General features: G+C 34.9%; 2 protein-coding genes and 1 long non-coding RNA gene across 3 annotated transcripts in view; all 3 read left to right on the forward strand.

Moving 5' to 3' along the window:
• The first annotated feature begins 13,207 nt into the window (after positions 1 to 13,207).
• Positions 13,208 to 113,397, forward strand: LOC128219150 (fibrillin-2-like). Its single transcript, XM_052926970.1, has 72 exons — positions 13,208 to 13,349; positions 16,674 to 17,067; positions 35,065 to 35,212; positions 38,689 to 38,905; positions 41,572 to 41,684; positions 45,165 to 45,232; positions 45,586 to 45,639; positions 46,531 to 46,727; positions 47,177 to 47,289; positions 47,797 to 47,864; positions 48,888 to 49,021; positions 50,060 to 50,182; positions 50,663 to 50,778; positions 51,537 to 51,604; positions 52,039 to 52,211; positions 52,649 to 52,801; positions 58,014 to 58,123; positions 58,838 to 58,911; positions 59,628 to 59,887; positions 61,206 to 61,319; positions 63,535 to 63,648; positions 64,383 to 64,502; positions 65,230 to 65,343; positions 65,877 to 65,990; positions 66,722 to 66,838; positions 67,776 to 67,895; positions 68,193 to 68,318; positions 68,933 to 69,052; positions 69,490 to 69,612; positions 69,814 to 69,933; positions 70,249 to 70,362; positions 71,026 to 71,142; positions 71,631 to 71,741; positions 72,872 to 72,991; positions 73,492 to 73,605; positions 75,372 to 75,491; positions 76,054 to 76,173; positions 77,385 to 77,501; positions 78,240 to 78,356; positions 80,551 to 80,670; positions 81,591 to 81,704; positions 83,145 to 83,252; positions 83,514 to 83,630; positions 84,197 to 84,316; positions 84,805 to 84,930; positions 88,834 to 88,947; positions 89,374 to 89,493; positions 89,868 to 89,984; positions 90,326 to 90,451; positions 90,769 to 90,888; positions 91,865 to 91,978; positions 92,528 to 92,641; positions 93,055 to 93,129; positions 94,311 to 94,430; positions 94,925 to 95,047; positions 95,204 to 95,317; positions 96,069 to 96,182; positions 99,657 to 99,779; positions 100,239 to 100,352; positions 100,782 to 100,898; positions 103,941 to 104,063; positions 104,680 to 104,799; positions 105,964 to 106,083; positions 107,001 to 107,120; positions 107,396 to 107,512; positions 108,217 to 108,333; positions 109,422 to 109,538; positions 109,899 to 110,015; positions 111,626 to 111,742; positions 112,215 to 112,331; positions 112,950 to 113,066; positions 113,252 to 113,397. The coding sequence occupies exons 1-72, from the start codon at positions 13,208 to 13,210 to the stop codon at positions 113,395 to 113,397; spliced, it is 8,955 nt and encodes a 2,984-aa protein (XP_052782930.1).
• A 4,722-nt stretch (positions 113,398 to 118,119) lies between these two features.
• LOC128219151 (neurogenic locus notch homolog protein 1-like) overlaps positions 118,120 to 144,179 on the forward strand; it is a 56,561-nt gene continuing 30,501 nt past the window's right edge. The window contains exons 1-32 of the mRNA XM_052926971.1: positions 118,120 to 118,218; positions 118,451 to 118,570; positions 118,823 to 118,942; positions 119,865 to 119,984; positions 120,143 to 120,262; positions 122,537 to 122,656; positions 123,005 to 123,124; positions 124,053 to 124,172; positions 127,727 to 127,846; positions 128,200 to 128,316; positions 128,703 to 128,822; positions 129,356 to 129,472; positions 129,953 to 130,069; positions 131,324 to 131,440; positions 132,275 to 132,391; positions 132,954 to 133,064; positions 133,451 to 133,567; positions 133,985 to 134,101; positions 134,950 to 135,066; positions 135,601 to 135,717; positions 136,162 to 136,278; positions 136,669 to 136,788; positions 137,091 to 137,210; positions 137,434 to 137,553; positions 137,963 to 138,082; positions 138,547 to 138,666; positions 138,825 to 138,944; positions 140,158 to 140,277; positions 141,505 to 141,624; positions 142,087 to 142,206; positions 142,637 to 142,759; positions 143,464 to 143,586. Of these exons, the coding sequence (XP_052782931.1) occupies positions 118,197 to 118,218; positions 118,451 to 118,570; positions 118,823 to 118,942; positions 119,865 to 119,984; positions 120,143 to 120,262; positions 122,537 to 122,656; positions 123,005 to 123,124; positions 124,053 to 124,172; positions 127,727 to 127,846; positions 128,200 to 128,316; positions 128,703 to 128,822; positions 129,356 to 129,472; positions 129,953 to 130,069; positions 131,324 to 131,440; positions 132,275 to 132,391; positions 132,954 to 133,064; positions 133,451 to 133,567; positions 133,985 to 134,101; positions 134,950 to 135,066; positions 135,601 to 135,717; positions 136,162 to 136,278; positions 136,669 to 136,788; positions 137,091 to 137,210; positions 137,434 to 137,553; positions 137,963 to 138,082; positions 138,547 to 138,666; positions 138,825 to 138,944; positions 140,158 to 140,277; positions 141,505 to 141,624; positions 142,087 to 142,206; positions 142,637 to 142,759; positions 143,464 to 143,586 (3,709 nt within the window). The 5' untranslated portion in view covers positions 118,120 to 118,196. The remainder of the gene's footprint in view (positions 118,219 to 118,450; positions 118,571 to 118,822; positions 118,943 to 119,864; positions 119,985 to 120,142; positions 120,263 to 122,536; positions 122,657 to 123,004; positions 123,125 to 124,052; positions 124,173 to 127,726; positions 127,847 to 128,199; positions 128,317 to 128,702; positions 128,823 to 129,355; positions 129,473 to 129,952; positions 130,070 to 131,323; positions 131,441 to 132,274; positions 132,392 to 132,953; positions 133,065 to 133,450; positions 133,568 to 133,984; positions 134,102 to 134,949; positions 135,067 to 135,600; positions 135,718 to 136,161; positions 136,279 to 136,668; positions 136,789 to 137,090; positions 137,211 to 137,433; positions 137,554 to 137,962; positions 138,083 to 138,546; positions 138,667 to 138,824; positions 138,945 to 140,157; positions 140,278 to 141,504; positions 141,625 to 142,086; positions 142,207 to 142,636; positions 142,760 to 143,463; positions 143,587 to 144,179) is intronic.
• LOC128218956 (uncharacterized) lies at positions 129,364 to 130,908 on the forward strand. Its single transcript, XR_008258520.1, has 3 exons — positions 129,364 to 129,472; positions 129,953 to 130,069; positions 130,792 to 130,908. It is a non-coding gene; the product is annotated as an uncharacterized LOC128218956 (long non-coding RNA).

The raw sequence follows: 144,179 nt of genomic DNA on the forward strand, positions 1-144,179 counted from the left end.
GACGCAAAAACTTAATATTTCATTTAATAAACACAGTATTTTACATAATGCATTATGCCTTTATTTATCTAATCTAGATATTAAATTGATGTTTGGCTCACTCCCGTCATAAACATTGTATGTCCTTTTAACACTTTACATAGTTTTCTAAAAGCAAAAAAACTATTTGACAACCAGATAGATAAATAAATAAATAAATAAATAAATAAATAAATAAATAAATAAATAAATAAATAAATAAATAAATAAATAAATAAATAAATAAATAAATAAATAAATAAATAAATGCGTGATGGCAAAGAAGATGACTTTTATGGGCGCTTAGCAACCGATCAATACTTTTAAAGATTTGTATTGAAATATACGTTATCATTTGGAACCTTTTTTGAACCACTGTTCACTACACACATTTAGCTTTTCATTCAAGTAAACATTTCAACCGATATTTTATTTATTTAGAGTAAGTAAAATAGTTATTTATTTGAAATTATAACATAACTTAAGGTGCAGGAGTGATCTAACCACATGCAATATTGTTCATATATAACTAGTGTAATAACTATGCAAATTAGGTTACCTCTTCACAGAAATGTATTCATATAAAGAAAATCAGAAACGATGTTTCAAAAGATGAAATGCATGGTGAAGAAGGCTGGGCTTTATCCAAACATACAACTCCCTGATTATATCGCCAGAAAATACCTCGTGCAGAAATTGAATGACAACAATGTTCCTGCGAACCAGATTATGCAATTACACAAGAACATTACATTTATAAACAACTATAGCCACATAAATCCACATCAACACAAACATATCCACCATCCTGTACTCAAGTGAAAATACCCCGTCTACTTCCACGTAAAAATCTCGATCCATGCAGGTCGCCAGCTATGCTCAAGTCTACACAATCACTGATTGAGATTCCACATAAAATCTCTTATTCTGGTGGATTTTACAACATTTTTGGAGCTCCAATTCACGGAGGTAATATCCATGTCCAGTGGTGAAAGCGAAAAGGTTCTATCTGCTTCTTTATTTAATGTCACTTAGAACCTTTTTGCATTCACCCCTCGATGTGCACATCAGACAAAATGACAAATATCCATTATGTAATCCACCAGCTACAAAGCGAATTAGCACTATTGAAAGCGACTCTGACGCTGACTAGCAGTCTTTTTAAACTTCAACCGCCAAATGACATGAACACATGATATGTGATACCAAATGACGTTACGTAGTTATGATATTGCTCGTATTATTGGTTTGCTTGATTCAAATTGATTGACATATTATGTATTTTTGTTGTTTTTAAGTGAAATCTTTGAAAATCTGTAAAACAATTGATAAATGATGTCTAGTATAAGCGTTTCCGGTGAAGTTGCCAGTTTGTTTTTTCGTGCCGCACCTGATATTGGTAACCGTTCCTGTCGGAATTGTTGTCACCTTGCAAAGACGGTGATGGAAAATCTCTCCTGTCTGCAATATTAACACGGCGATTGATGCATTGAAATAGCCTTGTTTCACCTTGGTCATTAATGTGTATACCATCACTATGGAAAAGATGTTGGAACGCGTTGCCATTTCGGTAGACGAAGGAGCTATATATATCCATTACCTCAGCATCAGTCTCTGCACACACACTGTACCAATTCATTTATCGGAGAGACATTTGCACCCCGTCGTGAACACACAGTGCACACATAAACTTCACATTCACACTGGCGCAAATGTTCAACGGTTTTCTTAAGTAGATTTTATCCAGTGAAGCCCGGGCAGCAGCATCATTCCCGCCGGCGTAGATTATAACCGAATGCCACTCTTCCTTGCTTGAATCATTTAACTTAGTGCAGATGTGTGATAACTTCTTGCCTGGATTTACGTCAAGTTCAACTTTTGGATGCAGACGGCGAAATGTCATACATTTGAGGATTGAATCGCCAATCACCAGTGTTTTTGTTTTGTGCTCGATCGGTCTCACGTCGTTTTCAAAAGCTGTTTTCTGTGGTGTTATTTTTGTAGAAATTGGTTTACTCTGCAATTTCAATGTTTCATTTAGTTGTTTCACTGCGTCAGATATCGCTTGCAATTTCTTTGCATTGGATTCGTTCATTTTTTCACAAGACGACTTCAGCTGCATAGCACTCGATTCCACATCTCCAAAGTGACGGACAGTAAAATCAGAGTTTGTTTTATTTTGTCTTTTGATGCTGAACATTTCATCCCGTAGTTGAGCAAAACCCTCTTCTGTCTGGGTAATATGATATTCCAGGTCAGTTTCTAATCGACTGACAGATTCTTGTAGACCTTTGAGTAAAGCAATGGTTTCCGAGATGTGATGTTGAAAATCTATGGCATCGACTTCGTTTGTACTTGTTGTCTGTTAATTTTCTACGCGGCATTCTGCATCGGTATGTATTCTTAATTAAACTTCACTGTCGCAGTCAATTAAAGTCACTGTTTCTTCTTCAGGCTGAATGACAAGGTTCGATGGGTGCAGCAACTCTTTTAACGACTAATTAATATCTTGCACCGTAACGCCCCTTTCTGCTAAATTATTTTCGATAGAAGAAACTATTTCCGGCAGATGATCTTCGTGGAACCATTCGATTTTTTTTCCGTTTACAAGACATGAACAGGCCGTGTGATACATATTTAAGGTATAATGTCCCTTACCATTGTTGACCTTAAATTTAGTCCCGACAAGCCTCTGTTTTTGTCATGAACATGCGTCTTCAAACTCTGGCCTTGCATTTCTCCCGAGCTGTAGAATTGTTCAGCGGCAGCCTTAAACACTTCGTAGGTTCCTGTGTTGAACCGGAACATAGTCCCTCCTCCAGTGTCTTCAACAGTAACAGTGTCTCTATCACATGCGCTGTACTTTTTCTTCAGCGCTTTCTGTTCATTTAACTGATATTGCCGTTTCTCCATAAGTGCGACGCCGGTTTCCGGAACACTTTCAGTCACCGTTAATTCCATGTTTCAAGGAATATCGCGAAAAACCTTTAATCAATACATTAGAAAAATACACATGCATCTTTCTTTTACATTTTTCAGTCTGTTTTAACACTGTAACGTAATATATGAATTTGATTAATAAAATTCAAGATGTTGTCCAGAGTTGTTTACTTACGCCGATCTAAAAGGTATATGTTACTTAAGTAATATTTCCTATTTATAAAATACAAACCATAGACAAATGAATATGAATATATGCAAACAAGGTATTGTTGGGGTCTACAAACTCAAATAAATAAATATCAAGATGATAAAATTTGACTATTAGTACCTAATTTACACTGATGGTTCCATTTCAAATGATCTAAACAATATATTTGAATGAATTACGGAAGACTGAACTGTCATTAATCCTTATTTCGACATCAGAGGGGTTGGGAAACACTACTGATATGGGAACGTATTCATTTGGACTACTTGTTGTGCACTGCTTAGCCCAGGTATGTGTTCAAGTCTAAAATAGCTTGTAAAAAAAACATGGAAAAAAATTCGAATATCTGAAAACAACTCATACTCATATTAATACTAATACACTTTGAAATTCCATTAAATATAATATTAATTATCGATATGTGAGACGCCTCCAGGTACGGAAACAGTATCAGAATGTCTGCCAGAATGTACAACATGTTGTTTTCTTTCGTTGAGATAATCAGTTAGCCACGATAGTTATACGCCCGAAGTCATTTTGTCGAAGTTGGAAGAGAATACCATTTTTATCAAACGCGACTAAAAGTTTAAGAAATTTCTCATGTTAATTAGTTCTCTCTTTTGGAGAATTAACCCGGACGGAAAAGAAGTGAGGAATTTGGTTTTGCGAAAGAAATTAAAAGATGTATTTGTGTAAGATTCTTTTTATACTTTGCTGATACATTTATATTTAATGGACGATAATTTCCGGCGTCTTGAAGATAAGACTTCTTATAAATAACTTGACACTTGACCAGACCGGGCAGATTGGCTGAAGAGGTTTTTAAGTGGATGAGATATTTGAGATTTTTTCCTTGTAGAATATGGCTAATATCGGAATCAGATCGTGTTGCCCTTACGATCTTAGAACTTGATGGAGTCAATGACATATTAGCATTATATATCACATACAGGCATTGTTGGCGTTTCAGTAGCATTCATGGTATGATTCTCAGGAACATTTAGGGTTCATTGTAATATAAAAAAGTTATAAAAACAGAGGTTGATGAGGAATGCGTCCGAAAAGAGCTAGAAGTCTACTTGCATTCATCGAGGACAGTACGGTATTAGCTCATACAGTACCGGGCTTACATTCGGAAACTACACACAGCCTCCTGCAAGTCACAACAGGCAGCCGGGCGATAGCGGATATGGGGCTGTAATAACATCCGTTGGAATCTGAAAGCTTCCAGCCATGTGTGGTGAACATCCATGCGGAGAAGGATTCGAGATAGTTCGAACGCGGCTACTTGGACGGGTTAATGGCGAATAACTATCAGCGACATCCTGTATGGTACAGAGGGCATTCAAGCGGAGATAAGGCTGGTCAAATTTCAATGTGTCACAAATAATTTTGCACCTCAATAAGGATAGACAGGGGTAGGCGGATATGGGACCGAACTGATCCCAACCTTCCAAACGACCTTCAGTAAGGAAGCGGAAATGATCATGTACATTTTGCGGGTCTTTCAAAATTGCAAAAAGGTTATTTCCATCATGGTGAAAATGTAAATAATAATTAAAGCGGTGATAAATATTCGCTTCAAAACGCGTGTTATCATTAAGACAGCTCCGACAGACACTCTCGTTATGCTACTTCTAATATGTTTAATTTTTTTAGGAAAGGTATGCATACATTGCAATTAAATTCATTGCACTTTCGAAAATGATCATACTTTAAATCAATATACAAAATCTGGAACCCAGGATGGCGAAAATATAACGATAAACATATTGACAGTGGACAGCTTGTTGTGGCTTTATCTTTTTGAACTAAAAATCCTGTGATTTAGAAGAACACCAAATTATGTTGCACCAACCAAAAAATATCAATTTTCGGAAACGTTCTTACCGTTCTTTCAATCGTATATTTCTAGAAGCAAACAATAAGATAAGGTGGAAAACATACAACCTGGCCTGCTTTCAGGCGTGTCGCTATTGTCAATACTGGGTCCAAAGTTGTTTCTTATATATATTAATGGTATGAATTTTAGTGTTTTGGCTGACGATTCAACCTTGCACATTGTGAAAGAATTCATTGTAAGAATACATTCATCACTCTCAATGGTACGATGTTAAGCGGTCGTATTGTCTTAAATTGTGATGGAATCTGAACTACCCGGAGGAATTCCAACTATCCGGCTTGGTGACCGCAAACCAAACTTATTCGACAAAGTCTGGCAGCGAAAGTCGAGAACGCTGCATGACGCTATATATATATATATATATATATATATATATATGTTATTTTATATCTAATGTATACATCCAATTGCAGACTCTAATTTTCAACATGTGACCGTACAATATATTTCTGTTAGTTTTTTGCGTATTGTACGATTCACAGGTCCGAAGTTAAACCTATGATGAAGACCGAAACGCATGAAAAGTTTCCAAATGAAAATCGGGATCGACAGAAACTGTTTAGTTAGTGTGACATAAATCCTCCTTAATAACTATGGTCGATTTTCGTTTCTTTACGAAAAAAAAGGTCAAAATGTTTTCAAAATCTAATAACAACGTCTTTATAATTACAATATTTGTAATAATAAAATTATATGATATATAAGTTATTTAACATTGTTTCGTACAATACGGGATATATTTGGACTCGTACACAGCTGGGAAAAACAAACTGTACTCGCCTAACGGCATATTTTGGTAGCCTTCACCATCCAATTAAAAGAATCCGGCTGATTGCCTCGCGCCACCTTTCGTGAAATATGTTTTCAAAATGGCCTCTAAGGTGGTCTCCATTAGACACAGATATACTGTATTCGTACACCTTGTATATGGATATTGACGTTTGGTCGGAACTTGTCCCATTTTAGTTCAAAAATCAACAACAAAACATTGCGTTTTTGTATATAAAGAACATATAACAAATTAATGATACTCAAAATGGCATAAAAGAAGGCCTGGTAATGCACGAACATCTTATTTTTTCCACTTTTTATATGATGGTTCGCAATAAATCATATAAATGGTTTTGTTTCAGATAAGTATACTTTGAGTCATTCAAACAACATTTAGGACCATACCAAACATGGTTTCCAAGACTGCCACCAACGTTTTTCAAAATTGACTTGTAAATGAATATGCGTGTTGTCTAAGATATAATATAACTTATCAAATTTAAGACTTCAATTAAAGCTTTTATTTTGTTGATTTTGAAAGAAATGTCTTGATACAATTATGTTTTATGTCAATACTGCCTTTTTTATAACTTACGTTAATATCTTTTCACAAGCAACATACAATCTAACTCTATCCAAAATTTCGTGAAAGATTAACATATAGAAACACATTTATAGTTTTCCTCCGTATAAAGCACTGGTTCATTCGATATTCATCGCTCTCTCACGGAAAGTTCATATACGACGATTATCTTGACTAGTCCCAACAATACACGAAAAAATACAACTACCCTAATGACTAATGACCTTACGTAGTAGCAACGAAGTGGACGAAGCCATGCCAACAGTAGTTCCATTTAATAATGCATTTGTAAAAGCGTACAAAGCACGTTATCGATCGTGAAATAGCAGGTAAGTTATAATTTCTACACTTATACATATAATGACACCTTAAAATTAAAATGACCATTTAAAGAGAATGCAATTATATTCAGGGGGAGATCAAGGATTTAACGTTAGAGTGGATAACCTTATGGTCGAGCTCCCCCATCACGAGACCCTCAACCCCCCCCCCCCCCCCGCCAATATGTTTCTTTAGGTCCTCCTCGTTAGTTTTAGTATTAGTGCATTTTGGTGTTACAAATGTATGTTTTTTTCCATTCGATATTCCTCGGCCATTAACCATCGAAAACAACCTCGGAGGTATATGGACGGGTAACAATTACAAAAACTTTAAATCTAACAACGCTACAAGTAGATCGGCTAGTAATTTCAATTTGGCAGTTAAACTTAATAACTTTACTCTTGGGAATCATAATTATTTATGGAATAATACAATTTAATGACAATCTATTTATACTTTGTAAAACACAATACATGTTAAAACACTATAATTAATTGATAATGGTTATTTAAAATCTACTGACGTACCGGCAATCATCCAAAGTTGTTTTGATGGAAAATGGCCAAGGTGTTCCGAATGGTTTTTCTTCATCACCGTATTGAAACGAATACTGCATAGCAAATAAACTTCAGGTTGTTGACGGCCTATGCTGATATAGACAGTAATACACACTAAAATATATTTAATTAAGCGTGTTCAAATGTTTGCATAACAATCCTTACTTTACATGATGTTTGCATTATTTCGTGTCACGATTTGTTACGTACATTAATTTTATAATCTTCAATTAGAAGCATGGTAGCTATTTGAAATAGTACCCTAATGGAAAAGAATTACATAAAGAAACTTGTCAAGGTAATTACTTTGAATATAGAGGTTTAAGGGACTCTTTGTATGTTTTAAAGTAAACATTAAAAAATCTATGTTTTTCGTCTCCTTAACAGATCTGATCTCTCGTTCGGCTGCTATGAATGTTGGATTTGGAAAGCAATTATAAGTTATATAAAGTTTACACGCAAGATTGGAAATAAGATTAACTTGAATCCTTTGATATTTTTTTTAATGGGAAGACATATCGTAATGATGGATCTTTATGATTCTGAGGCAATTGCGTGAATTCGTGATTACACAGCTATCAATAAATCTACACCAATAATGAAAGAAAACAATTGTCTTTAAGATGCTCATCTCGCATGCTGAAACAATTATTAGTTAGGTATAAAATTTTGAACGTTTTCGATTTGTTCATCATTACTGCCTGCCTGCCTGCCTGCCTGTATGTACAATGTATTGAGTCAACAACAAACATGTTCAAAACAACACACATGCTACAAATACATTAAGTTAATCTGTACATGTGACTTATCAATATTATTGAACATCACTGTCCTGTTATAACATGTAAAGAGTAAATGATTGCATTATTTGTATGTAATAATAATTATATTCATTACAGCATTACATTTATCAAAGTTTGAGGGCGAGTGTTTTCAAGTGATATAGTTGTCGTGCTCTCTCCAAAAGGGTTGAGGTTTTGATTACTAGCAGGTGTACCTTCTCATAGTTTCTATAAATGAACACCAGCTGGAAGGTATTCAATATGCAAAAAAACGTGTATTAAATGTTATGACACTCTATATATGTAAACATTAAATATATACGACATTAGTACATTAGTTGTTCATACACGCTGCAAGCTTATATTTCATGATTGAGCTGAAGGTTCAACTTTGGTTTTTATTCTGGCCTAGAATATCTTTTTGAGCGGGTGTACAGTTTGTTGCCGATTAAGCGTAATGTTTCATTTGAGGACAATTTGAATGATATAGTGTATTGGTATTACATGTTCACCTTTGAAAACAACTTGCTAACGCCAATATATTGTGCTGGATATGTGTATCTTGAATAACCATACTGTTTTTATTGACCACTCTTATTTATATGTATAAATACATGATTTACTACTTACTGCGCGTTAAGACTTTGTGCAATAGATAGCTGCTGTCATTAATAAGCCCTATATAAGTATCCCGTTTGTTGCATAAACTATGTATGAGTTCATTTAAGGAATGTTCTGTGGGAGTGATTCATTATTAAGGTATGAACGCAATTGGGCTGGTCAAAGTGTGTTGAGTCCGAAATACAATGTAACACATTGAAACATTAAATCATATCGTAGTCAAATCACAGCTTTAAAAGAAAACAATATGCACATTTAATATAGTATACATTAAATGCATTTTTAAACCATAAACTCTTACAAATAAATATTTAAGTGTTTAAAGTACAAATAAGATGCAGTAATGTATACAAATAAATATCAACAAATGAGTATTCTTACTTAAAACAAATAAATAATAAGGCAATAAATAAAATATTTATACGTTTATATATAATAGGGTAATTTCTTTACCCTATTTCTTTTAGTTTGGAGAATTGATGTTTTTCATAAATAGCAACATTTGTTTAGCACATATTTTTGTTTCAAACAAATAATTCTAACAATTTTACACAAAGCATCTTGTAAATCAAAAGAGCAGTCTTGTTTGTACATTGTCCTTAGCATGCGCAGTGCCCATGCATTTCTTACAATTGGGCAACTCGGGTGGGTGCTGAACACTTTATAGATGACATTTAAATGACATATGTGTGTACACAAGTAATACATAGTCATAATATCAAATAGGTGTTGTTATTCAATTTGACAATGCCCACAGATGACTTGTTAATAAAGTCTTACATGCTTGCTTTTACACTCAACATGATCATAACATTGAGCTGGTCATAATCTAATTCATAAATGGATATATATATCTCCCAACCGAGCTAGCCGAGTTTCGTTGTCATTCGTTACACGCTATGTATGGAGGAAATAAAAGATATATCTATCTTTTTATCTCAAAAACATTTCTCTGCCATTCTCCAAGAAGTAAAATAATTTTATAAACTGTACAAATGGCAACAGACCCAGGTTTCAGTCCCAGTTTAAAATACAATCATATTGTGTCAGAACTCTCATTATTTTATATTTCTTTTCTATACAGGTAGAATGTTTGCCGTGCTGCTATTTTATTTAAACTATCTTTTTATGATTGCATCATTGGATACAACATGACAAGAGAAAAGGGTCATGCATTGTCCTGCAGTTTTGGGTGGGGTATAATAAAATTAGACGGCATTCAATCTTATGTTTGGGAAAACTTATGCTATTATCCAGTGAAATTTTGTTCCATTGTATATACCTTACTCTGAAAGACGAACAGTTTGAGAATTTCCCAATATATATCAAAGGAATTAGTACTAATCATTCTGCCAAGAGCAACTTGGGCGTATAAAAGAACGCATGAAGCGAACGACACATGATGTCTGTTATTCTCTAGTACAATTAAAGGCATTGCCACATACACGACCGTATAATCTCTAGTAATATAAAAAGTCAACAACTTCACAATGGCTATGACAGTACATTGTGTTGTGTAGGGTTTACCAATACCAATGAACCAATGACTCTTCAGAACACATTGCCTGTTATGAAATTATGAACAAATACATTTAATAGGTTTCCGATGACGAAGATCTACCGTTGGGTAATAATGTTGTTTAAATATTGCACCAGTTTGAAGCTTTATATTGCACCAGTTTGAAGCTATATATTGAAAATAAAACTTATAACAATCAACACAAGATAAGATCGACCCGTTGAAATTTTTAGGTTTGACTTGTTTCTACGTATTAATAGTTCTAGCGTGCGAGATTTTCCTCTTACAAGAAACTATTTTCCGTGTTGATGTCGTTGTTGTTTTCATATCGGTTCCTCATAAATGTACGCGTATGCATCGGACTCATAAATATAGATCGTTATAAACTATATTTCCATTTAAAATATCAAAGTGCAAGTTGGATAAAAAGTTGAAGTAGGAAGAGTGTCTCTGATTGGATGTTTCTTTGGGTGCCTGTGCCTATGGCTGTTTATCTTGTTGTGTGTCTCGCGTTTTGTCTCTTGCTGTGTACATCCGTTGTGTCTCCCGAATAGTAAAGTCGTGTGCGACACTTTCACTTTCACTTTCACTCTTAAAAGTCATGTCTCTAATCCAAGTTAACGTCAACTTTAAGACTGATGAATTGCTTTCTTTTCCTTTCCATTGTTTTGGTGAACCTTTAATTCTTAAAACTTAATTTTGGGAAAATTGAATAGTAAATTTTAGTTTCTAATATGCCTTAAAATGAATTTACTGCTACAAAGTTTGGCTTACTTCGTGAAATATTATCGAATTTGAAAGTGAACTATAGGTTAAATTTGTATCGTTACCAAACTGTTTCACCAAAAAGATCAGAAAGCTAGAATAGGAGGTTTATACAAATACATATTAAGTATTGTATGTTTTCGGGATGAAATAAAATTAAAATGAACCACCGTCTTTTATTGAGTACTCCTGCCCTGCCATTCAGTTAAGGTTGACAGAAAGGTTATCTGACGTGAGCGACTCTAAGTGTTTACTCAACACAGGGCTGGTTGATGTTTAAAGTTCTAACGTTGTTTTGAACAACCTGCATAAAACTATTGGAAACCAATTATAAAATCACTATCTTTTCCGTTACATAATTGTATACGTGGGTGAATTAAAAAATATCCTATTCCATTTTTTTGTGAATAACTTTTTATAACAGAGGTCAATGAGCTCAACTTTAAGTTCATCAAGTGTGTTTTATGGAAAGTGTTGCTGCTGGGTAGTTTTATTCTGTTAGCTTTACTTTATAAAAAATGCCGAAGAAAAAAGTCGCCAAAATGTCCTGAGTGTACTGATTTTCTCATGACATTTAAACTTTTCGGCGATTTTAAAATTTGAATTATACTTAAGATATATGGTACTTGTATATGACTAGTTTTTCTGCTGCTATTCATTTATTAGCATGTCTGCCATCAATACATTTGTAAATTATCAGCCATTTTTTATTGAACAATTTGAGGTAGTCTTGAAATGAACATGGCCCTTAAATAATTTTGATAACCTCACCAATACAGGTTTAATATTACAATTTGAGAATAATTTTATGTATGAATGTATTTTCTTTCATCAATGTAATATTTGACCTAGAAATGAAACAAGCATCATTTTTCTTTTATAAATAAGATACAGCCAAATATATTACTTGACTCAGCATTGTCCTTAGTGTACGATTTAGAACACAATTACCATTATTTTTTTAGTTCTTATTATTTTATTACATCAGACTTATTTTCCAAATAGCATATAACCATATAACCATACTGATTTATTTATTCCCTATCTAATGACACAGTGGTTTGTATTGAATTATTTCTGGAACGTATATGCTGTCCTGAGTGTACGACCTTTTAGACACAATTGATTGACAGGGGTGCCAATGCCATGATATAAACATTGCACTTCTTGTAGTTGAAAGTTAGCTACCCTGAAGTTTTCTTTACCACAGAAAAGTGGTTATTCATTCTGTATTAAGAATTAAAGGCAAGATTTTTTTATAAATATACGGAATAAATGCATACAAGAGTGATTTTGTTATGATGTATCCTCATTGACCAGAACTTAATGTAAACAGATACATACATATCTTTAAAAAAAAATGTTATCATATTTAAGATGTATGTTTTGTAAGAAGTTACCCTATACATTTGAATAGCAGACCAGTAGTAAACTCAGGACATAAAAATACCCGATAAGCTTCTTTCACATAACACTGAACCAATCACATATACACTTGCAGATTAGTATTCCATGTGAATGTATGGATAGGCTAATTGTAAAATTCCCCTTTAAATAATGATTAAGGAGCAGATATGTTGAATTAAGTAAGAGTGGGAAGTGTGATACAAAGAAGTTTCTGAGTCTGAGAGGAGAAGATTAAGGGTTGAGGTTGAGGTTAATATCAGCCCCTTCAAAGATTGCCGAACTAAGAGCCAATTCATTTTCAAGGTTAAGAAAAACAATTAACTACTACTTCAAGACAGGCGACGTCGAGCTACTGATACATCGAGGGTAACAGTTGGAACGCAAGATCGCCCTTTCAGCGCCCAGTCTGTACGTAGAAGGTTGAGGGAAAATGGTGTACGCTGCAGACGCCCATAACATGGGATTATCTTAATTGATCAGCACAAACTAACCCGTTTACGCTGGGCTCGTCGACACTTGCGGATGACCAGAGCGGACTGGTCGGCTGAATTATTTACCGATGAATCACGCTTTAATTTATACTAAAAAGATGGTCGTGTACGAATTAACCGAATGAGAAATGAACGATTCAGAGATAGCTGTATGGTCTGACAGACACCATTTGGCGGGGATTCCGTAATGATTTGGGGAGGGATGCCTATGAACACAAAAACTGTTGCCGTCAGAATTCACGGTAATTTAAATGCTGACAGGTACATTAATAAGAATTTGCTTCCCGTTTGTATTCCTCATATACGAATAATAGAGGCATGCGATTGTTACAGGATGGGGCACCTTGCCACACAGCACGTCGCACAGCGGCTGTTCTAGCTGCTCTCAGGGTAAATATTCTGCCAATGCCATCCCGCTCATCGGACCTCAATCCGATTGAGCATATCTGGGATGTAGTCGGTAAGGCTGTCAGAAGAAGAGTTCCACAGAATCTGAGGCAACTGGAACCGTTTGTCATGGAGGAGTGGAACCTTGTTTCTCAGTCCACTTGTCGAAATTAAGTCTTGTCCATGCGCAGCCGATGCAGGGCGGTCATCCAAGCAAATGGTGGTCATATCAAGTATTAAATAATGCCGATAGTACATGGCTAAAGCACTAGATACTTAATGTAATCGAGCTTGAAAAAAGCTTTAAAGATGGTAATTTAAGTACAAATACACAATTTAGTTAAGTGTGTCATACACGGTGGACAGCGTGTTGTTACGTTGTTTCCAATGTGTCAGAATGACACGCGTCATGTCATATATATTTTTACATTTACGTTATACAAAGATGGTGATAACAATTAACATGTTTATTAAATCTACTGATAATTTTGTTCTTAGCATTCCAAGGACATTTAAAGATTGGGGACCTTGACTTTCATTTTATTAGTAATTGTACTTATCCGATAAATTTTGCGACTTTATAAAGTGGGGTTACATCGAATTAAATACAAAATCTTCAAAATACGGAAATGTCTGTTGTTTTTTTTCCACCAAACACTGTCTGATATATTTCTTTAACTGCCCTGAAAATTTCACGCAATTATCCTCTGTAGTTTTTAAATTATTGCGAAAAGGTTACTAGTAGCGTTAGAAAAAGTTGTTTCTAAAACCAACAATAATGCTATGCCGGGACAAAACGTAATCAAACTTATCAAAGAAAACAAATTAAATGATAAATGGCGTGAAAGCAAACCAGATAAAAACATTACACATGGCGAAGGAAAAACAGTCACGAAAAAAGCAGAATTGACTACTGGTTAATAGATAAAACATTTGTTCCCTTTATCGAAATTACTGATGTCCGACCAGCCTGCATTAAATACACAGATTACATGGCAATTTCTATTAAAAATCATAAACAAATAGAAAGAGGTCCAGGCTACTGGAAATTCAACAATGCATATTTAGATGATGAAAAGTTTGTAAATGCAATGTCTAATGTCTTTAAACGTAGTTTATCATTAAATGAAAACATGAACATACAAATAAAAATGGGAACTGATGAAAATTGAGATCAAAGATAAATCCATTGAATTTGCAAAAAAATAAATCAAAGGACGTCCGAGATAAAATAACAGCATTGGAAAAAAACTGAACTATCTAGAAGTCAATGATATTGATAATGAGGAAAAGAATAAAATACAAATGGAGTTAGAAGAATTTTACGCAAACAAAGCGAGATGTGCTCAAATAAGATCACGCATTCAATTTCTAGAAGAAGGTGAGAAAAACACAAGTTACTTTTTGTCCCTTGAAAAATCAAGACAAACGAGGAAAAATTTGACAAAATTATATGTGGATGGCCATTTATTTTAAAAAAAGTGATATTCTTAATGAAGAAGAAAAGTTTTATAGCAAACTATTTAAATCCGATAAATTAGATGAAAACGGTATTAAAAATTAACGATACTCCTTTAGAAAATAAGCTAAACGCAAAACAGACGAAAATGTGTGAAGGTTTTTTCACTAATGAGGAGTGCGAAAATGATTTATTGTCAATGAAAATAAATAAAAGCCCTGGATCCGATGGCTTATTAGTTGAATTCTACAGAAAAGTTTGGAAATTTATAGGCCCTTTATTGTGTGATGTTTTTAATGAGGGATTCGTCAAAAAAGAGCTTAGCTATACACAAAAATCAGGAATATAAGGCCAAAAAAAATAAAATTGTTTGTTTAGGGTAACCTTCCCAAAATTTCTAGTTAGGGTAGGTAGGGATTTTGTTATTTTTTTTGTTATTTTTTTTTCAAAACTGTCGTAAGTTCAGAGTGTTTTCTTGCACATGGCAGTCTTTCTTACATTACTGTCATTGCCTGACTTTGTTTTATCATATAAACAATAATTCTGATTAAAATCTGCATTTATCCGCCCTTCATAACTCTCTATTCGCTAACGAATATTTTTTTTTGCTCAGAAACGGAATAAAATAGTTTGGGGTCGGCACATTTTTATAGGTAGGGTCGGGTTACCCGAAACAGACATATTTTTTAGGCCTTATATAAAAAGGGGGACCCTACAAATATCGAATATTGGAGACCAATTACGCTCTTAAATGTAGATTACAAAATTGCAGCAAAGGTTTTATGACTAAGGCTACAGAGAGTTTTATCCAAAATTGTTAGTTCAGACCAACAAGGGTATATCAAAAATCGTTTTATAGGGTACAACCTTCGTCAAATAGTAGATATTATAGATTATGCGGATGAGCTGCAATCCGAAAGCGCGATCATATTTCTTGATTTTAGAAAAGCATATCAAAACGATTGAATGGCATTTTCTATTTCATACACTAAAACATTTTGGATTCCACGATGATTTTATCAATTGGATCCAAACATTGTACAAAAATTGCTTCTTACATATTTTCAATAATGGATGGAAATCAAATCCGGTATTCCCTGAAAGAGGTATACGCCAGGGATGTCCACTCTCTTCATTACTTTTCATTCTTGCTGCAGAAATTATGGCCCTTAGAATTAGATCTAGTTGCATTGTAAAAGGTATTGAAGATACAGTAGACAATACAACAGTTCCACTCAAGATATCTCAATTAGCTGATGACACGACTCTTTTGAAAACTCTGTACATGGTATTGAAAATGCATTACAAATAACTAAAGAATATGGTATTTTTTCCGGACTAAGGTTAAGAATAAAACTAAAACGGAAGGTATGTGGATAGGAAAAGCCAAGGGGTTTTCCATTAAACCTGTGAATATCAACTGGTCGAATAAACCAATAAAAGGAATTGGGATTTATTTTGGTCTCAACCCGAGAGAGTGCCGTATCTTAATTGGGATTATTAAGTAGAAAAATGCAGAGAGATTGTACAAGGTTGGTCAAAATTATGTAGAGGGTGAGAGGACACTCTATAGAGCGTGGTAATGCTAATTGGGCCATCGGCTACGTAGTATCATGCCTGCGGCCCAATTAGCATTACCACGCTCTATAGTGTGTCCTCTCACCGGGTCTCTACATATACAGTGTATGAATCCCGGTGTTTGAAGTAGGGGAGATAATCAAAAAAAAAATTGTTTTTTTTTTCCACTTTGAAGTTATTTATAGATAGAATGTTCGAGATACCGGAAGGATGATGCAATCGATCGGTATGCGTGAGTATAAAAGACAGAACTTAAGCAGACACCAGTCACAAGCGCAATGGATTCTGAAGTGAAAGGTGGACTTACGGATAAAGTGATTCTTAAAAAGGATTAATCGAAGGACTTACCCACGGATTCAGTAGAGGATTACGAGGATTATAAACTGTGGCGAAAGAATCGGCCGTTTTTAGAGGAGCAGTATCGTATTCTAAATACAGAAACCGAAAAGCGTTACGAAACCAGGGACGGTAAACGTGTGGAAGTGACCAAACTTCATCATCCAGAATACCGTTCACCATGCCCAAGCGTGCAGCAGAGGATGTTCTCCACTATTCAAGAACTAAACGAGCACGACCACAAGAACCAAGAATGGGAAAACGACACATCATCGGACGACGAGGATACAGAAACAAGCGACGAGGACGACGAGAAGGACAACGACGAAACTGAAACATCATCCGATATCACGGAGGAGACAAACGACTCACCTACTACCCAAAAGCTGATCTCGTCAAAAGACATCAGAGATTCGACGTAGATGCCATGAAAGTCATCACCTTGACGTACTCTCATATGGCCTTCAACCACCAGACGCTGACCCTGACTTTTCCAGACAGCAAGATCTTCGTGATTCAACCCTTCAGGATTCGAAATACTGCCATCACAGACTTTGCAGACATGGTCGGTGCCAATCTGGACAATTATTAGATGTATCATTTCCTGGATATGAGAGTGGACATGTTTAACTTCAACAGAAAACGGTTACGTTCCGAGCCAAGGAAACCTCATAATGAGTAATATAGAGACACAGCAATACGGTAATATAGGCATGTACTATACCTGGGACTACAGTAATCAATTTGGAAGCGCTGGGTCAACCTTTCCTACCGGAGTTTTGAACAAACTCTACAAGAGGAAGACAGTACGATGCAGGGACATGAAACCCGCTTTTACTTACACTTATAAATGTAAAGCTCATCCCGATAGAAAGTGGATGAATGTACGAGGTGGATCGATTACTGCCAATAATAATAATAATAATGGTAATTTAATTACAAAAAGAAAATTAACGTTTTATGGAAAAATACAAATTAAAAAAACGCTACTTATTCCAAAATTCACGTATGCCTTTCATGCATTGGTCGTTCCGAATCATGTGATAAAACTATTAAACAAAATCATGCTATGCATGTTTTGCTAATTGCACTGGTGTCACAGTAGGGGCTAATTTCCTGTATATTGGTTTATTGGCTTAGGGCCATTTCGGGTTCAACATTATAATGAGACCTCAAAAACTGCACAGCAGGATACTCAGATTGGAGATCTGATAAAATGGCACAAGGCAATTAGATTAAGATCAATACACAGAAATTGTGTACTATACACCGGTTTTGGGGTGGGAGTCACATATAGAAGGCTTAAACTAAGCCTTTAAGGTTACACACAAAGAAACAAAAGCCTTCTCGTCACTCATTCATGCTTCATCCCTTCTCCCTTCTTAGTTCTCGTGGCTTTATATGATAATAAAGAAGTTTGTTTATGTCTATTTATACGTTTGTTCAAGAGGACCCTTTAAAATGGAAATGAAAATATCAATGCATTATGTATATGAAAAACTACAGAAACAAGTTCAGTAGTGTAAATTTTAAACACAAACCCCGTTTATTGGCAAGAGTCAAATCCAATGACATCAGATTGGTGTTGGTTATTTGTAAAATAATATTGTTATATCATCATACTCGTCGCCATTAAATTTTAAAGAATACTTTTAAATTAAGAAAAAGCAACTTATAAAATTAACCGATTTTTTTTAAAGTAAATCTGAATCATAGTCGACACGTATTCATTACTTAGCGACTTAAAAGATTGATCCCCTTCAAGTTTAATGCAAGATTATATTCAGTAAAATAAGATTGTAGTTTTCTTACAAACTAGCCCCTGTTTCACATTTTCCGAAACACGCGACTGATTTGCCTCCCTTGGCACTGCTGTACGCGCTGTATGTACTTCCCTTGGTACTGGCTCTCGATTTTGATATATACGATGACGATGAAACGGGAGCCAGTAAATCGCAACATCAACTTCTGCGTCCGCGAATCAGTTACACTATAATATTCTGTCCCCTCACTGTTTTGGTTATTATCAAAAAACGAGTACAGCATATGGATTCTGAAGCATTCAAAGATGCTTGTAAATTGAACACCAACAAAACAAATGATAACATAATGTTCAGCCACGTACAGTATACAACATTGTCAGCCTGTCGATGATAAATCCTAAATTCCTGAACAGGCTGAATTTTGACCCTGTTAATAATGAATTGTACCAGTACCATTACAATATGCAGGGGTCATTCCAGATTTAAATTTGAAAAGGTGTGCAAAGCAAAGGTACCCCTCCACACACACCAACAAATAGCAAACGTCTTTGTCACTGACCAGATATTAGCTACAATAATGAGCGTTAAGGCATAATCTTTATTTGACATTAGTGATGAACCCTTGTAACGCTACAAATCTCTCCAACTGTGGATCGAAGTTTATTTAACAATACTATGAATACACATGCCATGTTGAATAACAATTAATACCGTACCAAATGTATCCGAATAAGATCAGAACTGGAAGGAAATGTTCGGGGTTTTTTCACATAAAAATTCCAGGTAACAAAATGAGTGTTGGGCATGTACCATTTCAGGCTACTGGCTAATCTCCATATTTGTTCGTTTTGAAGATGATTGATTTATGATTTGAAAAGCAGTCTGAACATATTGGATGTACTTGATAAGCTTTTTAATGTTTACCCTTTTACCGCACTCGTGCTCCGGATATTGTCATTTTACATAGAACGTCATTTTTTTCGGGTTTATGCGCATCTTAATGCCACTTTTTCAGTAGATCAAGCAAACTGATAAGCAACATCTGTTATTTAAAATAAGCTTTTAAAAGGTTATCATTTGCCATGACATAGATCGATACGCACACAGTTCAGCTACACTCAACTATAATGAAAACAAAGAAATCCTCCTCAGAAGCGGGATGAGTTGCGCTCAACCAATTTTAAGTTTTTAGGTGAAACGTATTTTTTTCCAGCGTGGTTTCATATTAACTACTGAACTGGGGCATTCTCCCCATTTATATTAAATGGGTCGTGAAATACTAGAAATCAGTGTCAGATTGCATGCAAATTAGTCAATTGACTAAAAGAAATATAGGAAATATTAAGTGGTGTTTTAACAGTTTATAATTCGTCAATAATTTTAATCCTCGAACGCACACCATTAGGAGCTGATATTGTCCCCGAGGGCAACGTCAATTATAAGAGTGAAACATAATTAATTTTGTACATCATCATCATCATCATCATCATCATCATCATGATTTTCAAATTTGTAGGTTTCGATATTTTACAAGATTGGACAATTTAAAAGAAATTGCGGGTCGCAATAATGTAAAGTATGTCCCAACGTTAACTCGATTTTCGGAAACGCTTCATGTTTGTTTTATTTTATGTCCAATCAAGGATAAATGAATCATCTTTAGAAATGTTTATTTTGCTTTTGAAGTCAATTCCGCTTTTGCAAGGAAATTCGGATATACTTTTCCATATTTGTCTTCTTATGGATTGCATTACTTTATTAAAATATCGTATTTGGTAATGTAATTTCAATGTTTATTCTAGACCTTACATGTGACAGCCTTTGGTATGTGCCTTTAATGTAGTTCTCGAAGGGTTTAAAGGGGCTGTTTCACGTATGATAAAATAGCGAAAAAAAGAAGAAAATTGTCGAAAACTGACATAAATTTGGCATCGATGTGTATAATAGATAATTGTCCTGAGATGCGTTACAGAAAAAAACTTTTTTTGGTGCCAATACGTGATTTATCAAATCGTAAAGACGCATCACACATGGCGTTTATCTTTATGCTTTTATGTGTGTCATTTTGTTACGGCGATTCACTCTTTTCTTATAAATATTTCATAATTATATTAAGAAATCAGTTGCCCTTGAACGACCATTTCGTGTACTAATGATAGCGATGCTTCAAAACTTACGCATTCTAATGATAGCTATACTCAAGCGTTCAAATGATAGCGATACTCATGTCGTCTAATGATAGCGATACCAAAGCGGTCTAATGATAGCGATACTCAAGCGGTCTAATGATAGCAATACCAAAGCGGTCTAATGATAGCGGTGCTTCAAGACGTACGCATTCTAATGATAGCGCTACTCAAGCGGTCAAATGATAAGGATACTCAAACGGTATAATGATAGCGATACTCAATCCGTCTTATGAAACCGGTTCTTCAAGACTTTCGCTTTATAATGATAACGATATTCAAGCGGTCTACTGATAGCGATACTCAAGCGGTCTAATGATAGCGATACTCAAGCGTTCAAATGATAGCGATACTCAAGCGGTCTAATGATAGCGATACTCAAGCGGTCTAATGATAGCGATACTCAAGCGGTCTAATGATAGCGGTGCTTCAAGACTTACGCATTCTAATGATAGCGCTACTCAAGCGGTCTAATGATAGCGAAACTCAGGCGGTCTAATGATAGCGGTGCTTCAAGACTTACGCATTCTAATGATAGCGCTACTCAAGCGGTCTAATGATAGCGATACTCAAGCGGTCAAATGATAGCGATACTCAAGCGGTCTAATGATAGCGATGTTAAGTGGTCTAATGATAGCGATACTCAAGCGGTCTGATGAGAGCGCTATTTAAGCGGTATAATGATAGCGGTGCTTCAAGAAATACGCATTCTAATGATAGCGATACTCAAGCGGTCTAATGATAGCGATACTCAATCCGTCTTATGATAGCGATACTCAAGCGGTCTAATGATAGCGATACTCAAGCGGTCTAAGGATAGCGGTATCCAATGATAGGGATACTCAAGCGGTCTAATGATAGCGGTAATCAAGCGGTCTAATGATAGCGATATTCAACCGGTCTAATGATTGCGATACTCAAGCGATCTAATGATAGCGATACTCAATCGGTCTAATGATAGCGGTACTTAAGTGTTCTAATGATAGCGATACTCAATCGGTCTAATGATAGCGATACTTAAGCGGTCTAATGATAGCGATACTTAAGTGGTATAATGATAGCGATACTCAATCGGTCTAATGATAGCTTTACTTAAGTGGTCTAATGATAGCGATACTCAATCGGTCTAACTATAACGATACTTAAGCGGTCTAATGATAGCGATACTCAATCGGTCTAATGATAGCGATACTTAAGTGGTCTAATGATAGCGATACTCAAGCGGTCTAATGATAGCGATACTCAAGCGGTCTAATGATAGCGATACTCAATCGGTCTAACTATAACGATACTCAAGCGGTCTAATGATAGCGATACTTAAGTGGTCTAATGATAGCGATACTCAATCGGTCTAATGATAGCGGTACTTAAGTGGTCTAATGATAGCGATACTCAATCGGTCTAATGATAGCGATACTTAAGCGGTCTAATGATAGCGATACTTAAGTGGTATAATGATAGCGATACTCAATCGGTCTAATGATAGCTTTACTTAAGCGGTCTAATGATAGCGATACTCAATCGGTCTAACTATAACGATACTCAATCGGTCTAATGATAGCGATACTCAATCGGTCTAATGATAGCGATACTTAAGTGGTCTAATGATAGCGATACTCAATCGGTCTAATGATAGCGATACTTAAGTGGTCTAACGATAGCGATACTCAATCGGTCTAATGATAGCGGTACTCAAGCGGTCTAATGATAACGGTAATCAAGCGGTCTAATGATAGCGATAATCAAGCGGTCTAATGATAGCGATACTCAAGCGGTCTAATGATTGCGATACTCAAGCGGTCTAATGAGAGCGATACTCAAGCGGTCAAATGATAGCGATGCTCAAGCAGTCTAATGATAGCGGTGCTTCAAGACTTACGCATTCTAATGATAGCGATACTCAAGCGGTCTAATGATAGCGATACTCAAGCGGTCTAATGATAGCGAAACTCAGGCGGTCTGATGATAGCGGTGCTTCAAGACTTACGCATTCTAATGATAGCGCTACTCAAGCGGTCTAATGATAGCGATACTCAATCGGTCTAACTATAACGATACTTAAGCGGTCAAATGATAGCGGTACTCAAGCGGTCTAATGATAGCGATGCTTAAGTGGTCTAATGAGAGCGCTATTTAAGCGGTATAATGATAGCGGTGCTTCAAGGAATACGCATTCTAATGATAGCGATACTCAAGCGGTCTAATGATAGCGATACGCAATCCGTCTTATGATAGCGATACTCAAGCGGTCTAATGATAGCGATACTCAAGCGGTCTAATGATAGCGATACTCAATCGGTCTAACTAAAACGATACTCAAGCGGTCTAATGATAGCGATACTTAAGTGGTCTAATGATAGCGATACTCAATCGGTCTAATGATAGCGGTACTTAAGTGGTCTTATGATAGCGATACTCAATCGGTCTAATGATAGCGATATTTAAGCGGTCTAATGATAGCGATACTTAAGTGGTATAATGATAGCGATACTCAATCGGTCTAATGATAGCTTTACTTAAGTGGTCTAATGATAGCGATACTCAATCGGTCTAACTATAACGATACTCAATCGGTCTAATGATAGCGATACTCAATCGGTCTAATGATAGCGATACTTAAGTGGTCTAATGATAGCGATACTCAAGCGGTCTAATGATAGCGATACTCAAGCGGTCTAATGATAGCGATACTCAATCGGTCTAACTAAAACGATACTCAAGCGGTCTAATGATAGCGATACTTAAGTGGTCTAATGATAGCGATACTCAATCGGTCTAATGATAGCGGTACTTAAGTGGTCTAATGATAGCGATACTCAATCGGTCTAATGATAGCGATACTTAAGCGGTCTAATGATAGCGATACTTAAGTGGTCTAATGATAGCGATACTCAATCGGTCTAATGATAGCTTTACTTAAGTGGTCTAATGATAGCGATACTCAATCGGTCTAACTATAACGATACTCAATCGGTCTAATGATAGCGATACTCAATCGGTCCAATGATAGCGATACTTAAGTGGTCTAATGATAGCGATACTCAATCGGTCTAATGATAGCGATACTTAAGTGGTCTAACTATAACGATACTCAATCGGTCTAATGATAGCGGTACTCAAGCGGTCTAATGATAACGGTAATCAAGCGGTCTAATGATAGCGGTAATCAAGCGGTCTAATGATAGCGATACTCAAGCGGTCTAATGATTGCGATACTCAAGCGGTCTAATGAGAGCGATACTCAAGCGGTCAAATGAGAGCGATGCTCAAGCAGTCTAATGATAGCGGTGCTTCAAGACGTTCGCATTCTAATGATAGCGATACTCAAGCGGTCTAATGATAGCGATACTCAAGCGGTCTAATGATAGCGAAACTCAGGCGGTCTGATGATAGCGGTGCTTCAAGACTTACGCATTCTAATGATAGCGCTACTCAAGCGGTCTAATGATAGCGATACTCAATCGGTCTAACTATAACGATACTTAAGCGGTCAAATGATAGCGGTACTCAAGCGGTCTAATGATAGCGATACTCAAGCGGTCTAATGAGAGCGCTATTTAAGCGGTATAATGATAGCGGTGCTTCAAGAAATACGCATTCTAATGATAGCGATACTCAAGCGGTCTAATGATAGCGATACTCAATCCGTCTTATGATAGCGATACTCAAGCGGTCTAATGATAGCGATACTCAATCGGTCTAATGATAGCGATACTCAATCGGTCTAACTATAACGATACTCAAGCGGTCTAATGATAGCGATACTTAAATGGTCTATTGATAGCGATACTCAATCGGTCTAATGATAGCGGTACTTAAGTGGTCTAATGATAGCGATACTCAATCGGTCTAACTATAACGATACTCAAGCGGTCTAATGATAGCGATACTTAAGTGGTCTAATGATAGCGATACTCAATCGGTCTAATGATAGCGGTACTCAAGCGGTCTAATGATAGCGATACTCAATCGGTCTAACTATAACGATACTTAAGCGGTCTAATGATAGCGATACTCAATCGGTCTAATGATAGCGATACTTAAGTGGTCTAATGATAGCGATACTCAAACGGTCTAATGATAGCGATACTTAAGTGGTCTAAATATAACGATACTCAATCGGTCTAACTATAACGATACTTAAGCGGTCAAATGATAGCGGTACTCAAGCGGTCTAATGATAGCGATGTTAAGTGGTCTAATGATAGCGATACTCAAGCGGTCTGATGAGAGCGCTATTTAAGCGGTATAATGATAGCGGTGCTTCAAGAAATACGCATTCTAATGATAGCGATACTCAAGCGGTCTAATGATAGCGATACTCAATCCGTCTTATGATAGCGATACTCAAGCGGTCTAATGATAGCGATACTCAAGCGGTCTAATGATAGCGGTACTCAAGCGGTCTAATGATAGCGGTACTCAAGCGGTCTAATGATAGCGATACTCAAGCGGTCTAATGAGAGCGATACTCAAGCGTTCAAATGATAGCGATACTCAAGCGGTCTAATGATAGCGATACTCAAGCGTTCAAATGATAGCGATACTCAAGCGGTCTAATGATAGCGGTGCTTCAAGACTTACGCATTCTAATGATAGCGATACTCAAGCGGTCTAATGATAGCGATACTCAAGCGGTCTAATGATAGCGATACTCAAGCGGTCTAATGATAGCGATAACCAAGCGGTCTAATGATAGCGATGCTTCAAGACTTACATGTTCTAATGATAGCAATACTCAAGCGGTCTAATGATAGCGATACTCAACCGGTCTAATGATAGCGATACTGAAGCGGTCGTATGAAAGCGATACTCAATCGGCCTACTGAAAGCGATACTCAAGCGGTCTAATGATTGCGATACTCAAGCGATCTAATGATAGCGATAATCAAGCGGTCTAATGATAGCGGTACTCTAGCGGTGTATTGATAGCGATGCTACAATACTTACATGTTCTAATGATAGCGATGCTACGATACTTACGTGTAGCAATACAACAATGCTTACGTGTTCTAATGTTAGCGATGCTACAAAACTAACGTGTTCAAATGATAGCGATACAACAATACTTACGTGTCCAAATGATAGCGATGCTACTGTATTTACGAGTTCTTATGATAGCGATAAAACAATACTTACGTGTTCAAATGACAGCGATACTACGGTATTTAAGATTTCTAATGATAGCAATACAACAATACTTACGTGTTCAATTGATAGCGATGCTACTGTATTTACGAGTTCTAATGATAGCGATACAACAATACTTACGTGTTCAAATGATAGCGATGCTACAATACTTACGTGTTAAAATGATAGCGATACAACAATACTTACGTGTTCAAATGACAGCGATACTACGGTATTTAAGAGTTCTAATGATAGCGATACAACAATACTTACGTGTTCAAATGATAGCGATGCTACGGTATTTACGAGTTCTAATGATAGCGATACAACAATAATTACGTGTTCAAATGACAGCGATACTACGGTATTTACGAGTTCTAATGATAGCGATACAACAATACTTACGTGTTCAAATGACAGCGATACTACGGTATTTACGTGTTCTAGTGATAACGATACAACAATACTTACGTGTTCAAATGATAGCGATGCTACGATACTTACGTGTTCTAATGATAGCGATACAACAATACTTACGTGTTCAAATGATAGCGATACAACAATACTTACGTGTTCAAATGATAGCGATACAACAATACTTACGTGTTCAAATGATAGCGATACAACAATACTTACGTGTTCAAATGATAGCGATACTACGATACTTACGTGTTCAAATGATAGCGATACAACAATACTTACGTGTTCAAATGATAGCGATACAACAATACTTACGTGTTCAAATGATAGCGATGCTACAAAACTTACGTGTTCTAATGATAGCGATGCTACTATACTTACGTGTTCTAATGATAGCGATGCTACGATACTTACTTGTTCTAATGATGGCGATGCTACAATAATAACATGTTCTAATGATAACGTTGCTTCGATACTCACGCGTTCTAATACAAGCGATTTTCCATATATTCCATATGTACATGTGGTATCTATAGCTAGGTTACAGATACTGGTATTGCAACACCGTCTTGGGATGACCTTACTGGTTACCGATGACAACACGCTGCAAATCTGTAAACAGAAGTGGAACATGCATTTATATCTTTGTGAACGTATATGTAAATGTGTTTGAATGTTTATCGTTAAATAAATTTTAGAATTAATACGTATATTTTTACGTATAGTCAAACCCCATTGACTCAATCTTCGAGATTCCGGCGACAAAACGAGATTTCGAGCCAAGCGAATTCGAGACAACGGTGTTCGACTGTTCTTTTCAGAAATACTTTTGCATTTCAAATGTTCAGATGTATTTTGAAATATATTTGAGACACCATTTCACATATCTCATATACTTTCTACAGTTCATTGACCAACTTGACAAATTTGCATGCAATATAACACTGATGCATACAAATTGCGTCGCGACCCCACCACCATTTATGGGAAGGAAGTTCCACTTGTGAACTTAACACTAAACAACTTTAGAAAAAAAGTTTCTTAAATGAAAAATAACGGATTAAAAGTAACAACTGTGTATTCGATACAGTAACCATTTATGGTGTGCGAGTACAAACATCGGGTAAAAATGTAAACACAAAAGTAAATCAAGTATATACGGCATTAAATCACAAACTATTCAGCTTCAATGCCTATAAAGATGGAAATAAGTCAACGGACTGAAATGGAATAGCCTTACTTTAAAAGCCATGTGTTGATACAAACAACGGAAAAAAAACGCGTAACGCTTAGTAATCAGTTTCGCATTGGTTTAAATTGCCCTGTATCTATAATAGCTATATTAACCACATACTTTAAGATATGGTACCAGTAGCTTCCTTTAGCTAGCGCTGGACATTTAAAGGGTGGTACTTGGAAAAGTTGTGTACTCAGTACTGGTTCAATATAGGAAAGTTGCATCCCGTGTATCAGTAATTCACACCGAGCACATTCATAAACAAATAAATCTTTTCACATCGAGCTAGTGCACAGCATCCGTATCTCTTGTATCTCTGTTTTTGTTTCAAGTCTTCTATTATCTCAATTTGACTGCGAATTGCTGTCACATCTATCTCATTTCACTTATGTTATAAACACAATTTAAGTCATGATTGCTTCACGTCGGGTTTAAGCCATATTGTAGCGCTGAGCCGGAAATGTCGACAGCTCATTTTCTTTGCACCGTCGTTAAGTGGCGGAGCTGGCGTTTAGTGGCCGTGCCATTGCCACTGACATATTTACAATATATCTTTCATACCCTCTCGTTTTTAAATCCATTGAATACTCCGCATTTTATATACAATATAGTTCTGAAAAAATGCACTTATAATTACATGACGAGAAGTTAAATCTTAATGATTGAATAATGGGAAGGGCGATCGTAACGAACATGACCCTTCTTAGTCATTCAGATTTAACACAGGGGTGTGTATCGGACAAGTTGCAGTAGTGTGCTTAATAGTTTAACAGTTTAATTGCCTGAAAGTAAAAAGTTTTTTATGATAATGATTGACTCTCTGCAATTTCATTGGCTGAAATCGTACGTTTTATTCCAAAAAGGGCATTATTTTAGGGTTCATATCTAAACATATTGATTACCTATTTGTTGATGTATGTATCGTTTCTCTAGACTCAGAAAATGATTTTTATTAAATTTCAAAGAATGATCGACATTCCATTTATTGTGGCCCCAGCTGGATCTGTTCATACATAAACAAAAACAATGACACTTCCGAGCTAGAGGCAAAGAGTGGCCATCATTGTGAAATAGTCTCTAGTTTGGAAGTGGCATTGGTATTTTTGTATACAGCTCTTAAAAGAGGTGGATCCATTGTTTAAAATTCGTGGCAATGGGAGAAACGGTTTTGATTGAAAGTTAAACATATTGCCAGTTGCGGGTATGAAACTAACAAAAGGCAGCATGGAAGCATGTAGCACACTGTTAAGCAATTATCACCACAACCAACAATGATGAGCGACTTTTACCGATGTGCGAATCCATATCTTTTTCTTTATACTTTATTATAACATATTGTAGGGGTTTTGGCTTTAGGGTGTAGTATAACTTGAGGGTAAACAATCAGTAACAGATTAGTCAGTCTTTACCTTGTATTAATTTATATTTCACACATCTTTAAAATACTTGAAATATCAGTAGTTTGAAAAAAACATTTGACTGACGCAGAAATGGAGGAAACAAGCTAAGTTGTATAATTTAAAAGAATTATTGTTGTTTAAATATATTAACTATGTCAGTGTATAGTTTTTGTTCATGTTCTATGTGTGTTAGTGCTTCCCTTTATCGAATAATGTGCTTATTACTTAACACGGTTGTCAAAGTTGTCAATTTTTAATGCGGACATTTCATAAAGCATGTGTTGGTTCTTTCGATTTAGCACCACTCAAACATACGCTAATGCGAGGATATATGATGTATCGATGAAGTTTATACCTAAATGAAATAAGTAAATGAAAAAAAATAACATAAATGAGTGAAAATGCAAAATATTAGTTTAACTATAGCGATGGTACGGTTGTCTAGGTTTGGTAGCGCTTGTTCGGGTTATCTTGTAAGTGGAATGACTCTTTGCTCAACCTTGGTGGACACGCGCTCGACGCCTTTTAGAAATCTGTGACAGATATCCTCAGAACTCTATGTGCAGGTAGCGACAGGGACCTAGGCGGCTTAGAGAGACTTTCATGAGCGGAGCTTCCTCCGCAAGCGCTTATCAGATCTAGATCACTATGTTGTCGTTGTAGGATATATGAAGATCAATCGAAAAGGCAGTTAATCCAACTTTGGTTAATACAGCATTAGTTGGCAACTGCATTTCCGTAGATCGCCATTGTTGTAGTGCCGTGTTGTAGGGATCTCATTTTCGCATTTATTTAAGTTTAAATGAGTGATCATTTAGGAGCAGTAATGTGCTCTTTTTACAAGGCTTAAACGATGAATCAGTTATTCAAACTTTGGCTAATACTGCATTAGTTTATAACTGTTTTTGTCGGCCACCGCCTTGTCATTTTAAAAGCGTTCAACAAAATCACCACCATATCATAACTAATACCATCATAAAATGCAGAATCTGTGTTGAGGCACCGTTGCAGTAAGTGATAGAAGCGGAAACATTTTACCAAGAAGAACCAACAATAGCAATGTATATTTATTTAGACAAGGAGATTGAACATGTTAATCTATGCTATGATTTTCTACAGATTGTTAAAAGTAAAGGATAATTACGGTTTCTAACTTGCCCTTCGTCATTTCTGCCCTATTTTATCACTATTTCTTAGCCAGGAATCGAACCCAAGGCGGTTGATCTTGAAACAAGGAATGTTTAAACTGATCTACCAATAAACATTGAGTTAAAAGTTATTATCCAAAAAATATACAAGATGTATGGATACTCGATGTTTTGTATTCTTCTATTTCAGATGCCTATATCTGGGACAGATGTGGTTGCGGGTTTATCTAGCATATTCTAGAGGGGCGGACTATTTGTTCATTGCGGAGAAGTCGGGAATATACTACTTTCAGGCAATGTAGTTATGACAAACCTATCGACGGAATTCACAGAGATTTGATCAGCATCACGTAAGTGCTTTAAACATTAAGTTGACCGTAGATGAATACAGTTTCAAAAGTTAAGTCAACAGTCGATTGACATCTGAAAGTATTTGAACGGATATTTGATGAAGATATGCAGAAAAATGAGATGGCTGTAATGCGTGGGCGTATCATGAAGCGCAATTGAACATAAAGTGTTGTTGGTTAGCTTCCGTGATCCTCTCGGTCGTTGTCCGTCGGTTATAGTCTATTGTAAACATTTCGTCGCCTTATTTCATGTCGTTTTCATGTTTCGAGAAAATCATATTTAAAGTCTGAATAGGTTCAATTATTCATAAACTGTATTTTGGATTGCATTTTGAACAATTTATTAAACTTTCAAAACCAAACTAATAAAAACCATTGAAAAATTACTCTGAGGTGAATTCAGCGGTACAAGACTCATTATATGGTCATTTATGACAAATGGGGTTTTAGAAATAGATCGAATATTTTATTAATATCACCCTAACGATGCTACATTATGCGTGCGTTATAACATTTTGAGTGAAGTTCGATTATGAGTCAAGCCGATTAAAAGTTTTTCTCTCACGTTTCATTCTTAAAGAAAGTACAGTCAAACCCCGTTGGCTCGAATTCGCTTGACTCGATCCCCTCGTTAGCCCGAACTGAATGTTCGCTCGAATTTTCGAGGCTCGAGGTATTTTCGCCAGTTCATGTGAGTTCGAGCCAACGGGGTTTTATTGTACTCTAAACACTTAATGTTCTTTTCTAAAAAGATTTCTAGAGAAATGGAGACATTTGACGTTAGATTAGAAAGGCAAATTGAAAAGACTGTCAGTCTATATAATAGTAGTGTATATAATGAGCTTTTACCCTTGTCAGTTTCTTAAGAAATAAACAGTGAAGTGTCATAGCCTTGCAGCTGTCAGCATTGTTGGGAGTGGGGGAGGTGGGGGCATACAAAAAAGGAAGGCCAATAAATAACTCTGGCTTAATATTTGTAAACATGTACACATCCCTAAAGGAAGGCCAATAAATAACTCTTGCTCAATATTTGTAAACATGTACACATCCCTAAAGGAAGGCTAATAACTCTTGCTCAATATTTGTAAACATGTACTCATCCCTAAAGGTAGGCCGGCAATTCTGACTTGATATTTGTAAACATGTACTCATCCCTAAAGGTAGGCCCGCAATTCTGACTTGATATTTGTAAACATGTACTCATCCCTAAAGGTAGGCCGGCAATTCTGACTTGATATTTGTAAACATGTACTCATCCCTAAAGGTAGGCCCGCAATTCTGACTTGATATTTGTTAACATGTACTCATTCTTAAGGGAAGGGCCGCAACTCCGACTTAATATTTGTAAACAAGTACACATCCCTAAAGGAAGGCCCACAATACAAATAAAATAATAGTTAAGGAAGTTTTTTTATAAAAAAATATGAATGCAATAAATTTCCCATTGAGGGAAGGGTCAAACATAAGAACAATACTCCAGATTTATTAAAACTTCATTTTTTTTTTCAAACCAAAAGATTTAATGGGTTTACTTCCATTTTCAAAAACTAGTAACTAGTATATTTTTTAAAGCACATTTTAATATACAACTTTGTTTTACTTTTTGTCTCTGAATGAGCATATTTTTGCGTAAATATCTGCAAAGCAGTGATAAAAGACTGCTGACAAAATATAAAATCGCAGATGATCATATAACTGTTCGAAAACTAATGTCTGATGGCTTAAAGCGTTACTAACGGTTTAAGAACAATGCATAAAACATCAGTTTTTGAACTTAAATAGAAAAATCTTTTTCTATTTTTCGCCAGCAGTCTTGTATAAATGGTTTACATGCATGTTCGCATAAATTGGCTCTTTCCAAGACAAAAAAATCTAGAAAATCGTTCAATCTGTGTGAGTGCAGCTTTACGATGGTATCAACGAGAATGATAAATGTGTGTTAATCAATGAATTGATTAACAAGTTTTGTTGTAAAATAAGTAAGTTTAAATTAAACTGCCGATGGAGGAGATGCACTTAACACAGCAACTGCGATAAAAGTAAAACCATTTCTTTGTGTTTTAATTTCTAACCACATTGAATCAATAAATATCTTAATTTGGGAAAAAAAGTTCATAAAGGAAACAATAAACGATTTAAAATATGTTCGTCATTGCTTTTTGTTCCGTTTGAGATCGAGATAAACGACACTGAACACGCCTCATATATACAATGCATTAAGTCATCTTCGCTCGGGGCCCCTTGCGTATTTCGGTGATCAGAATCTAAATTATATTATTTCACTTTATAGTCTCATTAGTAATCATCTTTTGTGTTTGAATACAGTCGAGTGTAGAATATTTTTTATTTTCCATCACATTTTCGTTTAATACGTGTGCTTTTCAGTCAAAATTGTGAACAGGCATCATAGGACTAGCTACAGAAATAATTCACAGGGTAAGTGTTTTTAATAATAGTATTATACGGTACGTAGTAAGGGAACTTGAGTTTTATTTGTATTAGTACTGATATAAATTATTTGAGTAAATAAACCGAAGAAAAACTTACTTGATAACATGTTTTAAGTTATCTTTAGCATTGTTTTATTTTATAACCTTTATTTATTCATAATTGGTGTAAATATATTAAAACACACCGGATAGCTCTTACTGATATTTTTTTTTTCGAGTAAAACAAGAATGCCTTGCCACAGGATAAATCAAGCTATGCTCATGCATTTACTACATGGATGTATTACTAACATAACACTAATGTATACAAGTATTGTGTTAGAGACATATGGGCGTGTTCACCAATATACTGGGCTTATACTTTACATTTAAATGGTTACATAAACTAGCGAACAAAATTGGCTGTACTTGGTGTATCTAAACTAATAAAAAAGGTACATGTTTTTCATTGAGTATTACATGTGTGAGAGTGTTTCCTTTATATTCGTTAACTTATTAACTTCCATATCGCAACGGTTACAAGTGAAGAGGGTGTAACCGTTCCATAACTACTATGCGGATAAACTGCAAGCTTTTCACCTATCCCACACGATAATTATTGAACGCTGTCCTTAACATTTTGCTACAAAGCAGTAACATCATGCGCAGCCCTTGTCATGAAATTATTCACTAGCGCTCTTGTTTAATTACCTCAATAACTCATCAGTAGTGATGGGAACGAGCACCTGTTTTGGTTCCATATGACCTGTATTATTTTAGTGAAATTTAAACTAAAATATTTTTTAAAAAAATCTTTAGATTTATCAACAGTGTCACTCCTACCAACGATCTAACATAAAGTAACTACAAATGACTGCAGTTTAGCAATGTCAGAAAATCTGGAAATGCCTAAATTCGAGATTTTCTGATATTGTTAAACTGCAGTTATTCATATTCATTTTATGCTAGAGTATTGGAAGGAGTGGCACTTTGATAAATCTGAAGGGTTTTTTTAAGGTTTAATTTCACTTTTTGTTTTTAAAGGTCGTATTACAACAAAGCAGGAGTTCGTTCCCAACGAACTACTATAAATAACTGTGGCTTATGGGTGTTAATTGTAGTGGCGAATATCAAAATTATCAATGTGACTATGGCAAAAGAGGATTCTCCCTCATAGCATGTGATGTATATTTAGATTTGAATAACATTTTAAAAAATGCATGACCATTCTTAAATGACAAGTTCAAGTACAGAGTCAAAAGTTATTTTTTTTCAAATCATGTCACCATAAATGTTCAGCTAGAAAGAAAGTAACATAATTACCGTTTGAATACTTGAGACTGAACTCAGACTTGAGACTGAACTCAGACTCGAGACTGAACTCAGACTTGAGACTGTTTGTAAGCCTGAGCTCTGTTTTGTTTCATATATTTAACAGTTAGACAATAAAAGTTTTTTGTTTCCTCTAACATCTAAATAAATAGGTTAGGTAAGTAGACAAAACTTTGTTTTTCCATTTGTTTTTTTTATGAACCGTGATTCTGTACCAAACCGACCAATATCAGGGTGTATCACTATTGTAGAGAATTTTAAATTGTGAACATGTTCACTAACAAAATGCATATTTTTAAGGAATTTACTATATAAAATCAACTCTACGGCAAAAAAAAGAGTAAGGTCGGGAGGGTTTATGGAAATAAACTGCATTCATTCATGAAAGATATCACAGGTCAATTCGATTTTCATTTCAACTAGAACTAGACATTATTTGAATTATATTTGATGTGAGAAAGAGATACCGGAGTTAAAAATGATATCTTCATAATTCGAAAAATAGGGCCATGTTACCATCGGAAGTATCGATATACCAAGCATATTTTGTTGAAAATATAAAAAATAAAGCTTTCTCAATATGAAAGACTATTGATACTTCTTCGTTTATGTTAGAGTTCAGGTTTGGAAAACCACAGAAAATGAGCGGTCGTAGGCCGAGATATCCCACTGTATTGTTCCTAGATCGTCAAATTTGGACTATAACTTATTATTATGTGTTTTATAGTGCAAATGTCAGAATCGATTTACGTATAAATTATCAAGAGAACGTTTGAAAAATCATTTATTGTCATTGACCAACACAAACATGCAAGCACAATTTATGTGCTACTTTGTCCTACAGACGCTAGTTTAATAATTAACATTGATATGAAAAGACTAACTAAAGTTTGTAAAAAAAATCTCGGTTATCATTTGCCCACAAACAAATGCACACACCAACGTAATGTTGTTACCATCTCGGGCCAATATGAGAATTATGTGGGAAATGATTATCATTGTGCTATGTATATATTTCAGAGATAAACTTCTCCATACCGGGAGTGACCTCATGTCGATACGGAGGTCAAGGTCGGGGACGCCCTCGTGGGTGGATAAGATGAACGAAGATTCGCTTCCCCGGGGAAAGGACGACGCCTCCTCGTGGTACTATGGAGGCGTTCATGGGGTAAGGCGAACTCGAGTTTATTATGTTATGTTATTATTTTATGGTTCATGTCAACTTATTCTTTGTTAGAATTTTCCTATATTTTTATTGTTAAGAATCCATCCCATGAAAGTGATATTCAGTTCGAAAATGGTGATAAATACTTTATTAAAAATCGATGTTTTTGGTAAAACACGAGTAACGACACAATGTGACTTGATGAGGCAAAATCGAAACCCAAATCAGTGTAGGAAATAAACTGTCAATTTGTCAGTCTGATTGTTTTAATCCATCACTTGCTCGGAATAGGGTCGTTTTTATTGTAATTAACGACCTAAAACCGATACAGAAAACTTAAATTATCTATGCCTCAACTAACGTCCCTTGGTCTTTATTTTTAAACTATTCTCTAAGTCCTGTTTAAGTAGGCATATGAATTGACCCAAGTGCTTATGGATGGAAATATTGCTTTGTGATCTGCATTTGAATTCATTAAACATTGTCAGTTGAAAGTCCATCCTGTCCGGTTTCCTCTTATATCCCCTATTAGTGTCAGTTTAAAATGAACGAAGACCAGGCAGTGTCATATTGTGGCGGATCCGTGGTCTGTTGGTTTCACACTTGACTGTCAATTCAGGGGTCGTAGGTCCGATTCCCAGTCGCACCACTAAACAAACACTAATTGGCTTACGACAGGGACGTAAGATAGGGGCCCCGTGTGACAGCACTAAACACTGGTGCACGTTTAAGAACCAGGGAAGCTCCAACCATGGTTCAGTTCTGACTGTGCACTATGCTCCACAAACCTTAAATGACTTAAAATCTTATCGGAGCACTCGCCGAATGGGCCTTGCCTAAACGTGGATATAATTAAGCTTACACACCCACTCACCGTGTAAAAAACTTTGATCCATGCTTTTGAAAGCTATTAATACGAAACTTATTATTTTCGCAGTTCTTATGAAGACTTAAATTAAAAAATACTTTGAAAATTTATGCAATTTACGTGCTGATGAAAAGAAAATCAAAACAGTTATGACATTCAAAAAGAATTAAAACCATTACAAGGAAGTACGAAGTAGTAACAAAGTGTTATAATTCTGCCAATATATGGGGTTTTTTTCACTACTTTGAATCGATATAATACATTTTAAATTAGTACTGGGACGGCTAATGTAGTAACAAAGGGCAAAAATAGAATGCTGTACGCCGCAAACTTATTTCCTCGGCCATTTTCCATTGAAAACAACTTGGTTGCAGCTGTATAAATAGTTCGTAAAATTAAAAATTATATTATTAATTAATATGAGTCTTTTTACGTGTATTTGTATTACTAAGTTCATATTGAATCCGGTGAAGTGTATTTTTGCATAGATAATAAAGATAATCAAGAGTTAAGTACTTAGGTTTAACTGCTGATTTGAAATTACTACGCGATCTACTTGCAGCGTGGTAAAATGTAACTAGACATTGTAAACCGTTCATGTACATCCGAAGTTGTTTTTGATATCAAAAGGCCGATGTGCTCCGAAGGGACTCGCGGTACACAGAAACTCAAAATATGGGTGTTGGCAAACTAAAGAAATATTATCCTGTTTAATGCAGGTGCTTTATCGTAAAACATAATAAGTCACGTATTTCAACAAATGCAAAATGACTTCAGGCTGTTTTTCATATTGAATATTATTGCAAAATGTATGTATCTAGTATATCTGCGGTAAAGAATTATAAGGGTAGTATAAGGCGGAGGCTTGGCTATTCGTGCGTAAATGAAGGTATCCGCGTGGATCGTTTGTAATGTTGTGAATTCGACGCTCAGACGGGATTATCTTAACTGTCAAAACGTCAATATACGAATTCACAATACTTTGAAAGTTTTATATATATATATATATTCATGTGAAGATGTCACTCTAATGACAACGAGCAACTGGAAATTCAGCCAGAGGCAGTCTTTAGCAAGCTCGTTGGGAAGACTTTCGCAACAGTTTATTTATGTTTTGTATGTGATGGAACGAACAGAGAAAACATAATTTAAAATATATGTGCAAGTTTTGAATCAGCACATTAAATGACTATTAAACTAAATAACTGAACAGTCCTTTATGTGAGTCATGTAATTGAACGAACAAGAAAACATAACATACTTTATATACAAGTTTTGTACCAGCACATTGAATGAGTATTCAACTGAATTATTTATTATGGCGAATATTATAATACTAATAAAATCGATTAAAAACACAATGACCGTCCGACTATTGACTCTTTTTCTATACATACCTAATACAAAAAAGTTGACTCACCTAGTAGGTCAGTCAACCGTAAATGACATGACGCTCCAGATTGTATCACCGCGATATCAAAACCAATCAAATATACCCAACGCCCTTTTAACGGGCTCGTTTGTAACCGATGGAGCCCCGGGCTTTGGGCGCCGTTTAGAGACATTCGCGTAACATTTGTAATGTAATTTGTGGTAGTTGATATACTGATATTATGACATTTTTCGTTAATGAGTTGTTTTGTTGTTTTCTGGTTGTTTTGTGATTTTAATGATAAAAGTAATTGCGTTATGAAATACAAAAGCACAATGCATGCAAACCATTAACCACAGGGTTATTCGAGTGGAAACGAACTGAAACGTTTATCGGGTTACGAATGAAAACCTAAAATAGTTTTACGTTTAATGCAAAGAATTCCTCTTTTTTCCTCTTGAGATATTTGAATAACATGTCATGTGTTCATTAAATGACATAATGAGTCCGTTCAAATTATTGCTTGGTTTTATTTTGTCTTTTAAAACTTATGAACATCAACCTGCGTTAGTGGTCATCATTATATTTGTCAAATGAGAATGTTGTATTTCTCAAATTTTCCAATTTAGTTATTTCAGCAGTCAGCCGTAATTGATATTTATCAGGTGAAGTTGTAAAAATTAAAAACAGTGGCTGGCCCAGCAATGGGTAGTTTTTACATTTTAATGTAAACCACTAGAAAATTAAAGACTGTTAGTACGTTATTACACAAAACAAATGGTGTTATAACTGCCTCGCATCAAACAAAAGTACATAATAAATATCTTTAATCATAACAAAGAGAATGGATGCTTTAAAGGTTTAAGCCTAATGTAATTGTATAGTATTAATACATTAATACTAACGGGCTGAAGTAACACATACATGGGGCTGGGGAGTTTCAATAAAGGACTTTAACCCTGATTTACTAATCTTAAATCTGTATAAACGTCACAGACGGCAGCACATTATATCTTTTGTATTTCCTCAACTTTGTTTTCATTTTTTATACTTGCTGAAGTTGAATGCGTAGCAAAATAAGGATTCTATAATAGTGTTCTAAACTGTCAATCGTCCATATTTTTTCTCAAAACATTAGCTTAAAAGAGACACATATTGATTTATAATGACATTTTACTGCTTTAAGCTTTAAAAATGGTATTAAATTTATACACATCTAATAACCTAAATGTATTTCAGATGCCAATGCGCTATCACGGAGATCCAGGGCCTCTAAATGGCGCATACAGCAACTACCATAGCGGTTACCATGACAACGTGTCACTCAGGTCAAGGTCGTCACGTGGCACCAGACGTCGACGGAGGAACACGTGCTGTCTCGCGGTTTTTCTCACTTTGGCAGCCATTTTGATAGCTATTGGCATCGGCATTATGGTGTATTATTTGCTCAGAAATGGTGAGTTGAAATAGTTATTTGTAGGGAGGCGCCATAGGCAATGATCACAAATGGTCTCAGTCAAGTCTGAGTGCAGAATCAAGTGTCAAAATTGCAAATCTTCACATCATTGTAACTTTCACGAAGAACAAAAAAGTTAATTTACTTTAATCTAAAATTTAATTCTTAAATTATACCAACATTTCATACTTAGTCTACCAAATAATATTTCAAAGCGTTTTAAATGTGTTTTATTGAACAAAATTATTTCAATTACAATTGTTATGAAAGTCGCAAGCCGTACTCAATAGTTTAATGATGTCAGCAGTCCATGTCATATTTTTGGCGAGGTCCGGGCCGGCTTTAGATATGATATGGACCACTTACGTCTTAAAACTGGATTTTAATTCAAATGCAGCGATATACGGATATAGATCGCCTTTGTATGTACTATGAAGGGACACATTTATTTGAGGTATACTTATTATATTTGTTTACAACGCATCACTCAACTTAACCGACAGAATGCATGAATTGTGCAGCTTCTAGTTACGTCGTAAATAAACGTTGAAGGCCACCTAAAATGTTTCATTAAGATATTATCTCGTTGAGTAGTATGTTTCACATTAAACCCAATTTAAAACAGAGCTGAAGTGATCAGTCGCAAAATGAATAGTAATGCATGTCATGTGTGGTAATCGATTGTTCCGTTCCTTGGACGAGACGATGTTGGCATTTTTATTTAAATGTTATCGTGTTTATAGCTTAGATTCTTTCTTTTCAGATCCCGGGGCAAATGAATATTGTAAGCATTTTGAACTATTTGACATCAGTTTTCTACCAGCATGTTATATAGACCAGATTTAATTTATACAGTTTTCACGCATATCAAACTGAAAATGTGATATATTCGTTGTAGAAACATAACATTTGAATAACCTCTTGACAGAAATTAATTTTTAGTTAGTTTGTGCTTCGCATCAGTAAGTGTATGATCACAAAACATGTTAAAGCAACTGTGCACCAGATGATCAATTTGCAAGAAAAAAAGAAAATTGTCAAAACTTGTCATAAACTTGTTATTAATGTACAATGCATTGAAATTTAATGACCACATAGTTTACAGTTTATGTAAGTTCAGCAGTTATTTCGTATTTTTCCATTAAAAAAATATACTGGGTATGTCTACCTAGTATAATTCATTCCTTATGCGTAATTGGCTAGTCGGTGTTATCAAGTGACATTACCGATTTAGGTGTATAGCTTTATTATGTCACCCGATTGGAGTAAGATGTCGTAGCTCAGTGGATACGACGCTGGACCCGGTTCGAACCCGGTCTCCGACAAAAATTTTGTTTACATTTTGGTACTTTTTTACAATTAAGATATCAAAGCGTAACACATTCTATTAAATAATTGTCGTTACAAGAAAAAACTTCCTGGTGCCAATCTGGTGTACAGTCCCTTTAAAGGGTACATTCTTGAACCAATGGACAGCTAATAACAATATGTGACAGTACCAATCAGGGATGATGGTTTTATTTTAGGGATGCAAACGAATGGCAAAATTGATATTCGAATATTTGGTTCTTCTTTTAAACATCCAATTACCAAAAGAAATCTTTGTAGTAAATTACAGTTTTTCGCTTTAGAAATAGCCAGGGCATTTTACAACTTTTTGTAGACAGTACCTAGCTACATTGGAACTTTTTGAAAGTGGCAGACCCTTTTTATTCCAAATCAGCCTCTGAAATTCCCCGTTTTCAAAAAAAAGTGTATAGTTTCAGTTTCACTCCGTTCTGTTTGTAAGGGGAAGATCGTAAATTTTCGTTTGAATGATATCATGCGCCTACAGAGGGTCAATTATATCCGTCGGACGTACCTCAACTGTCTTAAAGTCTGCACTACCTCGCTGTCTCCTTCTGGGATTGACCATTACTAAATATAACTATGAAAGACCTAAACCAACTCGGAACTAGTAATGCATTTAAACATAAACAAACGTGGATTCGACTCATCTATCGAATAACAATACAGGAACTATACCCTAAAACGCTATACAGTTAATGTTTGAAAGCACGAACGTTATATCGAAACATGGAAAGCAGTCTGTAGCACAAAACAGGCACAAATCATTTATATCATTACGGCGAATTGAGCAATAGTGCATAGCTTAATTGGCAACCAAGACATCGTTTTGGTGTAAAGGCCTGTTCCTTTTACCCTCAATTGGCATGGTAAATAAAATGTACCGAAAATAAATTTAACTTCTTTGGAGTCAGTGTTCTAATAGGCCTCTAATCTACATATGACGCGCGTTAAGTGTATTGTTATCCCAATCACTCCTGTGACAAAGGGGCCAATCATTGTAAAACAAGACAAACGAATTTGATAGACAACAACTAAGTTTTAGGCAAAATACTATTTTTTCATTTATTCATAAAAAACAACGAGTATTCGATTACCGATTTTTTACATTCGACGACAAATGGTTTGATAAAATATTCGAATGTTCGAATATGAGTTAGCATCCCTTCTGTTTAAAATATATGTAAATCAAATATATTTTGATGATTATATCTCTGATTAAAAATACCATCTATGCCATCAAACCCATTAATCGAAATGACACTGCCAATGTTTCTGATATTTCACTTATTTCGTTGCTTACACAATATGTTTTCCAGATTCGACGATAGCAAACGGTTCCTTGCCGTTGCTCAACGTTCCATACAATGATGCCATGAAGGACCAGAATTCAGAAGCATATAAAGACATCGCAAATCCACTATGTGGACAGGTATGTACACGCTGTTCGGCATTGATCACTTGTGCATGTTCACATGCATATGATTAAATATTGCCTGATGCTGTTCTCCCTTGACCCCTGTACCTCTAAACAAGCTCACTGTTAAATATTGCCTGATGCTGTTTTCCCTTGACCCATGTACCTCTAAACAAGCTCACTGTTAAATATTGTCTGATGCCGTTCTCTCTTGACCCTTGTACCTCTAAACAAGCTCACTGTTAAATATTGTCTAATGCTGTTCTCCCTTGACTCCTGTACATCTAAACAGGCTCACTGTTAAATATTGCCGGATGCTGTTCTTCCTTGACTCCTGTACCTCTTAAAAAGCTTACTGTTAAATATTGTCTGATGCTGTTCTCCCTTGACCCCTGTACCTCTAAACAAGCTCACTGTTAAATTTTGCCGGATGCTGTTCTCCCTTGACCCCTGTACCTCTAAACAAGCTCACTGTTAAATACTGTTAAATATTGCCTGATGCTGTTCTTCCTTGACCCCTGTACCTCTAAACAAGCTCACTGTTAAATATTGCCTGATGCTGTTCCCCCTTGACCCCTGTACCTCTAAACAAGCTCACTGTTAAATATTGCTGGATGCTGTTCTTCCTTGACTCCTGTACCTCTTAAAAAGCTCACTGTTAAATATTGTCTGATGCTATTTCCCCTTGACCCCTGTACCTCTAAACAAGCTCACTGTTAAATATTACCTGATGCTGTTCTCCCTTGACCCCTGTACCTCTAAACAAGCTCACTGTTAAATATTGCCTGATGCTGTTCTCCCTTGACCCCTGTACCTCTAAACAAGCTCACTGTTAAATATTGCCTGATGCTGTTCTCCTTTGACCCCTGTACCTCTAAACAGGCTCATTATTAAATATTACCTGATGCTGTTCTCCCTTGACCCCTGTACCTCTAAACAAGCTCACTGTTAAATATTACCTGATGCTCTTCTCCCTTGACCCCTGTACCTCTAAACAAGCTCACTATTAAATATTACCTGATGCTGTTCTCCCTTGACCCCTGTACCTCTAAACAAGCTCACTGTTAAATATTGCCTGATGCTGTTCTCCCTTGACCCCTGTACCTCTAAACAAGCTCACTGTTAAATATTGCCTGATGCTGTTCTCCTTTGACCCCTGTACCTCTAAACAAGCTCACTGTTAAATATTACCTGATGCTGTTCTCCCTTGACCCCTGTACCTCTAAACAAGCTCACTGTTAAATATTGCCTGATGCTGTTCTTCCTTGACCCCTGTACCTCTAAACAAGCTCACTGTTAAATATTGCCTGCTGCTGTTCTGCCTTGACCCTTGTACCTCTAAACAATCTCACTGTTAAATGTTGTCTGATGCTATTGTCCCTTGACCCCTGTACCTCTAAACAAGCTCACTGTTAAATATTGCCGGATGATGTTCTCCCTTGACCCCTGTACCTCTAAACAAGCTCACTGTTAAATATTGCCTGATGCTGTTCTCCTTTGACCCCTGTACCTCTAAACAAGCTCACTGTTAAATATTGCCTGATGCTGTTCTCCCTTGACCCCTGTCCCCCTAAACAAGCTCACTGTTAAATATTGCCTGATGCTGTTCTCCTTTGACCCCTGTACCTCTAAACAAGCTCACTGTTAAATATTGCCTGATTCTGTTCTCCCTTGACCCTTGTACCTCTAAACAAGCTCACTGTTAAATATTGTCTGATGCTGTTCTTCCTTGACCCCTGTACCTCTAAACAAGCTCACTGCTAAATACTGTTAAATATTGCCGGATGCTGTTCTCCCTTGACACCTGTACCTCTATACAATCTCACTGTTAAATATTGCCTGATGCTGTTCGCCTTTGACCCTTGTACATCTAAACAAGCTCACTGTTAAATATTGCTGGATGCTGTTCTCCCTTGACCCTTGTGCCTCAAAACAAGCTCACTGTTAAATATTGCCGGATTCTGTTCTCCCTTGACCCTTGTGCCTCTAAACAAGCTCACTGTTAAATATTGCCTGATGCTGTTCTCTCTTTATCCCTGTACCTCTAAACAAGCTCACTGTTAAATATTGCCGGATGCTGTTCTTCATCGACCCTTGTGCCCCTAAACAAGCTCATTGTTAAATATTGCCGGATGCTGTTCGTCCTTGACCCTTGTATCTCTTAACAAGCTCGCTGTTAAATATTGCCGGATGCTGTTCGTCCTTGACCCTTGGGCCCCTTGACAAGCTTATTGTTAAATATTGCCTGATGCTGTTCGTCCTTGACCCTTGGGCCCCTAAACAAGCTTATTGTTAAATATTGCCGGATGCTGTTCGTCCTTGACCCTTGGGCCCCTTAACAAGCTTATTGTTAAATATTGCCTGATGCTGTTCTCCTTGCTAGTTCATCATTTAATATTGCCTGATGCTGTTCCTTATTGACCCTTGTGCTTCTAAAGAAGTTCATTGTTAAAATTGCATGGTGTTGTTTCTTATTGACCCTTGTGCTTCTAAAGAAGTTCATTGTTAAAATTGCATGGTGTTGTTCCTTATTGACCCTTGTGCTTCTAAACAAGCTCATTGTTAAATATTGCATGGTGTTGGTCTTTATTGACCAATGTGCTTCTTAACAAGTTCACCATTAAATATTGCATGGTGTTGTTCTTTGTTGACCCTTGGGCTTCTTAACAAGTTCATAGTTAAATATCGCATGGTGTTGTTCGGTATCTAAACACGCGCATCGTTACATGTTGAGCTGCTGTTGTTCGGTCTTTATCATTGTGTCTATAAACAAGGTCATCGTTTTATATTCGAATGTTGTTTATTTTTAATTATTGAGCCTCCTAAAACGCCAAACGCGAAATATTGGCTTGAAACTGTTGTACGGCCTTATAAACGGGCTCAATGTTAGATATTAAGCTAATGCTGCTCCAACTTGATCCTTGTGCCGAATCGAATCGCCTTTTGCATCGAAATGTTTAGTAAAAACGCAAGCCCTTTTTATTATTGTCTGATTATTTTCGGCCTGACCCTTGCTACTCTTCACATGCTCGTTGTAAATTATTGGCCTTTAGCCTCCTCACAAACACAATTTTGGCATGATGCTGTCTATCCTTGTGTCTCTAATAGAGTTTTATCACAAACCCATCATTAAATGTGGAGCTGATACTGTTTATCCTTATGTCTTAAACATGATTGAGTCTTCTCACAAACACATTGTTAAATGTTTGCTTAATGATGTTTGTCCTTTTGTCTGTTAAATAATTTTGCCCCTTACTTACTCATCGTTAAAGATGGGGCTGATGCTGTTCGGCCTCTAGACAAGCTTATTGTTAAATGTTCGATTGATGTTTTTCGGCCAAAATGCCCTATTTTTTCCGGCATCTCAGCAAGCTCATCGTTAGATAGTGGCCTGATGTTGTTTTGCGTATATCCTTGTGTCTCTAATCTCAGTTTTGTTTTGCGAATTTCGAGATTATCACTTTAAGATGAACTGAGGTTTTTGTTCTATTGCAGATCGATTCTTACATTCGGAAGAGCGAGGTTAAGCAACATTATGAAAACTGTACCATAGAGTTCCTTATGTACGTAACGTGTTTCTTAAACTACATCTTAATTATTTTTCTCTTCTAAAAATAACACATTCATTGACAGCATGCGTATTATAAAGTCACAAATTAAGGCAGTCAGCTATATATATTATTATATTTTATACCTTTCCATTGTATTTTTTTTCTACAAGTTATAATTAATAGCATGCTATAATATATACATATAACGAAAATTGTTATGACCATACTTTATTAAATAGCTTTCTTTTGTTCAGTAATAGTTTGTTGCAATATGCTAAGAGTTTGCTAATTCCATTCGATAGTTTAGTACATTTTTAATTATCACTGTTATAACACACTTTTATTCGAATAAATGTCTCTTTCAGCGATGATACTCAACCAGACCGATGCGGCTGTGCCAACATTACAAACACGGTTGTGTACGTAGAACTTTTCAGTACAGTTACATATTTATTTGCTGTATATTCAACACCATTGTATATGCCAATACAATTGTTGAAACAGGGCAAGTATGATGCTTAAACTATGCTAGGGGCATCGACAATGTTAAACGTACCTGTTGCGAGAATGGTCAAGTGGAACACGGCCAGTATTCACTTCGATCTTATCCTTATTCTTAGACATGCCTCAGTGTTTCAATTAAGCCTATTGGTCAGCTTAAATACAGGCTAATCAAAACAGTTTATAATATAGTTTATAATTAAGTTTAGTCCAAGTTGCTTATTGAATACTGCCCCTGGTGTCCGCCATTAATAAAATTGGCTGTGGGTTTAATCCCCACCAGTGGGAAACAACCTTCTCATGGTCCTTTAAAAACAACACAGTACTGATTTCTGCCCAGGAAACGCATCAATGAGACGTTAAGTCATATTTCAGCTGTATTTAAAATCGAAATAAAACAAATGAGAATGCATCTAATTCCTGTTTATTCAAACCAATACTCCTGATGTCATAGAATGCGTTTTTTTTTTTTTTTTTTTTTTTTTTTTGGGGGGGGGGGGGGTGACGAATAAACTCTTTTACCGGAACATATTCTTAAACACTTCTATTGCTGTATGATTGTGATCATCAGCTTCTATGATATATTCTCTATATACATGTATATACTACTGCTGGTCTGTTTCTTGATGTATGCATAATATAAATAAAGTTGTTAAACTGTAGACGTAGTAGAGGATCTATATTAATAATATATAGCATAGTTTTGTTTACAATAAACGATGACAATTTTCTATTCTATCATTTTTCTGTCACTTGACACCTATTGGAATTGTGCCATTTTTTTGTATAATGTGAACGTTTGTTTTCAGGCACAACACGAGAGCTTACCTGAAATTGATATTTCGTGGTGACGTCAGCAATATAGAAGATCGCATATTTCTTATAATAGAACAAAACATGAGGCGACAACGGGGAACTGACTATGACGTCATCATGTTAGATGACTTCATAATTGATATTCGGTCGTCTGCTGCTCAGTTTACAACCGAGGCACCACCTGACGAAGGTTGGTGTTTAAAATACAAAACTTTAAAAATGTCATTTTTATGATAAGTCCCTTTTATTACGGACACTCTTCGGGGTATCGAAATGATACGATTGTTTGTTTCTGTGGCTTTACCTTATAACTTGTACAGTTATCTTTTAAAGAAGTTATTCTTTCATAGGAATATATCTTTAAGATAACCATGATAACAAATTGTTTTGGTTCCTAAAATCAATTTTAAAAAAGTAAATTATGATAATAAGTTCTGTTTTGCTTAAGATATTTCGAGGTTTATTTGGTTTGCAAAAAGCCCCTCAAATCCATTCTAAAATGATTAAAATATAGCGGATCACTAGGATTTACAAATATACATTTATAATATTTTAGCAAATGGAACCTTAAGATATTTATGACTTATTTGTGGGTCGAATACCTTCAATGAGCTGCTGAATGACGCCTGCTTGTTTCAGTTGGCCTTCGCCTGAACGTCACAGTATGGGTGTACAATATGACGTGGATGGGTGAGCTAACTAATCCGTACAGTAGGGAGTTCAAGGATCTAGCCTCGCCCTTTTGTGATGACGTAAGTGTCATTTTTTGTTTGTGATGATGCCCTATCCATGTCTTTTTAATTTAAGGTCGGAATTTTTTGCTTGAGTGTAAGCGCTGTTGACCTATTTAAAATGACATAAGCGTCACATCATAAATATTTTGACGTCATCAATTTTATGTTTAATAACGAAGTATGGCACATCTGAACTATTGAGTGATAACCGCATGAGTTTGTGCTGGAGTAACTGTAGTCTTGCATCATGATGGCGGCATCATGTCTAGAATCCTTTCTTTTCAGCATCAAATATCGATGAGTGCTTGCATGGACCTCATATGCCTGTCATAACTTTATACCCATGTTACTGACACGTCTGGCGTCACACCATAAATAATACACTACTTATGTTGCTTATATTATATGACAGCTTCAAAGTACAGCATTTTTAAAAGTTCATTGCAGCGACCTAAATTATACTTTACTTTTTCATTATTGATATTGCATGGCAACAAACACATCATCATTATTTTTGCATTGCAGTTACAAAGAATATTCGTTGACAGCAGCCTTGGAACGAGGTACCACAGCTGCAGAGTGTCGAAATTTAGGTACGTCACCATTACATAACATGTTTTTTCTTCTTATGCCCATATGCAATAACAGACCAGCAGCAACTGTATACACATTACATTCAGGATTCCCTAAACAATGTAATATCGTAAAGCTACTAGAATAATTTACAGTAACAGCAGGAACAATGCATAACAGGGAACGACTCATCAATAACAACAATAATAAAATCTCAACCACAATCACAACAAAAATAGTACCAATTAAATGGTCACACAACTATCCCATCGGCTACTTCAAGAAGCGTAAGTACCTAGGCCTAAAAACATTTTGTTTGGTTAGGGTTACATCCTTTTTAAAAATAGGTAGGGTAGGAAGGCTTTTATTTTTTTATTAGGCTTTATATAAGAATGTCATTTTCATCATTGGAGAATGGTGGTAAAGTTAACTCCTGTATAAGCATTTATGGTTTTAAACTCCATATTTAAAAACAAAAAAATTAAATAAATAATAATTTTTTTTTTTGAGGTTTTTCATTTTTTTTTCAAACTGACGATAGAAACGGTAGGGTAGGTGCCTATTCCGTAGGTAGGGTCGGGTAACCCGAACCAAATGTATTTAATTTCAGGCCCTATCATTTGACAATAAAAACGACAAGAACTTGAATACTGTTTTTTTACCCTACCACCGTACTATAATCACTGCTGTTGCTGATAACTTTACGTACTCTAGGAGTTGCTCCAAGGATGACACAAATAATTATGCATGATGAATCAGATTTGATAGCAATGAGTATCTTATTAATTGTAATTATGTTACCACCATCAATATAACACATATCTTGTATGATTTTGCTATTATTCAAATAACAGAGCTGAGAAAAGATCCAGTTGGTGAATGCCATAATGTTATTGGTGGTCAAGCAATGGTGGCAAGGATTAATGATGTTGTTTTTTTCATTTCAAGTCTAGACGCATAATTATTGACTATATACATATCATAAACACATATAATTATATCTTCAATCATCATGCATAACATATATATATTAATATTCACAGACCTGGCATCGTGTATACAGATATTTGGCTGACCGGTCGAGACGTCACACTCGGGCTGAACACCACCGTCAAGACACTCATCCTAGATAGCGCCCGCTCCGTCCGAGTAAATGGCACCTCTCGCAAAATATTAGGTATAAAACTGAGATTTTTTCTGGACATACAACGACTTGTTTTTATGAAATCGTTGGTATTTTCATACTTGTCAAATAGTTCTCGATAATATTGCCATAAGCAACTTTCAACAAATCATATTCGCTTTGAATCTTCTAATCGCTATCATGAGATACCTCTATTATTTATGTCTAAGCTAGTTATTATAGCTGTTAAAACTGGTGTGACAAGATTTGTCACTGGTCGTCATTAGAATACACTATTATATTCAACGGGTTAGGAATGTTTGATAGTGAATTAAGGGGTATATTTGCAATTATGCGTGCTGTATAACGATGGTCAGTATATTTGTGCGCTGTTTAGAATCGATTTAGTATTTAGGATATTTAGCCATTTAAAAGCCTGTTTGTATCATTTTCAGAAAACTCATTTAATAAATTCCGTATCATATTAAAGAAATAGTACAGACCACCGAGTGTCTCCTTGCATTATAGTTGCCGACCGGTCATCCGACAAAATCATTAATTTAAAAGAGAGTGACTTGAAGGTCAGTATATTTTCAGGAGGCCCAAAACGGCCTGTACAATTTCTTATTTTATACCACACGTTATAGCTTTTAAACTTAAATAGGAATAATTTCTACATGGAAAGACATCTTCTTCTGTAAAGCAAGTAAATTGTAATTCAGACGGGAGTGTTGTTTAGACTTGAACTCAAAATGTATCTGTCATGTACAGTCAACTCGGCGTTAACAAACAATTAGACAACACAGGCCTTATTTGAAAAAAAATGTGTCCGGTTACTATCGCTTTTAAAATGACCACTTGATTGCAATGTTGAAAATCCTACAAGCAGCGGCTACTTACACAAGTTAAGAAGGAGCATACTTATGTAAGGTGTAATATTTCGTTTTTAGTAACTTCATTTGTAATTTTAAAGTCTAAACACATACATTCGACTGTATGTAGATATTTTCCAATGTCCTCAAAATAGATCTACATAATTAATTGAATTACTTGACCCGAAAATTTAAAGCAACCATTTTGTCCCTTACACAGGAACGCTGCTAATAACGCCTGCTTCTGGCAACAACGCAATCGTCAACGTTGACGTAGAGGTGAACCCCGGTACGACCATCGCTCCGACACCCTCAACCACCCCTGGGCCCACCAACTGGACCGGTACTCGCCTTTAGTTTATACCATTATTTTGAGCTTGCAATCATGTCTATCACATCATGTATTAAGTGAACACTAGAACTAATACGCAACTACTTTGTCCCTAAATGTACAGTTTCGCACAATTATATGTGTGATATTGTATCATTTTTTTATTTTGTATACCAACTTTATTTCATGAACAGGTTCAAAACCAAAGTATATTAAGCGAAACAAACAATGCTTTTGTCCATCATAGTATTTTTCCAAAATTTAAATGATGTTACTCTGTTCTATACAGTTTTATTGCCTTACAATAAACTGCTGATATAGACGATCGCTCATTCATTCGTTGATGTGTTTTGACGCATGTCGACTAAGTACGATCTTGTTCTAATATCAATCAATTAAACTCTCTTTGTATGTGGAATTCATATGCTTTGTTCCTAACCGTCTTTGTAAAGCCAATGTAGATCAGTCCTTATGGTATTGTTTCTTTTACAGATGGCATGCCGTATATTGAAACCCTCCTATACTTTACCGGCATTGACTACACTGGGAACTTGTCTGATCGGAACAGTGACTTATTCAAGTATCATGCCAGGAAATTCTGCAAAGAGGTATGTGAAACATTCAATCATGTTAAAATACACTATTTTGATTTTGTCTCAAGAATTTTGGGAAAGTTTTGCGTCTTTTTCCACGCAAAATTTAACTTCTAGCTAAAATAAACGACGAAAGTCACACCATTATCGAAGCATGGCGTTATTAGGGTACTGCATGAAAAAATGCTGTCAAAATAATTTTCAGAAAGATAATCGCTTATGCACCAGTCAATTGTAACCACGGACCCCCAGGTCCGGGGTTATACTGGGGATAGCCGGGGAAATGGGCGGTGTTTTTACCTTCCAGGTGGCCCCGCAGTGCCGGGTGACTGCGCTGGTTTTGTCTTCACGCCAAATATAGCAGAAAATTGGCAATATATAGGGTCCCTTGGGTGCGGAAGCATTCGGCGGGGATTTTAACCAGCAGATAGTCCCCACAGAGCGGGAATTTTGCCCGGGCTTGGCTGGACCGAAAGTCAAAGTCTCCGCTATTCCCCAGACCTGGGGGGGGCGTGGTTACAAATGACTGGTGCATTACGGAATAATTAAACATCTACAGACTATTTGTTCGGTCCATTAAACGGATTATACACCTCAACATCTGTACATAGCTTTAGAATATGCTCTATTCATATGTTGTTTATGACAATCCTGTATGCGAATCGCATTGTCCAAAAAAACAACAACAAGAAATGAAAAAGCAACGTATTAATAAATGATTTATATTAGTTTTACATTTCCTCCAAATTGTACCTTTTCGGTTTTCTTTTCAGCTTGAAAAACTGATTCTGTTTAGCCAATGGAAGCAAAATTACTACGACTGTAACCTTGTCAACATATAGTGAGTACAACTCATGGTTCACGATATGCTGCTAGAGTTATACTGATAGACTGAATGGGCTGACAGGCCTTATCATATATCGTGATCCATAAATAGTATCAATATGGCTATAATATTATTTCAACATTATGTTACAACAAGGAACTCTTTAGATTATACATCATATGTATATTTGATCTAGTTCTTTAGATTATACATGTATCCATTCAGATTATTTGCAAAATATCAGCATATAGCAGCTGATATTTTATTAGCAATGATGTCGGAGAGTTAAACTATATGAGTTTTGCCACTCGGGTTGTCAAATGGTATAACACAATCGGATACTGCGCAAAAGCTGACTCGATTGAAAGTCCTACTCAACATTTATAAGCAGCTTTAGGTTTAAAGTGATCGACCTGCAGCATGGGGTTATCTGTGTCAATCAATTTCAGTCCACCAATCACAGGCCAGTATTTCCCGTACATGCGCACTATGCTGCATGTGAATTCCAACATCCTATCACCAAACGAGCTTACTGACATCATCAAGATGTACGCCGGGAAATACGTATTTCCGGATGGCATTGAGACGTACCGTATTGGTGATTTCTACATTGTACTAAAAGGTAACCAACAAGTATTTCGCCTTAGAAAACACGTAAATGGTTTATTAAAGTTTGGAAAAACAAATACATAAATGTTTCAGAAGGCAATTATAACATAATCTGCACTGTTTGGAATTATAATAGCATGTGAAATCTAGAGTGAGGTATGAAGATGATATATCTGCGTATATTTTGACATCGTTTCTGTTGTCAGCAGTTGACCTGCAGCGACGACAATCATTTTTGCCATGCATTTAATAATGCGTTTATATTGTTCTTCCATGATACATGCCTATTCTTATACAAGACAGCCGTAGGTTTTGAACACGTTTTGCTAAAATTGTCAAATAATGAAGTATTGTTCTTCTATGTACACTCTATCTGATCAGGTCCGTTAACAATACAGGGATATACATATATACTCTTAATGCAAGTTGTATCCATCTCCGTATCTGCAGACGGTGTATTTGAGTTGTACAACTCGACCCGCTATGTGACAGACTCCACCCAGTATACACTCCAATCAACCACCTACCCGACGATATTTACAACCCTCGTGTTCTCAACGCTTTTAAGCTCGCCCGGGGTCGTAACATCGACTGTTGTCTACAGTAAGTAGTTTGCAGTGGGTAGGCATAGCACTGTTTGAACTTGATATGTAAAGATTGTCCCCGAAATATCTTACGTATACTTATCCAATGTGTCTTGTTAATCGAAACTGTTCTAAGTAAATGCATCTTAATGTATAAGTTGTATAAGTTATTTACATGGAATAATGTAAAACTCATATCCACTGGTAGGTACAACTGCTATATACACTGTCTTATCTACGAGTATAGCACAACGTGTTTTTTTTTTTAAATATTCAATCTATTAACCTCCACCTAAACTCTGGCTTAGCCATAGGAAGTTTGTCAGATAAGGTGGTATAATAGATCTATAAGTACTGCGTATTGATCCGTTGGGGTGGGGGTGTATTCGACTGGAGTTTTTTTGCAGATTCGGTCTTCATAATGCTTCATGATGCGTTCCCCGAGTAATCATATACAAACAATCCACGAGAGTCGAATTTGACGTTTCGGATCGAAACCCAGTACAAATATCCCCTTACATATATACATTTCTGGTTAAATGACATAAACGACCCTTGTTTTCAATATAAACACAATGATACATTTGTGTTGTAAAGTCAAAAAGGGGAAAACGACCGTATTGCACCGCTAATGGAATACCGACAACCGTATATTGCAAAAGGTATTAAATATTTGCATGTGGATTTATTGTGTGTATAATAAAACAAAAGCTTTTTTGGAAAATACATTTTGGAAAGAGAAAAAACATTAAGAAGCTTGAACTACATCCACAGTTTGATAACAGATGTTTTGGGTTTTTTTGAACATGTTTATTGACAGCAATTACAAATATAATGCAATACAACGTCACCCCTCCCCCGCCCCTGACTCTAACACCGGCTTTAGCCGTAAACTATTTTTTTTTCCAAGATATTCGATGATCCCTCGTCCGGATTTCATGTTTTATTTAATGATTCCGTTCTTGTTCTTCATCGGTGTACAGACGCCACTGCAGCGTATATAACGAGCGGCCTGATAGATTTTACCTACAACAGCAGTCTCGAGGACAAGTCCTCCACTTACTTCCGGTCGCTTGAACAACGCTTCTGCTACGATGTACGTATTTACTCGGCGAGTCACTTTTTCTAAAAAAAATTGATTTTCTCTATTAAGTCTCCGATCCAGAATATAATCGTTTGTAATAAGCTTTCCTGATACAAGTTAACCATTGGCCACCCTTTTTATAAAATTCATTTTAATCCCATGTTTAGAATCATTTGTTGTTTTTTCTATAAAATTGGTCCGTTATTTTCATTTTAATTGTAGACAATTTTAATTCTTATTTTGGGCTTTGATTGTCCGTTACTTTATTACTTCTTATAAGCTAGCTTTAGTCAGTGTTTTGAAAATAAACTTTTTCTGATGTTTATTTACAGAATACAAGACACAAGAATCTTTATTTAAAGTCGAGTTTATGTTAACAAGAAACATAAGCGCAATAAGCTATTTTTCGACATTTTTGTGATTTTTGTTAGCTTTGTATTGCGTAGACCTGTTTCAACTATTTGTAACTTGATCCGTACTTCTTGGTTTGCTTCAGTCCATGTTGAATATACCAGAGGACGTCTTATATTTGATTATTTTCTAATTGTTCTATTCTTCTATATTTTCCAGACTGACTATTTCTTTAAAAGCAGCTCTCTTCAATCGGTATATGTCAGTTGCAAGATTACATCCTTTTCGTAAGTATGCATGAACCATCTTACGTAGTTTTTATTACGAGTTTCTTTTGAGAATAATACCAACAAATACATTACGTTTTAAGTAAAAAAATGTCGATTGTACATTATGCTCATTTTGCCATTCAAGTGTCGAATCCATAGAACATCTATATTGGGAGTGCTATGAAACACAACAGTTGTGGAACAAATTAAATAATTGTATTGCCTCAACAACAATTAATATCGTAATCAATAAACGTGAGGCTTTATTGGGAATAGTATGTAAAAACAAATACAGTAATATTTGCAACTTCCTTATTGTTTTAATGATTTTTTATGAGACTCAACCAAGTGTTATAATAGACATCTATCCTTTAATGCATATATGATGTATCTTAAATCAAGAATTAAAATAGAAGAGCAAATTGCTTAAAAAACGAAAAGTTCAAAGTCCACAGTAAAAAGTTGGAAATACTGAAACTAACATAATCAATAAAAGACAAAAATAGCCATAACGATTTATTTTTTTATTTTTTTAATGTACCGTATGTATTTGTTTGATTTTTTTAACAAATATTAAATCTCTATTGAAGTTTTTCTTGTATGAATATCTAAACGTAGGGGACATCACTGTCGTGTGTGTGTGTATGTTTGCGTCAGTGTGTCTGTGTGTGCGTGCGTGCGTGCGTGCGTGCGTGCGTGCGTGCGTGAGGTTATATTATAAAAGGATGAGCATAATGTGTTATTGGTGCTCTATGTGAAAATAAATGAGAAAAAAAGTATACATGAGCTTAACGTTGTCACCATTAGGTACAGAATATTTTTATTTAAGCTCGTAACCGTCTGAACATATAAATTTATTTTATATTGTACTACTAGAGAACCTAAATAATTATAATAATAGGGTGAAATAACGGCTTCAAGACACATAAATGTACAATTGTATTGTCATGACATCATATTAGCTGAATGGATATTTCGTAATTGCAGACAAAACTCAACCGTTACATTCCTTCTACAATTCGCCGCTCCGATTGGCCAGCACCTCAAAACGGCTGTTCCATCAGTGATCATTCACAAAGCCCCCAAATCGCGCATCCGCAACAACATTGTACTCGAGATCGGTGACCTTCACCTCCTTTACGATGCTCTTCAATTCGAAGTTTCTGTAACGAACTATACAAGCGTCGTTCGAACTCCATCGATGACGTCAATGTCAGTCAGCATGACAAGTTCAACCATACCCGGGAATCCGTATTGTAAGTTGTTTTTGTTTTTAAAAATAAGTATATATCATTATAACACACTCAATACATGATTGGTTATGTTATACATTTTATGCAGTTGTTGAAGGATGTACGAAGGCTGTAGGAAGCAATAAAACACTTCTAATATCTATGTATAAATGAACATGGATAAAAATGTGTTTTGCATGTATAAATTGGTAAACCAGCCGGCCTCATTTTTTCCAAACTTCTTTATCGTAAACAAGCTTTATTAGCTTATTTCTTCAAGCCAAATTTCTTACTTAATCATGCACTTAGTAAATTAAACAATGAAACCTTTTGTTGCATAGACATAATTTTCATTTTAATATTTATGTAGTAAGCTACAGAAACATGCTCAGTAGCAAAATGTTTAAACATAAACCCGGTTTAGTGGCAATGGCCAAACGCCAAAGACATAGAGCACAAAATCACAAACAAGAAACATAGAACAGCACAAAACTCTACAAACAGCACAGTGCATAAATAGTTGGTTTTCTATTTCTTGACTGTTTCAACAATCTACGATAGTGTAGCCCTTAAGACGCCTTATATTTCATCTTACATAAGAAAAGGGATAAAATTGCTTCGACCTGTCTGAGTCAATGAAATCAGCATTACAGGTATATGTGGTAACGTTCTTAATGACAACTCTTTTACCGGTGTTAGTGGTTCCAGAACTTTAGACACATCCCATATGTCGATGGACTTTGTTGTTTTGGACTTAAAATATAAACATCAGTAAGAAATCACTAATAAATGACTAACACCAGTAACCCTATCTTGCTTTATCATTTCAAGTGTTATCTTTCTTTCTTACGATTAACATAGTCGACTCATTATCACTATCAAAATGATGCGATTGAATTATGGTGCGCTCACTAGTCAATGTGTGTATACCACGTGATAAATGACGTCATAAATGCTACGTCGGAAGGCAATATTTAGCTTCGATTGAAGACTTAAAACAATGATAACTTTTCATTTTCTTTTACCATTTCAAATGGATCATGGCGCAGTCTATGCCGCTTACGGAGCCCAGCCTTCGGTCTTTTACCAAATTTTGATTGAGAGTTTAGTTTCTTATGACACTTCGACAAACCTTTTGACAATACGGCCGTCTGACGGAGCACTATCAAAACATTGTTTTGGAAACAGGTTTGTCGAAGTGTTTGATGACACTAATGACCTCATCAAATTTCATTTAAAATGGTGCAGTAAGCGAAAGGTTATCTTTGATTTAAGTATTTGTTTTAAGCCAAACATTGCCTTCCGACGTAGCATATATGACGTAAATTATCACGTGTTATACACACACTGACTAGTGCTATAGTACAAAATAAAGTTATCATTTGAAAACGGCTTTGACTAGTCGTATTGAATATCACAAGGAATCGTGGAACATGAACATGAACATGAACCGGACGCTTTACTAACCTTGACCAAGACTTAACCAAAATTAGGGTGCATATTAACAGCAACTTGTTCAGTTTGGCTGAATTTGTAATAGGTTTTTTTAGTAATGGCTACGGCTCTTAGACAACAGTCAGATTCGAATATAACCCCTGTGCTCTGGTTTCTCAGATATAATATCATATTCACCATAGTCATCGTCAAATTTGCCATCTGCAAGCATCAAGTCTTTAATGCTCTGCTAGTGTTTGTCTAAGTGATAAATAAGGACATTCAAATTGAAAGTACGTACCTGAAGTATTTCTAATACTTCTCGCAGGTCACCACTTCCTGTTTCTTTAAAGAAAGATATTATAGTTATTGAGCTGGACGTTTATGTGCTAGTCTAACCATTGACGCTTACGGCATTTTTACAACTTGAACAGTCGCTTCAAAATATGAACCTCTTTATCCGCTTATATACGAGTTTTTTTTTCCAACGAATGCCTTAAATCGTCCCAAAATATTTATTTAATATAATCTGTTGTATTTTGTTTTTGATTTGTTATGTGAAAAGATAAATATCAAATACGAATATCATTTATGTTTTTATTTCATTTGTCCATTCTTAAAGCTACTTAAACATCTTCGATAAAAAAACTTTGTATTTCTAGGAATTTACAACTGAAGTTAACTTTCCTTACGCATAACGGACGATTTGCAACTAAACTAATTCCGATTATATCCGATTCTGAGTTCCAAAAACATACTTAATGGTCACTGCACATAATATTCGATTTAAGAAATAGTATGAAATTTTATGTTTCCTGTATGTATGTCCAATAACAACGACACTTTTCTTCATTTTCCCAGCTGCTTCACTCGTGAATGTTGTCTGCGAGGTGGTAATGAGCATTCCCGGAGAGTTACTGGACAAATCATCGTCTGTGTTTGTAGCCCAGCAGTCCGCCTTTTGCCAACAGGTAGGTCGTCTTGAGGAAACAATGATATAAATGTCTTCATGTGCATTTCACAACATACAGCCGATCTTCTTTAGGTTGAAGCACCAAAAGACATATATTTTGTATGTGTAAGTAATGGCATGTAGGTGTCTATGTTAATTACAAAGTATTGGGTTTCCTAAGATGTAAGTGATGCGACAAGAGGCAAATCTTATTAATGTGTAAATCACAACAGTATGTTGCCCTTTGTTTGTTGCAAATCAAACAGCATGTTTTTTATTAAGGATAAAGTAACCCAAGACAGATCACAACAGGTAGATCACTGCATATTGCTTTTTTATAGCTTTAAAAACAATCGGTAGCTTGCCAACAAAGTTCATCAGGACTAGCTATTTTTATCAAGGGTAGGTATCAACAGCTTGTAAGTTTGGTTTTATATAGGTATATTAAGTGGAAAAGCAGTTGTTCCTGACGTAAGATGAACTATGCTTCGTGTCAAATTGTTTGATTGATGTGTTCTACTCTGTGAGCACTGCATGATAGAAATTATTTTTTATGTGATTGCTAGTTTACTTCTAATGCAAAGCTAACATAACTTGCTCTATGGAATGTGAACAATTTATCGTTACGATTTTCAGAAGCGTTAAAATGGTGTGTTAATTATGCGTCCATGTGTGTTGAAAATATAATGTTCGATGTTTTACTGGAAAAAACAATTACCCTTGTGACTTTCAGCTGAAGGGTTTCTTCGAGTCTGACATTGCTCTCAGTGCCAAATATTACCTCGACTGCAATATAGTGACATTTAGGTAAGTTCTTCAATGTGTTGAGTGTTTGAGTGCACTGGCACCGGATTTTCAAACTCAATCATTTTTTTAAAAGATCAAAAAAAATAATCTTATAATTCCTTACTAAAAATTATCATACCGAATATGTGAATAAATATTGAAAAATATTTTTTTTTAAAATATGCACTCTGTACTGTATAATATACAAACATATACAGTACAAAGTGCATATTTAAAAAAAATATATTTTTCAATATTTATTCACATATTCGGTATTTTAGTTTTTAGTAAGGAATTATAGGATTTTTTTTTTTTTTTTTTTTTTTTAGAAATGATTGAGTTTGAAAATCCGATGCCAGTGTTTGATTGGTGCTATAGGTCAACTATAAGAACACAAAATTAGAAGTAGTTGGCCATTATATTGCCCTGTTCAATGCATATTCAAAAGTTTATCAGATCTAAAAAGTACATTTAAATCCATAAAGTTATTTTCAAATAGAACAAGATTTTTATACAATTGGTACATATTTTACATTAACATGTCAACGTAAACATAATACCAATTTAAGCGACACCATTCCGAGTAAAAATGTCCACTTGATATTCGGTATGGAGGCATCAAAAAACGTGCATAACATTCCCATAGAGTATATTTTCAATAAAATAACATATTTATGAATATGTAAAAATATGTCTTTCACTTGAAAATATTAATGTATGTATGTTATCCATTCCAGCGACACGACTTCGAGTATTAATTTCCACTTGGTATTTGGTACGGAGGCAACACATGACCTCGCATCAAAAGTGATTGACGCCATAGATTTCAGCGCCGAGTACATCGACTATGGAGGCGACATGCAGTTCAACGTTGGTGGCATTGTTATCAAGCCCTTTTCGTGCAGCGCTAATGTGTACCCCGTCAATTACACCATTCCTTATCCGAGCATGTTTCCATCCTTGACACCGACCTCGACGATAAACCTTCCATCAGCTGGTAAGGCTTAAACTGTATTTCAATATAAAATAGAGATGTCATTCCAGTTGTATAATACTGGTTAAGAGTTTGTTGGACAAATTTAGCCAAAATGGTGATCGATTGGTTATTATCTATAAACAAAATAACTATCCAGTCAAATCAATTGAATATACAAACTAGTCTAAAGATAACCTGTGTACAACTTATGAACGTTTTATGCAAATAACTGCCTGTTTAGTCGAGGTCTCACATGTTATAAACAAAATAATAGTCTTTCATATCAAAATATGTATTGTATAAATAAAATAATATTCATTCATCTAAAAATATGTATTGTATAAACTAAATAATATTCATTCATCTAAAAATATGTATTGTATAAATAAAATAATATTCATTCATCTAAAAATATGTATTGTATAAACAAAATAATATTCATTCATCTAAAAATATGTCATTTGGGTTATATGACTGTCTTACAATAGCTGACCGTTGTCTAAAGCATATGAAACTATACGAAATTGTACACATTACATCGGGTTGAGAGGGCTCATATATGTTGTTTGTGTTAGACCTTGCATAATTGCTTAATTCAATAAAACCACAGGAGACAGAAGCAAACTATTGTTTATGTTTTCCTAGCCTACAAATACATTTAGTGTATAGGTTAGGAAAACATAGAAAAAGGTTTGCTTCTGTCACATGTGCAGTTAAGACAAATTGTTAATACATCAGGAGTTGTGGACAGCGGTGACCTAAAGCTGCACTCTCACAGATATACCGATTTTACTTTTTTTGTCTTGGAAAGAGCAAATTTTTGCGTAAATATCTGCAAACCAATGATAAAAGATTGCTGACAAAAGATCAGATCGCAGTTTATCATATTTCCATTCGAAAATCAATTTTTTATGGCTTAAACCATTAGTAACGGTTTAAGAAAAATGCATAAAACATCAATTTTTGAACTTAAATATAAAAACCTGTGATTTGTCAGCAGTCTTATATCACTGGTTTCCTTGGATTTTCGAAAAAAAATGCTCGTTCCAAGACAAAAAAAGTAAAAAAAGTTGTCAAAACGGTAAATCTGTGAGAGTGCAGCTTTAAGATTGCTCTAATTTTATTTTAACAGTCATTTCTAATATGTATTTCTTAAAGAAACAAAGTCTCCATGTTTGTGTCATTATATACAAGTTATTAAATAAAATCACAAATGATACAAAGAATAACTCTGACACCATCCAATGTCCGTCCTTCGGTTTGTGTTCTAAACTTATACAAACTTAAAAAATGTGTGTACTTTACATAATAGCTAAATATGTTCTTATTGTTCCTGCAGGTTTCCAAGACTGTTTACGTCAGCCATGTCGTCATGGGGGCACGTGCGTTGAGACATTTTCGGGCTACAGGTGCCAGTGTACTTCCGCTTGGGCGGGTACAGACTGTGAAATAAGTAAGTTGAACCGACTAGCTTGTGGTCTGTGAAATATTAAATTGCATGATCTGTAAATAATTGAGTTGAATACCTCATCATATAGAAATTAATTGAATACATTTATGTATCTCTTTATATGAACAGTAATATACTTGTTTTTTTTAACTTATGTCAAATAATATTAAACTAAGTGAGATTAATACATCATTTCATTTACCGTTTTGATTGTGTGTTTTTTTCAGTAATTTGAATGAGTTTCTCAAACTTTTATCAAATATTTCGTAAACTAGGTAACTTAAAATTCCTTTCATATCAACAGTAAAACAAGTCCGTTTTATAATTTATCACATGTCCATTCAAAATAGGTGGTAATAACATCTTATATATTTATCTTTAAAAAGGGATTCATTGATTACTGTCTTATGTCAAATGCTTTCATATGCAATGTCATATATTGCCTTGAAGAACATCTATGTCGTCTGCTCGAGATGCATCAGAACTTTTAAAAATCCTCGATTATAATTTGCCCAGACAAAAATGCAAACACCAAGTCATTAAAATTCCTGAGATTGAACCAGAAAGCAGGTTATACGTGATCATACTTTTAAGAGCATTTTATTATTGACGAAGTCAGTAGAAATCGATTTCGTCGTTGACTTAAGCATTCTTTTGAGAGTTGATATTCTAATATGTGTAAACGCCATGGGGTTTGCAGTGTGCTCAAACTTAGTTATCAGTACAGCCAATAAAGTAACATGTTGAGTCCAAAAAAGAAAATTTAAAGCTTATTAATAATGTTATATCAATATTTGATTATATTAGATTTTTTTTATTGTAGTCTATGAAAAAACAATTGGCAAAACATATTCACAACATCGTCTTTGCTACTGTTTTGATGTTGGGTGAAGTCTTAAATACAGAGAATAAAGCGATGTGTTTAAAGCTGCACTCTCGCAGATTTACATTATTTTTTGTCTTAGAATGAGCATTTTTTCGTCAATATCTGCAAACCAATGATATAAGACTGCTGACAAAAAATCAGATCGCAGAATTTCGTATTTTCATTCGAAAATTAATGTTTTATGGCTTAAACCGTTATTAACGGTTTAAAAAAATGCATAAAACATCAATTTTTGAACTTAAATATGAAATTCTCGGATCAGATTTTTTGTCAGCAGTCTTATATAACTGGTTTTCATGGTTTATCGCAAAAATTGGCTTGTTCCAGGACAAAACATAAAAAAGTTGTCAAATCGTTCAATCTGTAAGAGTGCAGCTTTAATGCAAGAAATAAGAGATAAAGGTTATTGATGTGTTATACATGTATTAGCCTGAAATTTATTTAGAAATTTAGAAATTCCTACCAGTTATCGAGGCATACGAAATTAAATTTAGTTAAATGTATGTACTATTAAAACAAAGGTACAAAAGTTGCTCCCTGTGCTTCGAGCCCGTGTGCACGTGGCACGTGTAATGACGTCATGGAAACATTCACCTGCGTCTGTCCAAAAGGATGGACAGGAGTGATCTGTGATGAAGAACGTAATGTTGAACGTTTCTATGCGAATGGGATTTGTCTTTTAACGCACACTCTTTCGGAAGTCTTATTTTATTCTGTGGAAACGCAATTGGCAAAACATACTATATTTAATACCTCTGTGATGTTATGCTTATAAAAAAACAAATTGCCTTTGAAAGTACAGAGATCTGACCGACGCATCTAATACACTTTTACACATTTTCTTTCACCGCGTTTGCTTCTTATTTCAAGCACTCATCAGCACATTACCTTTTTCTCTCAACAATGGTCACATGATCCTCTGTCTGACTAAAAGGATCCGCATGCTGATTGCCTTTTATGTATACGCTTGTTTTTCTGTTCTTATATTTAGCGCAAAACACGTTTTCCAATTCCAATAATGAGTGTAGAACTAACACAGAATGATGTTGCATTTTGTATTGGAATTCAATATGAATGATTAATCGGACTTTTCTATACAGTTTTTTACCTTATACGGAAGTGAACTGAATATAATCATATTCATAAATGACTTTAGATCTAGCTCGTCTGCTTCTCAATGAAAGATTATATACTGCATAATGTACGTAGAAATGCATACAACTATAAGTATAAAAGTTAAGATATACATAGTAATGGAGTAAGATATAAAATAATCGTAGGCAATAAAATCATTAAATAAAGGTTGTTTACATGTATATGTTTAATTTGCAGAGGTGTCTGATCCTTGCAGTCCATCGCCTTGTAAGCATGGCGGTCAGTGTACCGGATCAGCTGACCAGATGTGCCTGTGTCCTGACGCCTGGGAAGGAGCCTACTGTGAAATAGGTAACACATACGAATGTGTACATCTATTGAAAACTAATTGGATTAGCAAGTAGCTTAACATTTAACCATGACCGTGTTTAAAGACAAAACGTTCAATGCCTCTGTCTCGGACGCTTGAAAAGAACAGGTTGACTAATTGTTGGTCCTTTGGTGTTACTAGTTCATATATGTGACCCAACGTCGCAAAACACCGAACACAGATTTAGTATTTGAGTAAGCAGGAATAAAACTCTTCAAACGGCTGTTACTTGTTTGGTAATATTTTCCATAACTTATTCTACCACAGATGCGAGCGTTTAAAGAAAAGGTTTTATTTAAATCCTATTTTTTATGTTGGCAACGATCTTTTAAAAAATGTTCACATTGAGTTAATGTATTTACCAATAAAAATAATCTTTTAAATCGAAGCCTAAAAAATGATCAATATTAATAATGTTTCTACCGCTTTTAATTAAGCCAAATCGAGCACTTCTCTGTCCCATGTGTAAAAGGTTATAAACAATAGGGCTCTAATTTTAACCTATGGCTATTAAACATTGTTTAATCATTGTCAAAAGTAATACCTTTTTCAATGCCTGCTCCTATTAAACGTGAACGAATCCCTTTATGATATTATTGATATACCGTAGCAAGACCGAAAAATCAGTTTACGTTATTTGTTATGATCTTAATGCACGAGCTGGTAACTACTAGAAACAAACATTCAATTCAAGTGTTGTGTTTGTGTACTGCAGACCATGATGAGTGTTCGGACAAACCGGAAGTGTGTTTATTCGGTGGAACGTGCACAAACCAGAACGGAGGTTTCCGTTGCGCTTGTTCCCCGGGAAGAACAGGTCCCACGTGCAATACAGGTAAAGACGAACACCTCACATGCTTATGTAAATATATTGGTTTATTCGGGGAAACATTCACAATAGGCGCAAGCCTATGAGTACAAAATTCAATGAATAATACATTCATATGGTTTGCGAAGAACAGATATGAACATATTGTCAGATATATTGTCAGAAGAGACTACTGCAATGCATTGACATATACTAAATAATTTGGCAACATTCCACTCATCCTTCATACGAAATAGTTAAGCATATGAACATTTTTCAATTACTTAAGTGACTCATTGTTATCTCTCTAGTGACTTATCGTGACACTGTTTTAAATATGACTTTCATCTTTCATATTTTCTAAGACATATTTTGTACCTATATATATATGTTACAGTTAGTTTTGTTAATGTGTTTTCTTGATGCATGTTTGGTGGGGCGCTCTACACCCCACCCTCATGTTTGTTTTATATGAATAAATATTATGAAAAAGAAAAAAGGATACAACTTCTGCTAGTAAATAAGTTCGTTAACGTTATCAAGGATTGTTTAAATATCTGAAACTATGCAGTGATCATTTTTACATGGACATGTTTAGTTGTCGTTCTTTTGACGATATCTTTGAGCTAATAAATTATGCATTTTGGTGGATTTAATGTATACGTTTATGTGTAATGTAAGAGACAAGTTGTTTGAAAGTTAACAATGTGAAGATTGTTGGCAAGCTTAACTATCTCCTTTTCTTAATACGCAGGTGTAAATGAGTGTAAATCATCCCCCTGCCGGGCCGGATCACAGTGCCTAGACTCGGAGACATCCTACGTATGCGTGTGCGAGGATGGCTGGACGGGTAAACACTGCATGGAGGGTAAGCGTAGTTTATATAGGAGACCTGTTTCTGAATGTATTGTATTGACTAAACTGTTTTTGCTTAAATTTATACGAATCAAAAGAAATGTTTTATCGAACAGTTTTATATAATGTTAGGTATAGGTAAACATGTCATTTTCATAATCATATTTAACTCATCAAAACAAAATTGCATCTGTCAATGATATAGATACAGATAAAAATAGCCTTTATAAATGTGTTGATTTTTTATATTAATAGCTGCGTATCCACAAATCCAACAGTTAAAAATGCGCCAAAATATCGCTCATATTTTGATTTGTACCTAAGTCATATACATGTTTTGCTTTGATCACAAAAGCCAAATGAGTTAAACACGAGAATGCATTAAAATTATTATTATTATTTTTTTTGCAAGCAACCTATATTGTGCTCCTTTAAGTATAACTCAACTTCTTCTGGTTGACGAACATTGAATATGGTTTAACATTATAATATACCGGTTATTGTATCACTTTGACAGTTTGCGTTTCAAATGCATTTATTCTTTAGACGTTGACGAGTGTACAAGTCAAATCTGTCAGAACGGGGGCACGTGTTTAAACACTGTTGGAAGTTTCACCTGCGCTTGCGCGGATGGTTGGAGCGGGCCCGTCTGCAGCATATGTAAAACATGGTTCTTTGTTTTTGTTTTTGATTTAATGTTTCGTGAATGTGATAATTACAAATACACAGAGGTGAATTATAATGTATAAATTACATACTATACTAGAATATAGTGTGCTAAATTCATTGTCCCCTTCTTTATACTCCGGTGACAACTGCAAATGATGCTTGCTTCTCAAAAAGCTTCTTAGATCTCCAGTCGCTTTCAATGGACACAGTGAGTCTCATAAACATCTGTAGTAAAACTAACATTGTGTTTGACTTAAGACGAGTCTGTTTTCAAATAAATTGTAAAGTATGACTGTTTAAAATTTATTTAATGTCAATTATTATGTCAATAATTGTCTACTTATACGATATGTTTTAATACATATTAAATTAATCTTTACTTGATATGTTTAAACAGATTTAACTATGAGCGTGTCCATCCTCCCAAAATTCATAGCGTCATATGGTTAGATAGCATAGCCTTGAGCTAGTAATGCTTGGAATACAATGGAAGCAGCAGCATATATCACTTAAACTTTAACTTATTTTTTAAGATTATTCAGATAACACATTGAGTGTGTACGTTGAGCATGTGTTTGATAAGCGGTCACCAATACGGCTTCAGTTACTCCCGTTTCTTTGTAACTATTTCACATTCTTCCTTCCAATCAAAGCAACACAAATATTGTAAGAAAAGGATAGGTTTAATCTTACTAGATAAAACCGCACCTAACTTATTTCAGACGCGGACCAGTGTAATGGCGAAAACCCATGTCTCCATGGAGGCACTTGCCTAGATACGACGGATGACATCCGGTGTCTGTGTCCGCCTCAGTGGACAGGCACAATCTGTGATATAGGTAAGCTTGGTGAAAGTTTGTGGGAAATCGTTTGTCGGATGCTTCACACGTAGAACATTGTCGACGATATAGGGACTCAAAGAAAAACAGTGTCTTATCTCCTATTTTATGTAACTTCACGTTTTAGACGATAACTAACAATACTTGATAAACATGGTTAGTTTAAAAAAAATGCACTTGTTGTTTTCTATAAATGCATTATTTGGTAAGTAGGTTTATCAGTCAAAATTTATGTTTGTTATTCATGTGCATGTACTGATTTTTAATAAGAAGAGTGTCACTTTAACCTTATTATGAAAAAGATAGTTTACCCTGTGCTATTAAACGGGGTTTATGTTAGACTATGTTTAAACTTTTGGCTACCGAGCTTGTTTATGTATTTTTTTTACATAAATATTCATTATATCCACATAATAAGTATGGCAACAATATGCCCACATACCAACGATACATATTGAAAAGACGACCGCAGCTGAACACATCTTAACATATACTATGAACGTATGAGTTTTTCCAACTCGGCCGATAAGAACTATAAAGTCAAGATACGTACCTTATTCGGCTTATTTGGTCTGATCGTTGATCAATATGTCATAAACTACATTTTTGTTTCCGATGTACCCGGTACTGTCATTAAACAAAAAAAATCCAAGTGCACAATGGTTGAAATTTGAATTGTAAACACTGTCGGTAAATTAAATAGGCACTTGTTGACTTATCTTCCTGCCTTTTGAATTTGACAAACACTTTTGTGTTAGTCTATAGTAGTAAATGAGAGTCCTGATGAACTTGGAGTATACGACACAACTGTTATTTTTGTATTCCGCCCTGGGACCCTTTTCATTCAAATAGTTTAGTTCAAGTAAATGATATGACTCTACCAGGTGTTTCATTTATTTATAAACACTGAATTCACCATTTGCCTGTCTCTTTGTAGACTTGGATGAGTGTAACTCGGATACGGAAGCATGTAGCAGCCATGGTGATTGTGTCAACACGGACGGCGGTTATAATTGTTTTTGTTTCCCGCCTTGGGAAGGAGCCAAGTGCGAAAAAGGTATGATTAGGGGAAGATAAACATTGTAAACGTATTGGTGGTTGTTACTGTTATTTGTTGTAAATTGTAATTACATAGCGCTGTTGTATTTAATGTTTACAATGTTCCTTTTCCATTAAACAGTAGAAGTCTTCCGAAAATAAATTATGTTGGCGTAAATGCGTAAACTGTCGGATATTCCGCTTCAATCGCAGGAAAATGACATCTAAAATCTAACTTTCGCTAAAATATTTTCTTCTATTTTTTGTCATTAGTTTAATACATATGCAAACAGTTTTCAATTTGATTGTCTGTCAGATCACAATGAGTGTACGGACCCTGCCATGGGAACTCTGTGTTACAACGGGGGGTCGTGTCTCAACCAATGGGGATCGTATGTGTGTCGGTGCCCGGCCGCCTGGACAGGGTCAGACTGCAATACAGGTAATATAGTGACTCTTGGACAAAGTGAAACGTTTAGACGGAATGTAGGGATTGTTGTTACTGATGCTCATGCCTTCTTGACAATGACCAATCTAAATCAGACCTAGATCATTTTAGGGGTTAACGTGTTCCCCTTGAAGAAACAACAGGCGGATTCCTTTCATTTATCGTTAAAGCAATTGCGTGTTTGGTCTGTTCTAGATGACTGTACGTTTGTGTCTCTGATTCATTGTCGTATGGGCCCATACTTTGCTCCTCTAAAGAGTGTTTGTTTAAATTGTTTTATCGACTACAAGTTTTTAATGTACAGTCGAACCCCGTTGGCTCGAATTCGTTTGGTTCGAAAACCTCGTTGGCTCGAACTAGATGTAAAGGACCGAATTCTCTATACTGAAGGTACATCTTGGCTCCAATTTTTAAAGGCTCGAAGTATTTTTGCCGGTCCCTGCGAGTTCGAGACAACGGGGTTTGACCGTAGTACTGATTACGATTAATAGTACGGTCAATAAAATATGTCACGTATAATTGATATTATTACCGTGCTCTGCTACCGTAAGTATGACTCATAGATTGCATCATCCTTATTACGTGCTGACGTATTTTTCCGTTCCCAGATGTTAACGAATGTAATGCTTCCCCTTCGAAATGCTTGAATGGGGGAATCTGTGAAAACACGGATGGCGGTTTCCGATGCACGTGTAACGAGTTCTGGAAAGGAAATACTTGTTCAATAGGTAACGAATATTGCCAGGTGACATACCTTTTAACATAAATTTAACACTTATTTATTGTAGGTTATTATCTTTTTATTTTTGGCACATATTAAGTAAGTCTATAACGTAACACACGAACCTTAATTTAAAGAAAGGTAATAAAAGTTGCTAAAAAGACATTAGTGTTTCCAATTTGTGCACGTCATCCAGCCACTATCAGTTAAAGTTCAGACATAAGTCAATACATACCGCTTTGATAGTAAAAGAATTGAAGAATGAAATACTAAGAATTCCGGCGTCCATAATATGAATGTATTTTATTATCTATATCAAATTTCTTTGTAACAAAGGACCTGTAGAATAATGTATTTAAGCAAAGAGAAGGGGAGACTATAAAAATGGTTTGGCCGCATCAATCATTATAAGATATAGTATATGAAATTATATAACTGTTTAAGACAAGAATGAATGCAGTGAGAATGCCGAGTACCCTTGTCAAAATGACGGCGTATGTACCAACACCCTGCCTGGTTATTTCTGTACGTGTATGTCGGGGTGGACAGGCGACCACTGCGAAACTGGTAAGCAATGCAAAAATATATTTTAAAGAAACTAAAAATTTCAAAGTTTTTAAACTTGATATATCTACTAGTGGTATTGAATCGGCAATGGCGCAATGACAAAGGAAAAAAAATGTGTGAATGTATGGGTATGCCAAAGCAGAACACTGACGCATTGTTATAAATTTATTATGCATTATTATAAAGTTTTGGTTATTACAGATATAAATGAATGTGAAGAAAGTCCTGGTATTTGCTCGAATGGGGGAACGTGTTTAAATGAGGTCGGGAGTTACCGTTGCCAATGTCCTGCGGGACGTGCAGGACTGCACTGCGATGGAAGTAAGATTAATCTATTTCACCGTTTCATCACCTGTTAGCATTGGCTTACTCACTGGCAAATTTTTGCACAATGTGATATTCGAACTTGATCAAATTAACAGATTTTACTCAACTGAAATTAATTAAAGTCAAACCAGGATTGTGACCGTTTAGTTTTGTTTTTTTTTATATTTTTTTTGGTGGGGGTGCGTTTTATGTTTCCTATGTCACCCGCTTGAAAGAAGTACTCAATCCGGGCATCACCCTAATACAATTATGCTCTCTTAGCAACTCGTTTTTTGTAATACATCGACTGATCCTCTATTGTGTTTCCAGGTACTAACCCATGTGACGCCATCAGGTGCCTCCATGGAGGTACATGTGTGTTGGCAGGTGATACGGCGATGTGTATGTGCACACCGAGGTTTACAGGGGACAGATGTCAGGCTGGTACGTTAACTTATGCTCACTTTATTATTTCCGTTATTGTCTTTATCATTGCAAAATTTTGGCAATAGCGGAGAGTAATCGCGTGATTAAAACACTCATAGTTATGGGTAATCGTCTATTAATACAATTTGCAATACTGATAACTGCCTTTCAAACGCATTTAGCTCCTCATAATATCAGTGGCACCTCCATTGAACTGGAGCGCCTCATTTGAAACGCCATATGAAACGAGAATTTGTTTTTTTTAACAAGGAAGGGTCGGTCATAATAAAATTGCTTTTCATAGTTCGCTGTCATATTTGCTGGTTTACTTATGTTGCCCTTTATTTAAGAGTCAATTTCGAAAAAAGTATATACGTGTTCTAGCTATGCAGGTTTGTTTATATCGCGAATCGATAGCAAGATCGGGCAAATGCTCTTGTTGCTTTCACACTTCTTGCATCAGATATTATGTTGACAATGTATCAGTTAGGTTGTATTCCCAGTCAGTCAGATAACCTGAAATAAAATCTTAAAGAGCTTGTTTGCAGCGCTCGATCCACCCATTCTTAATCAATACGAGTTTACTTTATGATTTCTTACTATTAGTTACACGAGAAAAACTCATCAAATCCAAATAAAATTAATAATGAAACTAATAATCAAATTCTTTGTGTGCTATAGATTTCGACGAGTGTGCCATCGGTGTTAATCCATGTGTGAATGGAGAATGCCGGAACCTCGTGGGCACCTACTATTGCAGCTGTGAGCCGGGTTATACAGGGGAGCATTGCGACCAAGGTACCGTGGTTCTTAAAGATGATATAAAGACAGAAATTGTATTACATCACATATGTTCTCATTATGGATATTTCTGGAAAAAAATCTGTGAGTTGCTAAGCGGAACCAAGACTTGTTGTGATGCATTTAATTATATTTTTTCCCGATTTTTGTATCGAAGAATCTGATCAAAATTTAAAACAACACTGACTGCAGATGTCAAAACACGGTACTGATCTTATTATCAGCTAAATAGTTTAATGATCAAGCCTGGTGCGCATTTCGTATTATTTTTCAAGTTTCAGTGTGCCTACACAACAGCTTTAACAACAATTTAAAACGGCGAATTTTAAAATGTAACGGCAACAACATCTGCAAAGCACATCTTGTGGTACTTATTGAATGTATAAAACTACGATAAACTGCCCTACAAAGTCACCCACAACTGGCCTTACTGAAGTCATGAAACAATAATATAAGCGATATCGATGCTGTTATCTCATATACAGATAAAGACGAATGCCTGGAGGTTGATTGCGACCACGGAACATGCGAAAATACAGTAGGATCGTACCGGTGTTTATGTGAACCAGGATGGGCTGGGATGTTCTGTAGCATCGGTAAGTGTGGATCGTGCGAATTGATTTCAAGCCAGGGTTTTTTGAAAATATCTCCGCCAACGCGCACCGAAGCCCGTTAACCCGATGAAGAGATAATGTTATACCATCAACACTTAACAGTCCAACTTAAAGTTTCAGATTGGCTAGTTACACCTTCCTATTATTTTTCTGATACTCTTTAATTATCACCTTCATGTTCACTCTTTTATCGTTATTGGACTTTATAAAGCGAACTGTTTCTATTGTCAGCATTTGAAGGTACAGTAAGGTTTCACACTGCCTGATACTTCGGTTAACATTATCACCATGATTGGAAATAGTGCCTGTCATATATTTCGCATACCCGTGCAAGCCAATCTTATTTACCTTATAGTCAAATTGAAGTGTGTCGATAATGTCGGATAAAACTCTGATACCAGGATAACATTTGTGCCATGATGACTTTTAGTGCCTCTCTCATCTTTCGTTGTAAAAGCCCGAGTTATTTTTATTGACCTTGTGGCAAAAAAGGTTTGATTTCTTTAAACAATTTATTAAAAAAGTGTCATTATTATTTTAATTTAAAAAAATTAAGAGTAAAAAATAACTGTGTTCAAGGCTGGTGTAGGTATCACTCTTGTGATAGCGCTTGTTTTAACAGTATTCATTTTATTGATGGTTCAAGAGCAACTAAATTAGAACACTAAACAGGCAAATTGAAAACAAGTTGGACATTAAAATATTGCATAATGATATGCTTATAGGTTTCAAGTTATATTTAAAGTCAATACACACCCTCGTACCTGTTGAGGCAAGTCAATTATATTAAATGTATGGTACACATAAATGCCTTACATTTTAAGTTGAAGCGCATTCAGGCAGTGTAGTGTTCATGTTTCGTCACGAAGTACTTATAAAACAATTACCGTCGGTCTAAAGATGTTTCAGAATCTTAATTCATCCATCAAGCCATTGTGGATGGGGCGGATATAACATTGCCACTATTCAGCGCGCCAAAGCATTGAAACGCTTTACCATTTTGCTGACAGGTCTATTACCCTCGGATTTACACTATCGTTACCTATGGGTCGTTCATATATTATCTTTATCACCTACCAACTATTCTAAGACTTTGCTTTCCTGCTTTACAGACAGTCCCGAGTGTTCTATATTGGAAAGCCCATGCAACGGTCATGGTCAGTGCAAGGACGTTCCTGGGTCGTATGTTTGTTTCTGCGCCATTGGGTATACAGGGCAGTACTGTCAAGAAGGTAAGCAATCGCAACACTCCAAATATCCTCAAACATAATAATCTGACTGCAATTACAATCTGATAAAAAAGTGGTCAAGCCAAATGATGAAGACGCGAGTGTTTTCGTTGTTTTAGATGTCCGCCCCACACTAACTAGTAGGTGGACGAAGTTCTCTACAAACCTTAGAATGGACACCAGTACTACCAAGTACAAATATCTACCAATGAGACGTACTGGTTTTTGATGCGTATTATCTAACATCTGTATTCACAATTGAGCTCAAAATAATAAATTTTATATTGACTGAAACAAGCACAGATGCATTAATAACATTTCAGAAAGAAATAACTTCTGTTTTTCGCTATTCGGATGTCTATGCATGTTCTAGTATGATACATTATCATGGTACTGCGTATGTTCCTGAAAGCTCATACTGACAAATGAAAAAAGGTATTTCGTTCATTTTCTATTTCAAACATATTATACAACTATTATTAATTCGTTATATATTTCTATAGATATAGACGAATGCCAAGAGAATGTCTGCTTGAACGGAGCTACATGCGAGAACTTACCTGGCAGTTACCAGTGTAGCTGCAATGAATATTGGACTGGATCGGTGTGTGATATCGGTAAGGAACAGGGGTTGAGTCACTCGCATGCATTTGATCTTAATGTAAGAGGTTGTTTTAAACATAGGGTAGAGTATCCGTAGACCTGTTAGACCCCCAGTGGATAGTCCTGTTTTTTTCCTGACCATTTAAAAGCGGTAACCCAATTATTTGGACAAGTTTGAGGTTGGATACTCGTAGACCGGTTCAACCCTCAGTGAATCCTCCTACTTTCATGACCATTCCAAGGTCACCCCAATATTGGGACAAATTTGAGGTTAAGTCCAAGGCGATAACCCCAATAGTGGGACATGTTTGAAGTTAAGTACTTGAAGAGCGGTTGAACCTCCAGTGAATTCCTGATTTCTCTGAACATTCAAAGGCGGTAAACCCAATATTTGGACATGTTTGAGGTTGGTACTCGTAGACCGGTTTAACCCCCAGTGAATCATTCTGCTTTCTCTGATCATTCCATGGCGGTTACCCCAATATTGGGACATGTCTGAGATTTAGTACATGAAGACAGGCTTAACCCCCAGTGAATTCCTGTTTTCACTGACATTCCAAGGCAGATACCCGAATACTGGCACAAGTTTGTGGTTGAGTACTCGTAGAACGGTGGAACTCCCCAGTGAATTCCTCCTTTCACTGCCCATTTCAAGGAGGTAACTCCACTACTGGGACAAATTTGAGCTTGAGTACTCGTATACCGGTTGAACCTCCAGTGCATTCTAACTTTCCCTGACAATTCCAACGCGGTAACCCCAACATTTATTGATAAATACATATTTACATAAAAGAATATGCGACCTATGTTTGTTGAAATGCGACAATGTATGTATCTCGTTTAGTGTGTGTTATGGATTGAACCATGTGCAATAACAACAATACACATTTATTAGTGGCGTTTTCAGGATTTTGCGTTAGAGGGGCGCACTTTGGAAGTGCAACAATGAACGTACGCTTCCTTCCCGAAGAATGCGAACAATACATGGTTTTAAATGGTTAATTGGGGCTTGAACTTGTCCCACAGGAAATATTGAGATATTTTAGCATATAATATTTCATTCAAGTGCATTGTTTCCATATTGTTCCTCAGTTGGTATAAAAAAGTAATCATTACCAATTATAGAGGGGACGAGCGCCAGTTGCACCCCCGTCTTAAACCGTTAATGTTAATTAACAAAACAGTGTCTTATAAATCAGTATTGTTTTTTATTGGGACAGTGTGGCTGCCGTTTAGTGATTGTTATGCATTGCACCATGCGCCTCTAAAGAGTTTTCCTGACCGACTTTGATAATGCAATTTCCATTGTATTATCAGACGCCTTCTAGCCTTTTTATTTGGCATATTAACATGAATTGTCATTCGTAATGATAAATGTTACCCTTGAGGTCTATCAATTATTTGCCTAATCGCGCTGTAAAGAGGAATACAGAGTTATGACGAACATATTAATTGAAAGGTCTGCATGCAAAGTGTTCGTTTCTTTTGCAATTGATTAAAAATACAAGGGGCAATTGATATACTTTAAGTAGATCGTTGTCAACGCATTATCCGTGAAATAACAATTAACGTATATTGCTTGTGTGTTTAGTTAGTGGTCACCAAGCCGGACAAGTGGGTTTTCTCCGGGAACTTCGGTTTCCCTCATAACACAAGACCACACTCTCGCAGAAAGGTGTGCCATCAAGAGTGACTTAGTATAAGTTATCACAACTTCCTTGACAATCGTTGTAAAATAGATAATGTTTAAACTAATCCTAAACCAACGTTATATCTACAGACGTGAACGAATGCGCGACGTTGACGTCTCCGTGTCTTCACGATGGAACGTGTACCAACCGGGAGCTTGGCTATGACTGTCAGTGCACGTCTCAATGGACCGGACTCACATGTGATGAAGGTATGATAATTGGTTTAAACAAAAAAATCTTCATAATATAAATTAATCATCAAAAATCACATTTTTCCACACTTATATCATTTACATAAATTATGTAAAACGGATTCAAACAAAAGCATATATTTTAAAGGTTCTCTCCATAGAAATTATATTACACGATTTGCAGTATTGAGAATGGTATGGAATTAAAGGCGCACAATATGGGTTGATGATTTTGTTTTGTTTAACTCATTTGACTTTCAAAATAAATACAGAAAAGCTTATACCATTTGTACCGAAAAAAATATTAGTCTTGACATAAATTTATTTTCTCAATTAATATTTACGTGGCCACACAATCTCCGTATGAAAAGAGGAGACAAAATATATGAAATATCACTAATATTTTTTTGTTTGTTCACAAATCATATACTTTTTCGTGTTTGATCATTATTATGATCAAATGGGTTAAGTACAAATATGCATTAAAATTATTAAAAAAAAATCGATATGAAGTTATAACAATGCAATGTATTTTTCATTGTTACTGCGCGGTAAACGTTAAACACCCTTTCCAACGCAGATATCAACGAATGTACAGCAGGCTCTAATCCGTGTGCAAACTTCGGCACGTGTAGGAACAAACGTGGCGGTTTCACGTGCACGTGTTCTTATGGTTGGGAGGGTGAGGTTTGTGACAAAGGTAAGATATCCCTTGGAAGCACAACAAACATTTAAAGTATGAAAGCACCAGTCTTAGCCTGATTAATATAATAATATAAATTTTGTGGCATACTGATTGTTATAGAGTGTGTACATGTTCTAAAGTTGTGAAGGGCGAGGTGTGTGACGAAATAAAGGTAGCCAATGAAAGCACCAAAATACATCCTTAGTATGATAACACCAGTCTTAGCCTGATTGATATTAAAATGTTGGGAAACACTATTTGTTGCGGAACATGTAATGGTTGGGAGTAGGACGTTTGACAAAGTTAAGGTTTCACAACTGGAAGCACCAATATACATTCAATGTATGAAAGCACCAGTCTTAAGCTGATTATTTTTTGAAATGTTGGGAAAAATGCTTGTTGTGGATAGTATACATGTTCTTATGGTTGGGAGAGGGGCGTGTGACAAAGTTAAGATTGCCACTGTAGCAAAACATGTATAAAACAGCACCAGTCTAAGCTTGATTAATATGAGAATGGTCGGGAAACACTACTTTTAATGTTATTTTCACCATGCGAGCTACTTTTTGTGCACTACGTCATCACAATATGTGTACATTCTGTATGTACGATAGAACGAGGAAAGTGCTGTACATGATATAAGCAAGCCAAGTTCAAGTTCAAGTACACGTACAACAACATGACGTGATCCACAACCTCTCTTTGAAGTCTAAACATACAGTTACAACGTCAATGTAAAACCTGTGTAAAACCTGTGTGTATATATAATTTCATAAAAATACGGGTCAAGGTTATTGAAGTCAAAATTGTTTTGTGAACAGTGCCTCTTTAAAAGGTGCACTCTCACAGATTTACCGTTTTCCAACTTTTTTATTTTTTGTCTTGGAATTAGATTTGTTTTGCGTTAGTATCTGCTAACCAGTGATAAAAGACTGCTGACAAAAGAACAGATCGCAGATCTTCATATTTCCATTCCAAATTTAATGTTGTATAGCTTAAACCGTTACTAACGGTTTTTAAGAAAAATGCATAAACATCAATTTTGGGACGGAAATATGTAAAGCTGCGATCTGATCTTTTATCCAAAAATGTGCTTGTTTCAAAACAAAAAATAATTACGTTATCTAAATGTTCAATCTGTCAGAGTGCAGCTTTAACTCTGAAGCGAGACAATATCAGAATACAATTTAATATGTGGGAATAATTTCTATACTAAATGTATGCAGACATTGATGAGTGCACGAGGGACCGACCCTGTAAGAACGGAGCAACGTGCACGAATATCGGGGGATCCTACTACTGCACGTGCGCTGAGGGTTTTACAGGGGCCAACTGTGATACGGGTAATATTTCCATATTTGATATTATTCAAAGTACGATACAAATAACCATAATTTGTGACGTTTTACTACATGTATAAATAAACCTCTATCAATAAAAATTGCATATTAAAGAGAAGTTCACTAATAATGATATTATAATATTTTGGGTTCGTGTCTGTAATTCAAGCAACCATGTAACAGAATCATTGATAATTAGATATTTGTCCGAAGTATATAATACTCGCAAAATAGCTGTTAAAAATAGCATAAGTGAATCTGAATTGCGGGCTTGTTAACGATTCCTTTGCACATGGTGATAACAGCACAGGTTTCAGTTTTCGAATGCATACAATATAAACATTATAGTAGTTTATTTAAATACATAGAAATTAGTCTTGTCTTGTTACCTGTCTACCATAGCTGCCGGAAGCTGTGTTATAGAATGCAAGCGAATATTCTCCCCTTCCCGGGACTGAAATTATAAGTTTGATGCCAAGTAACGTCATCAACATGTTTGTGTTCTCTCTCAGACAGGCTTCGCCCTCAGGGGTGGTATTCAAGACTGGTCCTTGTTGAATATAAGAACGTTGTAGCTAATCGGATTGCTCGATATGAACAACGGACCTATACAGTGAATGATGTCAATGATGTTTAACACTAAGATTGACTTAAGTTGCATATTTAATACAACCCCTGGCTCCTTTAATTATTAGTTATTTACTAAAGAACGCCATCAAAATGTATTGTGTTCTTCCTCAGATATAAACGAGTGTGACGACAGCATATGTAAAAATGACGCGCCTTGCAGTAACGCTCCGCCAGGTTCATTCACTTGTTTGTGTCCGGATGGATGGACGGGCAAAACATGTGAAGAAGGTATTTACAGCAACATTAAAGAATCAAGTTAACCCAGAAAACGTTCTTCTATATACCATTCATAACACTGACCCAATTTACCCCGAATTATACATGTGACGTCGTCAGTGAAAATATTCCACTCCCATTAATTGCAAAGTTTTAAGTACATAGTACACAAGCAGGCACTTTTAGATATTTTCAAACCTTCCGCTGTTTGCCATTTCAGTGATGGAAACGAAATGGTTCTAAATGGCATTTTTACAAAAGACGCACAGAATTAAAACCTTTTCGCGATCAACCCTCGAATTTCGAATTATAAAGAGCAAAATGTACTGTCGTTTAGATATTTCAAAAAGTTAAATCGTTATACATGTTAATATCCGCTTTGACGACGTCAAGTATGCTGCAAGCAATGATAATATACTAACTTACCAAAAATTATACCGATTATAAAGAACCAAAAATTATACCGATTATAAAGAATAAAAGTACATTGTCATGGATAAGAAAAGTACTTCTCATTTTTATTGAATAAGTATTCATCATATCTGAAACTTATCTTAGTAGTATTTTAACATTTGTTTCATCTGATATTTTGTTAATTGTCAAAACACATTGTTCATTTGAAAAATTGTCCTGTCAATGAAAGATATTGCTGTTAAAAAACAGGGGTTGAATAAGTGTTAGTGTAGACGTCGGAAAGGTGGCACTGCCCTTGCAAAGGCCCTAACAAAACACTAGTGGTGTACCCTGGTTCGGTACAGTTTTTTTTGCCAGGTGTTAAATATGGCATTTCTTATCATCTTCGGTTTCGTTCGAGATAATTCTTTCTTGTAGTCATTTTAGTTGACATATTATTTCCTTACTAATATACATCACCGATGAAGTAAACCATGCAATGCTGACTGAAAAATACCAACATCAATAACCCTACTTGTTTCAATAGAGAGTGTATGTCTTGAACTGTTATTGTAAGAAAGCAAATAAACAATAAACCTACTTGTTTCAATAGAGAGTGTATGTCTTGAACTGTTATTTTAAGAAAGCAAATAAACAATAAACCTACTTGTTTCAATAGAGAGTGTATGTCTTGAACTGTTATTGTAAGAAAGCAAATAAACAATAAACCTACTTGTTTCAATAGAGAGTGTATGTCTTGAACTGTTATTTTAAGAAAGCAAATAAACAATAAACCTACTTGTTTCAATAGAGAGTGTATGTCTTGAACTGTTATTTTAAGAAAGCAAATAAACAATAAACCTACTTGTTTCAATAGAGAGTGTATGTCTTGAACTGTTATTGTAAGAAAGCAAATAAACAATAAACCTACTTGTTTCAATAGAGTGTATGTCTTGAACTGTTATTCTAAGAAAGCAAATAAACAATAAACCTACTTGTTTCAATAGAGAGTGTATGTCTTGAACTGTTATTTTAAGAAAGCAAATAAACAATAAACCTACTTGTTTCAATAGAGAGTGTATGTCTTGAACTGTTATTGTAAGAAAGCAAATAAACAATAAACCTACTTGTTTCAATAGAGAGTGTATGTCTTGAACTGTTATTGTAAGAAAGCAAATAAACAATAAACCTACTTATTTCAATAGAGAGTGTATGTCTTGAACTGTTATTGTAAGAAAGCAAATAAACAATAAACCTACTTATTTCAATAGAGAGTGTATGTCTTGAACTGTTATTCTAAGAAAGCAAATAAACAATAACCCTACTTGTTTCAATAGAGAGTGTATGTCTTGAACTGTTATTGTAAGAAAGCAAATAAACAATAAACCTACTTATTTCAATAGAGAGTGTATGTCTTGAACTGTTATTGTAAGAAAGCAAATAAACAATAAACCTTCTTATTTCAATAGAGAGTGTATGTCTTGAACTGTTATTCTAAGAAAGCAAATAAACAATAACCCTACTTGTTTCAATAGAGAGTGTATGTCTTGAACTGTTATTGTAAGAAAGCAAATAAACAATAACCCTACTTGTTTCAATAGAAAATGTATGTCTTGAACTGTTATTGTAAGAAAGCAAATCGTACGGCAAAGCGATTGTCTTAGAAAATGAGCATTGTAAAAATGTAGAACTCAAATATAGGATTATTGAAGAGAAATAAATGACTTTTTAGCCGTTTTTTACGTATTTTTCCTTACTCTTCCGGATAAGTATTATCTACAACGAAGCTAATGTGTATTTGTTATATTTCTAGACGTGAACGAGTGTGGCCAGTTTTTGGGTGGTTGTTATAACGGCGGGACGTGCACCAACTCGATCGGTGGCTTTAGCTGTGAATGTTCGGCTGGATACACCGGGGAGCGATGTGACACGGGTAAATTCGAACTGTGTGTCTATTGGTGGTGAATGACTAGTTGTAGTAATTATTTTCCTCGCCTGTTTATTTGGACCTTGGATATAAGTCAAAAGCCGTGCAGGATATTCAAATGAAACATGATAATAATCATGCCAGACGCCAAACGCACATGTAAAGCACAGCCCATTATGCTTACATTTGATTGATTCGAACTTATCTTTAAATATGTATAATGAAAGAGATTAAGTGTGACATTGAGATATGAAACATCGAGTTTATTTACCATGTAACTTTGGTTATAAGAATAAAGCACATCTTGGTTAAGCCTGGCGGGTCATAGAACGGCGTCAAATTTACATATAATATCGAAAAAATAGTTTATGTAGGCGTTTTATGGGATGCGTTTTGGGTACCTATGGTCAAGGTTATTGGTTAACCCATCTTAAGTTGAGGTTAACATATTGCAACCAAACTTGGCGTATAAAACGAGATTATAGAAAACTTTGATGGGATTACATTTGGGGCATCTAGGGTCAAGGTCAAGGTCACCGTTACTTAAAATAGAAAAACGATTGATACTGAAAAGCGTTAGTTCGGGTTATACCACGTGTGCTTCAACGCTTTTTCTGTAGAAGACTACAATAGCTTGTATATACTCGGCAAAAAGGCATTGGACAATTATTTGTGGAAGTATCGATAAACTACAGTCAAAACTCGCAACGAAGAACTCAGTTATTTCCCTGTTTTTGGTATGTCGATTTTGTTTCGATTTTGTTACGGTATAGTTATACACTTTTTGTATTTCGGACATATAGAACGTTCGTTATCTCGAAGTATTTCCTAAGCTCCAAAGGCTTCGAAAAAGCGAGTTTTGACTGTGTAATAAGCATCATCAAACCGTTTTTAATCGTTATACGTGCCTTTGTCTTTCATTTCAGACGTGAAGGAATGTCCGATGGGTGTTTGTCAGAACGGAGCAGAGTGCTTCGATTTTCCTGGTGGGTATTACTGTGACTGTGTGGGCGACTTCACCGGACAAAACTGCGACGTCTGTAAGTTTAACTTATGACTAAAATACACACCCAGTGATGCATAATCAAATGCAATACCTAATGTAAATAGTTTTGCGGTGTATCCACACCAGTCCCTTTAAAGCACCATGGTGAAGTTTATTTGTTTCATCACAATTCCCCGATTATGTTAAAGATATTCAAATTTCGACACTGGTTTGACGATCTCCTTCACAACAACCGTATGGTTTCCGTCTTATATGTGTATTTGCCGTACATTACGGTTAACGTGATTGTTCAAATTTCAAAACATGTCATGCATGAACTCCATTAATATCGAGGAACTCTTCATTGTAATGTATTAATTGATTAAAAAGCACCTCTAACACAGTTAGTGGTTACTTTTTTGAACAGAAAAAATGAGACCATGTTTACAATATTATTGTTAGCGATTGACCAGAGTCAAAGCCTTTGACGCCATGTTTACATTAGTGTTGTAAGTGATTGACCAGTTTCCAAGCCTTGGAGACCATGTTTACAATAGTGTTGTAAGTGATTGACCAGTTTCCAAGCCTTGAGACCATGTTTACATTAGTGTTGCAAGTGATTGACCAGTTTCCAAGCCTTTCAGACCATGTTTACAATAGTGTTGTAAGTGATTGACCAGTGTCAAAGCCTTTGAGACCATGCTTACAACAGTGTTGTAAGTTATTGACCATTGTCAAAGCCTTTGATACCATGCTTACAACAGGGTTGTAAGTTATTGACCACACTGTCAAAGCCTTTGAGACCATGTTTACATCAGTGTTGTAAGATATTGACCATTGTCAAAGCCTTTGATACCATGCTTACAACAGGGTTGTAAGTTATTGACCACAGTGTCAAAGCCTTTGAGACCATGCTTACATCAGTGTTGTAAGTTATTGACCACAGTGTCAAAGACTTTGAGACCATGCTTGCATTATTGTTGTAACTGATTGACAAGTGTCAAAGCCTTTGAGCCTATTCTTACAATATATTTGATAATTATTGACCATTGCCCACGTCACTGAGACGGTGGTGGTGTTAGTAGTTTATACTCCGGGTCCCGGCGTGAGCACATTGAAGGGTCCCAGAGAGACAGTTCAACCACCGCACACCTATCCTGGGCAGAACCAGTACTAGGTGCCTTCACCTCTGCAAGGAACTGACAACTTCTGTACATACCAGGGGTAGTGGTACAGTGCGAATGGTCGTTGAAAAGATTTCATAACCAATCACAACAGAAGTAACCTGGTCTGCCAGGGAATCGAACCCGGGTTGTCCGATTCACAGTCCAACACTCTACCGAGTGAGCTAACCGGATGGATGTATTTAGAAATTAACCACTGTCAAAGCTTATATAAGTCCTGTTATTGATTTATCAACGCCGAGACCTATGAGACAATCACATTAATGTTTTTGTGATTTGCCAATGTTAAAGCCCTACATTATTGTCGTTAGTGATTGACCAGTGTCCAAGCTGCCAGAACGGGGGTACCTGTGTTAACAGCAATGGCGAATATTCATGCAGCTGTCAAGGAGGATGGACCGGTACACTTTGTGAAACTGGTTAGAATTACTGGGATTCTGTTTTTGTTTTGTTGTGTTGGATTGATCCAAATATATATGTTAAACAATTTATAACAAGTTATATGTGTACTGTTCTATGTTATATGGAATAAAATGATCATGTATCGGTTACTTAATCAGTGTAACATATCCATATTTTAACATATATGTAATAGTTTATTTATTCCTTCGTTGCATCACATGCTTAATGCATCTTGATACATGTACTATGGATGTGTTTGTGTATCACTTAAACCACAGATATACGAGAATGTGACACTCCAAGTTTCTGCAAGAATGGTGGGACATGCACAGATTTTCCGGGAGGTTTTGACTGTGACTGCATCGATGGATGGATTGGAAAAACCTGCACCATGGGTAAGTCCATTTTATCAATATACGCAAACGGTTGTCAGATTAAGCGCATTGGGCAGAACACACGATTCATCTGTGGTCATAAAGCCAACCAAAAAAGATCCTTAGGATACCCCGGATTCCCTATCACTACAATACCAAACTCTCGCGGAATACCGTTTCAATGAGAGTGATATTATATTTTCCTTACTTGTTCTGATTTTGTTTTAAAATTAAAATTCTTAAGACAAAAGCTGCGTCACCATTGTGAAAGAAATTTATCACGTTTACGATAAGTTGCGTGCAAAAGTGGAATTAACCAAGGCTTATTTCGATATTTGTTTATAAAATTATAAAATTTATTTTTGGTATCCTGATTTTATAATCATCTTATGTTAACGCCAAAATTAGCTTTTTTCAACCATTTCCATTGTTTTTTCTTGCAAATGGTAACAGCAAGTAGCTTGGAACAAACATAATTTAAAGCATAATTTAAGGTTAATTTTTAAATTGTTCAGCAAAAAACTAACGTAAGGCCAATTCTTATAGTGATTTAAATGTTAAGATGAGATTTGCTCACTTTTATATAGATCGCAACGAATGTTCCATCGTCAATTCCTTCTGCAAGAATGGAGCAACGTGCACAAATTCGCAAGGCTCCTTTTCATGCGCATGCGCAACTGGTTGGGAGGGAGCTCTATGCGAAACAGGTATGCATACAAAGCGTATCAAGAATCATAGATACAGTCATAACTCGCAATGTCAAATTCGTTGGGATCTCGGGAAATACTTCGAGATAACGAGCATTTGGTACAACCGAAATACAAAACGAGTCTTACGAAACCGAATGTATTCAAAGGTTCAATGTAATCAGAACATTTAAGATAACGACTAAGAGTGTTTCGACTGTAATTTGCCAGGGGTTATAGGATAAAAAGGAATGTTTCGCGAAGAATCGTTTATATTTAAAAAAAATAATAATGAAACGAATAAGAATTATGCATTTTATCCATTATCTTTTGTGATTTTCTTGTTAGAAAATAGCCATATCCAATAGATCAATTAACTTTTTGGTAAATGAAAAGAATTCAAAGAAACTAACGCTACTACCTTGGAGTTAATTAATGCTTGCAAGAATGTATGAATAGTGTTGTTAAATCCATAGCATATTATTTGATAAAAAAACAACATATTTTAGACATAAATGAGTGCATGGTGCCGAGTGGAAACCCTTGCCGTAATGGGGGAGAGTGTGCCAATGAGCCTCCTGGAAGCTACAACTGCACCTGTGCTGAAGGATTTACAGGAGACAAATGCGAAAACAGTAAGTGTATATGGCGTGGTTTTCACAATTCATACCAAGCAGTGAGTAGATCTTACGTGCTAATACGATATAAGCAGGAGTCTAACGTAGGTGATAACATATGACCAGTATTTGGATCTGACGTGGTTAAAACAATATGATCAGTAAGTAGATCCAATTTGGTTAATACAATATCAGCAGTTAGTAGATATGACGTGGTTAATACAATATCAGCAGTTAGTAGATATGACGTGGTTAATACAATATCAGCAGTTAGTAGATATGAGTTAGTAGATCGGACGTGGTTAATACAATATCAGCAGTTAGTAGATATGACGTGGTTAATACAATATCAGCAGTTAGTAGATGTGGCGTGGTTAATACAATATCAGCAGTTAGTAGATGTGGCGTGGTTAATACAATATCAGCAGTTAGTAGATGTGGCGTGGTTAATACAATATCAGCAGTTAGTAGATATGACGTGGTTAATAAAATATCAGCAGTTAGTATATATGAGTTAGTAGATCGGACGTGGTTAATACAATATCAGCAGTTAGTAGATATGACGTGGTTAATACAATATCAGCAGTTAGTAGATGTGGCGTGGTTAATACAATATCAGCAGTTAGTAGATGTGGCCTGGTTAATACAATATCAGCAGTTAGTAGATATGACGTGGTTAATACAATATCAGCAGTTAGTAGATGTGGCGTGGTTAATACAATATCAGCAGTTAGTAGATGTGGCGTGGTTAATACAATATCAGCAGTTAGTAGATGTGGCGTGGTTAATACAATATCAGCAGTTAGAAGATATGAGTTAGTAGATGTGGCGTGGTTAATACAATATCAGCAGTTAGTAGATATGACGTGGTTAATACAATATCAGCAGTTAGTAGATGTGGCGTGGTTAATACAATATCAGCAGTTAGTAGATGTGGCGTGGTTAATACAATATCAGCAGTTAGAAGATATGAGTTAGTAGATCGGACGTGGTTAATACAATATCAGCAGTTAGTAGATATGACGTGGTTAATACAATATCAGCAGTTAGTAGATGTGGCGTGGTTAATACAATATCAGCAGTTAGTAGATGTGGCGTGGTTAATACAATATCAGCAGTTAGTAGATGTGGCGTGGTTAATACAATATCAGCAGTTAGTAGATGTGGCGTGGTTAATACAATATCAGCAGTTAGTAGATGTGGCGTGGTTAATACAATATCAGCAGTTAGTAGATGTGGCGTGGTTAATACAATATCAGCAGTTAGTAGATATGACGTGGTTAATACAATATCAGCAGTTAGTAGATGTGGCGTGGTTAATACAATATCAGCAGTTAGTAGATATGACGTGGTTAATACAATATCAGCAGATAGTAGATGTGGCGTGGTTAATAAAATATCAGCAGTTAGTAGATGTGGCCTGGTTAATACAATATCAGCAGTTAGTAGATGTGGCGTGGTTAATACAATATCAGCAGTTAGTAGATGTGACGTGGTTAATACAATATCAGCAGTTAGTAGATGTGGCGTGGTTAATACAATATCAGCAGTTAGAAGATATGAGTTAGTAGATGTGGCGTGGTTAATACAATATCAGCAGTTAGTAGATCGGACGTGGTTAATACAATAACAGCAGTTAGTAGATCGGACGTGGTTAATACAATATCAGCAGTTAGTAGATGTGGCGTGGTTAATACAATATCAGCAGTTAGAAGATATGAGTTAGTAGATGTGGCGTGGTTAATACAATATCAGCAGTTAGTAGATCGGACGTGGTTAATACAATAACAGCAGTTAGTAGATCGGACGTGGTTAATACAATATCAGCAGTTAGTAGATGTGGCGTGGTTAATACAATATCAGCAGTTAGTAGATATGACGTGGTTAATACAATATCAGCAGTTAGTAGATGTGGCGTGGTTAATAAAATATCAGCAGTTAGTAGATGAGGCGTGGTTAATACAATATCAGCAGTTAGAAGATATGAGTTAGTAGATCGGACGTGGTTAATACAATATCAGTAGTTAGTAGATATGACGTGGTTAATACAAGAACAGCAGTTAGTAGATGTGGCGTGGTTAATACAATATCAGCAGTTAGTAGATGTGGCGTGGTTAATACAATATCAGCAGTTAGTAGATATGAGTTAGTAGATGTGGCGTGGTTAATACAATATCAGCAGTTAGTAGATCGGACGTGGTTAATACAATAACAGCAGTTAGTAGATCGGACGTGGTTAATACAATATCAGCAGTTAGTAGATATGACGTGGTTAATACAATATCAGCAGTTAGTAGATATGAGTTAGTAGATGTGGCGTGGTTAATACAATATCAGCAGTTAGTAGATCGGACGTGGTTAATACAATATCAGCAGTTAGTAGATGTGGCGTGGTTAATACAATATCAGCAGTTAGTAGATATGACGTGGTTAATACAATATCAGCAGTTAGTAGATATGAGTTAGTAGATCGGACGTGGTTAATACAATATCAGCAGTTAGTAGATGTGACGTGGTTAATACAATATCAGCAGTTAGTAGATGTGGCGTGGTTAATACAATATCAGCAGTTAGTAGATGTGGCGTGGTTAATACAATATCAGCAGTTAGTAGATGTGGCGTGGTTAATACAATATCAGCAGTTAGTAGATGTGGCGTGGTTAATACAATATCAGCAGTTAGTAGATGTGGCGTGGTTAATACAATATCAGCAGTTAGTAGATCGGACGTGGTTAATACAATATCAGCAGTTAGTAGATGTGGCGTGGTTAATACAATATCAGCAGTTAGTAGATGTGGCGTGGTTAATACAATATCAGCAGTTAGTAGATCGGACGTGGTTAATACAATATCAGCAGTTAGTAGATCGGACGTGGTTAATACAATATCAGCAGTTAGTAGATCGGACGTGGTTAATACAATATCAGCAGTTAGTAGATGTGGCGTGGTTAATACAATATCAGCAGTTAGTAGATCGGACGTGGTTAATACAATATCAGCAGTTAGTAGATGTGGCGTGGTTAATACAATATCAGCAGTTAGTAGATATGACGTGGTTAATACAATATCAGCAGTTAGTAGATGTGGCGTGGTTAATACAATATCAGCAGTTAGTAGATCGGACGTGGTTTATTAGTTACACTGTTAGTAGCTGGGGTGTATATCACATCCCCCCGGCTACTTACAGTGTAACGAATATATCTCACAGAGTACTTTTAACAATAAGAATATATCAAGATATGATGTATTTGTTATGAAAATATTCAGTGACGCTTAAATATTGTCTCAAAATTATATTTTAAGAAATACAAAAAAATATGTAATCAAGTTTATTTGGAACAAATACAATAACAATGTAAATATAGTAATCTAATTGTTTAACAGCATATATATTTTCTCAGTAAGGTTACATTAAATTATAACTGTGTAAGAAAGCTGTATCACAGTCAATTAATGTTTTAATAAGAAAAACAACAGCAGTTTTACAATTTACTGTTCATAACACTTAATTTTTAACAATTTCTTGAAGGTAGCTCCTCAGCACAATTGCAGATTTCTTGTTGCATCGAAGCGTCTCTTCTGAATTAAGTTATAACCTTTTTTCGACAGATTCGTCACTTGTTGTGCTTGAAAACCGTTTTTTAGTCGCCATTTTGTAACCAATGACTCATGTAAACAGTCGGTTACACTCAACATAATGCTTGAATAAAATGGATATTCAATAACGTACATGAGTTAGCTCCCCTACAGTGAAAAGATAAGCCGAGAGAGAAGTTAAAAAAAATCGGCCGCCATTTTGTTACGTCTTCTGCGGAGTATGAAAGTTAATAGTAAATATTCTATATTTAGCGAGCGTTTATGATTTCAAATTCAGTATGTTCTCATTAGTCTCTTCAATGAACTCAAATATTCCGCTTGTAGATATAGACGACTGTGGTGAAAACCCATGCATGCACGAGGCCACATGTTTAGATGGCGTGGCAACCTTTACTTGTCAATGTGTGGTCGGAAGAACGGGGCGGAGGTGTGAAATCGGTAAGTATTTTACCCAGCAACGATACGAATTAAGCTCTTTAAGTTAACATATATTTAATGAAATTAAGTATAAAGCGTCCAAGAAAACTGTTAGTATCTTTACTTTCATAGATTGTATTTATATAAACGGATTATTTCAGGCAATGAAGCATAATGCAATTAAATGTGAATTTATATTAGCACAGCCCTGGATATGGTTGAAAAAAAAAGTCTAAAAATGTTAATAGTTTGTCATATTTAGGTACATATAAGTGATTGACGCAAAATCCATCGCTGTTAGGAAGCTATGTAGTATTTGTCCTATGTAAGGTGTGAATAAGGGGTCGCCGCAAAAAACACTCCCTGATTGACAGCTATCTGTTATCTATGTTATATCCTAATTTAGTTAAATTGTAATCAATCAAACTGGGTTTTGTACTACTTCAGGTGTAAATGAATGTTTGCCGCCCAGGAACCCGTGTATGAATGGTGGTCAATGTTTGGATGAAGAAGTTGGCTTTACGTGTCAATGCCCCGGAAACTGGAAGGGAGATCTCTGCTCGACTGGTACTCTTTTGCATGTCTGTTATGAGTGTTATTCAAGATGTGACATATTCTTTATCTATATTGTGTTTCTAGTAGCATGCATTTACGATACTGTGTGTTATACAGATTGTATTGTGCTGCATGTTATTTGATGTAGTTTCATAATATTAATAATATATAAATATATAGTGACGTATGTTAAAGGGTATGTGTTAGTGTAAATAAATGTTAGGTGTTACTAAAACGCATGCGCAAGTGTGTGTCAACGTAGATTGTATAGTCCATGAATGTAATTGTTAACAAGCATGATCCTACCAACGTTACCAGTACATACCTTTGGTGGCATTATAATCAACATATATTGTGTTCTAAGTTAATATTGTTTGCACACAAAGATGTAGATGAATGTCAGACGATCACCTGCGCCAATGGCGGTCGGTGCGTGAATACGGATGGTTCTTTCGAGTGCAAAGATTGCTTGGAGGGATGGACAGGCCAGCTCTGTAACACAAGTAAGTTTATATTCCATATCGCTTTCAACTACATTGTTTATAGTAACTTTAAGTACCTTATGGAATCTGTTGAATCATCTACAATTTAACTTATCAGTAAGTAAGTGTTTGGCAGACGCAGGTGACGAATTAATTGTCAAGAAATTGAATATAAATATTTTGATTGAGTTATACATTTTACTGATGAAAGACAATGGTGCAGGATACATTTTTATATCATGCAAACATTACATAGAATAATTGTGGTCGTAATTTCTATACACGAATGCTTAGCACTATAATATATAATTAGTAACATATAACTACTCACATGCTTTCAACAAATTATCGACATACTACAGATATCGACGAATGCACTCTCCCTGGCAATCCAGTATGTAAGAACGGAGGGTTGTGTACCGATACAGAGGGTGGAGTTTCCTGTAACTGTACGGGCACAGGCTATGAGGGAACCCGCTGTGATGTGGGTAGGTCATCATAAGTATATGATTAAAACTGTTCTCAATTAGAATACCGTTCGTTGCTAAATAATAATTATGTGAAACAAAAAATATTCCTAATTTGCATTATTAACCAGATATTAAGAAATATACAGATATTAAAAAGTATAAAGCTTCAATGTTTAAACATATCGAACATTGACCTTCTCCTAGTAAATAAAACATTATTCTTATTGTTTTTATAGAAAGACATATTTGTTGTCCATACCTTTATATCATCATGTATATCTACATACCTGTCCATTTCTTATGATGGACTAGTACTAAACAACTACTTATTTCAGACATTAATGAATGTTTCCCGGTCACAATGAATCCTTGCATAAATGGAGAATGCAACAATGTAGATGGAACATTCGAATGCAGGTGCATAGATGGATACCAAGGAGACCTGTGTGCGGAAGGTTAGTCCTATAATGTTGCAATAGTCATCGAATAACACACAAGTCAGTCTTTTGTCATAATATTGTTTTCATCATTGTCGGCATTGACTTCATCGTGCAAAAACATGACCGTTACTTAGAATTCTTTCAAGATATACGATCTTCTGTAGCAAGGCCTATGACTTTGGGGGTTCCCTGGTAATTTTATACTCCTTCATGATCATTGGATATAATGGTGCAAGGCACTGATGGACCTTCCATTACTTTCATTGAACATTATTTAAACGAAACTTTAATATTTATCTTGCTGTGTCGTTAGTGTTCAAGGGGGATTCTTCTTCATATTAGTATTATTGTGATACTTTGTTCCTGTTTATTCGAACCGTAACAACGATCGTAGGTCTTTTACAAAACCCCATTAGACATTTTAAAAGGTAATTAGATTCATTGTGAAACAGATTGCTTGGTGCATGATACCCTTGAACATTTCAATATCCATATTCAAACGTTTCCGGATCGATAAAATGATTGCATTGAATCGATTGATCTGGGCTTCTGCAAATGCTGCTTTGTACACAACTACAGATTAACACGGTCATACTTTCAATGGCATTGTGTATCATCAGTTAGATACACTAGATAAACAACAGTCCTTACCGGAAAGCCGTGTGTTTAAATACTTATGTGAAAACTACAGAAACAAGCTCAGTAGCCAAAATATTTTAAAACATCAACCCTGTTTAATGGCACTGGGTAAACGCCAAAGACAAATAACACACAAAAAAACACAAACAAGACACATGGAACAACAGCACAAAACTTCACAAACAGCAAAACCGAATCAGATTAGTCATACAGGACAAATGGAGATTATCGGAAGTCTTCAACTGTGATGATCTCTTGTGATTGTTGACCCTAATACCGATTGTATTTATATTTCGTCTGCATTTCATGTCATCTTTGGCGGTCTTATTTAATTTAAATCATTTTACTGCAGATGTTGACGAGTGTGACGGCGATCCATGTCTCCATGGTGGATTATGTTCCAATAGTGTCGGGTCGTACGCTTGCACATGCACAGATGCATTCTACGGGAAAAACTGCGAAATTGGTTAATAACGTATTCATATTGTATCGGAATAAAATTATTATAATTTTCAAATTCTTTTCCTGTTGGATACTCTTATTAAAGAAATAACCAATATATACTTGGCGGTTAAATCTAAAAATGCGAGATTATCTTGCATAAATGAAATAAGAAAAGGAATACCCGACGTCCAAAAATAATTTAATTATATATATTATATAATTACACGTTATAAATTTAGAAGGGTTAATTGTTAACAAGATAATACGAGTATAAACAGTCAAACCGCTCGAACTCGCTTGGCTAGATATTCTCATTTGCTCGAACTGGATGAAAAGGAACGAATTTGTTCTATTAAATGTAAGTATTACCGCTTGGCTCGAATTTTTCGAGACTCGAAGTAGTCTCGCCGGTCCCTGGGAGTTCGAGCCAACGTGGTTCGACCGTATAACCAGAATGAGATCCTTTACAATACCAATTATCCACTTATTGGACTTTTTCGAAAGTGACCGGCAGGTCTTCGTGACCAACGATAGAATCAATGGCATATAACCAATACAAAATTGTTTGCAGATGTAAATGAATGCCTGGGCGAACCGTGTGAGAACGGCGGCACGTGCGACAATACCTTTGGAAACTTTACCTGCAATTGTCTTCCGGAATGGCAAGGACCCACCTGTTACATCGGTAATACCACCCCAACGACCCCCCATCCCCCCAAAAAAGATAAAAATGATAAAAAAACAACAAATAAACAACCGCAAAAATTATTTCGTTCATTTCGTCACTTTTTAAGTAATATGTCTTGACAAAAGAATATTATATTTGAAGTTTGTTCGCTTTATGAAAAAATAATACCGAATGGAAACCTTATTTGCTAGAGTGTTATATTGAATTCCAGCAATCGATATTCATTTCTGTTAGTTTAGTAACACATTTTGGAACGGAAAAAAATATTAATTTATAAGTTATACTTACATATAATACAAGCTAGTATTACATTCAGAATCCCGAGTCTATGAGCAATGTATCTACTATTTTATGCAACATTTTTTTTTCTTAAGTTAATAATCCCAACCTTTTGTATTATTTATATACAGCGGATTTGAAAAAGGCTCTTCCTGGAGTCACGTTTGTAATGTCTGAATTTAAGTCGAGAGGTCCAATACAACTGGGTAAAATTAAAAACGATAAGATACTCTGATTGATATGGTTTAAAGAGACACACTTGCACATTCGACTGGTTTTGTCGCACCTTTTCGTTTCCACAAACTTTTGCATGCCAAAATCAAGCGATTTTAAATTTCGTGTCAATATTGATGCAATGAATCAATCTATGTGATGTTTTAATGAGTTAAATGCATCTATTTATGTTAAATACATGTAAATGATTTCTATAACATGTGTTTTGTAAAAGATTGCTTAACGGTACAAACAATGTTTATCTTATGAATATTTTCTTTTTTTTATCCTTGAAAATCACCGGTGTAATATTAATCAAACATCTTTATAATAGTTCTATTTGGTTAATTTTCATATCAATTAATTTCAATAAATTTACTTTTACGACAATTCTTTCTTAACTTCCTATATTTTAATGTATTGCAAAACATTTTAATTTGTTCTTTTGGCATGCTTTCTCACCACAAAATCTAACAGTCAGATGTATAAATACACTGTTCTTTATATATTGTCATTGGATGTAATGTTTAATTCTGATGCCTGGTGATGCCATCTATATATTTGTAGTATGATTTGAAACGATATTTCTTACAAAATTGATAAACTATAATATGTACAAAAACTGATAACAAGCACTTTAGATAACATTTATGGCAGATTAAAGATTTATGTTTTGATTGCCACTGAAATACAAAATCCTAGGTTTAAAGTATGTTTAGGGCAAGGGAGAACTTTATTCGTGACATTTGTTCGGTATATGTTTCACATATAATTTCTCTCCTCATAAAAGTATTTCAAATGACAGCAAATTTATATGGGGTCACATGGCATCCACAATTTACATAACCATACATCGGGGACCTAAATGGAAATAATAAACGGGAAACAATGGAACCTCTTTCCATTTTAACTGTAGGTGACCATGAACGAGTATGATATAAATATCAACCAAAAACTTTATATGTAACAGTTATCATTATTTCAATGTTTAACGGCCTAAAAAAGTATTTAACAATAATTCGCGGATGTTACACATATCTCAGCAGTATCTTACTAGTAGTATATCAATAAGACAAATAGTATCGGAATTTGTCTTACACTGCTGCCCCGTATCATTGAAATAATAGGGCTTTTCTTGACGTAAAGAAACTGACTATGCAACATTCTGTTTCAGATGTCAACGAGTGTTTAAAGGATCCTCCAGTTTGTCTGAACGATGGTGTTTGCGAGAACACAGAAGGAGGTTACACCTGTCAGTGTAACTTTGCATGGACAGGAACCTATTGTGAAAATGGTATACACAGTTTGATACAATTATAATAGATTAGTTGTTTATTGGAACGATTTTAGCATAACCAGTCGTATTTATTTTCCTTAATTCTATATAATGTTTTAAGAATATTGAACGTGTCCTTTTGAATGTTTTATTTAACTTTTACTATCACTAAGTTAGGGTGTATGATCGTTATTGTTCATGTTTCGAGTGCTTTTCTTTACTGTGCACTCTTTTATTTGTTTATTATAGAACAGCTTTTCCTTTCTCGTTTGCAATTGTGGAACCATTATTAAACGATTAAACTTAATCACACATCTCTTCTAAAGTGGCATTTTACATGTGACATAGTAGATTTTTCTTCCTCCGTTAATTGGTTAACGTATCCATTTTCTTTAATTTTTTGCCGTTTTGTTCAGTCCGTTTTTTGCGATAGTCAATGTTTATTCCAACCAATCTGACCACAGAAAAACACTTTGAAACACCCATTTGTAATTTTAATTTATATCTTGCAGATGTTGACGAGTGTAAAGAGCTTGAAGATGCAGCGTGCTATAACGATGGCAATTGTACCAACACAGAAGGGTCATTCCGATGCTTCTGTCCAACCGGCCTGACTGGCGAGAGATGTGATGGAGGTTAACCTTTTTATATGATATATTTTTTTCCATCCATCGCGCTTGATTAAAAATCACCTTGCTTATCTTAGACATGACACGCATTTAACTAGCTGTAAGAGTACTTTCTGCATGAAATTCCCTCACGGTGATAAACACATCAAATTTCTCCCACAGATATTGACGAGTGTGAGCAGTCGCCCTGCATGAACGGAGCCACGTGCACCAACTTCTATGGGTCATACGTGTGTCAATGTGTAAATGGTTGGACGGGGCTACACTGTGAAACAAGTATATGCTATAAATATGTTATTTTTTAACCATGAAATAGCAACATCATACAATTACGTTTACTTTCTATCTTTTAAAGTATTCAACTCTTTCATAATGCCTGCATTGAATCATGCCATCTCTTTGTTTAAAAACAGTACTTGGCCTTGATTCACGAAAAATGTAAGACGAGAAAATGTTGATCGCTTGAAATCCTATATATCGATTCCACAGTAATAAAATTCCGATAATGAAGTCGAAAACAGTTTTGATTAATTTGTTATACGACTTACTTTTTTGTTATGAACACGAGAATCCTAAATGGAGGCCATGAGTCCGCCTTTGCGATTATCTGCAGTATTGGCATTCTACTTATAACTAGAGAAAATGTTTTGGAACTGGTTTGTCAATACATGTGAGGGCAGATACACTAAAGGCTAAGATAATTCTCAAACATTACGTTAAATATTTTTAAAGAACCTTTCATAATATTTTATGTTGTTTCTTATTGGACATAATAAACAATCTGAGGCTGTGGATGTCACTTTCAATTAGAAGTACGAAACACAGGGAACGTTTATTTTTGATTCACACCCGAAACACCTTTTTGTCTTAATTTTCTTATGAAGAAGACTCGAGTCTCTGATTGTTCACATGGCGCCTGTCTACCCAAATATCACGACATTTGTACTCAGAGTTCGAACATGTATGAAAAACAACATGTTCATACCGTTTACCTTAGATCTTATACAATCATGTCTCCATCCTCCAGATATTAACGAATGTGCGGAGGGCTTGTGTGTAAACAGCATGGCATGTGAGGATACCAATGGATCGTACGTGTGCACGTGTATGCCAGGTTGGATGGGCACCAACTGTGACATTGGTAAGGACATGGAATCGTAGTTAAAGTGTTTGTATAATAATTGAATCAAATTTAACTTCAACAATTTGCCATCTGCTGGCGACAAGCTTTAGATTAACAATGTTAATTGCTGCTGATATTTAAAGCTCACCAAACGAATAGAAACTAGCATTATTTTGGGTTAATGGACATATTTTACCCTGATATTTTAAAAGCGCGCAGATGTGGGATATTCTTACGGCAAAATAACGATGTCTTTACATATACATGCAATGGTATTTTAAGGCATAAATTAAACATATGTTTTTATAAATATAATGGATTCGGCTATACGAAAATTGCTGCTAATATAACAACAGTATTTAACAGCAATGGTTCTCAATTACATTAAATCACTGTCGTCAAACAAATGTTCAGACGAATAGTTTGTTGGCAAAAGGAGGTCATTTAGAAAGAATAAAAATGCTGTTTCTGTTTATAAAACATGATTTTGTGCTCCGATGTATAAGACTAGCAACATAACGGTGGTGTGTCAAGGAACGGCAACGTTAATGAACTTTCATCATAGAGTAAAAAAAAGGAATAATTATTTTTTGTTATTATTTAACGTAGTATAAAGTTGTGATTTGTTTGTTTAAAAGCAAGGTTTTTAGGAATAGTTAATTTAAGAAGAAGAAGAAAAACGGGTAATTAATATTGACGTCGCGTTGTTCTCACTTTTGTCTGTGCATTGTTTTGATATGTTATTTAAATGAAAGGCATGAATATATATTTTCTTAATTTGTAATTGATAAACGATATATATCGTGGAAGTTTATTCTAACTCAGGTATAAATGGTTTATTTTCAGCAAACTCATTACAAGGAAACCCTGGATAGCAATAAACTTGTAAACATATTGATTGACCTTCTTATAGTGCAAAAGGGCCTCAGGATTTTACCTTTCTTATCAGTATCTTCAAATAGAAATCATAGGAGTTGTATCACTGCTAAATGAACAAAGTGTATTTTTGTTGTTGTTGTTGTTTGTTTTAACAGTATTTTAGAAGTGTAGATACGCTTTGTTAAAATGCAGAATTGAAGTAATGGTTATAACCTGAAAACAAAGATTGTATACAATAAAATTGTATTTGTTTGAAACACAGTTTTTTGGTGATTTGATTGCGAAGCATATTTAACTAGGCTTGCGTTAGATTAATAGCTATATAAAAATCTTAATAATCTTATTTTTGGTGACAAAATATTTTTAACATAATTGCCATACCTGAAAACGACTAGAAGTGCGATTTTAACTCAGCAACGTTCAACTGATATCGGACTAGCTTTGTCCATATTTACATATTAATAGTTGTATCCTAAAGGTAATCGAGTTTTTCATTATTTGACATTGGTTCTTTTTGGGAATTATTTATGCATACTATGTTTTATAGAAAAAGGAAAGATACTTATACTAATATTTGCTGATATCTTTGACCAACAGTTAATCACATATATTGGACTTTTGAACAAAACAATTAATTACTAGTATTGGTATCTTTTTTTAACAATAGTTACCACGTTTTGAAGTCGCCCTTCAATAGTACACTTTCCTTTGTCTATATCTCTCTAAATGTAGTCGAAATCTTATGTGTTTCCAAAATATACCACCAAATCCTGATTGTGGTATTTGTTCTTTGCTCAGGTTATCTTGACAAACGACCACTTTCTGAATTTCCTCTTGGTTTGACTATGTCGTGGGATTTGTGTCCATGTTTATGTAGCATGACAATCATTGAGGGATCATGTCGTCTGCTCTCTAACTTTGGCATTGTTTATCAATACTTTCTCACAATGTCATGACCATTGAATTGTCAAAATAGCACCAGATTCACGTCTTATGCTCTCTACTTATAATATTTCTTAAATAATCCTCATAAGTTGGATAATTTGTGGCGGCAAAACAGTAAAAATGAGACCGCATTATTTCCTTTCTGATCTTTGTGCATGCATTTCAGTACATCAAACTTGACAAATCACTTTCAGGTTTAATACAGGAGCATTTCGTATATATTGCCGTATTCCCGAACGTCTAGAATTTGAGTTTTAGACTCACGCTCAAAAAACTGAGCTTTCAAATGTTTCAAAATATCTATTATTAATCTTGACAAAATATGGGTTCATGATTGTAGAACCGATTATTCGTATTTTTGCAGACTGTTGACCTTCTGTACATCATTTTAGAACTCTATCAAACATTTGCATTACTTAAAGATGCACTCTTATTCCCACATAAGATTTACCACAATTAATACTTTTGTTTTAATATTCCAAAAAGGATGTATAAATGTCGAAAACAATGGTTCTTATGAAGGATACAGAGTTTAATTTGAAAGAAATGTGCATAAAACACGGTATTTCTACATTATGAGACTTATAGTAGATCACAGTAAATCTCGTAGCATTCACCAATCATTTAATATTTTTGCATTTTCAGCTATTAAATACACTGTTACAATATTGTTATCAGTCATTAATATTTTCCATAAATGCATTATTTAGTAAGTAGTTAAAGGTTTATCACTCTAAATTTGTGTTTGTTTTACATGTGTATGTATTGATTTTGAGCAAGAGTGTCACTTTAACCCGTTCCTCAATCTAAGCCTCAAGACGTTAGTGAACAGAGGCCTAGGTCTTTCCCAAACAAGGTTACATTGTGTATACGAATATACTCCCTTGCAAGTTCGTTAGCCTACCCGACTGCATTAGAAACGTTGTAGTAATGGCCAAATTTTGTTTTGTAGGATATTTCTGAATAACGGTACCTTAAACGTACAGTATTGTACAAATTAATTATATAGCATCGCTCATTTGCATGTTTAGCCCGATCAAACAAGGACTCCTTTAATAGTCGACATATTCATTTCGCAGCGGAATTCTTCTTATGGTTGTGATTGTATCTCTACACTTATTGTTTATAATTGTTCTTCTGCCTCGCACAGACGTTAGTATCTTTATTAATATATGTAATTTTTGCACACAAGATCACTATCAACGAAAGCTTGTTTATTTGATCTTTCCCACACAACACCACTTCCATCTATTTTCTTGGATGTTTAATATGCATAATTTAGTATTGAGTCGATTTTATTTTATTATATTTATCACACCTATAGACTTAGACTGTTCATTACTGTCATTTACAGACGATATAAAAATAGATAATTTTCAAGATAATTAACATAATTATGTTTGCTTGTAATGTCTGAGATTTCATTTCAACACTATCCATTTTATTTTATTAAATAAAAAAAGAAATGCAAAACAAAAATATTTCACAACTTTTGTTTCCTGTACATCATTTTATTCTCGGACTGCATTCAACTCGCGACTATGTAGACGTTTGCATTAGATATATGTCATTATATTCTATAGGCATTTCAGACTGTGCAAAAGCACTTTAGAATTGTTTATTGAAAATATTGTATCAAATACAAACACTTTTCATTATTATACACAGACATTGACGAGTGTACGGGTGCGATTATCTCCCCTTGTCTAAATGGCGGAGTCTGCAAAAATGTAGCTGGCACGTATGTGTGCGAGTGTACCCAGGGATGGACAGGATTAACGTGTGATACAGGTACTTATAAAAATATACTTGAATCAAATTCTCAAATATATAAGTCTAACACTTGCGATAGCTCTGTTATTCATACATACAAAAAATATGATGTGCTCGTATATTTAACTAAAACAAACAAAACTGAACCATTTGTCTACAATATAACAAAGAAGTTGTGCGAATCACAAGTTCTGAATAATCGGCTCTTTGTATATTTATGCGAAACACAACTTTTCCATGTGTTTTGGGTGAAACACATGGATAGATAAGGGGTTGCTCTTGAGAACACTGTAGACTGTTCACGGCTAGATATATTTCTGTATACACTCGTGTTACAAGTGTTATCAAATTTCACAAGCCCACTCAGTTCTAGGTTATATTCACATGAGGATAACCATGTGTTTGCCGAGTAAAACACCGTAGTATATACATACACCCACACTGAGTATACAGTGATGCTGTTTGCATCCTTTGCAGACATTAACGAGTGCACAGCCGAACTCTGCAAGAATGGAGCAACATGTGAAAACAACCCGGGTGGGGTAACGTGTAGCTGCGTTGGAGGCTGGCAGGGTCCGACATGCGAGACAGGTACAAATTATTGAAATTGTACCAGCCATTTGTACTGTATGTTTTATGTTAAACATGTTAAACCTGCAGCAGCCATTGTAATGTAACCCCTCCCAAAGCAGACGACACATTTGTATTGCATACCTTTGTGTGTCCTTAAACATAAACTCATCATATATCTTCTACACTCGTACCCCATTAGCTGGAAGTTGCTTGGCTCTTTTTCCTCATTGGTTCGATGTAAAGGGCCGATATTTTCCTAATATATTTAAATAAATTTCGTACGCTTAGCTCGAATTTTCCGAGGCTTGAAGTATTTTGGCCGGTCTCTGGGAGATCGAGTTTCGACTGTATATTATAAAACGCACAGCTGCCGATTTAATTGTGACGCTGCGTTTCACTAACACATAATGTAATTAAAACAGTTATGATACCTCATTTCCATTACAGACATTAACGAATGCACCAGTGGATTACACAACTGCAAAAACGGCGCATGTTCGAATTCCCCAGGCTCTTACGTTTGTATTTGCAAAACTGGCTATACAGGCAGCGATTGTTCCACAAGTTAGTGTTATCTCTTATTAATTAACTGATTTAGTAATGAAAAAACCGTTGCCCGAGGTATGTATTCAATATCGGTCTTAATTGAATCTAAGAAAGATGTTAAAAATCGGATTACCTGTTATCTGACCTATAGAGTGAATAATGTCAAAAGTATGACCATATGCTTGACTTACTGTGCATGTTGAAAACCACCCTAGGCGAAAATATCACAAAATACTTTATCAAATCTCAATCTCGATCTTATTTCATTTTACCATGGAACTGCATAACTTCTATATGTTTTTTTAAAAAAAGTGCCTTCCTTCGCATTTAAAGCTAAGAAGCATATTTCGTAAATACGTTATAAAAATAATTGTATTTTCGAGATAGTGGAGCCTGTGGGTCATCGAGATAGTGGAGCCTGTGGGTCATGTTTGAAGACATACCATTTCAACAATTACTACACTGTTAAAATACATATTGATTCTGGTTTTAAACGTGTATACGTTTTGTTGTTGATTAGGATGTAAACTATCTCGCTCGTATGTCTTACCATTTACTCAGTTGTTAATACCACTTTTGTAAGAAAAGAGTAAATTCTACACTTCATAAATTTCAAAGCAATTCAAGATTTGACTGAAAGACTGGCTAGTCCACACTTCAAAGGGGCACACTATAGGTTTAGGCAACATTTCTTTTCATTAATTTTAATGCATTAATTAGTCAAAAAAGTTAAACATAACAACGAGTTAAATGAAATGTTTGGCAAGCATCAATATTAACCCTTTTACACGAATGCGAAACAGTGGTTCCAAAGTGTTTTCTTTTTTAGTAATTTACTGGATTACCTGGATTATTTACACACAATACCTATCGGGTAATCGAATAATTACCGATATATTCCTACTTTAAAATTTATATGTTTTGGCACGGACCTATAAACCATGAATTGGCAACTGCCCCATATCGGTGAAACGATAAGAAATAATAATTTACCCACAATCCTTAGCGCGCGCTCGGCAAATATCGAAATATTTCGCCGAATCTCCGATCGGTGATTAATGGCGATCTTCGGTTATTTCCGCCAACTCTGCTAATAATGCCTTGTTATAGATTTAATTATAATTAATAACTTTTTTTAACTGATTTTAATCAGATTCAACTGGACTATTATCAACTCAAATGAAAGTACCACGCATTTGAGTCAATTTTAATTAATGTTTTCCTACATGTATATATTCGGCCGATGTCGGGGTCTCGAAAATGACCACATGGTAAGATCTCGGAATGAATTCCCGCTGCACGCGTGAGTTTGAGATTATCGCATTAACACAGATGAGAGTTGCCAATCCATGGTTTATAGGTCCATGGTTTTGGCAACTCATTTAAACCGGGAAAAATTGTTAAAATGTTCTGGACAAAATGTTCAGCATCTAACAGAGAAAAATATATTTGAAAACTCTTTGTTCATTGCATACAAAGTAATGGAATCATGTCCATATAAGTCGTTTGTTCTGAATAAAATCAACAGAAATGACTAAAGTTTGGAGGAGTTAAACGTTTTAGACTTAATTTAGTGCTTTTAGAGCAAACAAATAGTCAAAATAACTGCAGAAAGTATTATCTAGTAAACGCACATCAGCTTGCCAGGCAAAGATATTTCAGAAGGAAATATGTAAGTTATATGTGGTTTATTTCATTTCTTTAATGTTTGTATACAGCTATATATATGCTGAAATATGTTTAAGTGCAATATTTGCATCGTTGACCCACTTTCGGTCAGAGAGCAGGTCACTCAGTCTCCATTGTTATGATGCGGGCCCTGATAGAGCTTATGTTAAACAAAAAAGCCGGGAATTAACGGCACGTGAATTTACTGAATAATGCACTTTTTACCGATAATTTTACTGATAATTGCGTTTAAACACATCACGAGAGTGAACCGAATGCACACATTTTATGCAATAATCGTTATTAATAAAGAATTTAGCATTCGGAATTTGCCGATATTTCTCATCAAAACAGGCATTATCATTCAGCGTATTGGCTCAGCCTCCACGCTTTGGCTCCAGCTCCCTGGCTTTGGCTCCAGCTCAACCCAGTAAAGGAGTATAAACATGCTTATTCCGGTAATCAGGCGGTCATTTTTATTCCCGACAAAATAAAAGCACTCGATAATACTGGCTTTATCTTAAATGTAAGCTTCTTGAGTGAAATTCAGCTGAAAACTGGTGAAAATGTTCTACTTTCGTTTGTAAACATTGATGTGTTTGATGGGAGAATCGGTTTTATAACTCCATACACAATATGTATACAAAATAGCCCAAATACGTGTGAAGATTAAACATACTTATATGGCACTGCATTCCCCGATTTCTATAATAAGCCCTCACAATTGTGATATTAGATAAAATAACGAGACATATTTTCGTTTTACGATGATATCCGTTCTTTTGCTCCAGCTCGGAAGTGTCATTGGCTCTTTTTTTCCACAGCTCCTAAAAGAGCTGGAGCCACTGTTTCGCACCCGTGTTTTAGTGCCACTTAAGAACAAATAAAATTATAGTCAGTATTATGAGCGTTAGATTATTCACATCTTTTCTAAAGCAAGCTATGTATTAAGAAAAGGAAAGCATTGCCGGTAGTTTGATTCAGAGACAAGTAAATGAAAAATAAATCATTTGCTTTACATTTTAATGCTGTTACATAAGTGATTCATAAAAATGTGGTGGGAACGGTTCTTCTATTTATGATCTGTATATTATGTACTCATCTTAGTTATTTGTTTGATGATATTATGTTTCAGTAAGTTGTCCTTTGTATTTTTTTTTTTATTTTAATGTATAACCCACTAATGTTTAGCAAATTTAAATATATGAGATGTATATTAATTTATTATTTTCTAAAGTATATAATGCTTGCAATGCCTCATTATGTCTGTGATATATATTCTCATGTTTTTGTTATTTATTTGTGACATGTGTTAAGATGATTAAACGTGTTAATTTGTATGCAATCACTTTCTAGTGAGTATTCAATGTATCGAGAATGTCGACATTTCAGACATTAATGAGTGCACAAGCGGAACACACGCATGTAGGAACGGTGGTCGTTGTATTGACCTTCCAGGGTCATACTCGTGTGACTGTTCAGCCACAGGGTACACTGGAACGATTTGCACTGCTGGTACGTCATCTTAGATCTTTCCGGCTTCAAAGACATTACAATAGTGAAGCATTAAACAATTCAAAGATGGTTTTATTACCATTTGGCGTTATTTCGTTCAGTATGTAATGTCAGATGTCTTGTAGCGCGGTATCGCATGCTTTTGTTTTTGATGTTGTTTTTTTTGTTTATCTTCTAGTGCCCTTAAACAGGATCTTTGTTAAAGTGTAGGCTATTTGTTTTCCCTGTAGTTCCCTTGTTTTATTCTAGGCGTTGAAATGATGAAACTGATAAACAAAGTTAAGTGAAATTTAAATGCACATCAGCAAATTATCAAATTATTATGCTGGTCCAGTTTTATTTTTAAATTATTTCCAAAGGACAAAATGACAACAACACTTACGTCAGGCTGTCACAAGCATCATAGAATAGACAAGTTGGTTGCTTGGTATATTAAAAATACAACGCTTATTACTCATACAAGCCAAGCAGTCGAACATTCAAAAATAAACCATGTTTAGAAAGCACAATGCAAGGCCCCAAACAAAGCACAAAGAACTAGAGTCACCAACGTGAAAACACTGAACCTTGAAGATATGTTAACCTATTAACATCCCTGTTTTATTTTGATTTACAGACATAAACGAATGCACAAACGGTATGGCTGACTGTCAAAATGGAGCAGAATGCACGAACCTACCTGGGTCATTCTCTTGTGATTGTCCCGATGGTTTTGATGGACAGCGATGCAATACAGGTCAGTAACCAGCACAATTGTATTGTTCTTAATATGTTTGATCATATTCTACCAATGTACAATAACAAATGTTAATACTTTGCTTAAATTGGTGAAGTTGGCCATATGTGTGTTAACTATGCAATGATTGTCATACTGAAACACTAAAAGAAAATACTTTCATAATCAATATATTATATTATTCTATACCTAATTTATACGTCCAATCGTAGACGTTCTTTTGAGCCACGTGACCGTACAATATATTTCCGTATTGGGACGCACGCGAGTCCAAAAATACAATATTTTTCCGTATTTTAAGAATCACAGGTCCCATGTTAGACCTATGAAAAAGACCAAAACCCGTGAAGATTCCGAATGAAAATCCGAATCAACAGGCGCTCTAGATAAAGTGTTACGATAAAGATTTTGTTATTATCGGATCAATATTGTCGTGTGTAAACACGGACATTATTATAATTATTATTATTATTATTATTATTATTATTATTATTATTATTATTATTATTGCTTTTAATATTATTTATTATTATTATTATTAATTATTATTTAACATTTTCTGTACAATACAGAATATATTTGGGATTATATTTAAAGGTATATAATAAAAAGGTCATTTAACATTGTTCTGTACAATACGGAATATATTTGGACTCGAACACATCTTGGAAATCCATATAGGTCTCGCCTAGCGGCTCGTCCAGTATGACTTTCCAAGCTGTGTACTCGTCCAAATATGTATCCGTACTGTGCAGAACAATGTTTAATAACCTATAATTATTTTTAACAACGAAACAAAAACAACACACTTCAATGCCAACACAGACACCTATCTCTTTATCACGGACGAATTTGCTCAGGTTATTACGTTAATCTCCCGAAATGTATAGTTTGTTTGTTAATCATCTCTTTAAAATAGAAAATCAGACCCAAGTATTTTATTAACTTAAATCTGAGTCATATTTAATAATCTATTAACCGATTAATGTAAACGATCGACCATAGTTCATGTAAAACGAATTAAACGAACTAAATTCAGTGGTCGGTGTCGCTCTCTTGAAATAAATGAGCTCAGTTCGTAGTACAGGAAAGTTACTGTAATTGATACCAAATGATTTTAAATAACAAACGATTTGATAAACTGTTGTTTTAACATATATCTAGATATCAACGAATGTTCAACCGGAAGTGACGATTGCGAAAATGGAGCCACCTGTGTCAACACAAAGGGAAGCTACACTTGTTCGTGTGCTTCAGGATGGGGTGGAAAGCTTTGTTCACAAGGTTTGGAACATAATAATGTACAACGTGCCAAGCAATCTACTTTGTTTTAATGTGGACACTTTCTGAAGTAAAGCCCTCAGAATTATGCGAAAACAGTCTTCTTTTCTTTATTTTATATAATTGTGTTGATCGTTTCTATAATAAATTTCATTAACTATATTAAACTTTAGGCCTCACGAAATTATTGTCTTTGTGACTGCACTGTGATTTTAATATCAAAAGAAATAATTTAAAATAGCTCTACTTGTGCTCCAAGACAAATATCTTTAAAGAAGAGTAGTGCGCGTAAAAGTTCATAAATATATCATCAAATTTGAATACAAAACAGTCATTTTACTGTTTTGAATCCTTAAATAATTTGTTTCAACATTCCAGCCAAACAATGTTACTGCGAAATAAAGCATCAAGTGCTAGGTCGCATTTCAACGACGAGTTACTTTCCTTAGAATACAATTTGTCTTGATAACGGAGAGTTTCTTTCCTAGGAAGCAAATGTTCCATTAAGTGGATATTTATTTTTTGCAATTAAATCGTCAACGAATTTTAGCTTTGTTTGTGGCAGTAAATGTAAATAAATTGTAAGGACATTTATCAGGAATGTTCAACATAATAGTATGCATATTAGCATTAATAATAATAATAATAATAATAATAATAATAATAATATTGTCATCCCCTTAAACGTAATCTGTGACAGATGATAATGAATCAAATATAAAATGAAGACATTCATAGTATTTTACAATAATAATTATTGCTTAATTTATACAGATGTGAGATATATTCAATTACTCACACTCCGCCAATAACAGTTACTGGCTTAGAAAACACAATCAAACTAAGATGAGTTTGTTTTATTAAGATGCATCCCCTTGAACACCATTTGATAGAATAACTTTGTCTTTCTGATTTTCCAGATGTGAACGAGTGTGATGTAGGTACAGTGCAGTGTCAGAACGGCGCAACGTGCGTAAATTCCATGGGATCTTTCAGCTGTAATTGCAGTGCTGGATTTGAGGGCCAAACATGTGGAAATGGTTTGTTTATAAAATTGCTAATGTTACTCATATATCATTTACGTTCCTATTGTTTACTATTGGTTTTCATTTATAAACTTACATTGCACATTTCATTGCTAAAGTTTTCGCTGAAAAGCTTGGCTACACATCGATATAGACGAAGTCCTGTTCCTGTTACACATTTCTTTCCAACTTTGTTAAAGTTAATTAAAATGCTACACGTTTTTAATAACTGAAACATACCGCAAACGCTTACATTTCAACTGACTATGTGTATGATCGATTTTGTGTAGATATAAACGAGTGTACGAATGGGGACCATGACTGTAACCATGGGTCCTGTGTTAACACGGTGGGGTCGTTTACGTGTGATTGCGAGAAAGGCTGGCGGGACATCACCTGCAGTACAGGTTTGAGCGCATGCGCATGCATTAGTTTGAACATTAGAGAGGTAGCAATGTATAGCGTGTACGTGTACTTAAGTGTAACTACACGTATTTGTAATTGTTGCATTTTAGTTTAAAAGTCGTATTTTGGTCGAAATACTACTTTTAACCAGTACTTGTAGACTCGCTGAAACTCGTTAACTTACTTAGTGAAATCGTACATCACAATCTACACTTGGGCAACAAAAACATACCTTAATTGTTGAATCAACAAAACGTAGCCCACACGTACACGTAGCCGTAAAAACAGTGTTGCCTAACCCCTCTAGTTTAAGAAAGGAGTCTTATTCCTTTTTGTCAGTTGTTCGTTAATCAGAAACTCATTATAAAGTGTTTATATTATTGACTGTCGATATGTATCCTGTTTGTAAGCACTATCTGTAATTTGTATCGTTTTATATAGATATTTCTGAAGTTTTAGTGTTATCTATGTGGTTTAAATATATACATAATTGTTTTTTGTGTTGCATGACTGTGCATGACAAACCATAAATATTTCGATACATTGTGTATATGTGTGTTAATATGTAAATCATCACAAAAAGTAGATCTATACATAGCATACTAATATTAATCTTCTACACGTTTGATTACGGGACAACCAGTGGTAAGTCGTTCAAACAAATACACTAGACAATGTTTAGCCTCTGATCAACGATATGTTTAAGATATTAACGAGTGTAGCGAAAAAATCGACGAATGTGAGCGAGGCAGCTGCTCGAACACGGAGGGATCGTACACGTGCGATTGCCAATCTGGTTGGACGGGACGGTTTTGTGAAATAGGTAATATACTCTTACCCTCTTACGACAATGAATACTAGGATTTATAATTTTCTACGTTTGAAAATATAAATAGGAGAAAATTAATTTGCATGATTGAATGTTATGGCCAGTAGGTGGCGTGTTATAGGCTCTACACGCGTTGTTTCAGGGGCTTTATAGTCATTCAGCTTCGAATGTTTGGCTAAATGGACCATAATTAATAAAAACAAAAACATTTACATTATTGTATTTATTATAGCTATAGTAGATTGTTATACATAATAAACAGTGTTGTGTATCTACATGCACATATAAGTGAACGTCCGAGTGCTACTATGTAAAATGATGAATTTTTAAATTGTCAGTGTGTTTGTTTTTTAAAGACATGAAGTCCGCATAGAAATTGTATGTTTCTTTTAATTAGCATATTTAACCGAATAACACAAGAATAATTGCCCCATCAGCTGATAAACCAAAACACACAACAACAAAAACACAATGCAAACGTACGATACACACGTTGAAAAGATGAAACCGATGTTCAAATTAGAATTTATAGAACCTCATTATTTTTAAAATGAAGATAGTAATACAACAGCTGTTTGTACATCACACTAACGTCGTTACCTGAAACCGAAACATGTATAATATATGTGCAATAAAAAAAGCTCATAAAATTATCTTTAATTGTCAAACAAGCTCTGAGTATTCGAAGATCGACTTTAAATATTGATTTCTAAAAGTAGTTCATCCTCAACCTAATACTTGAAGTTTGTATATTTGCTTTTCAACGGATTTGGACGTTATACGACCTATTTTACAATCTTTAAAAGCCAAATAAAATCTTCATTTTAATATTTTATTTTTCTTTACAAAATACAATCTTATGTATATATAACATACTTTTATACGTACGAATATACACAGTGACTTTCTACTTTTGATTTTCATAAGGTATTGGCGTGTGGATATTTAAAAACACATTATTATTCTCGAATTTGAATGTTTTCCATTATATTCATGACTACTACGGATCGATATTATATCGTTAAAACGCATTTTAAATGTTCCTGTTTTCGTTCATTCACATGTATATTTAACATTTCCAGAAATAAACGAGTGTGAGGCATCGTTGGACAACTGTGACAAGGGTTATTGTAACAATACGGAGGGAGGGTACACATGCGTATGTGACCTTGGCTGGGAAGGGACACTATGTGATAAAGGTATACCATTACAATAACTCTGATCTTAGGTAGTTGACCCTTAACTTGATCTGGAATGTTAAAAAGCATTTGAAATTGCTTTTATTTTGTATTTTGATCTAATTTTTGTCCGGATTTAATTTTCTGACAGATTTTGTTTGAACACTGAACAAATTTCAAATACCACTTATCACTTTATCTCTTAAATATTATATCAGGTAGAGTTAATCCGGATCGAGTACACAAATGCGCTATATGAAATAATTATGTAGCTGTTGCTGGTAATGTAACCCTAGGGTAGTAAATGAATACACTATTGTAATTGGTTTTTGCTCACCTTTAAACATTCATATAACATCCATTGTTGTTTTATTCCTTCAGACGTGAATGAGTGTACACTTGGCAGCGATCTGTGTGTTAATGGAGACTGTATCAACAATCAAGGTTCCTACACATGTAACTGTATGTCTGGCTTCACTGGACCACTCTGTGACAAAGGTAAGACAAACAAAATCCAGTATGGTATACTTAAGACTTTTACTATTTTTAAGCTCATTATAACAGTATCAGCACATTTTTAGTATCAATCGTGTAGCTTATCGAGTTCCTGCTGTTGTAAATGTGTCATGACCTATAATATATGGAAAAGATAGACGGAACATAATCTATGTATAGTTAAGGGTCTACATTGTTTATACATTCTTAAGTCAATCATGAAGAGGATCAGGCCACTTTCATTTTTAGTCTATTTCGTGAAACATTCTGCTTTTAAAACAGTTATGAAGCTTAACAAGAAAGTTTTTCCCACAAATACTCACTTAAGCTAACTTTTGTTGGAGTTTTAACTCAAGTTAAAGCACATTTATTTTATAAGTCCAAATGCAAGAAGATACTTAAACTTGGTCAGCATAAGAGTTGTTTTCAGAAATTGAGACCAATAGTCTAAAATGTAATAGTCATGACAACCAAAAACAGTATAGAGAAGACAATGATCATTATTTGGAACCGCAAACTACTGACGAACTTCAACATGCACAGTCTCCGATTTCTGAGTGTTACTTGAAGACAATGTCTCCACTTTCACCGTATTTAAGTGGATTTCAGTTAAGCCGAATAACTTACATACATATATTTTACTATGAATATGGCATATGGACTGAAATTCATTTTCAATTTATGTTTGGGAGAAACTGCATGAACTTGATATATTTGATAAACACCATGATTCTAATTGCTCAGATATCTCTTTCTCAAAGAGAACCATAAGAATATAGGTTCTGTAAAAAAATATTCGCGAAGATTACACTTTAATCTCATGGCCCCATGTTATATAGTGTCATTTCATTACAATTCCAACTGGTGGTAATAGGTACATTGCGTCTAATGTATATGACTGGTGATACACCCTGCCATGCCCAGGCGCTTCATAAACAAGGTTTAATTGTACTACCGTACCCACTGGTTTAAGGTCCAATGTGTTCATCTCTGTCAGGGGTTAACCTCCCGTCCCCCATTACGCAGCTTCATTTTACTACCGTACACACTATATAAAGGTGTAATGTTTCATCTCTGTCAGGTGTTGCCCCTCTCCTCCGAGGACACCGAATTCTTTACCGTACGGACTAGATAAATGTCCTGTTTCTATTTCGGTCAAGTGATGTCCCTCTCCCATACTAAATTAAGGTTCAGTGGTTCATCTCTGCCAAGTATTGCCCCTCCTCGCATCCACGAATACACAGCTATCGTGCGAACCTGTTTCCATTTCTGTCAGGTGATGTTTACCCTCCCTCTCTGGATAAACGACTAAAGTTTCATCTCTGTCAGGTGTTGCCTCTCTCCGAGGACCCAGCTTAAGTATGATTCCGTACGAACTTGTTTCCATTTTTGTCAGGTGATGTTTACCCTCCCTCGTTGGATAAATGTCCGAAGTTTCATCTCTGTAAGATGTCACCTCTACCCTCCTCCGATACGACTTCATTTCACTTTCCCACGAACTAGATAAAAGTCCTATGTTTCCATTTCTAGCAGATAATGCCCCTCCCTCTCCGAAGACACAGCTTCACTTCATTACTTAAATCGCTGATTAAAGTTCAATATTTTCATTGCAGATGTAAATGAATGTGAAGGTGACGGGTCCAAATGTGTCAATGGCACTTGCGAAAACTCTATTGGATCATACACATGTATTTGCAACACTGGCTGGGAGGGAGTGTTTTGCGATAAAGGTACAGTGTTACGTGAACTTTTCTTTTTTGATAAATTCCATTTTTTGAGCTTTGGTTTAGCATTTAATACAAGACACGTGCGTGGGATCCCAAAAGGAAATATTACTTCAAATATACTACATTGATCGCAATGAAAAGAAAGGGTCAAGAACTATGTCGATAGCCGACCACGTATATGCAGATATTCTAGACTTATTAAACAACATTTGGCAATAGAGTGTATGTTTATAAGAATGTTATTATTCGTTTAAAGATTTTAAAGCTTGTACTTCTTGGATGATATTTTATTAAAGACCACAGAAGTGCTAACATTTTCATTAATCAAGTTGCACATTGATATAACGCATATATATTTGAATCCAAGTTCGTTTTGTGCTTAAAGTAAATGCACTATTTATATCCTAATGTTATACATGAGCCTCAAATGTAGAAACAATGCCAAAAACAGTTTTGTGTTAAATGTCTCTCCCAGATATCAACGAGTGTAGTGGGCCGATATCTGTTTGCGTGCATGGTGACTGTACAAACGAGATTGGCGGTTTTACGTGTACGTGCGATGCCGGTTGGACTGGTAGCAAGTGCGACAGTGGTATGTAATAACAGTACGAGTTTGAATAAAATCAGCTATTGTTTAGTTTGATTTGGAATAATATTTTATAATATCACACCAATTGTTGAAAATGCCTAATACTTTAGGCTAGTTCAATGTACGCGAGTTATTCATCAACAAAACCTTACTTTTAAAGGGTCATAATATATGTTTTTAATTAATAGATGCAAACAAAAAAATAATAAAAAATAATACACAATTATGTTGCACTCATTTGGCTGTAGTGATCGAATCACAAAAATATCCCATGTGATTTGTGTACAGATAGATAAATAAAAATATAAGCGATATTTCGACGTGTTTTAAACAGGGAAAGTTGGCATGGTAGCTATTTTTGAAAACCCCATTTAATGTTACATCTTTCAAGTGTAAACCTCTTGTTTGCCCTTTCAATGCATATGAACATCATATTTTTGCATAAGCATAAAATAGTATGTTTTTATAAACATGTGCTTCTATTTAACTCCTTTGTTTTCCTTACCATTTCGAGGCTCTACGTTTAAAGTCTATTTCGAGCACGGTATTTGTATTTTAAGTATGCAGCATACTAAGGTATATTATAAAAAAAACACACATGATAAATGAAATATATTTCAGACTTAAACGAATGCATCCTTGGGAAAGCCCTCTGTGTCAACGGCTCGTGTGAAAATGAAGATGGCTCATACAGATGCAATTGCTTTTCTGGATTCGATGGAACATATTGTGATAGAGGTATAGTTTGTAAATGTGTTTAAGTGTTTTAATTAAAAAGAGAGCAATTTATTTAAATATTTTACGAACTATATAAATATGAATTAAACATGTTTCTGTGACCGTTTAAAGACTGAACTTTTATTTATATAGATATATTCTTGTATTTGATAACTTAATGTTGACAATCGTTCATTTTCTTACAGATGTTAACGAATGTCTACGTGGCTTGCATCAATGTGACCAGGGACGTTGTGCAAATAGTCTTGGTTCCTATAAATGCGACTGCTTCCAAGGATGGGCGGGGAACCAATGTGATGAAGGTAAACTATCCATTGCATTTAGGACTTAAATATTTAAGTTGATATCGCTTCATTTTCGGCATCATTTGTCTATTCCACTGAATCTACCGTAATTTAATATTACGATAGGGACACATTAAAAATAGTAATTCAAATATATTAAGAATATTAACGTGATAAACTCATGTTAAGCATCAGATTGTACGACACTTCACGTGTACAGAAGAAAATGTGTGCATACACACACTTAACGAAAGACATACCAAGTCAGAACGCAACAAACACATTACACACATATCGCATTATTACTCAAATTTAATACCATTTGACCCATTATGTGTAAACTTCACTTAGTAAATTATCATTCTATTAAAATTAATTGTAATCCTATTTTACCTTTTGTTTGTCGGATCGCGTTCTTCTTTATTGTCACTTGTACCTATGTAACGCCGCATAGCACCATGATCTCATAAATGTGTTTTTTCGTTAAATACAACCTATGAAAGAAAGACGTCCATGATGACCCTATATCAGTCATCTGAGTCCTCTTGTTCAAGTGCCCAAAACTAATGTTGTGTTGATTTTTTTGGAAATAATTTAATCTTCAAAAGTTTTCCTTTCGTTGCCCTGGAATCTAGAGATATACGCTGATGACCTAGACGTGAATAACTTTCACAGTCGCACAATTTACCAGTGGTTCTTGGCAAGGAAATAATTCTTATCTCATCTGAGCACAAAGAGCACATGTAGAGCTGTGAGGATTGTTGGATTTCTGTTGTTTGTCCGGCGTTAACAATTGACTTTTCTAGACACGTTTGAAATGACGTTGAAAGTGCGCATTGTCAAGGGTACATGCCCGTCAGTCTGACAAAAAGGCAAATACATGTTACGTCATACGACGAATCAATTTTCTGATTGTCCCAAATGACGGTGTTGTGTGTTGTCGTAACGTATATTCCCGCCTTTAGTCGGGCCAAACGTCATTTCAAACGTTTTCGCAGAAAGATCAATTGGTTTGGTTCACATTTAAATCGATCTTACTAAATCTTTGTCAGAATTTACGTCTCTACAAGTCTAGTTCAAAGCTTGGTTAAGTGGACACAAATAAAATAAGTCCGATCTTGATGAAACTTTATCAACCACTATTGTAATAGTATGTGTTTTAATTGTTTTATATGCGGCGAAAGTGTGCCTTTTTGCCACATAAGAAAGTCTTGTTTATGTCTTGAAAATCACCGAATAAACGTGGTCGATTTCGTTTATACGACGATGCTGTTATGCGTCGTTACATACCTGTTCGCATTCACCGTTCGTAATGACCTTTTTACTCTGCCCATGTATAGAAATCAATGAGTGTGAAGCGGAATTAAATCCCTGTGTCCACGGGCTTTGTAACAACACAGAGGGAGGATATTTATGTGTGTGCGATGACGGATGGACTGGTGATAAGTGCGACCGAGGTAAGGGCTGGTATTCAATTTCGGTCTTAATTGGATCTAAGAACGATGTAGCTAATCGGATTACTCGTTATAAATAACTGTCCAATATAGTGAATGATGTCAATAATGTATGACCATAAGATTAACTTAAGTAAAATATTGAATACCACCCAATAAGGTTCAAGTGCTTCCCGATAATCTGAAATCCAAAACGGAGCTCGTTACTGAAAGCGAGACTGGCGTATGTACAATGAATTCGTAAACTAGTATTTTATCCTTTTTGGCCATGCTGTATCACTATTGAAAGTTTCAGTTACATGTGTATGTAAATGGATGCATTGTTATCGTCAGTTAAATAGCCGTTGTTTTATGTGTTTACGTTAGTCATTGATCAGCGTTCAGAGTAGAGTCATGATCACAGTCAAATACGCCTATTGTTTAATATATTTTACTGGTATGATTTCACCATTTTTTATTAGGGTTAACTATTAGAAAGCGTCATATTATGTGTATGTGTTCATTTGTAACTGATGTGTTTTTTTCTGCGTTTATAGATATTAACGAATGCGTCGCCCAAACTGACGGCTGTGTTAATGGTCGGTGCATCAATAATCCTGGCTCATACGCATGTGATTGTGATGCCGGTTGGGAAGGACAAATGTGCGGAATTGGTAATCGATTTTGTATAATGTTCCTTGCATATCTGCACATTTTAAACTGTATTCAATACATATGCCAACAGGTTGTAATATCTTAGCTGCAAAACCACACGACATATAATAATTCAGTTGGATGAAATTTCGAACGTTTTTAAAGGTTTTAGCCAATTTAATGATACGCACAATAAGTACGACGTCGTATGACGCACAATGTTATATGGCGTTTTATTATTTCTATCACTTTCGAAATAAAAATAGCTCCGTATAATTTTTGTATTGTTTTTGTTGTTATTCTTTACTCTAGTAATATAGAAGTAACTACTAATAAATAGTTATTTGTTTTCTTTGCATCGGTAGTGAATGTTAAAATGCGCTCAATATAAGTTGGTTTTAAATGGTATTGAATTTTCATGTGAAACTCATTTACCTTTAATAATCAGAACAAAAAAGGCATAAGATTTAAGTTCGAAAAAATAACTTTTAGCGATATGTTGGCGCGTTTTACCGGGGGAATCGTGGCTACGTAACGAAAACAATTAAAATTTTTACATCTTTATCCGTTCCTAACTCATATGCGTTTTCGTTTAAATAACATGAAAATCACTGAAATGTTAAAAATAACATTAACCTATATTGTGCTCCTTTAAAGTTAAATGAACCTATAATGTACATGTAAATTATGTTCCAGATATTAACGAATGTACTGACGAAAGGTCTTGCCTAAATGGTGCATGTATAAATGCACCTGGGTCATATTCCTGCATGTGCACTGCTGGGTGGACTGGGTCGATTTGTGAAACCGGTAAATGATTTTTAATTTTTAATGACAACAGCTTAATAATAAATGCTTTCAACACGTTGTATTAAACAAGAACAGTAGTTGTGGTATGTGCTAAGAGAGGCTGTGAAACATGACCTGTAAGTGTAACTTAAGATCTATTTAAACACTGCATCCACAAACATCAATCCACAAACGGATTTGAATGTATTAGTTAAATATATTAAGGCAAAGCCTTAAAGAAACACAAAACTCAATATTTTAAATTGTTTTATTTATTTGAAGCTACCTTGGGTGCCGTGCCGATTGAAGAGAACATAACATTGTTACTTAAATATATAATAAACACAATGATAGTATTACGTTCAACTTAACACACATCCCGAAATATGTATAATGCAATTTATGGAATGAAATCCATTAATTGCATTATGACCATAAATAGATATATTCACATGTCCAAAAATGTAAGTATTAAGCAAAAGTATATTTTAAATAAAAAATATAGCCGTTAGCTGTCCAAGAGTTGAATGACCACGCGGTAAAGAAAATTGAAAGCCTCGTGCGCGAAAAGCGCCATCGACCAATCAATTGGAAATATTGATTCTTATTTACTGCGTTGAAACGCAGATTTTGGTTTTTAGTTTGCTCGCTTGTACGTGTACAAAATACTCCGATTTGTCGTTCACTCTTTCGTGAGTCTGAAGATAATTAACTAATGTGCTACGTAAATGGCTAAATACTATAATCATAATTATACAGATTATAAACATTTGATTGCTCATGTACGTTTTTGCCTGTTCTTTTGGACATTGACCCAAGGCATAACAAAGGATTACGATTCGGCTTTTAATGGACGATATGTTATTAATATCTTATCATTAGTTAATTCAAAATATTGTTATCATTATTGTTGGTGTAGCTGTTTGTGATTAAAATCACCATGTCTTCGTCTTTCAGATATAAATGAATGTTCTCCACCAAATACGAACGAATGCCAAAATGGAGACTGTGAAAATAAGAATGGTGGATACACATGCCTCTGTGAACCAGGCTGGTCCGGAGAATTTTGTGATAAAGGTAAAATAGTTTGTTAAAGTTACCCTGTTGCCTTTTTTCAAGATAAACAAACTCCGTTTATTGTCATATCGTTTTGGTGTATGTATTCGGCTCTGGCGGCATCATTTTGATCGTACATACCTATAACTTTTGTCTTATAAAACGTTTTGGATGATCACTAGCATCTAAATAAACTTTCACCATTATCTACACGCGCATGTGAAGTGAGACCCATTACTCAAATAATTGGTCAGGTATGCCCTTTTATTATATACTAATCGTAAATCAACACGCAATTCATATCGCCAAAAAACGATACTCCGTATTCTACTCAAGTAAACAAAACGACCATATTCCACACGTCACGTCATAACCAATGCTATTGGTCTATATTAAAATGATGTCATAAAACGAAGGCGTTTTTAAAATGGTATTTATTGTGAAATCAGGCTTCTTATAAGTAAAATAAACCAGTGACATAAATTATTAAATGATAAATAGTACTGCCATTGATCCGGAATGTAGAATTCGATTCCAGTCAATACTTGCAGCTTTTGATTTCATTTGGATAGCGCCTGATGTAATTTGAATTTAAAAAAGTCTAATCAAGTCGAATACAACCACCCATATTAAAACCAAGTTCTTATTATTCTTAATCCATCACCCATAACATTTTCTTATATATTTGAAATATTCGAAATGTAAAATAAAACAAGGATTGAGTTATATTAATTGATGTGTAACGTTTGGTTTATAAGCAATGTATAAGACGAACAAAGATTAAGTCTTTTAAGAAGAATTTGATACTGTTTCCAGATGTAAATGAATGTGAGATTGAGTCGAGCAATCCATGTGAAAATGGTAAATGTGTAAATAACGAAGGATCGTTTACCTGTACATGTGAACCCGGGTGGATGGGACAACTCTGCAACGAAGGTAATAAATGTTCATACACAAACACGTGGTATCAATGCAATTTTAATACTGTACTCGATATTTCATAATGACAATAAATTTAGAACTATGTTGATATAAGATCAAACCGTAATAAAGCTTTGAATAAAATGGATAATGCTACCTTTTTATCCATGCTAAAATTCTGCCGAAATTGGAGGCTCATAAACGACATTGTAATTGTGCTTATAATTGTTTTTATTTTGTTTTAAAGATATCGACGAATGTAAAGATGACGACCTTAACAAGTGTTTGAACGGACAGTGCAGCAAATTAGCCGGCAGTTATTCGTGTATATGTGATGATGGTTGGACTGATTTGTTCTGTTCACAAGGTACGCTGTTCGATATCAATTTAGATAAATAACATAAAATAAAAGACTGGTTGACTCCATATTATCTTTCTAAGAAACGATGCATATGAAGTATAATAATGGTCATTTTCCTAATATTTAAACGTCAATCACGTCCGCCGAAAGAGGTAGTCTTGGGGATCTGTGATATTTTATCGTTAATAATGAACTGACTTGTAACGCTCATCGTTCAAGCATATTCATAAAGCTTACTTTTAGATATGACTTTTGCAGATATTGATGAGTGTCTAGATCTGTCATTGAATCAATGTGACAATGGTAATTGCCGGAACACCAATGGGTCTTACCTTTGTGACTGCTTGGTAGGATGGGGCGGACCATTTTGCGATATTGGTACGTAAATACATGTGTCTCATAAGCAACTGTATGACACTACGCAGTCACAGCGGATACATGCTCACACACCGAATTTGACTTGTAACAGGATGTCAGAAAAGCGCCCTATGATATTTGTCATTTACCTGGTTTTTAAGGCCAAAAGGACTGTATATCGTTATCGGACCGTCCGTCTGTTCGTACGTCTCCTCAGTTTCTGGTCAATAACTTACGAAAGGCTAGGCCAAGTGACCACTTGACCTGATTAACCCTATTGATATTCAGCCAATTGGGTTAAAAGTTGAGATCGCGGTAAAATTGGCTAAACATCCGTTTCCGATCGTGAACTAGAGAAGGAAAATTCCCTAGGACTGCTACCTTGGTAAAAAGGTTCTTCGTTTACAAATCATGGCCCTTATTACATTTCGGTCTTTGAAATTCATACTTGGTAGGCATTTTGAGCACTACCAGCAGATGCGACCTATTGATAATTAATACCAGTTATCCAATACGTTCAGCATGATCAAGCCATATATCTACTTATCTACTTAAAAGTTATCCAGTGATTATTATTGTTCACTTCACTATTTTTTAAACATAAAGTTTTGAAACACTCATATCATTCTTTATTATAGGCATTCATTAAAACATTTGACAAAAGTATCTCTAACATTATAAGTATTATTCTAATAATAAGCAAGTGTTTTTTAACCTTTTTGATTATACGACATTCTGCATAATTATTTTTTATTTTTCAACATTTATTTAATAATGTCCAATTGTGACTGTAGTGCATTCTAGTGGTTTCCAAAAGTTAAAAGTATCTAATCAAAAATAATCATTACGATATACCTTGGTTTCAAACACACAACATATTATAAAATACGTAATGTTTGACATAACATGTTTGTCGTGTGAATCAAAATCTTGTTATTTTCAGATATAAATGAGTGTTCTCTTGAGAACAATCCGTGTCAGAATGGTGCAGTTTGTAAAAATGGAGATGGTTCCTTCGTTTGTGACTGCCTTCCTGGCTGGACGGGCGAACTGTGTACTGAAGGTGGTGTTCAATAAAACACTCTACTGTTGTAACTAGCTTTGTTTTTATCATAATACTTGTATTAGCTTCTTATAGATCATATGTCAATTATATGATAACTGATTGTATGATAATGTGTTTACATTCATCAGTTTGAAACTTGTTTGTTAATTTAACAGATGTTAACGAATGTCTGGAGGATTCGACCAATGGCTGCGTTCATGGACAATGCATGAACGTTGACGGGGGATATGAATGTGACTGTGATGTTGGCTGGAAGGGAACACTCTGTGATGAAGGTATTTCCTTTGAAATGAAAATAAACAATATTTACGCCTGTGGTAAGGTTTCTCTTTTGAACAGTTTAATGTTAGAATGAATCAACAAAAGGTGATCTAGCCGACACTGAAGAACCGTTACATGCAATAAGCAATTTAACCATTTAACAAGCTCTGCTGCTTAAAAAAGTAAAACAGTATCAATATATTATCATCTATAAATAATTGCAGTTGCAATTTGAAAGTCTATGTGTGTCAATAATTTATTTGAACCTTCCATTTATGGAACAAAAACAAAAACATTTGAAACAAAAACAACAACAAAAATCACAAATTAACAAAACAGAGCTTCACATTTTAAATAAATCAATATATGTCACATTAAAGCTTGTTTTTGTCACTTGCTAAAAATACAATGTTATTAAGTACTCATACATTAATCATTACCTGTGATTTTACTGTTTGTTTTGTCCATTTTATAAACGCACTGCCTCTAAATGCAGGTACATCGTTTTGTATTTGCACTAAATCAAATAGAAAACAAATACCTTTCCGGAAGATCTTTTACGGAAAACGTCAGCTTTCGAACACTGATTACCTGTATCATTCTATTTTTTGTCAAAATAGTGTTCCCTCTTCCCTCTGCCTCTGGAGAAATCAGGAGAACACATTATCACTTTCTTAGCAAATGCCCTCTTTTCACTAGTCAAATTCAATTTATGCAGGCGTTGACTGAAAGAGCTCCATTGTATGGTAATCACATCTTAAGTGATGTTGTCTCTTCATAGGCATGACAGAAATATTTGATTGTAACTGTTATTGATCGATTGTACTCATAAATTCCACTTGCTTTTATTTTCTTTCTCTCTCCTTATCCCAATAATTTGATAGTTTTATAGTTATACTAATTGTGTATTATCATTTTAATTTTCTCTTCAACATAAAATATATTTGTAATACGGTCGAAACCCGGTTGGATCGAACTCGCTTAGCTCGATTTCCTCGTTGGATCGAACTGAATGAAAATGACCATTTTTTCTTCGAAATGAGAGCATAATCGCTTGGCTAAAGTTTCCTGAGGCTGGATGTATTTTCGCCGGTCCCTGAGACTTCGAACCAACGGGTTCCGCCTGTACATGTATGTCTCAAAATAAATACTCTGAGCTTATTGCTTGGATTTATAATGTGCCTGTTTCTTGTGTTTTTGTCTATAAATAATTTCTACTCTTAATATTGAGCTTGTCAAAACTTTAAAATATCTTGACATGTTATGCACATTAGCTCAATAAAATCCAATCCCAATTGATTAAAACACACTTTCCTCGTGAAGCCATGACTATTTCCCTCCGGACCGGAGAAATATGATATATATTTATTTTATAGCCAGAAAATACTCAAAATGATATTCTTAACAATATGAGCATAACGGGTCTGAATATGTGAAAAAAATATATATTTAAAAAATGAATTAGGCTATTTTGATGCGTTTAAGGCTGCTTGTTGCATTGTACGATTGTGCCTTCCCTTCGGTTTCGTTTAGGCCCTTACCTTGTGTATCTAAGCAAGGTCTATGTTTGAATTTTTGACTTATTGGCATTTCCCCAATATTTTCACTCTAGTAGTTACACTGAACGTTATTCTTTCTTTGCTATATTTAGAATATTTCTCTACCAAACTGTCAAAACAACCTTCAGTGTACTGATTTATGATTGGCTGTACCGAATAAACAATAACTCTCTTTATATTTCCTGTTTTGTGAAACCTGAATTCGTACCAGAACATGTACCCTTAGTTCACCATTTTTTATACATTTTTTCTTTATTTTGCACTACTCAATTTCTGTCAAAATAAACTTTGTCATACTAGCTTTGATGTATAAAAACATAAGTCATATTTTCAATCGCTATTGCTAGGATGACCTTTGTGAATTTAGTTTGAACCATACCCAATATTGCGATGATAACTGCTACCCTTGAAGTTTCATCTCAGGGAGCGATATTTACATTAGTTTGCCAAACTTGTTTTCCCATTCCTTATTATTTTTTGTACATGTTGTTCTTATGTGAATTAACATGAAGACTAGTACGATTTATCATTCTTAAATGCTCCAAAGATGTCTAGTATCGCTGTTTAACATTTGAATACATGCATTTAATACGTAGGTCCAACAAGCGTGTTAAACGTTAAACTCTTTTCAGTTGAATTCACGTTATATAAATGTATTTATATTGTATGACTATGTACCTTGTTGGTATACGTCGAATAAAATTATGTTCATGTTCATGTTCTTTTCAGATATAAATGAATGTGAGAACGATTCGAGCAATCCGTGTGAAAATGGTGAATGTTTAAATAACCAAGGATCGTTTACCTGTAAGTGTGAGCCCGGGTGGATGGGACAACTCTGCAACGAAGGTAATTAATGTTGATACACATAAATGTGTAATAAATGCAACTGTATTGCATAATAAGATGCTACATTTCCTGAACTTTAAATAATATAATCGGGTAAGAAGCGATTTTAATAATGCCATACAGACTGAGGAACATGTGTTACCTTATTTTAGCCACAATCAAATCCTCTTGCAGCCGATCGCATTGTTAAATGGTGTGTTGCGTTCATGCCTATCAAATTGATTCTGTTTTTTTTTAAGATATCGACAGGTGGGCAGATTGCAACCTTCACCAACGTGCAAACGGACAGTGCAATGCCTTTAATTATGTTTGTTTATTCCCCTTTCATTATTTTTGTTTTGTCTTAAGACATCGACGAGTGTGCAGATGGCAGCCTTAACCAATGTGCAAACGGACAGTGCAACAATTTACCCGGAGGATATTCGTGTATTTGTGACGTTGGTTGGACTGGTTTGTTCTGTTCACAAGGTACGCGGTTCTATATGTATATACGACAGATAATTTTATGTTTATCTTTTAAAGCTGCACTCTCACAGATTTACCGTTTTGTCAACTTTTTTTGTTTTTTGGTCTTTGAACGAGAAAATATCTGCGTAAATATCTGCAAACCAGTGATATAAGACTTCTAACAAAAGATCAAATCGCAGATTTTCATTTTAACGTTCGAAAATTAATGTTTTATGGCTTAAACCGTTACTAACGGTTTAAGAAAAATGCATAAAACATCAATTTTTTAACTTAATTCTTAAATATAAAAATCTGCGATCTGATTTTTTGTCAGCAGTCTTACATCACTGGTTTGCAGATATTTACGCAAAAATTGGCTCATTCCAAGACATAAATAAAAAAGTTGTCAAAGCGGTAAATCTGTGATAGTGCAGCTTAAATATCAAATGTCTTGAAATTTCAATGTCAGGAAATGAAGGCTTAGACATGACAATATTAATGCGACAATTTCACGGCAGTTTTAAGTGTAATGAAAACTCAAGCAAGTATAACATTTAAGCTTATGTTGAGGTTGTTAAGACCCGAGTCAATTAAATATATAAGTAGTCATGGATACCAGAAATCTAAAATTTGTGTTAAATAAGATACACTATTTTTCTAACATCGTTGTTGAATGCATTGAACTTGATTCGTAACAGTTTTAATGATTCTAATTATGTTTGTTCTTTGAATGTTAATATACCATATTCGTTCCGAAAAACAATCGTATATAGCAGATTGTAAACTGTAAAAGTTTGTTACTTTAAAAGCTTTTCAGAGGTAATGGAACTGCTTGTATATCATTGGCCGTAAAATTAATCGTACCCTTAATGCATAACTTTAAGTCGTATCTTAAAATGTCACCCTTTTATATTATCTTTATCGATGACCTTTAAAAATACCTTTGCAGATATCGACGAGTGTCTAAATCCGTCACTGAATCAATGTGAAAGCGGTACTTGTCGGAACACCAATGGATCTTACGAATGTGACTGCCTGGCGGGATGGGTTGGACGATTTTGCGACACTGGTACGTAGAAACCTAGAGACGATCAACTCCCGTACGATGATTTAATATGCAGCCCATTCATGATCGTCGATGATTTCTCATACAGTTAATCAATGGTTGTACGATGATTTATCATACAGCCCAATAATATTCGTACGATGATTTATCATACAGCCCATTAATATTCGTCCGATGATTTTTCATATAGTCCATTAATGATTGTTGCATGATTATTCATACAGCCTATTGATAATCGTACGATCATGTATCATACAGCACCCTTAAGAATCGTGCAATTATTTACCGTACTGTATAGTCCATTAATAATGAAACGCGAAAATGTATCATACAGTCCATTAATGATAGTTCGATGATATACCATATAACTCATTAATATTCGTACGATCATTTATCATACAGCCCACAACTGATCGCACGATCATTTATCATACAGTTCATCACTGATATTACGATCATTTATCAAACAGTACAACACTGATATTACGATCATTTATCAAACAGTACATCACTGATATTACGATCATTTATCAAACACTACATCACTGATATTACGATCATTTATCAAACAGTACATCATTGATATTACGATGATTTATCATACAGTACATCACTGATAATACGATCATTTATCAAACAGTACATCACTGATATTACGATGATTTATCAAACAGTGCATCAGTGTTATTACGATCATTTATCAAACAGTACATCACTGATATTACGATGTTTTATCAAACAGTGCATCAGTGTTATTACGATCATTTATCAAACAGTATATCACTGATATTACGATGATTTATCAAACAGTGCATCAGTGATATTACGATCATTTATCAAACAGTACATCACTGATATTACGATGATTTATCAAACAGTGCATCAGTGATATTACCATCATTTATCATACAGTACATCACTGATATTACGATGATTTATCATACAGCCCATTAATATTCGTCCGATGATTCATCATACAGCCCAATACTATTCGTACGATGATTTATCACATGATTCATTAATGATCGTACGGTGATTTATTATACAACCCATTAATATTCGTACGTTGATTATTCATATATTTCATTTATGATCGTCCGATAATTTATCATACAGCCCATAATTAATCGTACGATAATGTATCATACAGCTCATTATTAATCTTACGTTCTTTTATCATACAGTACTTCAACATGTGTACGATGATTTATCATACAGTCCATTAATATTCGTACTATGATTTATCACACAGTACTTCAATGACCATACGTTGATTGATCATACAGTCCATCGATGATTTTACGTTGATTTATCGTAGAGTACATCACTGATATTATGATGATTTATCGTATAATCCATTAAAAGATGTACGACGATTTATTATACAACCCATTTGCAATCGTACGATCATTAATTTGACAGCCCATTACTATTCGTACGATAATTTATCATGTAATCCATTAATGATTATACGATTATTTATCATAGAGCCCATTAGTAGCCGTATGAAGAATTTTCATACAGTCCATTAATAAACGTATGATCTTACGATGATTTATCACAGAGTCCATCAATGCTCTTACAATGACTTATCTTGTAGTCCATCAAAGATTCCCTTTATTATTATTAAAGTACGAAATAAATATTGCTGAACTCGAACAATGTGCAATATTGGTGGGATATATCTACCCGGCTTTTTAAGACGATATTTGATTACCTATTGACCTCACAATGTTTGGGAATCATTTTTTAGACATTCATTAATATAATATATCAGCCGAATGGCAATATTTGAACAGGTCAGCTGTTGCGGAAACTATCTATCCTCTACCGTTAATTGCCGACAAGGTGATATATTTGACAACAATGGTAGCTAATAGAGTTGTCCCTTCGAATTATATAATTGCAAGGATAGTTCTTCCTCAAAACATAAATGGGTTGACAAAATGCTTTCGAAAATGTGAATCAATTTGCTGATTGTATCTGTTAGGCCTTAAACAGCGTGCTTCTAAACAAGTGTTTATATCTTGATATGCTTTTAAACAAGTTTATATCTGTTTATATGCTTTTAAACAAGTTGATGTATCTTGATATGCTTTTAAACAAGTTTATATCTGTTAATATGTTTCTAATCAAGTTTATATATGTTAATATCATTTTAAACGAGTTTATATAGGCTGATATAATTTAAAACAAGTTTATAACTATTGATATGCGATGATCTGCTTTTAAATAAGTTGATATGCGTTGATATGCTTTTAAACAATTTGATATATCTTGATATCCTTTTTAAAGCGAGTTGCTATGTGTAGTTAATGTTTTTGTTACTGTTTTGTTCCTATCAGTAACATACGTTTCATTGCCGTTTTAAATTTTAATTTATCTACATTGTGTAAAAGAATATTGAACTTATTGTCAAATTGCTGTGACCAAATCAAATATATGATGATATATTATGCTGACTGATCCTTTTGTTTTGTTTCAGAAACATTTGTGTGATCCTGTAAATTAATATTTAGACGTTTATGCATGAACTGTCAGAAACAAATATGTATTAGAACTCATAGTCACTTACGTAGTTATTTTATATATAATGTCCTTGTTTTGCATGAAGCATGTTTTATTACAAGAAGAAAACTCGTGTAATACATGTGCTAACCTTGTTGTTACCACTAGTTTTTTAACGTATACCTTCCAGTCCTATTTCATTTTGTCATAGTTCTATGTCCATATATATTTGATATTTAAGAACTTATCAAAACACTCGGTCATTTGACGTCACTTATGGGATGTTGTACAAAGTTTCACTATCACATATTAGAATCTTGATATGTAAAACATAGGAATGTAACTACAGCTATTCAGTAGATGTGTCTTTGTTAAGGAATTTCCACCGTAAAAGTTGTTTGAATGACTGTATGTTATTTTAAAATTACAGTTTTTATCATCTGTATTTTTGATATTTAGTAGACATACTACATCTGTCTTTTCATCGGTGTTAACGTGTTTTAGGATCTAAGTAGAATTAACAAAATAAGTTTTTTACAAGTTGTTGGCTTAAAAAGTGTTTGCATTTTGTAACCAAATTGTACCTTAATTTGGAATGTTTAAGCGTGGCAAAATATACGAACCTATCCAATCAAAATTATATAGCGGATTTGTAGTAGTTCCTTCTTTTCTAAGAAATATAAATTCTTTAACTGAATTAGAGTCCCTTTTTACAAGTGTTTTATTAAAAATGTTATTTAAAAATTTCTCATCAAGAAGCAACAACACACGATTGTTAGTCTGGAACATCGTTACAGAATATAAATATCGTCATAATGAAAAACAATTTTTCTTTAAAAATGTAAACTGAAGTTAAATTAATTGTTAGATTTTGCTTTATCCCTAGTACCCCAAAGCATAATGCAAAGAATGTTTGATTTACCCTTAATGAAAATGAACTTCCATTTTTCTTTGAAACGTAAATGTGTTTGTTCTTGACCAAACATTGTGTATTGTGGATAGCCCTTTCTATGTATACCTGTTCCATGTTTATTTCTGCTGTTTTTCAGACGTAAATGAGTGTGCTGATGGAACGGCGCAGTGTAAGAACGGCGCAACATGCGTGAATTCAATGGGATCTTTCAGATGTAATTGTAGTGATGGATTTGAAGGCCAAACCTGTGGAGATGGTTTGTACATTCAAATATTCTCTTAATACATTCGAACCCCGTTGGCTCGAACTCCTATGGAGTAATATATAAAATATCTCGAGCCTCGCAAAATTTGAGATAAGCGGGATCGTTTACCCTTAAAGAAATCTGTCCTTTACATCTAGTTCGAACAAACGAGGAATTCGAGCGAAGCAAGTACGAGCCAACGGGCTTCGACTGTATATTTATTTTTCGTTTCCCTTCCCGACATTAGCTTTGTTTGTTTATATTATATGGTCAAACATTGCAATTCCTACAATACTAGCTAACAATTGTTATTTTGTTAGTTTACTGATTTCTGATCTTATGATTTTAATTTTTGTTGTGATAAGATATCAACGAGTGTGCAAATGGGGCTGATGACTGTAATCACGGATCGTGTGTGAACACAGAGGGGTCGTTCACATGTGATTGCGAGCAGGGCTGGCAGGATAGCTCCTGCAGTACAGGTTTGAGAGCATGCAAATGAATGTATATAATCGATTCTGATATTCAATTCATATTTGTCATTCGTTCAATAATCAGATTTGTAGTGTAGTGTTCGCAACATAATAAATGTTTAATACGTATTTTTATTCACTATATGTAATCTATAAAAATATTACTAGTTGTCCGAGTCTTATGTGTGTGTGTAGACTTGTATGTTTTGCTGCATGGTTGTTCATGACGAATCATTAACAACTAAACCAATACTAATATGCTGCTTATATGTGGGTCATGTAACAAACATTTAACAAACTATTACTAACCCACTACGCCGTTGAAACCGAAAAAAAACAGGTTTTCAACAAATTCCAGGCATTAAGTTATGCCTCAGATCAACGATATATTTAAGATATTAACGAGTGTAGCGGTAATATCGACGAATGCAAACAGCACGGCACATGCAGGAACACGGAGGGATCGTACACGTGCGATTGCCAACCTGGCTGGACGGGACGGCACTGTGAAATAGGTATAATACTTAATGTGGCCCTTTTATTAGCATGCATACTTCAAAGCAGTGTTGGTTGATGCTAATGCTTAACACATATCTGTATGAATTAAAACAATAAAACAATCTAGTAAGTTGGCCGTTCCTTGTAGTTATATAATTTTTCGGTGCTTGCGTCGAGTTACATCGGGTCATAAATAACGTGCCCAAGGACTTAACCGCTATGATAATATTCCCTGTATAGTAAAATCATTTTAAAAATGATACTACCGATTTGTGCATAGTGTTTCTGATTTATAATTATGGTTAAAATAAACGATGGAACTTCTGTGTTTTTGCAACCCTTTACGTCTGTAAGCTAAGATTAAAGCATCAAAATCGACGCTTAGCGGAGCATCAAAATCGACGCTTAGCGGATTGATAAAAAATATTACACTTTCTATTGCAATATATACAATAAACCGAGAACAGAAAACGAAAAGAAACTTACAATCGTCAAACAGGGCAGCGTGGAATAGCAATGTATAACCGTTTTGTTTATTCAACATTTCCAGAAATAAACGAATGCGAAGCGTCGTTGGACAACTGTGTAAACGGTTATTGTAACAACACGGAGGGAGGCTTCACGTGCATTTGTAACACGGGCTGGCAAGGGGAAATTTGTGATACAGGTATTTTGTTCAACGGAGTTTGACTCATGGTTAGGTCCGAATAGATGCTTGAAGCATTCTAAAGTAATATTTTGTATCTATTTCTATCCGTATCCGGCCTCTTGTACGAGCTCGTTGATTTTGTCAGTATTTGACCCAAATTTATTTAGTTTAAATATGATTTTGGTAAAAAAAAACTACTGTGATTTTAATATAACGCTCAAAGTATATTACTATTTTTAAAGGTACAACAGTCATTTGCAAAACACAATACATGTTGAATGCCCTCTCTATATAGATGACTGTCTCGAGAAAGCTTTCATGTAATTTGATGTCTGGTATTGCCTTTCGTTGTTATACATTACAAGCTGACTTGGTAGGAACCAGCATTTTGCCGTCATTGAGTTATTTGCGTATGTTTCTCTTGCTTTTTTTGAAAATCAGACCAATAATTATTATTCTAACGTATATAGACCACCCAATAGTTTTATATACCTCCAGACGTGGATGAATGTACAACTGGCAGCGATCTGTGTGAAAATGGAGCCTGTATCAACAATCAAGGGTCATACACATGTGACTGTGAGACTGGATACACTGGAATACTCTGTGACGAAGGTATGAGAAACATATGCCAGTATAGTCTGGCCTACATATATAGAACTTTCATTTCAACACACTAATTTTGTTTAAATAGTATAATCTCATTCAAAAGTGTTTTGAAACTTCTTTAAAATAATATTGTTTTAAATATACGCTCAGAATGTATCCTTGATACGTTTTTCTAGCATATTTTAAGCTTTCAATTTTTAATGGAGTACGTATTGAACATATCATGCATGCCCCGTTTGTTACTCACGCAATAAGGCTCAGTAATATGAATGGGTGATGGAAGTGTGGGAGGCATAATGTCAACTATCACAGTTGGCGCAAAAGCTACACACTCGGTTAACACTAGACCAATGCCCCCCTCCGATCCGATAAACATATCTTCATTACCCTACCGTTAACGCTGGTTAAACCTGCAATTTGCATGTAAGGCAGATGATGACCCCCGATGAACACAGTTTCTCAACCGTATGCACTGGTCTAATCTACTTTTTGGATGTACGGCAAATGATGCCCCCATGAACACAGTTTTATTTTAACCACTGTACACTGGTTAAACTTCCTTGTTTACAACAATTGAAGGTGATTCTCTGATACCATTGCTTCATTTTATTAATGAATACGCAAGTTAAAGGTCTAATGTTTTGATTCCTATCAGGTGATGCCACCCCTCACACAGCTTAATTTTGTTACCGTTGACACTTGTTAAGGATCCTAAGTTCTCATTGCAGATGTAAATGAATGTAAAGGTGACGGGTCCATATGTGTCAATGGTAGTTGTGAAAACTCTGTTGGGTCCTTCAAATGCATTTGCAACTCTGGTTGGACCGGAATGTTTTGCGATCAAGGTACAGTATTGACCTCGATATTCAGGTTTTCATAAAAGGTAATGATTTTAAGGCGGATCTTAGAATTTTAAAGTGAATTTGTCGATGAACATTTCATTCAACGTGTTAAATAAAATGCAGCGGAACCAGTATAGCCTAGATGACGGGTGGGAAACAGGAAATATTCTAGATTTACTTCTTACACATGAGTATTGCAAAATTATCTAGATATAAAACGTCGCATGAGCATTGGTGAATGAGAGAAAAATATTTGGCAACTTTAATGTTTATTAGTTGTTATAATTAGTTCGCCCAATTATACAATAAAAATACAAGGACAAGCCCTGTAGTGAAGAGCAGAATTCGTGTATCATCATAGTTTGACTATTTTTCTTCCAACGTATATAGACCTTCCAATAATATTACATACCTTCAGACGTGGATGAGTGTACAACTGGCAGCGAAATGTGTGAAAATGGAGCCTGTATCAACAATCAAGGATCATACACATGTGACTGTGAGACTGGCTACACTGGAGTACTCTGTGACGAAGGTATGTGGAAGTATAGTCTCGCCCATATACTCAGAACTTTCATTTCAGCACACATATATTTATATGTTATAATGTCATTCGATAAAATTTCGAAATTTCGTTAAAATATTATTGTTTTAAATATAAGCTCAGAATTTATCCTTGATTTCAATATTTTAATGAATTACGTAAGAACATATCCATTGAACATATCACGCATGCCTCGTTTGTTACTCAAGCAGTAAGGCTCAGTAATATGCCTGGGTGATGGAAGATATTTTTGCCGATGTTGATTCCCACATTTGGTGAAAAATGTCAGCCGTCAAAGTTGGCACCAAAGGTATACACTCGGTTCAAACAACACAAATGCCATCCACTCCGACCCCATGAGCCTGATTGCAATATACTTAAGAATATACTAGATAGGTCTACAGTTAGCAGGTTAAATCAATATGCATTACTCTTCCGTATATACCGGTTAAGCCTGCAATTTGCATGTACGGCAGATGATGCCCACAATAAACCCAGTTTCATTTCACCACCGTTCACACTGGTTTAACGCCCTTGTTATATTTTTGTCGAAATAAGTGAATAAGTATTGAAACAGCTTTCAAACTTATACTTTGACTCATTTCTGTGAATAAAGCCTAATGATGCAATGTTTAACGTCCTTGTTCACAACGATTGAAGGTGATTCACCCATAAACAATGCTTCATTTCATTAACGAACACGCTCGTTAAAGGTCCAATGTTTTCATTCCTATCAGGTAATGTGACCCTTCCTTCCCTCCCTGATAACACAGCTTAATTTTGTTAACGTTGATGCTGGTTAAGGATCCTATGTTCTCATTGCAGATGTAAATGAATGTGAACGTGAAAGGTCCATATGTGTCAATGGTAGTTGTGAAAACACTGCTGGTTCCTTCAAATGCATTTGCAACACTGGTTGGACCGGAGTGTTTTGCGATCAAGGTATAGTATTGATATTCAGGTCTTCATAAAAAAAAACTTTATGATTATAAGAGCTCAGAACTTAGAATTCTAAAGTTGATTTGTCAATCAACATTTCATTTAACGTGTTGAATAAGATGTGGCGGATTTGGTATAATGTAGATTTCGGTGATCAATAGGAAATAATCTAGATTACCTTCTTACACATGAGTATTACAGAGCTGGATTTAAAAAGGTTGTCATTGGAATTGATGAATGAGAGAAATACTTTCGGCTATATAAATATATATAAACTATAATGTTAAGTAGGGTGTTATAATTAATTCGCCCGATAATGCTATAAAACTACAGGGACAAGCTCTGTAGCGATTAACAGAATGTATGTATTTGTTTAATGATATGTTTGTTTTAGAGATTGTACAGTATTTATAGGGAATTCATTATAAAATTTGATACGATCTTCATCCACTTTTTTGTTTTGATCAAAATGCAATAAATTAGTGATACTATCATTTATTTAAGGAAAACGGAGTAACAATCGAGGAAATACGTTGGATTTTATGTTTAAAAATTTTTCTTACAGATATTAACGAATGTACTGGACCGGTTTGTGTTCATGGTGGTTGTACAAACGAAATTGGCGGCTTTACCTGCACGTGCGATGCAGGATGGACTGGTAGCATTTGCGACATTGGTATGCATTAGATTTGTACATTAAGTGTTTTACTTAATAACCTCGTATGACTTTATACATGATAACTGAAATTAATTACCGATCTGCATTTAATATATTTATAAGTATCGATGAAAATTTTATTATTTCAATTTCTTTTATTCTGGATCAATAGAGGGTAATGTACGCATTTTTCAATCGACATGATTTTTACATAAATTAATTCTGTTTAATTGTATTATCATAATAAGGAGCATCTGTTTTAATCCTAGTAAATGCATAAATGTGTTTATCATTAATGTTTCAATGAGAGACTCAATATGTATGATTTATTAATTCATCTTTTTAAGTATGCAATATATGGAGATTTTACAAAAAACGCATATAAGAGCTACATTATATTTCAGACTTAAACGAATGCAGTCTGGGGACAGCCCTCTGTGTCAATGGCTCGTGTGAAAATGAAGATGGCTCGTACAGATGCAATTGCTTTTCTGGATTCGATGGAAGATATTGTGATGAAGGTATGGATAAAACATTCCTACCTGTTTAAGTGATATAATAAGATTAATGTCGTACATACTAAAACCTTGCCCTTCTTACCCTCGATCTCTAAATTTGACGTTAACCTTGCATATTCATACCTGATTATTGTTGAAATAACTTAAAAGGACAACTATGGACGTATGTGTGAAAATATATTTAATAGTTAAAAAAATATGTGATTTTTCAGAAAAAGTCTCCAAAAATACATTGAAAAACCCATTAAAAATGCACCATTTTTTCCCAACCGGAAATATTTGGGAACTTAATGTTTCTTGGTAAAGTTACCCATTTTCACACTGTATGCCAAAAATCATTTCTCTATGAATTAAGTCCTGGTTTAAAGCTCAACAACCTGGATTATAAGTATCGAATTGATGAGAATCGCTCCTTTTCAGACGTTAATGAATGTCTACGTAGCTTGCACAATTGTGACCAGGGACTTTGTGCAAACAGTCTTGGTTCCTACAAATGCGATTGCTACCAAGGATGGGCGGGGAACCAATGTGATGAAGGTAAATCAACATGGATTTTCATGACTTATATGTTTCCTACAATTATTGTATAGTTTACATACCCATTCAAATTAACTAGGGATTTTTCTAAAGAAGAAATATAACGTTACTTAGGACTACGTTACTGCACTTTCAAATTACATTTAAAAATATCAGCCTCGTTATTGTATACTCAACAATTTATTTTTAAGCACTTCAAGAAAATAGAACACATACCTATGCATTTTATGTTTTGAAGATTGTCGTTCATTGAGGTTGAATAATAATGCATAAATGTAAAATTTAGCAATGATTGGTACATACATCTTACATTTGCTCTTAAACGGTTTGTTCTGATTCGTTTGCAATTAAGTTCTGTATTTGGTAAGATGAATCTCAAATGCTCAAGACTTTACTGAAATATCTTAAATTACGTTTTTTATAGTCAAATAAGTACAGTAGTTCATTTAAGGACTCTATGTCCCTTAATAAACAAACACACTAACTACATTACGTGTCTGTCAAAAACTCACTTATTAAGTTGAGTACCTAGTAGCACTAGACTTGCTATGTACATTATATATTAAACTATCTGTGACTTCACCTTATGGTTTCAACCAAATCATGTAAATTTCAACATTGAACTTTGTACGAAAGGACTCCCGAAATGATGAATATGATCCGTTTTCTATCTTTTCAAACACGATTTATGATGTGTCAGACAACTGTTCAATCAAAATCTAAAACGCGGTTACAAACCACCAATATTCACAGCTCTCATATTGTAGGTATTACTACGTCTAACATATTTTCTTCTGAAGAAACCTTTTTGCGTTCACCAAATGATATAAGTTATTGAATCTTTATAGAAATCAATGAATGTGAAGCGGAATTGAACCCCTGCGATCACGGGACTTGTAACAACACAGAGGGAGGATACTTATGTTTGTGCGATGCCGGTTGGACAGGCGATATATGCGATAGAGGTAAGCATGTTCTCAATATCTGAAATCCGAAAATGGGACTTTTCTCAAATCTGCGACACAGTAACATAATAACAATGCATATTTGAAAACGGAAGCGAGACTAGCACACACAAATTCTAAACTGGTATTTTATTGAGAACGATTGTCCTTCGTGGTAATACACATTTTTATAAATTGTGTGGCAGTTTACACATTCAGTGTGATGCTGCACTACATTTATAGCCTAGGGGTACTTTCCACAGTATTTAAATGAATGTTAAAGGTCAGCAGTTTAATGAGTACGAGAGGATTTAAATTTTGTATATCTGTGTTTTACATATTATGTTGCTTGCTCTTGTGCCATTGCTACAAAATTGTTTCATTTTTTGTCATAGTTTGTTTTATGATTTATTTAACATATGTATGCATGGTCGTGTTTAAAGTTCAAATACGTATTTTATTCAATAACTTTTGAAAATGTTTTTCATCCGCAGACCCCATCTCCTCTTATTGAAGTGTGATAAATTAATTGATACTTTTGCTTTACATTTATAGATGTTAACGAATGCATCGATGACACAGATGGCTGTGAGAATGGTCAGTGCACGAATAATCCAGGATCATACCAATGTCAATGTGATTCCGGTTGGAAAGGGCAGTTGTGCGAACTGGGTAATACATTATATATAATGCGTTTTCACACATTTTCAAGTCTATATATATATATATATATATATATATATATATATATATATATATATATATATATATATATATATATATACAGAGGCAATAGTAATTGTACCATAGACAAGTAATGGTCACGAAATAAGTGGAGTATGGAAACAGTGTCTTATTTCTGTGAATTAAGCAAATTATGCAATGTGAATGTATTGAAAGTTTTTTTTTTATTGACGAGGGTTTTTGTACGTGTGCAACTACGACATTGCACGCCATATATCATGTTAATATTTCGATCATTTATTTATTTTACATTCCAAAAACATACGGCTTTTTCAATACATGCAGTTGCAATGTTATACATTGATGATATATGCGCAATGAATTGATTTAATTTTGATAGTGTACGTTTGAAACCCAGTGTATAATTTCTAGATATTAACGAGTGTAGCGGTGAAGAAAAGCCTTGCATCAATGGTGAATGTAGAAACGGACCAGGGTCATTTTCCTGTGAATGCACTGATGGATGGACAGGGCCCTCTTGCGAAGAAGGTAGATCAATATGAAATATAAAATGTAACTGTAAAATTCGATACCTGATAGGGTAAAATTGCAATTTAACATATTAACGTAAAAATGCTGCTACTGATTTTGGAACAAGTTTTTTTTAACCTCCAAACATGTTAAGATAATAAACGAATTGAGTCGATACTCTTACTGAGCTTGATTATAGTTTACAAGTTATCTTTAATTTTATAGGCCAAATATTGTTTTCACTCATATGTTTTTTTACAAAGCCTCTTGGCATTGGAAAGGAGAAAACAGTAACAAGATCTTTGCCCAGGTAATGAGCGATATTTTTTAACTGGTAACAATAAGTTAATCTTTGTTGTAAGTATAATGTTTTAACATTTTAGAACTCATTATGACTTTGTCTTTTAGATATTGACGAATGTCTTCTACCAACAACTAACAAATGCGAAAATGGAGAATGTCAAAATGTTGATGGTTCATACACATGCGCCTGTAAGACAGGCTGGTCCGGGGAGTTTTGTAATCAGGGTAAATAATCGTTTAATGTGTCTGTTGTTTGAAGTCGGTCTGTTCTTTGAGAATGAAAGTCGAGTACAGTTGAATTTTAAGTAGCTAAAAATCGAAAACAATTTAAACAGTGATTCAGTAAAATGAATGTTTTACCGAATATGCAACATAAACTAAATGCCGTCACATAAATAGTATGTATGCATTGTCAGAACTTATTAAATGTTCCTTGTCGCAGTGTACTGTTTTGTTTAAACGCATTAAATTTGAAACATATTACATGTTCGTATGCATATGTACACATTTTTTTTTTATCTTTCCAGATGTAAATGAATGTGAGATTGATTCAACCAGTCCGTGTGTAAATGGTGAATGTGTAAATAACGAAGGTTCGTTTACCTGTTCATGCGAAACCGGGTGGATCGGATTACTATGCAACGAAGGTAACTTATGCTGATAAAAACATATTCATTAACATATATATGATAGTTTATGATCGTAGTTATGAAAACGCATGTTGGTTAACAGATTGAGGTTTTCTATATCCTTGCTTTGCCACATGACATTAGCCACAATGGAATGCTACTTCCAACTGGAAGCTCTTAGTGTTTAAAGGGGTTCGTATAATTATAATGAGGAACTTATTAACATAATGTTGTATTTCAGATATTGACGAGTGTGAAGATAACAATCTTAACAAATGTTCGAATGGAGAGTGCAACAATTTTGAAGGAGGATATTCATGTCTTTGTGAAAGTGGTTGGACTGATTTGTTCTGTTCACAAGGTACGCTAGAAAATAGATGAGGGATTCAATATATGAATTTCGTTTTACGTTCTTTTCGATTCAATGCAAAACAACGATGACATTCTGTTGTCTAAATTAAGTCAAAATACAGAGTATACTCCAATACAGTCCACAACTGATGATCATTTTTGCAGTCGCAAAGGTTGAGTGGTTATTGTATAGTACTATAAATCAGAGAGTCCCGATTTCGACCCCCGCTCCGAGCTTCGTAGTTTGGTAGTACTTGTTGTACCCAGGAATGGTAAACTGTTGATAAGTTCGAAGCAATAAGACATCGCCAAAGCCTATGTTTTTTGTTCATCATTGCGAAGTGAAATAATTAAAACCTTTTTCAATTCATGTTTTAATTTAAATGTTTAAATATGACCTTAAATGCTCACCTTTACAGATATTGACGAGTGTCTAGATCAATCATTGAATCTGTGTGTGAATGGCGCTTGCCGGAACTTAAATGGATCCTATGATTGTGACTGCTTGGTAGGATGGGGCGGACAACTTTGCAATATTGGTACGTAAATATTTACGGATTTAAAGTATTTAAACAACGAAACTAGTGTCATACAGGTCGCCAGGAAGGCGTTTAACATTCCTCTTTTATAATAAAACTTCCTTTTTGTTAGATTTTTCCTCGCGATTATCTGCCGTACGGTCATTACCAGGTTTCTGTTTCATGTAGGTTTTAAAAATCTTTAAAAATCTATTTTGAGAAAGACATTCTACTACATCTAATGAATAAAAAAGCGTCTTACGACAGACTGACAAAATATCTATAAACTCTCTTGGAAGCTTAGTTAGCAAATGTGACAATGGGTTGTTGCATTTTAGTAAAAAAAAATAATCGTTATTTTTTATAATAAAGACATTTCAAACGAACCTTTGTTCTAGAAGATTTGAACTATACAGCAAATTATGAGACATGTGTTTTTTAATATTTCATTGAAGTCTCGCAAATCAAAATCTTAATATTTTCAGACGTAAACGAGTGTTCTCCTGAGAACAATCCGTGTCAGAATGGTGCAGTTTGTAAAAATGGGGATGGTTCCTTCGTGTGTGAATGCTTACAGGGCTGGACGGGCGAACTGTGTACTGAAGGTGATGAACTATTTATAAAACTACAGTTCTCACTAGGATAAAAAGATATCTGCATGCTTATCTTTTAAGTTAAAAGAACTGTTAAACAAACAAATGTCGATATGATTGTAAAATAATGCTAATATATATCAATGTGTTGTATATTCGTTGGTTAACAGATGTTAATGAATGTCTGGAGAATACGACCAATGGCTGCGTTCATGGACAATGCAGGAACGTTGACGGGGGATATGAATGTGACTGTGATGTCGGCTGGAAGGGAACGCTCTGTGATGAAGGTAAAATTTAGGGAATAAGACACAGTAGCATGCCTGTGATTAGGTTATTGTTTTAAACGCCTTGCTGTCCGCAGAAATATAATGTTGATTTAACGTAAAGGTTTATAGTGGACAGCATATAGACTTTTTGCCAATTTTATTGGCTGTTTGTAGATAAATGTTTATTTGTAAACAAACGCCTTTATATAAAGGTTCATCGCACAATATTTGTATTATGATAATATCTTAGTTAGAAAATAAATAGTACAACTTACAACAGGTCAATTATCATATTTTAAATAAATATGTACATACTCCGACATTTTCTGACGTCATAACTTCACAACATTGACGTTACAATGTCGTATATTTACACCTCAACTTCCATTCCTTAAATGAACTGCCTTTCGGCAATTGCGTTCATCAATCGATGAACGCAACATCTTCGGATATGTTCGGATCGTAATTCATTGCATAACAATATACATGAAAGCTATTGATCTTGTTATTGGTTGTATTGTGTCTGCAGGTCCCGTAAAATATAGATCAATATTTAAATATAGATCAACATTTTTAAAAGTGTTAGTTTATTATATTTTAAATATATTAGTACCAGAAGTTTTCAATTATACGTTTTAAAGTGATTTCAAGTGGTTGATCTTTTCCCGCGTTATTGTGACGTCATTTGAAAAAAATGCTTCCGGTTATAGTCGGGTCGTTCTATTTACAGAATGGGTAAGAGCGGATTACTGAAAAGTTTTCTTAAATGAAATGAAGTATGTTTTAAAGAATTCTTGAATGAAATAATGAACTATTGGTGTAAATATAAGAAATGAATTGCGGGGTTGGTGTCATTTTCGGGGATATGAACGCAATTGGGCTGGTCAAAGTACGCGTGGAGTCCTTCGGACTCCACACACATTGACCAACCCAATTGCGTTCATACCCCGATAATGACATCAACCCCGCAATTCATTCCTTAAATACACACTATTTCATGATGTTAGTTACAACAAAAACACCAACAACAACCTTCAATATATTGGCGATATTAAATCGCACAAAAAACTTCATGACAAAGCACTTAGTAATCTAAGCACGTGAGGGTATCAACTCTTCAATATAATGTTTTTGACAATTGATAACCGTTTTATAATGTTATATTACTGTAATATGTCATTTGATATATTTTTAGCCATTGAAAAAGAATTACAAAGCCATGTTGTATTTACAGATGTGAATGAATGCGAAAATAATTCAACGAATGACTGTGTACATGGAGATTGTAGAAACACTAATGGGGAATACGAGTGCGTATGTGAAAGTGGCTGGTCGGGAGAGAAGTGCGATACTGGTAGGGCCAATTTTTACCTTACCTTTAGGCGTGGTGATATTGACTATTGTTTTTTAATGTTAATGTATGATTTATGATGGACCTTTATTATTATTAAATTTTATCCAAATGGAATAACCTACGTCATGGCATTAATTAAGGCGGAAACTGTTGAGTGTTGACCGGAAAATGCCGATCATCAATGTCAAATTTTGTAAACAAGGTGATACATGTGGTAACAGTTATAACCTCTGGGTGTGTCATTTCGGTTTCCATTATATTATTTCAAGAATAGTTCTTACTTTAAATATATATGGGTTGATCAGGGTTTTTTTGTATTTCAAAGACTCGACTTTAGATCACGTGTTTTTAATTACATTTGTAATTTTCTTTCGATTTAGTTGTTATGTATATATTCATTGTTTACAACTATCATTTGAAATTATTTTATAACTGCTTTGACCAAAGAAACAATGTGACCATGCCTTATATTGATTGACTTTATCTTTCAGAAACGTTTAAGACATCATATGGATTTGTGTTTAAATGTCAATGCATGCAAACCCTTTCAGCTACACATTAGTTAAACGTTAAAAGTAACTGTCATTTAGATCTCATAGTAACTTATATAGTAGTTTGTTCTATTACGTCCTTGTTTTGCATGAAACATGTCACTATAACATAAACAGAACTACATGTTTGTACATGTTTTAATCGTTTGTTACCACTAACACTTTGTCGTTTAAGTATACCATTAAGTATATTTGATTTTTTAATACATTGTCCATGATGAATCCGTTAAACGTTCTCCTATGCTAAGTCAATTTATAGAACCGTTTGGTTTCAAATACCTAAATGTGAGTCATCAGAATCTTCAGAATCTTCATATGTTAAACAATTTCAAGATTTTAGATTCCTACACCTACGAAAACCTACACCATAAAATAAAGCACCAAAGTTCGTAACGAAAATAAATCGATTTTTTTTTGCTTGATTTTGTTATATGTGTGTTTTTGTTCTTAGATACTTGAAGTCATCAACTATAGGAGTCGGAATTTTTATGCTAATGCAGCCAATTGTTTTCAACTTGTTGATTGTTCGCAAAAATAATAATCTTTAAGCTAGTTATGACAGTTTAATTATTTGACTGCTAAAAGTTATTAATGAATACTAATTGACCACTTAATGAATATGTTTTGATACATTTGACCAAACCAAAAATTTGAAAAAAATGGATAACAATTTCAGACGTCGACGAATGTAAAGACTCAAATTTGAACGCGTGTGTGAATGGGAACTGTGAGAATAAACAAGGCTCATACGATTGTATCTGCTTTCCCGGCTGGGGCGGGACTTTCTGTGACCAAGGTTGATTCTTACAGAATGTTTCCTTTTTTGCAAAACATTGTTCGTAATGTAAACACGTCTTTCTGAAAGAAGTTGCATCATTATTTAAAATAATTTATTGAGTCAATTGTTCAGAACTTTATTAAAGTTAGCAACGATGTTTACATAATCCTAAATCAATTATTATTGGTTCAGGCTTTTCCTAATTGCAATCTGGGCTCTTTTACCGTAAAGGAACCTAACGTTACCTTCCATGCTTACACTATTATAAACCAAAATGGGTTAATTAATTTTGACTTCTTTATTAAGACTGAACCACAAGTTTATAATTGTCTCTGTCCCTACTTAAGTATACTAAGTGGGAAGCTCTTTTTACCATCATGATTCAATATAACTTGAACAATGACAGACAAAGTATACGGGTTTGTTTCATTTGAATATAATACATATTGGCATATCACTAATGGAATTTGTTACCAACAGATGTCAACGAGTGTTCGGCTGTAAATGATCCTTGTCAGAATGGAGCAGTGTGTAAGAACGCGGACGGATCCTTCACTTGCGATTGCACTCCGGGCTGGGCTGGAGATTTCTGCACCATTGGTATTATTATTTGCTAGTCGTCAATTGGCAAATGGACTATCCAAGATACTAGTTGGCTTTTAACAACTATGCAAATAATATCATTGTTGTTCTATTTCGTTCATAGCTCGCCAAACATTCGGAATTTTGTGCTAGCCTTGGTTTCATTCACGTTGCTGGCGGGGTTGTAAAAACTTTGCCCAATACTAATGGATCGTAACAGATGTTATAACTCCGGCTTGAATGATTTTAGAATTATTTATTTTCTTTTAAAACATATCCTCGTCGTATGGTAATAACTGTATATTCACAATATATCTAGTGTTCTTATTTATAATGACATAATTCAAATCTAGGTTTAAATATTGTTGGTTCTTGTCATTAATTAAGATATTTTCAAAATAATCCACTTATGTATATACAATGATTAATTATCTTTTTTTTTCATCAGACATCAACGAATGTCTTCCTTCCGGAAACAGCCCCTGTGAGAACGGAGCCACTTGCATAAATAATCCCGGGTCGTTTGAATGCACATGTTCGCCTGGATTTATCGGAGATCTTTGTGAACAAGGTCTGTTTTAAAACAACATAAAATTATTGTACACATTTTTGCAAGACAAATATTAGATTTGGGTAATAAAGCTTGTTGTTTGAAACAAACATAAAGATACTGCTTTGCGTAGATTTTGTTGTTAGTAAGGTCCAGGTCCAGGTCACTATTTAATCCGTAGGGTCAAGATCAATGCTGCGATAACTACAATTGGAATAAAAAAATGGCTTCTGCTTTAAGTTCATAATTTGAGAAAGTCAAGGTCAAGGTTGCTAAAAATAGAACATCAGGTTCTGCTCAACAGCTTGAGCTTGGTATCATTTATAAGGATTAAACTTGAATTAAAGCAAGCTGATATGAAGATACAACTTTTAACAGCAGTTGAGTCAATATCAAGATCGATATTATTGAAAATAGGAGAACAGCATAATAACTTTAGCTATGAATGTTGCATATTGACAAACTTCAACTTGCTCACTTGTACTGATTGCACAAATTGAAAACTTATAAATGATACTTCACCAAAACATTTACTCAGGATGGAGACAATTGTCATTAACAAAGAATTATGTTTGCAACTTGATTGGTTGGACTGAGATATTGCGGACACCTTAATCACATAAGAACACTATTAACATTATATTATATTTTTGCCTAAACAAATTGAGATGAAATCAGATTAATGGCTCATGTTTTATAAACACGATTTGCTCATTTTTTGTCAGACGTCAACGAATGCACGTCGAACGGAAGTAACCCCTGTCAGAACGGGGCAACGTGCACAAATAATGCCGGGTCTTTTGCCTGTACGTGTGCTGATGGGTTCACCGGGGACATCTGTGACCAAGGTTTGCCAGTGCTGACCTTATTTATTGTAATTGTGTATACATATATTCTTCACGAAAATGATTAAGCTCGTCTATTGTTCAAGGATTGTCGTGGTATTTGAATGGCATTGGCGTTGTTAACGTTCTATTAAAATATGATATTGGCAATGACCTTAAATTCGAAGCTATTCACCTTACATTGAGTGCACAGGTGAACACTGAACAGTGACAATACGTAACACGTAACGAATCTCTAAACCGTTGTTTCAGCATTTGGCGTGCTCTTTTTCTTTAACAACTAAGCAAAACGTTGTAGCATTGATATGAAATAAATATGTTTAGATTAACTGGAAATTGCTTATATTATTCCTTTTTTAAATATTATTTACATATTACGATTTTAATTTAATGGCCATCTACTCAGCGCGCGATTCGTGCGATCAGTGTTGGTGCTAATATTTCTGAATAGTTTTTGATAAACCTGACACATTGATTTGAATTTGTAAGTTGAACATTCTTTGAAAACTAAAATACTCACTCCATATTGCTTACTCATTGATAAGTTTGATAAAATGGCGTAGATATCTATGTTTTAGATAGATTGATATGTAGTT

Source organism: Mya arenaria, chromosome 15 (genome assembly GCF_026914265.1).
Source record: "Mya arenaria isolate MELC-2E11 chromosome 15, ASM2691426v1".
Classification (NCBI taxonomy): Eukaryota; Metazoa; Mollusca; class Bivalvia; order Myida; family Myidae; genus Mya; species Mya arenaria.

Coding starts and splice junctions, on each gene's coding strand:
- LOC128219150 (XM_052926970.1), top strand. CDS start 13,208: ATGCGATTGTTACAGGATGGGGCACCTTGCCACACAGCACGTCGCACA. Junction 92,642..93,054: donor AGGACCCACCTGTTACATCG/GTAATACCACCC, acceptor ATTTATATACAG/CGGATTTGAAAAAGGCTCTT. Junction 109,539..109,898: donor AGGGACACTATGTGATAAAG/GTATACCATTAC, acceptor TTATTCCTTCAG/ACGTGAATGAGTGTACACTT.